The following is a 121,603-nucleotide window of genomic DNA, read 5'->3' as shown; positions in this document are numbered from 1 at the left end:
ACAAAAGTTCAGAGATTCAAGAAAGCAAGCAGATCAAACGCATGTAGAATTTGCTAGAGTAAAGAACAAATGTTTGACAGGTGGCTTGGGTCAAAAAAGAAGTCAAAGATGATTTCGGCCAACTTAAGCAATTAGTTCTTATAGAAGAGTTCAAGAAATGTGTCCACGTTGACATTAAAACCCATTTGGATGAAAGCGCTAGCAAAATTAAGACGCTAAATGAGGCGGCGACAATGGCGGACGACTATGGCTTAACTCACAAATTGAATGCGAGTAGATTTAGTCATAACAGAAGTTATTCAAACAGGTTCAGCCATAACCAACCTAGAGCAAATCAGGGTGGTACACAAGAGGGGGGATCTCAGTCTAAGCACAGTTCCTGGTCTAATTCACAGCATAGTGCTGGTGGTAGAGGGACCCCATGGAGTTCAGGTACCAGACCAACAGGTGGGACTGAATTTAAATCCCAATTAGTTTGCAATTTCTGTAAGAAACCAGGACATACAGTGACCACGTGTCGGAGCTTAAAAGCCAAACAAGATGAACAAAAACAGCAGCAAACTGCTAGTAATACTGTAGGATGTGCAGTGTCACTTGAGTCAAAGAAACAAGTCAGTCAAATCAAAAACAAGAATTCCCACAAAAGGGAGGTGAGACAGACAAGGTGTGTGAAGAATTTGAACCATTTGTGTTAGAGGGAGTAGTATCACTTGGTGATAATGGTAGTCCAAAGCCCATTAAGATTGTGCGAGATACGTGTTGTGCACGGTCTATGATTCTGGAAGGAACTTTGCCCTTTAATGAGGATAGTTCAGCTGGTAATGCTTTGATCCAGGGTATTGGGATGGAAATACTTAATGTACCTCTCCACAAAATTAACTTGACATCTGACTTGGTTTCTGGTCCTGTAACCATAGGAGTTAGACACGAATTGCCAGTCAAAGGAGTGTCCATGTTGCTAGGAAATGATTTGGCAGGGGGGGAAGGTTTTTCCTGACCCAATAGTTACAGATAAGCCCTGTTTGCAGGATGATAGTAGTGAGGAAAAGGAGATATTTCCTGCATGTGCAGTTACACGGGCAATGAGTAAGAGGGCCTCTGTAGAAACAATTGAGGACATCCAAATTGATGACTTAGGCTACAATTTGGAAGACACATTTGTGTCACAGTTGAATGAGAAAGAAGATAAACTTCCTTCTTCTGGGGATAAAAATACCCCTCAAAATGACACAGCCTCTGAGCATGAACAAATTGGGGAAACATTGAGAGACCCATTAAGTCATGACAAGCTAATTCTGGAGCAACAAAATGACCCAGAACTCAAAGAGATCAATCAAAGGGCATTGACCCTAGAAGAAGCAGAACAAAATTCTGTCTGTTTTTACAAACAAGATGATGTGCTAATGAGAAAATGGCGGCCCCCTGATGCACCTGCCGATGAAGAGTGGAAGGTAGTGCACCAAATTGTGGTACCAAAAGTCTACCACACTGAAGTTATTAACATAGCACATGATAGTCCCATGGCAGGGCATTTGGGTGTTAAGAAAACTCATGAAAGAATTCTGAGACATTTCTGGTGGCCCACTCTCAGAAAAGATGTTTCTGAATATTGCAAAACATGTCACATATGCCAGGTAGTAGGGAAGCCAAATCAGAAAATACCTCCTGCTCCATTAAAGCCAATTCCAGCCTTTGATGAACCATTTAGTAGGGTTATTATTGATTGTGTAGGCCCCTTACCAAAGACTAAGTCAGGTAATCAGTACCTTCTGACAATTATGTGTGCGTCAACACGCTTTCCTGGAGCCATACCATTGAGAAATATTAAAGCAGTGACCATAGTGAAAGCTTTAACCAAGTTCTTCACATTTGTGGGGCTCCCCAAGTCCATACAGTCAGACCAGGGATCAAACTTTACTTCTGGAGTATTTCAGCAGGTCATGTATCAATTAGGTATAGAACAGCATACCTCAAGTGCTTACCATCCAGAATCACAAGGTGCACTAGAAAGGTTCCACCAAACTTTGAAAAAACATGATCAGGACATACTGTTTGGAATTTCAGAGGGACTGGGATGAGGGAGTACACTTGTTGTTGTTTGCTGCTAGGGAAGCTGTTCAGGAAACTTTAGGATTTAGTACTTTTGAGTTAGTGTTTGGACACACAGTACGCGGACCCTTAAAGTTGTTGAAAGAAAAGTGGCTCAATGAGAAATCAGATATCAATTTATTGGATTATGTCTCCAATTTTAAGCATAGGCTTAACAGAGCAACTGATATCGCCAAGGAAAACTTGAAACAGGGTCAGGCCAAAATGAAACAATGGTATGATAAGCATGCCAGAGAAAGAGTGTTAAAACCAGGTGACAAAGTTCTAGTATTGTTTCCAATTCCAGGACACCCATTACAAGCCAGATATCATGGCCCATGTGAGGTAGAGTCAAAAGTGGGTGAAGTGGATTATATTATCAAGACTCCTGGTAGACGCAAGAGCAGGCAGTTATGCCACATAAATATGCTCAAAGAGTATGTTGAAGAAGTGACAGTGGCATTCCAAAACCTATGTGTACAGTAAAACATGCTAATGTAGACAAACATGCCGATGTAGACAAAATCGCCAATGTAGACAAGAGTAAAGATGACAATTCTGATGTCACATTTGACCAGGATAAAGAGCTGGAGCACAAAGAGTATAATGTAAAATTGAACAATTGGACTCAAAGTTAGGTCATCTTTCTCAAGATCAACAAAGTCAAATTGCAAATTTGATTCACAAATTTGACAATATATTTCCTGATACGCCAAGTAGAACAAATGCTGCATTTCATGATGTAGATGTTGGTGAAACTAAACCAATTAAGCAGCATCCTTACAGAGTCAATCCATTGAAAATGGAACATCTCAAAAATGAGATCAATTACATGCTAGACAATGATATCATAGAACCAAGTAGTAGTGAGTGGAGTTCACCATGCATTCTTGTTCCCAAGCCTGATGGTTCATACCGATTGGTCGCAGACATGAGAGCTGCAAATGTTCATTCAAAGACAGACTCATACCCAATTCCAAGAATTGATGATTGCATTGACAAAATTGGGAATGCAAAATTTGTTAGCAAATTGGATCTTTTGAAAGGGTACTGGCAGGTTCCACTCACAGACCGTGCCAAAGAGATTTCTGCCTTTTGTACACCATTTGGTCTTTACCAATACAAAGTTATGCCATTTGGGTTGAAAAACGCACCTGCAACATTTCAGAGAATGGTAAATCAAATTGTGGCAGACATAGAGGGATGTGAAGCGTATGTAGATGATTTGATTGTTTACAGTCAAACTTGGGAACAACACATGGAACAACTCCATCAATTGTTTAAGAAGCTGTCTGAAGTACAGTTAACAGTCAATCTGGTAAAAAGTGAGTTTTGCCATGCCACAGTCACATACTTGGGATATGTTGTAGGTCAAGGTCAGGTGAAACCTATCAAAGCCAAAGTTGAAGCAATTGAGCAATACCCCACACCTGTAAACAAGAAGGCACTCATGAGATTTCTAGGAATGGTTGGCTATTATAGAAAGTTCTGTCCAAACTTTTCAGAGACTGATTTGTTGAAGAAAGATGCAAAATTCATTTGGTCAGGACAGTGTGAAAATGCTTTTCACAAAGTCAAATCTATACTCATGAGTTCACCAGTACTTACTGCACCTGATTTTCAGAAGCAGTTTAAGTTGACTGTTGATGCCAGTAACATAGGCTGTGGAGGTGTTGTGATGCAAGAGGGTGAAGATCAAATAGATCACCCCATTTGTTACTTTTCAAGGAAATTCAACAAGCACCAGAGAAATTACTCCACAATTGAGAAGGAGTGTCTAGCATTGCTATTAGCACTGCTACATTTTGATGTGTATTTGGGTACCACAGTATACCCTGTGCTTGTTTTCACAGATCACAATCCCTCACCTTCATCAACAGGATGAAGAACAAAAACCAAAGACTGGTGAGGTGGAGTTTGACCTTGCAAGAGTACAATCTGGACATCAAACATATTAAGGGAAAAGACAATGTAATGGCTGATGCCTTGTCCAGAATTGCATAAAAACTGACAAACAAAAATTCCTTTAAGAAGGAACTTGTGTGACAAGTAGTCACTGTGTATGTTGAGTTAAGCACTCGAAGTTAATATTATGTTGAAGTTGATGTAACAGAAGAAAACATTTAAGAAAGTTTTCATTACATTCAAACTTTCTTCTTTTAAGGGGAGGTGTGATGTGCCCTGAGTAATTTAATTTGATGATTTATCTTTGTTTACAAAGTTACATGAGTGATGACATTTTAGGGGAATTCCCCTCTCAAATTGAGCAAAACAAGTTGAAACAACATTTATTTTCATTTTAGACATTTTTATAGTCTATATTTTCTTAATTTCAGCTTAATTTAGCAGTTGTCATGGTTGTGTGCAAATTCCTATTACTATTAGATACGTTGTAATAAAACATGATTTTAAACATTTGTATATTACTTTTCTCTGAGGGCTTGCAGCAAAATTGATATTTTATTTTCCTTGGTATGAGTTTGTGGCTAGTAGTCAGGTAATGATGATGATATGATGATGATGACGACGACGACGACGACGACGACGATGATGATGATAATGATGACGATGACGATGATGATGATGATGATGATGATGATGATGGATAATACAACTGATGTCAGATGATTATTAGAGTCGTGATGGTGACGATGATGGCAGTGATGAGGATTTAATTTAGTATGAAATTCTCACCCCCCTCCCGCACCCACCAGTCAATGTTGTTTTGATACTGAGACAAGAACGGACAATTGGTCTAGTATTGGATCCAACATTGCTTTGGGGGGGGGGGGTTGCAAGCAATATGAAACATTAATGTTTGCCACTCATGTTACTTGCAATGTTTAAACAAAGAGCACGTTTCTATATGGTATCAGTCACAGTATATGTTTTTGCTTAACACGTGCGCTATGACCCAAAAAATACATCATCTCCAAATACACAGTTCAGTGACCTCGAGGCCTCCATTCAACAAGAAAGGTAACCTGTTGTTATAGAAGGACATGCATTTATACCCAATACACTCAGAGGTCAATTTATGAGTGCACAAACATTATAGGGTCAACAAACTGTGTCTTTATAATCCGAACAACATGTGACATATTTACAGCAAGGGCCCGTGCCAAGGCCAAATCGACTTTTACAATGTTTATTGAAGAGATAAGATATGCATAATCTCAGTTTGCGAGTAGATAAGAGGTCAAATTTTTTTTTTTTATAAATAGAATTACATGCTAGGCATGTTTGTTCCTCTTTTTCGTTTGTGTATTAATCATCATCTTCATCATCATCATCATCATCATCGTCATCGTCATCATTATCATCTTTGATTTGATTTGTTCATCATCATCATCATCATCATCATCATCATCATCATCATCATCGTCGTCATCGTCATCATTATCATCATCGTCGTCATCGTCGTCGTCGTCGTCGTCGTCATCATCATATCATCATCATTACCTGACTACTAGCCACAAACCCATACCAAGGAAGATAAAATATCAATTTTGCTGCAAGCCCTCAGAGAAAAGTAATATACAAATGTTTAAAATCATGTTTTATTACAACGTATCTAATAGTAATAGGAATTTGCACACAACCATGACAACTGCTAAATTAAGCTGAAATGAAGAAAATATAGACTATAAAAAGTCTAAAATGAAAATAAATGTTGTTTTGAATCATATCTACTTTGGAATATTTGGAACCCCCCCCCTTCAGATTGTAAAGAGATGACATCATATATGGGATTCCCCTCAGGAAGTGATGTAATGGGATTTCCCCTCAGGAAGTGATGTCATGTGAAAGGTTTATGTTATAATTAAGACTTTGGAATTTCCCAGATTGAGCATAATGTGAAGGTAGTAAATGGCCCATAGTAGAATGGGGTTTTTCCCATGCTTGATATATAAGAAATGTAAACACAATTATTGTCACAGTTGATAGTGTTGATCTGGGCTATGCTTACAGTCCAATTCCTTGAAAGAAAGGAAATTACAAACCAGAAATATTTTATGTAGTCAAAGTGCTACTATTTACCAGTGTTGTCGGAGAAGATCTAGAATACGTCAAAGAACGTTATTCTTCCAAGAAAGGAAATATATTCTTCTGTCGACTTGCTGAAGTCTGGTATTTTGATTCAACGCAACTGTCAAAATAAGTGGGGACAACTGCATCGCAGTCCTGCTTCCTGAAGATATTGTGTGAAAGGTGGAAATAGCACCAAGTTTGGAGAAAGCAGCGCATGGAGTTAAATTTGGAGAACTGCGCAAGGAGTTTAGCATAGGAGAACGGCGCAAGGAGTTTAGCATAGGAGGACGGCGCAAGGAGTTTAGTATAGGAGAATTGCGCAAGGAGTTGTAAACGTGTTTGGAGAACACCATTTTCGTGTAAGGATTTTATACGCAAGGAGTTATCAATGCAAGTGTACAAAGGACTTCGCTGATTGTCGCAGGACAAGTGAATAGGGATATATTACATCAGTCGTCCAAAACATTACAAGAACTTTATGATCACCAAGAAGAAGAATGCTGGCTAAGTACAAAATAGATAAAGAGTGATTATATTTGATTAATGTATATGTGCATTTGTAGTCATTATATTGTACCAAACGAAACTTGCTTTCAATTAAAGACTTAGATTTTGTTAGCTTAAACGAACAGTGTATTTGTGTTGTGCATTTGTGTGAGTTCGGGTAAAAGGTGATTTTGGCCTTGAGTCAAGTACGGCTCGTAACAAAATCTTTATAAATTGATTGTTTTTATGTTTGTTTGTAAATTTCGTGCTTTACGCGCTTTGAGTTCCTCATCAGAGATTGTGCCTTATAAGAACCATTCATTTTCATTGTTAACTTAAACAGGTTTTGTTTTAAACAAAAACCTGTTCAAGCAATTATTTAAAATTGCTTGCCTAAAAACAGAATAACTTGGATGTTAATACTTGACGTAGTGTTTCAATTGTCATGAAGGTGACTGGGTATGGTGCCTTTTGTTTGTGTTTGTTTGAAACTGCTTTTGGAAACCCACCGAAAGTCATAGGCCCTAATGAAGCAGCCAAAACAATACCAGGTTAAACATGGAAGTTTATAAAAACTTATTAAATAACCGTAAGGAAAAAAAACCATTTGTGGCAACAATAAGCCTTGCATTGAAAGTCATGGTTAAAGTGTGTTGATTACCACACCAAAGTTTCCCTACATACACCCCCACTACCCACCTTACACACCTCTGCACCCACCCCACCCTATAGGCCTACATGTACATGATATTACATAATAATATATAGCATAGCTATACATTTAGGTATAGCGCTTAATTATGACAAATATGGTTAGGCCTATATATAGGCCTACATGTCAAATTAAAAACAAACCCGAACACTGATGAATCTCTACAGAAACCCGAACACAAGTCTGAAGGGTGTAATGAAAATGGCAACCCGCGATGGGGGGGCAGGGGGGGGTAGGTCATACAAAATTCACATGGAGATAGGAGGGACAGAAGATTAAAATCCCCTATAATAACACGCTAATTTTTCTAGGTTTGGACCGTGGATTTTCATGAACCTCAAGCGTGCGTCTCTTAATACGGACTAACCTAGGTAAACAAACACACAGACAGACAAAATGGTTTTCATAATCATGGAATGCATATAAATTGAAATTGCAGGCTATCACGGGAGCAAATTTTAAAATTCACCTCATTTAGCCCAATTGGGGATTTGTGCTACCAAATCGCTAGTCGGGCAATCTTCATGATCTTTGCTTTTCAATGGAAAATTGCCCTGGATGACAACAATGAAAATATCGACTATTTCTGCTGGTTGCGCACGAGATAAAAGCACCGAGTTTGACATTTTCAGAGCATGAAGGGAAAAAGGGTAAAATAAAAACGGAAATTCTGACAAAACTATAATATATAGACCCACACGATGTGCTTTACAGAGGTGGGAAATATCTTTCTTTAGCAAACGATATTAGTTTGAAACGCTAAAAAATCAATTCCGTAAAAAAGCTCGCAGGCGAACTCAAGGCCTATAAAAATCAAAAATATCACACCAAAAGATATAATTTGATGCTTAATTTCAACACCAGGATTTTTTTTAAAAATGTATATCCAAGCACCAAGTTTTTAACTGACATTACTGAAGAAGAAAAAAAATTGCTTTATATTTGACCGAGAAAATTAATTTCATAGCAAAAAGGTGTATCTCTGAATTGTGCTGATTTTAACATGTATCGATCGACTTTTAGCGCGACTAAGCATTTCTAAAGAATCGGTTGTCCAGGTAGGTGACTGGAATAGGTGCTTCCCCAGGAGGTTATATAAACATGGAGAAAATTACGTACAATAACCAATAACGTAAGACATTGATCTTTTCTTTGATTTGACGACAGGCTATTCATAAAAGTGGTACCATTGTTTCAAACAAAAGGATTCCGCCGTTAAATTGGTAAGACAGCATATTACCGCTTTACACAGCAGGCGATCATCAATAAGTGATCACACGAAAGTCATGTGTAAGCGCACTGAGAAAGTGGTACCATTGTTATTACATAACCCAAGGGCATGCTTGAGTTGCCCCAATTTGGTTGGAAGCACACAAACTTCTATTTAATTGGAAGACGGCGCCCAAAGTGGGTTGTGCGGCTAATGTGAATCAAACGAATAAACATGCTATTTATTTATTTGTTTATATATTTATTTATTATTTATTTAACTTGGGACATACAATCAGTGACCAGCAATGTTCTCCCTTGCCGCTCAGGAATGCAGTATAAAACAACATCTTAAAAAAACATAAATGATTAATAACATATACACATTATACTAGGAACATAAAATAAAAATAACAAAAGGTTATTACCATACAAAGCAGGGGCGGATCCAGGAATTTTCAATAGAGGGGCGCCGAGTACTAACTGCCGCTGCCGCGGCGGCTCGGCGCCCACACAAAGTCAGGCGCCTCTCTGAAAAAATACATAAAATCAGGTGTGCGCCGGGTGCGCCCCCTTCTAAATCCGCCCCTGCAAAGCAAAATGAAGCATAAAATGAAGAAAATGTTTTAAATGCCCCAAAGGCATTTAAAATCCACGTACCGCAAAGACCGAAAATGTTAAAATGCCCCATAATCAAGAAAGGGCATTTAAAGTCCAAGTACCGCAAAGACTAGAGGCATTCATGCTACTTCATCCATAAGAGGAATTCCACATGTACGTATAAGTACAGAATTCTCTTTAGAATGCCTTTCACATACTTACGCTGGGGTTTGAGAGGCAAACCTTTTTGGGCCTATCATTTTTGCAGCCTCTCCTACTGCTGCGAGGAAAGTTTCAATCAAATTAATCATATTTATTAATTTTCCATCAAACAAATACAAAAACGACGAAGGAAGTACAAGGAAAATCAGAGCCCTGTAGATGTTGCGCCCCTTCTTTTGCACAATTAGAACCAAAAAGATGATGCAGAGAACTGTAGCCATGAATTTTATACATAATATAAATGATTCAAGGAGCATAAATATACGAGTATATGAAATTTTACAATAATCATGAGTATAACCAGTTAGTTCGAATAAACAATTTACATTACATAATTTGCAAAAAAGCAATGGTGAACAAATGTAAAATAAAAACAATTAAAAAAAGTCAGTGATTTAAAAAACAATGGATAATCATGAGGATTGAGGATACAAAAATACAATTATAGTAACCCAGCAAACACAAAAAGGTTCTTAAAACGTTTACTCAACACGTTTTAAGGTGGTACTACACACCCCCTGATAAATGTTGTGACTAATTTTGCATTTTTCTGAAAAGGATAACTACACACTGGTTACAAAAGTTGTGTATACTGCGCCAAAAAAGTTTCCTTACACTTGGAAAAATAATCACAATTTCCAAACTGGAAAATATTGGGGTAAATTTGTTTTTTAAGGGGTACTACACCCCTGGCCAATTTTGTGCCTATTTTTGCATTTTCTCAAAACTTACAGCACATCGGTGACAAGTAAGATATGTATGTTATAGGGGCAAGGACTACAACTACTGTATTGGAAATTCAGCAACTCAAAGCAAGCAGTTATTGATTTATTGATCAAATATTGGTTTTCCCTCATTTTTGACTGTAACTCCACAACTGTTGTCTGTGCTGAAATTAAATTTCCAGTGCAGTAGTTGTAGTCCTTGCCCCTATAATATACATATCTTACTTGTCCCTATGCGCTATAATTTTTGAGAAAAATGCAAAAATAGGCACAAAATTGGGCAGGGGTGTTATACCCCCTTAATAGATGCACTATCTAATCCTGCACATTATGACACCACATTGAATCCAATGTGACTTCAAGAAGCAAAGTGGTGAATGGCTGATTTATGCGTTTGCCTTTAATTTAAAACAAAAGGAACAAAAGAAAACTGAAACAAAAGAACTGACAACTAAAATGGAAGTTTCGAAAAGTACAGAGGAGTAAAACTGAAATAAAAACTGCTTTAAATAACGCTTCATTGAAGAAACTGTGTTGTCTCTTTGTTGCGGCTTGTTGGAATCTTTTTTTGCGCCTTGTATAGGCCTGTGTGTCACTTTTAAAACTGGACCTTCGTCTATTTAATTGCTTGTAACTTTACTTCTTGAAGTCACATTGGATTCAATGGGGTGTCATAATGTGCAGGATTAGAAATTGTGATAAATTTTCCAAGTGTAAGGATACTTTATTGGCGCAGTATATATTATAGGGACAAGACTGAAATTTCAGTGATTCAAGACAAGTGGTATATTAAGAAATGAGGTACATTCTAGCGGTACCTCTTTCCTTATCATAAATAACGTACCGCTTGTCTTGAGTCACTGAAATTCCGGTGTAGTAACTGAATTCCTTGCCCTATAATATACATATGTGACCATCCACCACAACTGAGCCCGGATGTCTCCAGTGCCACTATTGAGATATGCTCCATTGAACTTAACAATAAACAATAGGAAACAAAGGATTTATTAACTGTTTTATTGATTTTTCACTACTTAAATGTCAAGTACTATAGACATGATATAAATTTACATCATTTTAAAGCTATTTTATAATATTTTGGTTGAATATCTCAAAAATGATGATTGGCGACTTCAGGGCTCAGTTGTGCTGGATGGTCACATATCTGTTACAAGTGTGTTATTATTTTTTGATAAAATGCAAAAATAGTCACAAAATTATCAAGTACCACATTAATAACATTTAAATGTCGGATTATATAGAGATCATGTTACGTTTCATATTTGTCAACATTTAATTCCTGTAGATTATCACCAATTCCTCAATTCTTATAAGAAAGTTTTATAATCAATGGAATGGTGGAATGGTGAATTCATGGAAAAGTACAAACCAAAACGATCAATTTACAAACCCAAATGAGTTCAGCTAGTATGGTCTACATGCCGCACACAATATTATAGTGAAAACGACACAAAACGTACCTTCTAACAATGAAACCCAACAAACACAAAACGTTTTACAGAAAACGTTTTAATTTCGGGTTATATAAAGTATATGAATGGCATAAAACGTTTTAAACACATTAAAAACATTTTTGAGAAACATGCTTCAAAACATTGTAACATAATGTTATTTAAGTGTTGACAAAATATTTTGCAAAAATGTTAGCCAAAAATATTTTACAATAACATTTTGACAACATTTTGAAAATGTTGTTGTAGCGTTTTTTCATATAAAACGTTTTTAAAACGTGATCACGACCTTCAAATATCCCGACATTTCAATGTTATTAAAACTATTTGGGAGGTTATGAGCAGTCACATTAACAGCGTGTGTAGAAGCGCATCTTTTGCCACCAGGAAAATAGGCAAAATTCGTCGCTACCTTGATCAAGCAAGCGCCGAGAAACTGGTTCACGCGTTCATCTCGTCCCGGTTGGACAACTGCAACAGCCTTCTCTTTGGACTTCCCAATAAAGAACTTAATAAGCTGCAACGCATTCAGAACATGGCGGCTAGAGTAATCACATTGAGTAGGAAGCGTGACCACATCACCCCTGTCATGCGCAAGCTACACTGGCTGCCAATTCATGCTAGAATTATTTTCAAACTTCTGCTTCTGACTTATAAAGCCCTGAACGGGCAGGCACCCGTGTATATCTCGGAGCTAATTTCGGAGTATCAACCTAATCGAACTTTGCGTTCTTCGTCACTTCATCGCCTCCAAGAAGCTCCTGGCAGAACTCACTTACGGAAGAGGATTTACGGCGGCTGCACCAAAGCTATGGAATTCTCTTCCTCTCCTACTCAGGACAATCTGCATCTCAGTTTAAATCTCATTTAAAGACTCATATTTTTAAAACTGTGTATAATTAATCATGTTTTTAATGTTTCACGTGCATTCGAATTTCGCCGCCTTGTATTATAGTATCGGTGGTTGTTTTAGTATTCTCTTGTGTTTACTGTAGATTGTATTTGCTATGTACTTTTTAGCCAGGTTTCTTTTGTAATATTTACTTAGCCTGCTGTAAAGCGCACAGATGCATTTGCTTGATGCGCTATATAAGTCTGTGTTATTATTATTATTTGACCCAAAACGAAAAGATGTTTATAACCTGTTTATAACGTTTTAAACATTTTTGTGTTTGTTGGGAGTCATTTTAAATGAACTAAACATCTAAAAAAAAGTAACTAACCCCCTTAAATAATGACCATCATTCAAAAACGGGTGATTGTATTACAAATCTGTAAAATGCGTTGGAAGCATAATTTATTTCTGCACATTTTGACACATCATTTGCAACAATTGACTAAATATTGACGTCACATCGTACATTTAAATCAATGTAACAATGTTTTTGTATTGTAAACATTAGTATGTAAGTGCAACTTTCAAATCTGGACCTCACTTCATCATGTTCATTAAATTGACTGGTGTTTTATTGTTTCCTGGGCTATCGTATCAAATGAGGTGTCAAAATGCGCAGAAATATATTCTGCTTCCAACGCATTTTACAGATTTGTAATACAATATCCCTTTTTGAATAATGGCCATTATTTAAGGGGGTTAGTTACTTTTTTTGAGATGTTTATATCGCATTTTTAACACAAAAAGTGACATGTGTCTTGGCGTCACGCGTCATCTCAAACATTATTAAAAGGGCATTTCGTGATCCACAGCCACCGGAAAGCTCTGGCTACATAATGTTTATGTGCCAAAACTTTCTTGCAGATTCATTCGACTGGCAAACATATTGTTGAATTTGTATTTCGTTCTGATTAACCAGAACGAAATTACAACACGGTAGCATGAGATTTTGAGAATAAGCTTATATCTAGGCCTACTGAAAATGTCATAAAATGAGGATGATATGATCACACAACACTCCTTTAATGGCGTTTACGAATAAGGTACAACTGTCGTGTATTTTATGTCAAAGGTTCCAACTGCTGAACAACAAATAATTAAACTTGTTCACTAACTATCTAGGGGCTTGATAACTGGTATTTACATATGAAGCTCTTCGTGTAATAACATCTATATGTTTTCCACTTCCCGGGACCTGACCGTGTATTTCTTTGTGCAACGCAATCTTCTGTAGACCACCTTCTGCTATCTGGTTCTCTTCTATTCCAGTTGCTCCATCCAAAAGAAGACCCATCACTCCATTCATAGGTCCTTTGTGTAATTTTATCATTTAAACCAATCCAAACCTGCAAATTGGGAAATAGTGATAGTCAGTGTTACTTAAGAATAGCATTGTGTTGTCGGTTTCTTCCCAAACGCTTAGAAAAGCTAATATATAATTTGAGATAGAGTACAGCTACAGGCAATGATGATACAGAGATACTTGAAGCTATAGTGCGCCAAGTTTGAAGTTAACATAATAGAGGCCGTCAGCCTTTTCCGTGGGATCCGCCATCTTATGGGTACCGGTACTGCCGTTCTGCATATCATGCGTTAGACATTACGCCTTCGATTCATAGGCGTAGATCCCGGGGGGTGGGGGATTTATCAGGGGGATGGTCCATACAAATCACCCCCCCCCCCATGTTGACGCCTGTATGTGGTTTCTGACCAAAATAGCCTCATATTTGTCCATGTTAGCCCCCAAAGTGCAAATTTGTTCGCGCTTCGCGCGAATTTATTCCATTTTTGCACCATATTTCAACATTTTTGCTTCAAAATGGCAAAATTTTTCGCGCGCTTCAGGCGCATTTGTACCATAAACTTATTTGTCGCCAAAAGGTGCTGAATTCACTATAGGCCCTACTTCAAGAATTTTTTCTAACCCCATCCCCCCCCCATGTCAAAAAGAAATCTACGCCACTGCTTCGATTACGCGGAAGTCGCAGCGCGTGACGCACCTCTTCAGTCAAGCGTCAACGCGGTGATTAATAGCAACCATAGACATACCACCTAGACCTATGACTGCCCATCCCTTACCACAGCGGGAGGTGAAGCCCCGTATCCAAGGTGATATTGACGGATTGACGGAGTTACTAGGCGCGGAGATATATCGCGTACGTTCCGACGCGTTCGTTTGCGGGGTTATTGCGCCGTTATCGCCCGCGTCTTAATGCAACATGTTCCGTAGACGCGAACATAATCTGCTTGCTTGCATAGACATACCTTGTTTGTCTGGGCTTGCTTGCGCCCGGGTATGCGTCCTTGTCAAAGTCGTTGCTAAGCAGTGTCGGCTTCACTACGCGAGTCAAAGTCACTGGTCTAGGTTCTCGTTTGTCTGGGATAGCAACAAGGCACTCCGTACCCACAAGATAGCGGCGTTGACGTCACAATAGAGACCTTGCGGAATGCCGTTAAGAACTTTACTGGAACTTTAACGGCAACTTCAAAAATATTGATTGGATTTTTTGCTCGAATTCACTTCAACGCGAACGTCAGATTGGTTTCTGTACCAACAGCGTCTTGTTGTTTAAACTAGGGAAGCATAGGCGTAGTTTTATCCCCCAATATTTTGCCAGGGGGATGCTCCATACAATCATCCCCCCAATGTTGACGCCTGAATCTGGGTTTCTGACCAAATTAACCTCATATTTGCCCACTTTAGCCCCAAAAGTACAAATTTTCGCGTGCTTCGCGCGCATTTATTCCACTTTTGCACCATATTTCATCAGTTTAGCTTAAAAATTGCAAAATTTTTCGCTCGTTTCGAGCGCATTTGTACCATTACCTTATTCTGTCGCCAAAAGGTGCTGCTTTCACTTTACTTCAAGAATTTTTTCCAACCCCATCCCCCCCAATGTCAAAAAGAAATCTACGCCACTGAGGGGAAGTATGTAAAAGCGACTGCATCAAATTTCTCCCTTTTGTTTGCTGAAGTGCTTTGTTGGTGACACTTCAATACAATTGGCGCTTAGTTTGAATAAACATGGATTACATCTCAAGGCGATAACCAATGCAATGGGAATTAGGCCTATGTTATGAGCTATACGCTAATATCTGAGACCATATTACCTAATTATGGTCTCAGGCTAATATTATACTCTAAACATGTTTCAATTAAATATTCTTGTGATAGGCCTATATTATTATCCCGGTTTATTATAATAAAAGCTCAATTATTCCAGTAAACGTTAGCTTTGTCAATTTTATATATACATTTCCATTAGAACACAAAGCGTAACACCAATTTTATCTGTTTTCTCTCCCTAACAACCCCCCCCCCCACCACCTCTCCATATCCTCACCTCCCTCCATCTATTCATCTATCCTCGCTCTCTCAAACTTTATCCTCTGCTTTAATACCCCATTTCCACTACGGTGTAGGCCCTACTGCCATGTCCCACTCCCCAGTGGCGTTGCTAGGAGTTTTTTTAGGAGAGCAAGGACTCCTCTTTGCATTCTGATGGAATTAAATATATCTCCCCGAATGATCCTTATTTTGTTTTTTAAAAACTTCCAGAATTTTGAATTTCAACCAACATAATTCTGGATGTTCCTTTTCTGACATTCTTGTATTTAGGCACAGTTTTGGGCGCACAATTGTTTGCCCATTTGCTGGAGCTGTTCACATAATGATCAAGGAGGGAGTCCTCACCTAAATTACCACTACCCAGGGTGTAGTAACCCAGCAAACACAAAAACGTTTTTAAAACGTTTTAAATAAGTTATATTTTGGGTTTTGGTTTAGGTAAAAACGTTTTAATAACATTAAAATGTCGGGTTATATAAAGGTCATGATATCGTTTTAAAACGTTTTGTATGAAAACACACTACAACAATATTTTTAAAATGTTTTCGAAATGTCATTGTAAACTATTTTTGCAAACATTTTGGCCAAATATTTTGTCAACACTTAAATAACATTATATTAAAATATTTGTACCCAGCAAACACAGAAATGTTCTTAAAATGTTTTTTACAAAACGCTTTAATAACATTTAAATGTCGGGTTATATAAAGGTCGTGAAAACATTTTTAAAACGTTATTGTAAATATTTTGGGCAAACATTTTTTGCAAAATATTTGTTCAACCCCAAAATAACATTCTGTTTAGAATGATTTGTACCAAGTTTTCAAAAATGTTTTTGAAATGTTATTAAAACGTTTTATACCCTTTATACAACCCGACATTTAAACGTTTTCTGTAAAACATTTGTGTTTGCTGTGCAGTAAATTATCAACTAATGTTTTTTAATGTTATGAAAACGTTTTATACCATTAATGTACCCTTTATATAACCCGACATTTAAACGTTTTCTGACAACCTTTTATAACTTTTTGCGAATGATGTCGAAAACGTTTTGTGTTTGCTGGGAAGAGCCTTCTGGACCCATGGACAATAAGCAGTGCGGGCCCTTTTAGCATCTCCTTTATCAGCGTTCATTGTCATGATTACTGAAGAAGTAGGCCTATGTAGATATAGATATTGATGTATGCAGTTCCAATATTAAAAGACTAATTATAAAAAAGTAGTATAGGCCTAATTCCGAACAATTCAACCGGTTTTTATGTAAAAACATGTTGTCCATGTCCACAAAGTTAGAAGGCTTATTTTGGTTGGTAACAATAGGCCTACTCTTTTAATAATGAATAATTTGGTTGACATACAATATCCATATGCCCCTATGTATAACTTCTGTTTCATGAGTGTGTTTAAAGAGTGTGAGCGTATAGCGTGGCATATGTTAACATTCTGCTGAATCGGGGTATAAACAAGGTAGGCCTAAATAAATAAAATAAATAATTAAATAAAATACTTGAACAGTAGGCCTACAAGCATCTTTGGTTATATAGAGGTGTAACTATAAGACACGCAACGTTGTAAACAAATGTTCACAGTAGCTGCAATCATAGATTTTAATGCTGCAATTCGCAGAAGTTTAGTACACTGCTGGGTCGCGTAAAATCAGGCCATTTTACGGGAACTTAATCCCCTTGGCGTTGAAGTCAAGCCAAAAACTTGTTTCCGCAAGCTGATTTGGTGTACGTCATGAGCACACACAAAATTATGGTGACATCCCGCTATCTCTAAGGTCCGCTATCTCTAAGGTTCGCTATCTCTAAGGTTCGCTATCACTAACGTGTAAAGTCTATGGAGACAGAATCCCGCTATCTCTAATAGAGAAAAAGGTTCGCTATACCTCAAAAAAGGTCCGCTACTTCTAAGGTTCGATATCACTAATTTAAAATAAGGTTCGCTAGTTCTAAGGTTCGATATCACTAATTTTAAATAAGGTTCGCTATCACTAATTTAAAATAAGGTTCGCTATCACTAATTTTGAATAAGGTCCGCTATCACTAATTTATTGAAGGTTCGCTATCTCTAAGGTTCGTTATCACTAATTCCAATAAAGGTTCGCTATACCTAAGGTTCGCTATCACTAATTTTAAATAAGGTTCGCTATCCCTAATTAATTAAGGTTCGCTATCTCTAAGGTTCGTTATCACTAATTTCGATTAGGGTTCGCTATACCTAAGGTTCGTTATCACTAATTTTAAATAAGGTCCGCTATCTCTAATTTTAAAAAAGGTCCGCTATCTCTAATGTTAAAAAAGGTCCACTATCTCTAATTTCAAAAAAGGTCCGCTATCTCTAATTTCAAATAAGGTCCGCTATCTCTAATTTTAAATAAGGTCCGCTATCTCTAATTTCAAATAAGGTCCGCTATCTCTAATTTCAAATAAGGTCCGCTATCTCTAATTTTAAATAGCGCCCGCTATTCCTAATTTTATATAAAGCCCACTATACATCTCTAATTTTCAATAAAGTTCGCTCTTTCTAATTTAAATTAGCCCACTATCTCTGACTTAAAAGTTATTTTAAATAAAGCGGGAAAGGCGCCCTCGAGTTGAATAGTTTATACGGGTGAAAATATACACATAAAGTACACGAACTCTTAAAAAAAAAGCCGTTTCTTAAACACACTAAAACTAAATTACAAGATAAAGTAGTCAATAGATAGAGAATTTTGTCATGCATATTTTCATGGCCTGCTACTATAAACTTGATGTGGGAGTTACCACCTGTTGATGGAAGCAGGAGGCTGCGGTCTTCGGATGGCTGGTAAAGCTGCCAATCTGAAGCCTGATGTGTTATTGATGTAACTGCTTTATGGTATTGGTAGGATGTTCCAAATGACACTGACCCCAAAGTGACCCCTTTTGTTTGGAAAAATCCTTGTTTTCCTTTCCCTCACATGTTTTTTGGAAGATATAAATTGCATAAAGGACCCCATGTTCTGATTTTGATGATATCAATGATATATTTAAAGATGGAAGTAACTCGACGTATGGCCTAAAAATGCGACGACCCCTATTTAGCACCTAAAGTCTGTGGAAAGTTTTTTTTGTGGGTGGTATGTACCATTTAAGGAGCATTTCCATGCGTTTTCGTGTCTTTATCTATTTAAAATGCACGTGAAAAAATGAGGACATCCACAAGCGCGTGCATGGACGCCACCAGGTTTTTCGCTGTACGTGCGTTTGCCGGGAATAGGCCTACATTCATTTCCAATTTAAAAACAGCTCCGATTTTGGAAGAAGCTAGAAACCTTTTAATATGAGTAAAGAAGGGTTTAAAAATATAGAAAACAATGTTTATTGGTGTTTAAATTACAAAGAGACCTTTCAATGTTATTGTTAGCTGTTTTAACTATTTTTTTTTTTTTGTAATTTAAACTCAAGTTTTGGCCTTCAATTTTGATTAAATTGCATAAAAATTAAGGTTTTTTTTAATAATTCATATAGGTTTCTAGTTTGCTCTATCTATACCAATGTTTAGTGTGTTCCAAATTATTACTAATAATCAAAGTTGAATTTATATTAAAAATATCACATTTGCTTATTGGACAAAACGGGTTAAATCCGATGCTGGATGGGTGGGATAGGCCTGTTTGTGTTTCAATTTTTGATGATAGTACTTTTATTCCTAACATCTATTGATATCTTCATGAAAATTGCAAATCAGCAAATTTAATGCGTTGAATTCGCCAGCGTGTCTAAAGTATATATAAAAGAAAATAACCCATTAATGATTGTGAAGCAGTTTCCGGCAAAAGTTTATCACGCCTATAGTCCCAACTTTGCATAAAATCGTGTTTTACAGCTCTTGTGAATGTGATCTCTATAAATTTGAAAATAAAATTTGAGCAATGTTTACGATTATGTGCGCATGAACATACGAGTTCAAAACGTGGTTAGCAGTCAGATGTAGGGTCTAAATACGGGAAAATCTGTCGCTAATTTTCTTTAAAAGTAGGCCTAAACCTAAAAATGTGGTGTCATTTTCAGATATGCGGAATTTTGTTCTGATTTATGATATCAACAATATTATTATAAAGTTGGAGGTAACTCGACTAATGTCCTAAAACGCGACCCCCTATTTAGCACGTAGATTTAGGGAAAAAAGTCTGAAATTAATTGGCAACTTCTGATTTTATATAAAATTAGAGTTAGCGAACCCTATTTGGAATTAGAGACAACGAACCTTATTTGAAATTAGTGATAGCGAACCTTATTTAAATTTAGAGATAGCGAACCTTATTTAAAATTAGAGATAGCGAACCTTATTTAAAATTAGATATAGCGAACCTTATTTAAAATTAGAGATAGCGAACCTTATTATAAATTAGAGATAGCGAACCTTGTTTGAAATTAGAGATAGCGAACCTTATTTAAAATTAGTGATAGCGAACCTTAGAGATAGCGAACCTTAGAGATAGCGAACCTTAGAGATAGCGGACCTTATTTAAAATTAGAGATAGCGAACCTTAGGGATACCGGGATTGTTAAAATTAGAGATAGCGGACCTTATTTTAAATTAGTGATAGCGAACCTTAGAGATAGCGAACCTTCAATAAATTAGTGATAGCGGACCTTTTTTAAAATTAGAGATAGCGGACCTTATTTAAAATTAGTGATAACGAACCTTAGGTATAGCGAACCCTAATCGAAATTAGTGATAACGAACCTTAGAGATAGCGGACCTTTTTCGTAATTAGTGATAACGAACCTTAGAGATAGCGAACCTTAGAGATAGCGAACCTTAGAGATAGCGAACCGTAACCAAAATTATATATCAAGTGTGACGTTTGGAACAAAATTTATTTTGATCTAATTCAATCAGTAATTTTCAGCAACATGTAGCATGTTTTTTACCCAAACCAAATTAGATTTCCAATAATTGGTCTATTAACTAGATAATACATAAGTGGTAATTATGTAGTCTATGAGGAAATAGGCAAACTATTAAACTTGATTAGATTTTTGATTGACAAATCCAAAAGTACTCACTCGTTTTAGACTTTCGCCATCTTGGCTGATGGCTTCTTCAGAATGACCATTGGGATCCACTTTTCCCGCGGGATTGACCGCTGTTTCCGGCGATTTTCTCATCCCTCGGTGGCTTAGTTCGTATTAGTGGATCGTATACATGGTCTAGAGAGTAACTCCGATGTCCCTGTTGACTGTTCTGTCCCCCGCCTTCTAATCCAAATAGCTTCTCTGATCAGTCGAGTTTGTTGGTTGCCGTCTTTCTCAAGTAATTTAGGCTCATCCCAATTTATAACATGGTTCTCGATTGCGATGTGGTCGGTTATCGCGGATTTGTTTTGTTCCGAGGTTGACATTGTTCTGTTTTTTCTGGTGTATTTCCTGTTTGCAACTTTCTCCGCATCTTTCTGGTGTTCCTTAAGCCTTACTCCAAAAGGACGGCCCGTCTCGCCGATGTATGACTTGTCGCACCCTTTACAACCAATCTCGTAAACGACCCCACTGGTCTTGATGGTGTCGACCTTGTCCTTTGGGTGGACTAATAGTCTTTTGAGTGTATTATGCGGCTTCATTGCGACGGATATTTTGTGTTTGCGAAATATTCGTTGGAGTTTTTCAGACAAACCTTCCACGTATGGAATTACCACCATGCCCTTAGTTTCCGTCTCCTGAGTGGCGTTCTTTTGCTCTTTGTTCTTCTTCACTTCCGCTTTACCTTCGACCTGTTGTTTCGCCTTATCAAACGCCCACTTTGGATAACCGCAATTGGTGACTGCCTTTCTGATTCTACTCTCTTCTTCCTCCTTATCCTTATCTTCTGACACGATGGAATGCATTCTGTCGAGCAATGTCCTTATGACGCCGATCTTTTGATGAAGTGGGTGTTGCGAATCAAAATTTAAGTATTGATCCGTATGAGTTTTCTTTCTGTAGACCAAGAGCTTTACTGTTCCATCTTCCTTTCTCACAATCAGCGTGTCTAGGAAGGGGATCTTGCCCTCGCACTCTTCCTCAAAGGTAAACTTTATGTTACCTGTGGTGTCAATGGTGTTCAAGTGCTCCGTCAGTTGTCCTGTAGTGCCTTTCTTAATAATCTCCAGAACATCATCGACGTAACGACGCCATAGCCGGGGTTTACATTCTAGCGGTGCGGTGGCGATGGCCTTCTTCTCCAACCACTCCATGAAGAGGTTAGCGATTATTGCGCTAACCGGGCTACCCATTGCTGCGCCGAATCTTTGACGGTAGATCACCCCTCTGAATGTGAAGTAGGTAGTTGTTAAGATGAACTCTAGTAAGTCCATGATGTCACTGACAGATAAATTTGTCCTATTATTTAGTGTTGTGTCCTCTTCTAGTCTTTCTCTTATGATCGCCATTGTCTCTTGAATAGGTGTGTTTGTGAATAAGGCGACTACGTCATGGCTGTTGAAAATTTCGCCGTCCTCCACGAGAACACCCGACAACTCCTCTGCAAGGTGCTTAGAGTTGATGACATGGTGCTCCGATTTTCCCATGATAGGAGATAAAATTTCCGCCAGAGCTTTGGAAGTCTGGTAGCCAATACTGCCCATGTAGTCCACTATGGGGCGGATGGGGTTGCCCTCCTTATGTATCTTGGTGGTACAATAAAGCCGGGGTATTGTCTCTGAAGTAGGATATAAGAGCCTGTATTGATTCTCTTCAATCTTCTTGTCGCTTTTCAGTTTCTGAAGCAAACCTAGAAGTTTCCTCTTATAAACTGGTGTGGGATCTTTTTTCAATTTTTCTTACGTACGTTCGTCACTCAACATGGTCTTAACTTTTTTTTTTTTTTTTTTTGTTGACTGTACTACAGTACACTTGCCTTTGTCGACTCCCATTATGAGCAAGTCCTTTGATTTTTGTAATTCTCTGAGAGCAACTTTCTCATCTTTACTAATATTGGGTTTTGGTAAATTGGCTGTTTTTAACGTACCTGCAACCTCCATGCGAAGATTCTGGGCTTCTTCCATACTTAATTTGGTGCATGCCGTTTCACACGCGACGATGAAATCATCATGTGGAATGTGGTCTACCGCAACAGCAAATCCCAATCCCCGGGACAACAGCTTTTGTTGTGGTTCGGTGAGGTCTTTATCAGATATGTTTTTCACCCATTTCTCCCTCCACTTTTTCAGTTGCGTGCCGCTTAAATCAGGCTCTGTACTGAACTTACTTTTGTCCGTTTTCTCTTTCTTTTCTAGAAGCCAACTAATCTTCTTTTTGTGCCTTTCTTTCGTCGTTTCTTCCTCATGTTTACGGTTGTTTTCAACGTGTTTATCTACGTGTTGCTTTACTTCCGGGTCTGCGATTTTCAGTGTTTCTAGACTGTTTTGTTGACATTCTTTTTTCTGTTTTAGATTCCTAACTTTGTTATGAATTACTCGAATTCGTTCATTAATCAGCTCCTTTTCTGCGCGGTGAATTATATTTTTGGCCTTTTCCGTGTTGATCGGACATCTTAACTTTAGACTCGACGGTGTTATCTCTTTGTCAGCCAAGATGGCGAAAGTCTAAAACGAGTGAGTACTTTTGGATTTGTCAATCAAAAATCTAATCAAGTTTAATTTCTACAATCCTACAACAAATGCATCTATTTCATGAGGCAAACTATTGTTCTAAAGTATGACGTATTTCATCATAATTTACGGCACACTATAGATTCTCGCGTTAACTTTAACTTCAAGCGGCTTTAATGGCAGAGTGGTTTTGAATACATAATCCTCTATAATCCTCTAGACGTTAAAGTTTGTGATTTCTAACTCCATTCCGCAAGGTCTCTAATGACTACCTCTAAACGTGAACTTTATGACTGGAGGAAAATTATTGAAGGAAAATTGTAAATGGGACCTCTATCGTGTCTATTCTCAATCCCATGCTATCTTTGAGTTGATCAGTATATCACTTATAATAATATGTAACGTACCTGGTTGCCATTTCTAAGGATGTCAACTTGGTTGGATTCAGGCTCAGAATGAATGCTCACAAGATTGGCAGCCACACCAGAAGCAAGATTCCCTTCACAATGAGTCTGCGCATCTTCCCATGATTTGCGAGAGGCGACATATATGTAGCAATATCCATTGAACGTGTTTCCTCCACATTCGTCAGGTAACGCTATGGAAAAAAGAAGATATGTCGAAGATCATAATATTCAGTAATTACAGCATATTTTATGGACAGTGCATGCAACACGCCAATTCTATATCAGACTTCTGCACATTTTTCGTTTCTACCATGATCATATCATATCATTCATATCATTTTATTTGCCAGTAAAAAGACACATATGCATATAAAATATTGCACAATATCAAAATTACACATAAATATATAAATTACACATGCAAAGATATAAAAATGTAAACCATGGAAGGTCATAAAGCAAGAAACTGAAATTGAATTGACCCATGTTGGAGAAAATAGAGAGATGGCATGCCTTAACCAGGAACAATTTAAACAAAGGACAAGGGAACCCCTGGCAGGGATAGCCATATAGTGACAAAGTCACTTTCAAAGTGGCTAAACCTAATTGGTTCCCACAGGAACACAGACAAGCAGCACAGGGGAACGGGGCAAAGGATGAATCTACCTACATTCTCCAACGTAAGATGAGGCTTGATAATACAATGTAAGCACAACCTTTAGATACAAAATAAGCCCAAGCCCAACTAAAAACTATTTTGAATTCCAGCTAATTGTTTTGAAATTGTTTTGAGATTGTCCAGGAAATTAAATATACTAAACAAGAATTGGTCTTTGAGAGATGGAGGAAGTTGATCAAAATAAACTGGAAAACGATTGAAGACAGTGTATTTAAAACTATCGGTTCTAGCATAAGAATGGGAGAACTTAAGAGAATTACTATGACGAGTATTGATGGAAATATACTCCAAAAGATCAATATCATGCTTGCAGTAAAAACACTTGGCAACAAAGGAAATAGCAAGATAATTGTATCTATTGCACACAGACATCAGACCTAGTTTTTCAAGGCGTACACCATACTCAAGCTCTCCCCTGGGTGCTGGAATACAGGCACGTGCCAGACGTCCCTGTATTTTTTCCAAGGATTTTAAGTGTCCACTTTGATGTGGAAGCCAGGCTGGGATCCCATATTCAAGAATTGGACGGCAGAGGGAGGTATATAATTTGACCAAAATATCTGGATCATTACAGCGGACCAGTCGCCTAATAAATCCCAAAAGTCGCGAGGTGGCACACGACTGTCCTTCGACCTGACCTTAACCAACAACTTGTCATGCCAAACTCATATAAACAATATTTCAGCCAAAGCCAATAGGATGCTGGGCCTTATCAGAAGAAATCTTCGTGGTTGCTCCAGGAACCTTCGCCAACAAGTATATCTCACTCTTGTCCGTCCGCATCTGGAATACTGTAGCCCAATTTAGAACCCACACACCAAGAAGAACATCACTAAGATTGAGAGCACCCAGCGCCAAGCAGCCAGATTTGTACTCAATACCTACAGTCGGCAAGCCAGTGTTTCCAAATTGATCGCTCAACTACAGTGGGACTCCCTCGAGAGACGTCGCCAAGCTGCAAGCCTTTGTTTGATGTATAAAATCCACAACAACTTGGTCGCCATCAACCCAACTGACTATGCCTCTCCTATGGCTACTAGCAGCAGAAGATCATACCATCCTGACAAATACCAGATCATAACATTTCGCCTTCAGAGTCACAAATTCTCATTCTTTCCTCGCACCGTCATCTGGTGGAATGCTCTCCCCGGCCATATAATTGCCTCTCCATCCATTGAGGCATTTAGGGGAGCCGTTGCAACCCACAATAAGTGGATCCCAGTTTTTACTCGCACATTGTAAATACGCACTGCAACTTCTGGCACCGCACACAAGCATTATTTTTGTCACCTTGGCACGACATCCTGACAGAATTGAAGGACTATGCTGAGTACAGATGTAGATTTAGATGAGTCGAACCCTAGTTTGCGGCTGGTGCCCCTATTGGTCCTGTCCAACTCCGCTTGGTCCGTGATTGGTTATCATTCACCAAACCGCGAATAATTTGATTTCATTATAATCATCGTGGATTCAATAAACCCGATTTTAAATCGGTAAGTGTATATTTAACATTTAGCCATTTTCATAGGGGTATGTCGAGTTTGGGAAGGCGTATTTCTGATTGTTTTTGTTTCATCGCCTTTGGTGTAAAAAATTTTATTACCAAATTTAATGTATTTTTTTTTTTCGTGTCACTTGTGAGCGAAGTTTTCTTTCCCCAAAAAACTTCGCTGGAAATCAAACGGTGCGTCCCTTACCTGTACTGCAGTCAGCTCCAGTATAACCAGCCGAACACTGGCAATAGTAGCCGTTTACTTCATCAACACAAACCCCGCCATTTAAACATGTTGTTACCCCTACACAATCATCAATATCTGCGGATGAATTATAAATTACTTGCGAGTTAATCAAAGTGTTGATACCCAGGAGTTAATTAATGTGTTGATACCTTGTTGATTGATAAATAATGATATGAATATCAAATTAATCAGGAAAGGCCTTTAACCACAGTTGTCTAAAAAGAAAAGTTAGGGATCTTCAGCCTTTTTATGTGGTATCTTCCTTGTGGGTTTTGTAAACTGATAATCATATGTTTTCTTGAAATTACTGTGGAGGGGCACAGCGGGGGGGAAGAAAAAATGGGGGGGGGTAAATGGCTCCCCTTGCATTCCCCTCCGTAGCGCCGCCACTGTACATACAATCACTTCGATTCGACAGGTAACTTGAGATTCGTTACACCAAGCACAGCTTGACTCACTTCGTGGCACTTCCCTGCTTCGTAATTCGTAGATCGCAAATCAACGGAATCAGGGCCGGATTTACCGCGCGCACTGGCCAGTTATATAGCAAAATTCACTCGCAAATGTCCTAGCTAAATCCCTCTCTTTAAACTATAATGCTCCCGCCGACATCGTCGATCCAGGCATATACCAAAACCAAAACTTGGCCACTTTAAAGTGCACATGTCTTCCTCACGGTGAGTTGGGCCTCCAAATGTTGGCCTGGTCCAGGGCCCCAGAGAGGTAAATCCGACCCTGAACGGGATTCGTCATACGTTGCGTTCAGTTGCTAAATATACAACCGTTAAATTAGTGTCACTCCTTTGGCAGTACTTTGCGGCTTTGGTACAACATCTATGTTCACCTGCGCATCGCAATAGTACTTCACAACTTTCCTGTTTCACAGTTGGTACCTTCAAAGCCATCCACACAAGTACAGGTGTATCCGCCCGACCCATCATCATTACATGTACCACCATTCTGACAAGGATTGGGTGAGCAAGGTCCAGCTGTAAATCAATCAGTGTATACAATATATTTATTACATAAATCAACTTTCAATCATTTTGCTTTTTTTTTTTTTTTCGCGGAAGGTATTTTTCCAGGGCTCAGTGCAACCTGCCCTATCTCCGTTTGATAGCTCCCATGGATAATGCTGTGTGTGAGCTTATTCCAGTACGTATACATGCAATCGTACAATGAATAGCTTTACCAAAGGCAGCTAAGGCGACGAAAAAAAGAAACCCTGTTCTACGGGCAGCCGGACCTTTCAAGTAGGGTCGGTCGGTCAGCTTCTTTTTTTTTTTTTGGAAATCTGTAAATAATCTGCAATTTGAGAAAATACCAAAAACAATGTTCCTGAAATTTGATCCAAATCTGGTTCGGTCGGGCCCGTAGAACAGGGTTTTCTTTTTCGTCGCCTAAAGGAGATATTAGGGATTGTTGCATTGAGCCCTCGCTTTGAATGGTGTTTGCACAAGTAATCTTTGCAAAGATCCAAGTTCAACTTACAATAGCTTTGCTTTAACTTACAAGGCAGCGTTGAACGAGGGTAGCACGAAGTAGTAAGCCCGATGTACGTGACGAATACTATAAAAATGCTTCAATGTACACATTGTCTAAAAAACACGCCCAACATATTAAAGAAGCAATGTGCTTCTTGAAAGAGGTTTAGCATGTTTGATGCGATTTGGAAAGTTGCAAATTCAAACAGAGTGTGAACTCGAATAGCCTAACATGTTCCACTCACCCGATGCCAATGGTTCCCATCGTATGCCATCGATCGGTAACTGACCAGGCTGACCGCGGTCTTTTCAATCTGGAGAGCATTTTGCATGGTCGATACCCGGTACCATTAAAATCTATCCATTTACACAGTCATTACACTGCAAATTCTTATATCGTATCAAATATCATTCATGTTGTAGCTAACAAGCTTCTCTACACGTTCATGATTTTCTTACTTTTGAGTTATCCAGTTGAGGAATTTCTTTTTTGAATGTGTTTATTTATTTGTGATGCTTAAACGAGATCTATAGAGTACTACAACCTAGTCGTCATCCCAGCCGATTTGTGCGCCTTCATTACTTTACAAACACATTTTTTTCTGGGGGCAAAGGGAGGAACAGGTTCGGGCCTAAAATGTCGAAAGTTGTCGAATTTCATATTTTTTAATGGGGGAAAATGGGGCAAAGCAGAGATTGGGGGGTGCTACCATAAAGGCTCTACAATATAGCGTTATGGTTAGACTTACCTTTGCCGATGAACAGAAGGCGATTAGGTGAACCGATCCAGGATTGTTGACTTCATTTAAAGATGCCAAACTGACTAATTCTGCAGCTACAGCTGCTGGTGACATGGAAGGATTCAATCCTCGCACTAGAGCGGCAGCTCCTGAAATTATGTTTGGATTTAAACAATATAACAGTATCAATGCAGGGAATGTTTCTGCTTCACCTTGAACTTGGGTATTAGCACTGCAGATTAATCAATTTTGATATGCCAATTCTATTGCTTGTATATATCACCTTGGGCTCAATTGCTTCGCTAATCTGCAGTACCTCTTCACGTTGGGTGGTTAATGTAGTCTTCATAGTCAGGGAAGCTCACTTTGAGCAACAAGAAATATGTTAGGGTTACATAAATGGTATATAAAACGATATACTAACGTTCAGAAAACTTTTTTGGACATTTTAACCTAATGTTATACCGTAAAAATTCGATAGTTTCGATAATTCGATATATTATCAAGTGCTTTTGAAAACATAGAATTGTACCATAGTCTGGCGCTTTACCAACTGAGCTAATGGGGTTGAGACACAAATATTCAGGTTTACTTGTTCGTATATAACTATGTGTATCGATGATTTGCTCAAAACCTTTCACACTTTTGTGGACGGTCTCTTCATGTTTTAAAAGTGCTCGATAGTAAGCACATATGCTAACTTTCGAGTTTTTACGGTATGTTGACAAAATATTGTGCAAAATTGTTTGCCAACAAATAATTTTGAAATAACATTTTGACAACATTTTCAAAATGTTGTTGTGGTGTTTTTTCATGTCTAACGTTTTCAAAATGTTTTCATGACCTTTGAATCGGACATTAATCATGATAAAAACGTCCTGACCAAAACCAAAACGCGTTTCTAACACGAGCATCCCATTATGACATCTAATAATTTGTTGGAAATATTAAAATTAATATAAGGGGTTTCTTTCTTGCCAAAATATATCGAGGGCTTAGAGCCACAACCACCTATGTCCATTTGTTTTTTTAATTACATGTTATTCATTTCGGTAACAAATGGACGGTTAATTCTGCCCTTAATAAAAAGATGCAAGTGACTTTGGGGTATATGCATGGTCACCTGTGTCTAACTAACTGTTCAAGTGACCAAGCATATACGCCAAAGTCATTTACATTTTATTATGGAGGGCATAATTAACCATCCATTTGTTGCCGAAATGAGTAACATGTAATTGAGAAAACAAATGGACATAGGTGGTTCTGGCTCTAAACCTTCCAAATATGGCTTGACATATGGATTGGTTTGATTTCAGGTTATTCTGACTAGCGTGAATTCAGACTGGGTTGCATATCACTGGCATTGCTATCCAAACCAAAATGTATGGACAAAAATTAAACAATAAGCCTACCTGATACAAACGGACATGCCATAGAAGTACCGCTTATTGTGTGGTACCAATATGGCTGCGAGCCTCCGTAAGGGTCGGTCCAAGAGCTGAAAATGCTTCTTCCTGGTGCAAATATATCCACACAAGAGCCGTAGTTAGAAAAGTATGCTCTATCATCACTACTGTCTGTGGCGCCCACTGTGATAGCCTGGTATTTAAAAGAAATAAGGGTATCAAAAATTGATAACACTATAATGTAAAAGTTTAAAACAAGCATTCAACATTCACTTTTTTGTTCAGTATATTTCGGAGAAACACGCTTTGTAGCTGAATGTTTATTGGTTGATCCTCTACCCGATCTGAACAATGGTGGTGTCCTAGGTCTTTCTAGTTGTGAATCATAAAGTCTTGAGAGTTCACGGTCCCGTCCCTGTTCATTTAGAGTGAGGTCCTTCTTTGTGCAATACTTTCCTTGCTCCTTCACTTTGGCGCTGTTCAAATTTGTCTTCTCTACAGATGACAGTGACACCTCCCAAGCTTCTCCTAGGTCAGGACTCAGGACTGTGTCCAGTATATCTGTTGTGTTCTACCATTGCTGAGGTGTTACTCGCTGTTTGGGCAGTATGTTCTTTGAGTATTTCACCTAGGGTCCTTATGCAACACCCAATGCAAGGGATACAATTATCACCAACACGTATACGAGCAATCAATCTAACACTGCATTGTCTTCTATATCCTACCCCTGGGACCATTAAGAATTAAGATTTGTCTTTCTTGACATGAAAACGAAGTGTCTAGCTTATTCATTATTTCTTCATTAGTAAATGGTCTAAAAGTGCAAAAAATGACCATTATATGGGAATAATATAGTTTGTGACAGCTTCAAAACTCGACCACCGGTTGATGGTGGCGGTTGAACTGCGTTCCATTGTTTAGATCAATAGAAACCGGTTCCAACTGGACGGAACCGGCGGTTGAGTTTTGAAGCCAGCCGTTAGGGATTGATGGATATCTGAATGTCATTTTAAGTCTAATCTCTAATAATAAAATATCTTCAGTCTTACCGATCCGGCTGACGATGGTGAATAGTAACAAGCATTGTCGTTCTCATTCCCTGCCGCAACACTGACAACGACACCAGCAGCAACCAAATCAGCTATTGCGTTGTTGAGACTTAAAGATTTGCCACCACCGATGGACATAGACGCCACTGCAGGTGGTATGTGATTTGCGGCAAGCCAGTTCAAGGCTGATTGAAAAGAGAAAATTAGCACACAAAATATAAATGGAAATGCGGGAAAGACCTGATTTCAAAATTATAGTAGAAAATGTTCATATTTTGAACTGCGATACCTTTCAATAGTATTTTAAAATTTTAAAAAGTGTTCAGCTACTAGAAGAAATCATCAAAAATACTGTTCCTGTCATAACAATTAAAATAGAGAATAGTTTCTACTAACTAGAATGACTCGTTACTATGGTAACACAGAACGATAGGTTCTTGCCCATGTGAGTCATATTGATGTTGACCTATTGTGCTATTTATACCTAGGCAACAGCACATTTTAAAAAGTGCAAAACTATTCTTTTTTAGAATTCCATAAAAGATAAAACAATTTAAGACTATTCTCATCAAATCGGAGCATTTTGTTCTGATTTGACCCCCTGTGGAACCCAAAATTTAACTCTTGACCTTTTGTTCATGACAGTATTTGACCAGTTTTGAAATGTTATTCCTATGTAAGCTATGACTTTGATATTCTCGGATTGCCCAAGGGTGACAATATTTTACACCCCCATGATCTTAATTTGTACCCACTGAGTAATAATCTGCAAAGAAACTATTAGTGACAAAAACCATCTAACCCTTAGACTATGCCATAGTCGAAAACATCAGATGTTGAAATCTATCAATTGTGCACAAATTATATAATACAAAACTCAGTTTTTTTGGTTTTATGTATGCAGGCCTAACAGCCAGAGTATATGCACAATGGGCAAGTGGACTGCGGCGAAGTCTATCCATGGAAATAGTAGATCTACTAATTATATGGTCTATCTAACCCTGGTCTGCTGCCTGCTGGGCTAATAATAAGAATGCATACCATTGAGTATTCCGCTGTATGATCCAGATCCTTGACAATTAAGAACCCTGATGCTGTGTAGTGTGGCTCCCGGTGCCACTCCAGTGGTGCCGCCTGCAGCTATTCAGTATCGAAGTTACGTAATGTTACTATGTCAACGGGATCACGCGCTAGAGTAATGAACCACGATCGAAATGATCACCACATAAAGTATATGGCACTCGAAGGCATACCAAAGTAGCGTGATCCGGTAACCAAGAGAATTACGTAACCACTTCGATGCTGAATTCCAGCACAATGGGTTCCGTGGCCATCACAATCCTGTCAATCAATCAATCAATCAATCAATCAATCAATCAATCAATCAATCAATCAATCAATCAATCAATCAATCAATCAATCAAAGACGGATTAATCCAACAGTCCATCGATTTAACAATGTCTTCCACTAATTACACCACCCTACGCCATACATAAATTGTCCTAGCCCAATTTCCCTAAACTGAAATTGTCAACCAATTAAACGTGGCAGAGGTGTGCCTCGAACCCATGCCGCACACTTCCTCTATCGAACTAATACCAGTATTGTACCCGTGTACCAACGCGCTATATCACTCGGCCACCGATTTGTATGTAGCTTTCTCGAAATTTGAAGCAAAGACAGAAAACGTACCATATTTTACTTGCTTAAAAACATTAATGTGTATATTGTTGATAATTGGGTGTGACAGTAAGTTCTCATTTCGATATTACTATATCAAAAAGACATTCCCTTATCAAATTAAAAGACTTTTTTGGAAAACAAATCACTTGGAAAACAAATCACTGCTGCCCGATGGGATCATAATAGGACCCACTTCCGCCCGGTCATTTTTTACTCTCTTCAACAGGTTCGATTGCCAATACAAAAACCGTGAATTTAGTGTCATCCCCCTGCCAGTAGCCCAAGCCGAGCTCTATAGCCCTCGTATTAAATCGTTTTACTCTTACCAGTGCGGCTGCCAGAGGCACCTTCTATCTAGGGGAATGCCTAACCTAACCAGTTACAAGTGTCGGCCTATTCACCATGCTCACATCATGCTGACCAACTATTTAATTCTGACATCGTCTAACACAAGGCTTCATGCAGTTTATGGCTCATTAGAAAAACAATTATATAGTATATCCTAAACATTATCACTATCCTACGTTAATTGTTATTTAGTTTCCTTACCGTCCCAATAGGCCATTTTGCATCGTTTATGACGTCAAAGCTATTGGCTGCATCAAAACGCCCGCCAAATTGCTCGTGGACTCCGTGAACACCAGTGTCAATTATATAGATATGGGCGCCAGTTCCGTCACCTTGAGTAGAGTGGGAACATAATAATTAGTTGTGATTTACGCAATACATGACTGGCGCTGTAAATTCACGCGAGCGTAAGTTGGGAATTTATTGACTCCGCAGTTCGAAAAAGTTAATAATGTCTGCCATTTGTAAGTTAATAATTGACAGAAAATTGACCTTTTCAGTAAATCCCATGATTCTTTGCGGTTAGACCCCAGATGTCGTCATTTGACGTCACGCCGATGCGCACATCGTTTAGCGAACATCACTACTGCGCATTGAAAGTCAGCGTGACGTCAAATAATGACATCTGGGTCCGTATGCACAAAAGAGTTAGACCGGGTCTAAAGTTAGACCTGGTCTAAGTGGATTTTAGTTTCATCAGAAATGGTCCTTTACTCCATTTCCTTCCTAAAGTAGCTAGCAAATTCTAAAGATTTAAATAGTAATACAAAATATCTTAAGCAAATGTAAAGGAAAATGTCCTTTCTCCTGGGACTAAATTCCACTTAGACCAGGTCTAACTTTAGACCGGGTCTAACTCTTTTGTGCATACGGACCCTGGGGTCTAACGCAAGGAATTATGGGATTTATCGAAAAGGTCAATCAAAAGTGTATCATAAAAGCTAGAAATAGATCAGCGGCGGCGGAACGATTTTGAAAGTATGGCGGGCAGTCATTTTTGTGGTCATCTGAGCGCCCAATTTTTAACGTTCCCATACAGAATGACATGATGCAGTCATGTCTACAGTAGAATTCATCTCGACCTTTGCAGGACTTAAACCCCATTAAAAGCTATTAAACCAAGATAACACTCATTGAAGCAGCTCCACTGATTAAATCAGATCTTCTCTAGTTGTGCACAAGTGTCTGTTTTCATGTGCGACATCGCAATAAAGCTGGTATTATAGCTTCAGTTGGGTAACCGATTATAAAGGAAACGAAAGGAAACAATGGTATGTGTACCTTTGTTCACGAAATGAGACAATGGCTGCTTTTTGTTAACCAGCATTCTTCAAAATGAGCAACATAATGATTGTTGACTTAACACGGTTTGGAAATAATTTCTTCATATTTTTGGTGTTATCTGTCGTTTACATATCCTTCCTAAAACACAAAAGTGCGACCCTCTCCAAACATCTAAATTAGCTAAAAATTTAGGACATGTTACAAAACTATATTTTCTAGAACCTATTTAGAATAGTTTAAATGTAGCTTGTACCGTTTTTTTTTTTGTGGCATCCTTCAGAACGGAGCGGTCCGTTACCAATATAGCTCAATATTTTCGGTCAAATCTCCATTCAATTAACACGGGGAGTTAGCTAGCTATGAGCTAGCTATGCTTTGCCCTCACTCATATTCTACGAAAGTGCGACCCCTTCTGAACATCTAACCTAGCTGTAATTTTAGGTCATGTTAGAGAAATATATTTGCTAGAAGTTTGGAGAATAGTTAAAATATTGGCCGGTTATTTTTCACACAGTGATGTTAACTAGGAATGCCCATATACCTATAACATACACTGTTTGTAGAGGTCACGCGTCAATGGTGAGAGCACTGTGTATTGTGTATAGGAAAACGGACAGTAACTGCAGTATGACCCCTATTTTCTTGGAGCTCGCACCCAATATCCCTCTTTTTGGACAAAAATTCCCACCGATAGACCCCTAGTGTCGTACTCCGGTAGGCACAGGTACGTGCCCCAACCCCACCTCACCCGGGGGGGGGGATAAAATCCTTCCCCACCCGATTGGTCACCCGCTAATTTAGATCAAACAAGACAAGAAAATAATAAACACTTGCCTATGAAGTTTGGAGTTCCCTGGGATAATGGCAGATTTTCTTGATCGATCCGGTCAAGACCCCAGTTTGAGTTTTGATTTTTTCGGGCAATACCGTCTTCTTCTATAGATTCAACCTTGGGATCAAGGCGGAGCTGCAATGACAATTATAAAATGAGTAAAATATGAAGCAGGAACGTATATTAGTTGCGGACCAGACTGGTGTTACGCTCGCATGAATTTTAAATGACGCACAATGCCCCTAATTTTCTTTGCTCACCTGATTTAATGTACCTTGAGTGAGCCGAGCAGAGAATCCGCAACCTACGTTCCTCCAGCTGCTTTGGGCACGTTCCGATGCATGATCTTGGTTGTATCGTTGTACAAAGCTATCGACATCTTCGCCAGGCTGTAGGAACAAAAGTTATGATAATACCGTAAGGTGGTTGATAACTTGATATTACGATGGATACGTGTATAATTAATATCATGCAATAATCAGATATGAAGACATTTTTTTTTCAACAAACGTTGCGTTACTTAAAGGCACATTCAGTGATATGCTCAACCGGACGATCGTAAAAGTCATCAAAATCCAACAAAATAAGGCATTTACATGGCATCTTTATATACTGTCAGTATAGGCTATATAAATTAGCTACATGTATTTGAATGGGGCTTCACCTTCGTCAATACTGCTGTTTTCTTTTTTTTTTTTTTTTTTCTTTTTTCATTTCAAAAATATCAAATGACAATTTGAATGACTTATCCTTCACTTTTAAGCAATTGATAAACAATTGTAATTTTTTACACTTGCGCTGCACTGAATGGGTCTTTAAGGGTACACAACACACGTCTAGTGACACGTAACCTGTGATTAATATTTGGCGCGCGAACTGACCTCGTTCGTTTTAAAATGATGTTGCTGTTGAACCCTCTATAATCTAATCTTTTGTATCGCCTACCTTAAGAGTCACCATATATTGTCCACGAATTCTGTCTGCTTCCCGTCCCTGTTGACGAAGCGGTGCCATAGGCCTTTGGCCTTGACCTTGGCCTTGAACAAAAACACAAGTTTCTTGTAATAAAACAAACACTGAGAGCAAAAGGACATGCGTCCGGATTTGGTTCAGAAATTTCTCTATAGCCATGGCTGAGGTGAATTTCATACACTACTATAAATGAAATAAAAAGAGAAAAATAATTAAAAGTATTGTTTGAGTTAATGTGACGCTTAACGGTAAACGCGTAAGTAACTATAAGGACTATCTATCTGAGACTTGGTACATATGTAGTACAAGTAAAATAGAAGTATATTACGTTCAGCATTTTGCTGATTTTCATCTGCATAATTAATTAGGGTTAATTTCTTGAAAAAATAAAATTAACTCTAATAGCCTCTAATTAATTATGCGATTAAAATGAGCAAAATGCTAAACGTAATATACTTCTATTTTACTTGCACTACATGTACCAAGTCTCAGCTAGATAGTCCTTAGTTACATAGCAAATTAACTTTGCATAATTGGGAGTATGTAATTAAATCTTTGGCCTCGCTTTCAGTTTTCTGCTTCGCTAAATTGGAGTTAGCAGAGCCAAACGCCGCCAAAGGCAAGTGGTCAATTACGAAAATTGTCTGTACCTGTTTGCAGATGAGTAATCATGATGACATAACCATACCTGGTCCCATTTCACGTACTTTCGGGGTTACTGATATCACGGAATTTTGGATATTCGTCATAAGCATCGTGGCATTTTGGGTGATTCATGGAATTGGGTTTCTTCCTTGTTGGTGTTGATACCATGCATCAAAATGAAAACTAATCGTCTTTCGGGTATTCTTTACAATATATTTATTTCATTTTTGGTACGGTCGATCCCGTATAATCAGACGGCGCCAAGTGAATGGAGGTTCATATAAAAGGTGTCAGACTTCAACGCGTTCACCTCGGTACATATCATTAGATTGATCAAGTTTACTTCGAGGACTGTTAAACGTCAAAAATATCAATTTTTAATAATTTGCTATAAAATATATATATCCCAAAAAATCAAAATTATCGGATATCAGAAGTACATTCCTCGTATTCAGAATGCATTTTGATGTGTCTGGTGTGCTCTCAGGGCCTACAAAAATACTGTGTAAACGTTGCTGTCCGATCACTTTAATAGGGAAAGAAATTACAACAACGGCCTATGTAGAATAAGCTTTTTTCGTGGATATCTACTGAAAAAAGAGGATGCTAGAATCACAAAACACTCGTAATGTTAATACTTGTAATGTTAACCATTTAAATAAATCCTAATTCAAAAGCTCTGCAGTAGGGCATAATTTCACAATTTTGCGCTTTCACCTACTGGCCCATTAAATAGCAAAGCGCACCTTCATTTGGGACTTAAATAGTCTGAAAGTAAAACCGGAACAAAATGTGTTCGTCCCAGACCCCCCCCCCCCCCCATTTTAATGCTTCAGCCACCACTGACATCCACCATAGAGAACTATATACTGAAGATAGCATCTAGCAATAGAGTCCATGTTATCTACTGAATATAGCATCTAGCGATAGAGTCAAAGCTATCTACTGAAGATAGCATTCAGCGATAGAGTCCATGCTATCTACTGAAGATAGCATTCAGCGATAGAGTCCATGCTATCTACTGAAGATAGCATCTAGCGATATGGTCCATGCTATATACTGAAGATAGCATCTAGCAATAGAGTCCATGTTATCTACTGAAGATAGCATCTAGCGATATGGTCCATGCTATATACTGAAGATAGCATCTAGCAATAGAGTCCATGTTATATACTGAAGATAGCATCTAGCGATAGAGTCCGTGCTATCTACTGAATAATAGTATCTAGCTATAGTTCATGCTATCTACTGAAGATAGCATTTAGCATGCTAGCGATAGACTCCATGTTATCTATGAAAGCAGCACGTAATTGATCAAGTAGATGTTATCTACTGAAAACGTGTAGCATATTGATCTACATAACACGTAAAGCGAGTGGGATACCAATTGTCATTTTTTCAGTTTAACCATTCATACTAAAACTGCGGAGTGCTTCTTGGCAGTGTATTGATTCTATAGGAAATGAGTCTAGGAAGCCAATGAGCACTGTAGAGGTAGAGGTAAAAAACTTAATTCTTAGCAACATGGGTTGTTATAGCTCCCTTGGCTCAGTGTTAGAGCATCGCTTCATGAACAGTAAATTTTGTGGATAATATACAAAGATATACATTTGAAAAAAATTATACAAACACAGATAAACACTAAAATGCACATTGCGCCAGACTAAAAGAGAGCAAACAAACAATCAAACTACTCACCGTTTGTTTTAGTTCTTCGGTACTTGAATTCACAGGCTACCAGCACACTACGAAGAATATGATTTTGTGGTTAAACAAATCGGTTATTAACGAACGCGCAGTTATCTCGTACAAAATGAATCCTACACCTTTTTGTTCTGTAGTTAGTGAAGTTTTGTCAAACTTTCGTACGATTTAGCTCCTTCCAAGTGTGTCCAAACTTGTTCTGATAAAATTCCAAAGAAGCGAGTTCTTTAAAAGTGAATTTTGTAGGCGGAGCTAGTAAAAAGTCCTCAAAAAACCGTGATATTGCGTTTTGGAGAATCAGTCAAGTTTTAAAAAACACGGTGACTTGGCATCAACAGGTTACATGTAGTATCTTGTCTGAACTTTCGAAATAGGTTACTTTGGGAAAAATATGTAAGTTTTGGCGGCACCCGATTTATTATGTCTCCTGATATATTACTTTGACGGGGGATATGTCTGTGGGCGCCTGTCTGTGTAGGGTGTAGGGTGTGTTGGTGTGGGGAAGCCTATAGGATTGGAGCATTTCCCCTTGCTCTCTCCTCCATGCAGCCCCAAAATTGTGATCTTTCAGTGACAGACCTGAAAGAAACTGGGCCTTTCAGTGATGTTAAAAAGCGATGGGTCTTTCGATGATACTCGGCAAAAGCGCCTATTCATCAGAAAATTTGGATCATTTGGATGATCATTTCCTTTGTGTAATAATAAGGCCAAAAAAATGTTGTGTTGCCCTCAATCGATCGACCCTAAATCCTGAAAAAATCAGGGTCGCAATTTTTTTTTGAATGATAATTTTTACAGATTTGTTCAAAAATCAATGTTTTTCACTTAAAATTAATATTTTATTGAAAGGCTAGTCTTAAATTGATTATCTAACATCCAGAAGTTAAAATTTACAAATGTCCCCTGTTTGAAGTAAGCATTATTTAATATTTGAGGGGATTTTTAAAAACTGAAGGTTTAAAAAAAAAAAAGAAGAAGAAATCCGACCGACCGACCCAACTTTCCTCAACTTTCCTAGTTTTCCCACAATGACCGAGTTCTCAGTTCATTGACTCTTATCTGTGTTAATGTTATTAGATCTTGGGATGTGACAGCAAAGTAATGACAGAAATACAATAATGTCAATACCCAAAGAAAACAAACATTATTTAACATGTAAATTTGTAACTTTGCCTTTCAGAGATTCGGCTAAATTTATAAACTATCCATTTACTCTCCACGTACTTGCCCTATTCTATATCAACACAGCCAGAATGGAGTCAAGTGACTCTATATGTGGAGTAAACTAGCACTGACTCTCTGATTATCACAGGAGAGTCAGTTGACTCTACCTGTGGGGTCAATTGACTCTACATTCAGAGTCCTCGACGGAGTCAAAAAATGTATGACTCTTCAAGGGAGTCAGACTCTGTAATTACTTGGCTCTTGACACCATGGAATGTATATTCTCCCATTCCAAGGGGATGGTGGTCAAGCCAAATTTTCTCCATCGTGTCGTCTGACAATCGCCAATGGCGTGAAACTCAGAGTAAAGTCTCCTATTCCGGTAGATCTATACTTTGAATTTTTATCTTGATGTACATCTATGTGTATCATTATTTTGTCTCTCAAGAAAGAGTAGATTTATTTTTCATCAATACAATCATGTAGAACATCAGCGGAACTTTGTCCTTTTTGAGGACTCTTCTTGTTTTGATTTTTTTCTGAGAAGCAAAATTGCAATCGTATACTTTTTATTGTTACAGTCTGTATAACTAGGATTAGAGGTCAATGTCGATGTCGTGTGAATTTATCTGGAAGAATTCAAGCTTATCATAAGTCCAACAAAAACATGATGACACACCAAACCAAAATGACAGAAAGGTTGAATATAATACTATTATACTATAATTAAAGACAGAGATAAAAAAACACTAGTTCGCGTCTGAAATTCTAACAACTAGACAGAAAATGCCGTACTGCGAAGATCGGCAATCAATCACAGCGCGCCTTTGCCCTGACGTCAGACGTGATTTAGTCTTTTTTATCTATCTATATATTTCATTATCAGTGCACAGGTTATATAAATGCGCTTTTATAAATGCGCACGTGACCACCTCCGCGCTGCCATAACAAAGTATAGACAGTAAGTCTCGAAGTGACCTTCTACATAGCGAGTGGTCTTTCTATACATTTGAATGCAAAGGCGGAACGAGACTGCTATGCAGCAAAATTGTCTATTTTTTTCAACTTTGTGATTATATTGTAACGTTGTGCAAAGAGTTGTACAAAAACTAATTTCAAGTTATGCATTCCAATTTTTGGAAAACACATCTAAAGAAGATTTCTAAACCTTTTTCATAACCAATCATCAAAAATAACAGAAAATGTTATCATTTTGTGCTTAGACTTAGTCTTAGGCTTTGAATTCTGTGACTACAAGTGTACAACATGTGATATTATAATCATGATAATGAGGCATCAATTTTGATATTTTATCTACTAGTTTGTCTTTTACTGGATACATATTCATATGGCATAATAACATAGGATGTTAATGGTGAGTACAATTTAGATTGTCTAGTTGAAATAGATTGGACAAACAAAGATAAAATAGGTACCAAAATCACAAAAGTGAAGCTTATGAAAAACTAGCTAATCTGGTGCACAGGTGACGAGAATTGCTATTTTTTTTCATTTCAACATTACTGTAGTTTGGTTGTGGAAACTTTTTACCTATGGCTTATTTAGGTTTCAGTGAAATAATGTCGCGTAATAATAATACAAAATATAGCTCAACATTGAAAATGGAAGCATTTTAACCAATTCGTTTTTTGATAGGTGTGGAGCACTGATGAAAATCACCAAGTTCATGAAGTCATAAAAGAAATCAAGAACCACGTATTTATGTATATCAACATTATTTCTCCAATTCTCTAATGTGTTAGCGACGCGTATTACCGACTTTAAACGAAAGCCCCATTTCAATTTATTAGCCCAAGCGATCATTGTCCCCGTCTTTCTCTCCTCAACTGACCAGATCTTCAATTCATCACCGACTGACAAAAGTTGGCGACATGCCCTCGTGCCCCTTGCGTAGGCCATGGATCCTCCACAATTGGAACACTTCCCCCTTTTTATATAGCCTACACCCAAACATCCACTCCCACATAACGCACAGTTTTAGTTGTTATAGAACAATGCACAACTCCGAAAGAATTGTGAACTGACACTGACATTGGAAAATGAAATATGTGAGTGGACACTACGAATGAGCCGTAAACTCGGCAAATTGTATTCTGAGATACAGTGCAAAATGTTCGTACAGGTCGTATTCATAGGTGTCTCAATTAGGAGCGACATGTTTCTCATTTGATAGCGTTTAAACCAATCAATAATCCTATTGCTGAAAAGGATAATAATCTAATCATTAAATAGCTCTAGTCTTTGTTTGCTTTGTCTAAATCCTGTTCAAGTGGTTGGTAACAATTGCATTGTATTCTGTCTAGGTATGTATAACCAACAATAACAATGAGAGGACATTCCTGAACCTCGTTGACTTGGGGATGATTTGAAATGACCGCCAATTGTGACTTTATTACCAGCAATGTAGAAAAAGAGACACACGTAGAACCGAAAAAGTTACCATTTTGTTGAAGGAGCAGAGTTATCAAACCATAAACCCGCTTCTGGATATCGTTTGAAGTCAAATCATATACTATTTTAAAGCGTATGATATATATTTTCTAAACACGAAATAAAACAAAATTGACCGGGGCCGACTTTACGGCTGATTCGTAGTGTCCAGTCACATATATTGCATTGCTTTGTATAAAGACCACTCTCTCTTTTTATTTTGCTGCAGAAATCATTCAAATTGAACTTATTATGTGTTGGACTATCAACGTCATGAATTTGACAAGAACATGAAATCTGACTTTTAAGTCATTTTAAGGGATGGCAGCAAACCATATAATTGTTTCCAGTTTTAGCAATTTAACTAAAAACATGCAGGGTACTTCTTAGTACATATATAAGTTATGGCCATTTTCTCCCTCCCAAGACAAATTATCCAAATGGGGCGGAAATGGTAACTTTTGAAACAGATTCATCAGGATCGTTCATAGTTCAATAAAGTAGAAAAGGTTCTTTTTCAGATCCAATTATTCTGGTACTTACTCAGAAATTCGGAATATGTGACGTGTCATGTCAAAAGGAGACACTTTTGGGCAGGTTATCAATTTTGAGGTTTTTTCATATCTTAAATATAGAGATATTTTGCTCCACAACGCTGTTTTCTCCAATTAAATCGGACATTCCTAAGCGAAGATATTGAGTTCGGAAGTTATGGTATTATAAAATTGGAAATTGAGATATCGGCCTCTAAAAATATTATTGACAATGTTGAGAGTAGGAATTAACTTGAAAAATGTCTCCAAAAATACAAGATGCCAGTTATATTCCGGTCTGAAACTATCAGACAATATTTTTACCATTGTTAACATCACAAATTCGCAACAAACCCAAATTGTGAAAAAAACCACCCACCGGCAGATTTTTGGCTATTTCTCCATTTACGATCCTGCCCAAAAGTGTCTCCTTTTGACATGACACGTCACATATGTATGCACCTTAAGGGATCTAAAATGAGCATTTATTGTGTTTCGACAGTATTTTTTGTGGGACATGAGAGCACCTCAGACCTATCGAATTGCATTCTGAATACGAAGCATGTCTTTCTGATATCAAATAATTTTCATTTTTGAAAATCACAATATAATACAAATTTTATGACAAATTATAAAAATTTGATATTTTTCAAATTTTGATATATAACAGTCCTCGAAGTAAATTATATAAATCTAATGACATATTCTTAAAGTGTATGTAGTAGGGAGGAAAAGCCGACGGTCAATTGAAAATTTTGACCTTTCATATTGAAGATGTGGATTTTTTTCCCAAAAGACCTAATTTTTTTGGTGTTTTGGGAAAAAATCCATATCTTCAATACGAAAGGTCAAAATTTTCAATTGATCGTCGGCTTTTCATCCCACCTACATACACTTTAAGTATAAATCATCAGATATATAAAGTTTACTTACAAGTACTCTTAAATATCAAAAATATCAATTTTAATGATTTGCCATAAAATGTGTATTAAATTGCGAATTTCAAAAATCAAAATATTTGATATCAGAATGACATTCTTCGTATTTAGAATGCAATTCGATATGTCTGATGTACTCTAATGTCCCACAATAAATACTGTCCAAACGTTCATACCCCAGCCCTTAATGTGCCCTTTAACTATTCACAAAGAAATGTCAAAAAGGACCGAGTTTTAGAAATTGATATAATTGGAAAGTATTGCAGGCCACTTTGGGACACTTATAAAAACATGGAGAACATTACGTTAATAACGTAAGACATTGCTCTTTTGTTTGATTTGCCGACAGGCCTTTCATAAAAGTGTTACCATTGTTTCAAACAAAATGATTCCGGCGTTCAATTGGTAAGACAACATATTAACGCTTTACACAGCAGGCGAGTATCAGTAAGTGACGGTACTGAGAAAGTGGTACCATTATTATTACATAGCCCAACGGCATGATTGAGTTGCCCCAAACCTTCTAAATTATTTAATTGCAAGGCGGCCAAAGTGGGTTGTGTGGCTAATGTGAATGAAATGAATGAATACGCTATTTATTTGTTTATTTATTTGTTTATTTATTTAACTTGGCACATACAATCAGCGACCAGCACTGTTCTCCCTTGCTGCCCAGCAATACAGTATAAAACAACGTATTTAATAAAACATATAAACAGCACGTCAAACCCTTATACTAAATTTGAAGACCGAATTAAAAAGTTTTGGTCTGGTTGACAGGACGTAATACCCAAACTAATCTTTTTAATTCCGTCTTCACTTATATGTTCAGATAAAGATCAAATTATGATAATAATTGTGTAGAGAAAATATCTAAAATAAAGTCGATTAATGGATACCCCAGTAATAAATAAAAATGTGAATAGGTGGTATGTCAAAAGAAGGCAACTTTGGACTTTTTGTATTGTAGATATACATTTTTCTCCAAAAATATCCAATATTTTTAGGTGTTTTGGGAAAAAATAAATATCTTCAATACGAAAGGTCAACATGGATAACTTTTCTTCCCAGCTACATTCATTAAGTACACATCTTTAGATTTATAAAGTTTACTTCGAGGACTGTTAAATATAAAAAAGTATTAAATTTTTTTAATAATTTGCCATAAAATTTGTATTATATATTATATGTTTTCAAAAAAATCAAAATTATTTGATATCAAAAGGACATTCCTCGTATTCAGAATGCAATTTGGTGTGTCTGACGTGCTCTCAGGTCCCACAAAAATACTGTGCAAAGGTGGGTGATCGACTCCTTAAATCGCTCCAACTTTGGAATTCCAAAACTTAGTTTGGGAACATTCGATTTAAACGAAAAAAAAGCAGGGTTGAAAAGGAAAAATGATTTGTAAAAAAAATCAAAATATACCTCCTTTTGACATACCACATTATGATGTACGTTCAAGTATACAGGATTTTCTTTAGAATGCCTTTCACATACTTACGCGTGCGAGTTTTAGAAGCAAACTTTTTTTGGGCTTAATTATTATTTTACAGCATTGACACTCCTACTCATGTGAGGAAAGTTTCTATCAAATCAATCGTATTTATTTATTTTCCATCAAACAAATCATGAAATACAAAAACGATGGAAGAAGTACAACGAAAAGCAGCGCCCGGGGTAGAGGTGGATGTTGCGCCCATTGTTCACAATTAGAACCAAAAAGATGATACATAGAACCCCATTCATAAATTTTAAACATTTGATTCAAGGAGCATAAAAGTATATGAAATTTAACAATAATTATAAGTATAACCAGTTTAGTTCGAAGGAACAATTTACATAAGCATAAAAGCAGTGGTGAACGAATTTTAAAATAACAAGATAACTGAAAGCAATTACTTTTATAATCACGAGGATTGAGGATACAAAAATACAGTTATAGTTCAATAGCGTAGCGACCGGGGGCAGAGGGGGCACGTGCCCTGGGCACCGCCCTTAGGGGGCGCCGAATTGACAAATTCAGCATCGATTCTGCGCCCCCTCCGAGCGATGAAAGTTAAAATTTTCGCACGCTTCGCGCGCCTTTCAGCACAAAATAATTTGAAAGATAAATTTAAGACCGATTTTCAAATTCATCATAACCAAAGTAATAGGTCCTATTTTTGCAAATTTTCACGGGCTCCGCGCGCAAGTTGTTTCAGGAATTGGCAAGGGGCGACATTATTTATCCTTAGCCCTGTACGCCACAACCCCTAGCTACGCCACTGTTATAGTTACCCAGCAAACACAAAAAAGTTGTTGAAACGTTTATTCAAAACGTTTTAATAACATTTAAATGTCGGATTATATAAAGATCATGATACGTTTTTAAAACGTTATTGTAAAATATTTTGGGACAAGAATTTTTACAAATATTTTGTTAACAGTTAAAATTCTGTTAGAACGTTTTGTATCACGTTTTCAAAAATATTTTATGAATGTTATTAACACGTTTTCATACCCTTTATATAAACCGACATGATTAAAAAAATACCCGCAAAAGCCAAGTTTTGATTTTATTTTCACTTTTTTATAGTGTGTTCCAAACCATTTGAGTTAGAAGAATGTAATTTATGTGATTTTCGCCACTGTTATTTTTACATGTGTTTATTTTTAGATTTCGCGGCTGATTTCCTTTTCAAAAATCTATACATTTATTTTATTATCTTGCATGAATAATTAAAGTCCCATTCAGGGATTCCAGTACAAGTGTAAACAATTGAAATTGTTTATAAATTACTTAAAGGTGAATGATAAGTCATTCAAATTTTTGGAATGAAAAAATTGGCAAAAAAGGAAAAAAACCCAACAGTATTGATAAAATTGAAATTCCCATTCAAATACATGTAGCTAATTTATATATTGTCGGTATATAAATTACAGATTCATGTAACATGCCTTATTTTGTCTTAAATGCACGGCTTTCGGCTGAACCACAACCACTGGCAGGCTATGTAAGCACATCTATATAACAAAGACATAGGTACCAAAATCTGAATTTTGATCATTTTTACGATCGTCCGAATGAGCAAATCACCGAATGTGCCTTTAAGAAGATACATCATTTTTTAATTCATGCATTTTTAAGAGTACACAGTGGCACTTAAGGAAGTTGATATTTGCATATGAATTCCTTTGGACGAGAGCATTCTTCAGTACTCCACAAATTTCGCCTCTGTTGGCTCAACATCACGCAATTTTCCTCTCTACGTTTTCCATTGTTCGGTTCCCTGTTCTTCCAGTTTGTGTAAGAACCAAGCACTGAATCCGGATCATCACTCCATCTGTATGTACCCTCTGTAGTCTCGTCGTTCAATCCAATCCATACCTACATGATAGTTAATAAGAAGGGAAATTGGTGACCTTTCCTGGTTTAAGGGTACACGATGTATTGTTGGTCGAAGCAGCCAGAAAAATCAATTATCATTATCTTAATCAATATATTATTAAAAAATAACACTTTAATGTTTCGCAATAGTTCATTTTACAAATCATACAATTTGAAAATTTGCTTGATTTATTGTTGTTAGTGAGTTATGTACGTTTTACAAAAGTGTTGTTGTTTCAGCCCTCAACAAAACAATATCTGTGATATTTGAATTCTTCTACACACTCGCTATGAAATGATCAATGCAATTTTTGCCACGGCATATTGTAATGTTTGCACATGTTCTAACTTATACTTCATTGGAATCGATCAAGTATGCTGTGTTTGTATGTTTCTAGAAGAACAGGGTAATTTTGAATTAATGTCATTATGACATCACATCGCCCCATAGATCTCCACGCTTTGAGCAGCCAAGATAGCACGTGGGGTTCTTTTCATTTTAGCTCATTATTTGATTTTAAAATGGACAGAAAACCTTCTGGACAGTTGTTACTAATATTATTTCATTATTGTTGGCAAAGAATAACGATTAAAAAAATTGAAATTGTATATTATGGCTGTGTGTGAGTCCGGAGGGATATCAGAGAGAGATGTGCCCGGAGCCAGGGCCCGGAGGGGGTATCTGTAGGTAATGCGCCCTTGTTTTTGCCCCTTTTTCAAATGAAGCCCGATTGAGGCCATTTGGTACACATTTTTATACTATCATTGGTTAATAGTATAACATACCTAAAAAAAGGGTGTAACAAAAAATTTATACAATTTAGAAAATAGTATTAGACAAACATGTTACTTATTGAGTGTATTACTTGGTTGTCAATGTAATTTCTTCAGCTAATACATAAACTTTATTTCAATAACATCGGTGGTCTACAAGTAACGATATGACCATTGTATGAGGTAGTCCTAAAACAGCTTGGGTCACTTTCGTGTCTTTGTGTAGCAATAGCCATCTAAATGATGGGTAATTGGTAAAAATGGGGCATTTGAAGTGGTATTTTAATTTATGATTTTGAAATAAATATCATACTATTTATTTACTAATGTCAATTAATTGAAAGAAAAACATGAAAAACCTTTGCTTTTGTTTGTTCTGAGATCTTTGATGATAAGCATGGGAGTTAATTTTAAGCGGTACAAACTTGATTTGCGAATTGTCAAAAAATGACCCAACTCGGGCAATTAAGTAAAATCAGACATAGCGTTTGAACTTGAAACTAGGAAAGACATACAAGTAAAGTAACAACATCAACATGACTCATTTTAATTTTTCTAAAAATCAAAAAAAGCCAATCATGAAAGTCGATGCAAGTTTGATATACGCGAAAATCTCAAAAGTGACCCAACTCGTTTTTGGACGATTTAGTTAAGGGATCCAAAATGAGCGTTTATTGTGTTTCGACAGTATTTTTGTGGCACATGAGAGCACCTCAGACCTATCGAACTGCATTCTGAATACGAAGCATGTCTTTCTGATATCAAATAATTTTCATTTTTTAAAATCACAATATAATACAAATTTTATGACAAATTATAAAAATTTGATATTTTTCAAATTTTGATATATAACAGTCCTCGAAGTAAATTATATAAATCTAATGATATATTCTTAAAGTGTATGTAGCAGGGAGGAAAAGCCGACGGTCAATTGAAAATTTTGACCTTTCATATTGAAGATATGGATTTTTTTCCCAAAAAGACCTAATTTTTTTGGTGTTTGGGGAAAAAAATCCATATCTTCAATACGAAAGGTCAAAATTTTCAATTGATCGTCGGCTTTTCATCCCACCTACATACACTTTAAGTATAAATCATCAGATTTATAAAGTTTACTTCAAGTACTGTTAAATATCAAAAATATCAATTTTAATGATTTGCCATAAAATGTGTATTAAATTGCGAATTTCAAAAATCAAAATTATTTGATATCAGAATGACATTCTTCGTATTCAGAATGCAATTCGATATGTCTGATGTGCTCTAATGTCCCAAAATAAATACTGTCCAAACGTTCATACCCCAGCCACCATAGCGTTTGAGCCCGAGCTATAGTAGAGAAACCAAGTTCTTCTGTTAGCCAAGATGTTACTGAATCCACTGCATATTGTTGCCATGATCTCTTTTATTGTTCTCTGAGAAGCGTTATTGCAATTGTATAATTTTTAATTTTACAGTCTGTATGACCAAGTCTTATAGACTTGGCCGATGAAGGGTGTCTTTTTTCTTCAAAAGTCTCAAGACATTTGGTGCATATTTTTACACATATACACTATGATATTCTGTTTGCTTAAAATCGAACAACATTGTGCTTATGATTTAAAAGTAAAAGTTGCCCAAATGTGTAAGGGACATTTGATATTGTGTCCCCGGATTGTGTCCCCACTTGAAAATTGGAAGCGTGTTCTTCTCCCATCCCAGGATTGAAACCCTTTATAGCATGCCATAAGCGCATGAAAATTAACTTACATTGGCATCTGTCGTGCTACCGACCTCGTTACCGACGAAGTTATTTTCTCCTGCAGAATGAATGCTAGTGAGGTTGCTGCCGCTGATAAGCCCGATACAGTGATCCCGCGCGGCAGTCCATGCGAGCTGATTTGTGATCTTAATGTAACAGGAATTTTCGTACTCGCTCCAATTTGAGTTTGAGCATCCAGCTGTGTGATTTAATGAAAAGGGAGATAACAAGTGAAAATTAAAAATAAAGGATTTAGATTAGATTTAGAGTATTTCGAACGTGTGCCACGGGTCTCGGAAACTGATTAATTATACTGAGGTTGAACGAGAGCATCTATAGCTTGGCAAATGAGTTGGTTTACCATGCAGTGGCGTAACGAGGTGCGAGGGAAGGTACGTTCCCCCAATCGATTTGTAAATTTATAAAATCCCATAGTAAAATTCCCAAAAACCGACTTGTGCTCACAATCAGGTCTGTTGCCCCTATCGTAGTCGGTTGGACGACTCACCCTATACTACTGTTACCATACAGTTACTGCTGTGTTAGATCCCTGCCTCGACAATATACAATTTAAACATATTTGATTGATTGGGACGTTAGACCGAACTGTTCTTTTTCTAACTTTCATTATAATCATCGTGGATTCTATAAACCCGATTTTAAAACGGTAAGTGTATATTTAACATTTAACATACTTGATAATAGATTGCGATAAACTACTTCCAATTAACAGAGCTCAACTTACTTGTTTCACAGTTAGTTCCAGTATAACCAGTAACACAAGTACACGTGTATCTGTTTACTTCATCAGTACATGCACCATTTTGACATGGGGAAGAAGCGCATTCGTTAATATCTGAAAAGCAATAAATTTCGACAATTTTCTATTTAATCATTGAATTATTAACAAGAAAATAACGTCACATATCAACTCGACGTGGGATAGAGAGGCAACATCAGGTGAGTATCGAATGGCCAAATTACATGATTAAAGTATATAGACAAACAGCATGCAATACGGAAAATAAGCTTGTTTGATAACACACCCATCAATCACTACTGTCCATTCAATTACCTTAGATTATTGTCTTTAAGATATATATTTGAAGAAATAAAATGTCATAAAACGAATACAAACATTCGGCTCTCAATACGGGATATTCAAAATTCCCGCGCCGAAATTGTCTAAGTGCAATGACGTTATGGTTATTTGGGCTCATTTGTCGTCAGCATTCATTGTATTACTGGGACGTCATTGTATTCAACAATTTCGGCGGCCGGGAAATTTGAATATCGCGTGTTGAAATCCGATGGTCAATATGAGTTTGTTTTAAATTAAACCATGTGATTCGTTCTTGATAATAATTTTTTTCTTTCCAATTGTAATATATACCTTATACGGAGCTGGATGGAGTAAATTTGTTATTGCTCATCAGCAGTCACAATTTTCGTCTCACTAGTGGGCGATGTTTCCTTTTCAAGAACCCCCCATCCTGTGTGGACCCCTTACCTGTACTGCAATCAGGTCCAGTATAGCCAGCCGAACACTGACAGTAGTAACCGTCTACTTGATCAACACACACCCCGCCATTTGCACATGTCACACCTTCACAATCATCAATATCTGCGAATGAATTAAAAAGTATTTGCGAGTTAATCAGTGAATAATGTTGATACCCCGGAGATGATATCCCAGCAAACACAAAACGTTTCCGACATCATTCGCAAAAGGTTATAACAACAGGTTGTCAGAAAACGTTTAAATGTCGGGTTATATAAATGGTACATTAATGGTATAAAACGTTTTCATAACAAGGGACCATTGAAAGAAAAACATATTTGGTATCAAAATAAAGCTAATAACATATAGAATCCATTTCTAAAATGATAAACGCAATTTTCCTTTATTTTACCCCCTAATCAGCAAATAAAGACAAAGCGCCCAATGTCGCGTCGTTCCGCCCAATTCATATGTGCAGAGACACGTGGCAACCCCTGTGACGTCAAAGTGGTTATCCTTTCCGCTGCATGGCAACACTGCATAGTCCAGACTTGGTCCTAAACCAACGCATGAACGTGTTTACAGCAATGAACTTTTATGTGCCTTTTAGGCCTAACAAGTATATTAAAAAGGATATTATAATATAAATTACAAAGCTACAATGACTTCTATGATAGGCCTATATATAAATTCTAGCTAGGCCTACAAAATTGGCCAACAACGGGGAAACATGAGTAAGTTAGGCCTAGGCCTTCATATTGACAAAGTCAAAGCTGTCAGTGCTAGCTGCTCGGCGTTTGCAAGAGAGTATCATTTGTTTTGACTGAGGCATTCTGATATAGCAACTCTTATATTTCCTCTGAAATATCTAGTGAGGATAGGAAAGAGAAGGCAATGATGTTTCGGGTTAGCCCATGACATGCGACTTAATTTCTTTAGGCCTAATTAGCCTACCTCCCGGGTTATAAAATTAATATTTTGGTTCTCGTCCAGAGGATTTTCATGAATTGATGAGGGAGGAGGTGTTTGTTTTTTCAGTGTAAAATCAGCATTGTCTGCAGTTTTCGGTCTTTTCCAACAGTGCTCGAGGAAACGATGACGCCCTTTTTTTTTCAAATGTGAGATTCTGAGGGATAAACCCCCTAGAGTAGGCCCTACCACAAAAAGACTTGGAAGTAGTCCTTGTTCTCTAATAAACTTATTTATAGGCCTATGTATGAAAAATTCATAAATCATTCCAAAGTCTAAAATAATTGAAAAATCTAAAAAATCAAAAAAAATCCTGACAAATCCCAGAAATTGAGGAGGGAGGGGACGAGAACCAGGTTCAAACAAAAGTAAGGCTCGGGAGAGCGAGTTGGTGCGGTTGTTTTCTCGCCTTGCACCACTACACTACTGAGGTCCCGGGTTCAACTTCAAGCCCCTGGCGCGAGGCCCAAAGATTCATGTGAACTTGGTTTATCTCGATCCCGCAGGTTTTCTTCGGGATCTCCAGTTTCCTCCTGCTTCTCAAAAATCGGTGATTAGTTGTTTGATTATCAAAAACTTCCTTCACCCAATGAAATTTGGGGAGCTGAAAAGATAATTGGTGGATGTTACAATCTAAGTGCGGCTATTTGCGACAGGTTCGGCAGCATTCAGCCTAGATGATGCGATCTGATCGTGATAAGTACCATGGCAGCGAAATTACAGCGCTTTGAACTCTCCGAGATCTGGGAAAAGGCGTATTATATAAAAGCCGAAATTTATTTTTATTTATTTTTAAAAGCCTATGAAAAATGAGAAACAAATTTGAAGATAAAGAACCACGAGAGGAACATATAAAGGCCACTCCAAACAATCATATGAACAATATTTACTGCTGTCAGCCTTTAGTTTACGTTATGGACATGCTTATAGGCCTAATCCAATCTCAACTCCTACTGATACTTGAAAGTGCAAAGTGTCCGAGCGTTTTATCAAAGGTAGGCCTACAGTTACAAAGTTTATGTTGTTTGGGTAAATCTTGTAAAATACAGCGCGCCTGGCTGGATATCTCGTTTTTAGAAAGGACTGACATCAATTTCGCATAGCCTAGGCCTACCCCGGTCCTAACCATCCATGGATTAAAATAAGTGTAGGCCTATAATATTTCCCATTTGATGCTTGTAGCATATAGAGCTTTTTGAAGGCCTATGTATGTTTATAGAGGCTTTCAAGAACAGCTTGCATGTCATGTTCTTCTGAACCAACTTCTTCATCTGCCGTTCAGCTACTGCCCCAGTGCCAACGGCTCAAATAATATTGGCAGGTCTCCCGTATAACACATGGTAGGCCTATAGGGGAATAAATTTGCAAAATAAAAGGGCCTAGGCCTACTTTGCATTGTTGGTAATTTACTGCAGAGCAAACACAAATGTTTTACAGAAAACATTTAAATGTCGGGTTATATAAAGGGTATAAAAACGTTTTAATAACATTGGAAAAACATTTTTGAAAACTTGGTACAAATCATTCTAAACAATGTTATTTTGGGGTTGAAAAAATGTTTTGCAAAAAATGTTTGCCCAAAATATTTACAATAACGTTTTTAAAATGTTTTCACGACCTTTATACAACCTGACATTTAAATGTTATTAAAACATTTTGTAAAAAACATTTTAAGAACATTTCTGTGTTTGCAGGGTGCAAATATTTTAACATAATGTTATTTTAAGCAGTGTTGGAGGACTCGGGACTCGTCCGGACTCGAGTCCTTTTTTCAAGGACTCGGACTCGGACTTGGACTCGGAAGCTAAGGACTTGGACTCGGACTCGGACCCCAAGGACTCGGGGACTCGGCTTCGAGTCCTCCTCGAGTCCGGCAAAATAGGGTCTTTTTAGGTCTTTTATTTTCGTTCATTGTAAACTTCTTCTTAATGCTTGTATGATCAATGATCACAATCACACCACATGATTAATCTAAGTTATTTTGCATGCAAATAAATTCAGTTTGTAAATAAAAGTACAACCAAAAAGCAAGATTGCTTTCAGTTATATCTTTAATTGGTTAAATCATTTTAATCATTAATCGTTTGTTTTGACATGACTGCTTTGTTAGACGCAAGTCTAGAATGTACATGAATAATAATACCCAGGGGCACTCAAGTTAAATGTTGGTAGGTGTATGCGGTGCTGAACTTTGGGAACTAAGAACTGATTTGGGGGCTTGATGATCTGAAATTTTAATATTTTTGTGGAGGTCTATGAAAGAAAATTAGGTCAAATTATAGGCTTTGGAGCTAACAAATTCAAAATGTTTCCAAATTTGAGTTAAAGAGCTACAATTTTTAGAGTGTTTAGGCTCAATGAACTGGAGCATGTTGCAAATGTGGATCTTAAGGAACTACCGGAGAGCCTTAAAAAGGGACCCTTGACTGCTGCACATACCAGTACCACCTTTACATGTGAGTGACTGCCCCCAACCCCCGGAATAATACTGCATAGGCCTACAGCCAGATCCAACACCCCTTCGTTTGGCACCTGAAGTTTGATAGTGACGTCATAATGACGTCAATGAACTGGAGCATGTTGCAAATGTGGGTCTTAAGGAACTACCAGAGAGCCTTAGAAAGGGACCCTTGACCGCCGCACATCCCAGTACCACCTTTACATGTGAGTGACCCCCCACCCCCGGAATAATACTGCATAGGCCTACAGCCAGATCCAACACCCCTTCGTTTGGCACCTGAAGTTTGGAAGTGACGTCATATTTTGATTGTCATATTGCATCTTTTGCCTCTTTAAAACACAAGCCTAATAAATTACTGTGAGTCTCTGATTATACTCTGTTTCCAAGGTATGCTACCTTAGGGGTTGAGCAAAAATTATGAGCATTGGGGGAAGGTAAAATTGGGGGCAAGAATTTTTTGCCGATCGAAAGGGAGAGTGGAAGCAATTTTTGGCAAGCCGAGAGGGGGAACAAGCAATTTTTGGCACATATGGGGTACCTTTCAAATAAAACGTTCTAAAAAGGCTTAGAAAACAGTACGGAACTCTTACATAATGTAAATTTCCCTGCTCCATGCGCTCGCAACATATACCTAAATCATTTAAGGTTTGTAAATTGGGATCTCAAAAAATGGCATGTGCAATTAAGGGGGGTGCAAAGATTTTTGGCAGGCCGGGAGGGGATAACCATTTTTTGCAATTTCACCCCTCCGCATAATTATTGCACAGCCCCAAAACAATACTAGGCATGCTAGGTGGGATTAGCATATAAATGTATTTACAAGAAAATAATATAGAACTAAAATTCTGGTTAAGTATAGGCCTACGTTGATAAACTTATTGGTGAAAACCCCAGGGCTTGAATTTGATACATGAGGACTCGGACTCGGACTCGGACTCGAGCATTGAGGACTCGGACTCGGACTCGGACTCGGACATCAGAAATTGGCAGGGACTCGGACTTGGACTCGGACACCAAGGACTCGGACTCGGACTCGGATGACGAGGACTCGACTACAACACTGATTTTAAGTGTTGACAACATATTTGGCCAAAAATGTTTGCAAAAATAGTTTACAATGCAATGACATTTCGAAAACATTTTAAAAATATTGTTGTAGTGTGTTTTCATACAAAACGTTTAAAACGATTTCATGACCTTTATATAACCCGACATTTTAATGTTATTAAAACGTTTTTACCTAAACCAAAACCCAAAATATAACTTATTTAAAACGTTTTTGTGTTTGCTGGGTAATGAGATATGACATGTAAGCCTCTCTTGAAAGTCGGTTGAAAAATAATGATTTAGAAATCAACAGAAGGAAATTAATTAAGAAAACCATTAGCCTCTTCGAAGTATGGTGTACACAGGAGGGCAGTCTTCAATCTAGGTAAAACCCGGTAAATTCAAAAGACTTCACCCACTTCGTGCAGCGCTATCTTATTGTGTCGGCCATATGTCGAAAAGGCTAATACTAAGCCTAATAGGCCTTCAACCACAGTTGGTCGAAAAAGAAAGGTAAGGATCTCCGACCTTTTTTATGTGGTATCTTCCTTGTGGGTTTCGTAAATAATCATGTTTACTGAAATTATTCAGTTTCTAGCAGCTGTTCGGGTGATCGGTCTTGATGAGCTTGTTTCAGAAGACTACACACAGACGCTGTTTTTTTTATTTATCACTGGAAATCTCTGGCTACATAATGTTTATGTACAGAAAATTTCTTGCCGATTAATTCGTTTAGCAAAATTATCGTCAAATTTGAATTACGTTCTGTTATAACAGAACGAAATTCAACACAGCGGCCATTGGAGCAATGTAAATAAACATAATCATACATAACTCGCGAACGCAAAATCGGAATCAACTGAAATTTCGGGAATAAGCTTTTTCGTGGATGTCTATTAAAAATGTCATGCTAGGATCACGAAATCCTCCTGTAAAGGTCTGCGGTGACTCCCTTAGTCATGTTAGTTGTACGGTGAAGCTCGGGTGATGGTTCCCGATGAGCTTGTCCTATAGCTTTCTTTTTGGTAGAAAAAGAAAGGTAGGGATCTTCGACCTTTATATCTTCCTTGTGGTTTTCGTATAATGTGTACTGAAATTATTCCGTTTCTAGCTGCTTTACGGATGATCGATCCTGAAGAGCTTTTTTCGGTGACACGGAAGTCGAATTTTTACCAAATATACATGTAGATTAGTTCGCCTCTGATCAGGGACATTGTTCAGCACCAAGAACGAAGAAACGTAACCTAGGCCTAGTTTGCTGCTGACGTCCCTGTCAATCAAAATCCGCGTCGTCCGTGATTGGTTATCATTCACAAAACCGCGCGTATATTGTTTGATAGGGACGGATAGTCATCTATTCTTTAAAACCGGTTTTAAATCGGTAAGTGTATGATTTATTTAAAAAAAATTAATATGCTTACAAATGAATTGCTATAAAACACTTCCAATTAAGCACTCTACTTACCTATGTCACAGTTAGTTCCAGCATAACCATCATTACAAGTACACGTGTATGCATTTACTACATTATTACATGCACCATTTTCACATGGGGAAGAAGCGCATTCGTTAATATCTGAAAAGCAATAAATTTCGAAAAGTTTCTATCAACGATTAATTTGTTGTTAATTCGCTTCCACAGATGACATTAAGTTCATCTTAGGGGCTCACCATTGTATTTTTATGGGGGGCATGTCGAGCTTGGGTTGGGCGCAGTTCAGAATGTGTTTGTTTCACGCACCGCCTTCGGCAGCAACATTATTTATTTCCAATTTTAATGTTTGTTTTTTTCGTGTCACCTGTGAGCGAAGTTTCCGCCCCCCCCCAAAAAAAATCCCATCTACCCCCTAAAAATCAAATGGTGCAACCCTTTACCTGTATTGCAGTCAGCTCCAGTAAAGCCAGCGGGACATTGACAGATGTAGCCGTCTACTTCATCAACGCATTCTCCGCCATTTGGACATGTCACACCTACACAATCATCAATATCTGTAAGTAAATTAAAAAATTAATTGCATGTTAATCAAAATGTTGATACCCGGGAGTTTCTAAATAATGATATATAAATATCAAATTAATCAGGAAAGTCCTTTAACCACAGTTGGTCTAAAAAGAAAAGTAGGGATCTTCAACTTTTTTATGTGGTATCTTCCTTGTGGGTTTTGTAAATAATCATATGTTTACTGAAATTATATAGTTTCCAGCAGCTCTACGAATGATCGGTCCTGATAGCTCATTTCCGGACTCTCAGTAGTAGAGTTTTACCAAATAAAGGCTCTATAAAGTACATAGGATGAAAAAAATGGGAAAACAATAAAGGTTGGCTGTTGAAAATCGATGCTCCCTTTCGACCTGCCAAAATGTATCCCACACGGCCTAATAAAAATCCCCCAGTTTGCCAAAAATTCTTGCCCAACCCCCCACCATGTTACCATCCCCAGAGCTCATAATTATTGAACAAGCCCTAAATGTTCAATTGATTGCTTGTAATCTCTGAAATTTACTAACTTTTCGCCAGCGTTAGCTGGCTATGATCTAATTCGGAGATCGTCTTTGTTTGCTAAAGAGATTACGGGGTACTAGCATTGGTTTGAATTACTTTGCGGAACTTTTTATGGTAAAAATATATAATAGACCTGTTATTGGATTTGTAAGAAAAAGAAAGTATGTTTTGCCGTTTCAACGAATGAAAACGAGTGAGAATTTCAAAAGTTATGGTTTGAAGGAAATATGACATTAAAAGTTCATGCCAGGCCTATAATAGTTTCCACAGCATATCAACGAAAGAAAATTATAGAATCCTTGTTATCAGGCGTTCTTAGATTTACATTCGCAGACCTCCTGGAGATCAGCACAGCATGAGATGTGAGTGTATTGATAACATGATTAAAACCTTTATGGACGTAAAAGTCAAAGTAAAAATATCCTATAATCTGTATCGTTTTATGGATAAAAATGACTCAAAATGTCATTTATGAAATAATTTATATCTTAAACATCAGTTTTGTCTTTTCAACGGGAAAAATTCGATGCAATTTCAGGGCCTATTTTTGATATGGGTATAATTTATATACATGTAGGCCAATTCCTATTATAATTGAACAATATCAGTCTTTATACATTTTATAATGTGCTATATTAAGTATAAATTGCGAATTAATATAAAATTAATGTGCATGTATAAGGCAAGTAGGATGGCAGTTTTTACGTTTTTAGCCAATTAACTAAAAACTGCATTTCTTTATATTAATAATGAGCTAAGGGTAGCCTAACAGGCAGAAAAGACAAAAAGACACAATTTGGAGTAATTAATTGACAGGAAGTTATAGGAGTTGTTTGGTTTGCTGTTTCTGTGTGCATGTTCTCATCATTGATGGTTTGGTGGACTGTCATGAAACATGTGCATGTTCTCATCATTGATGGTTTGGTGGACTGTCATGAAACATGTGCATGTTCTCATCATTGATGGTTTGGTGGACTGTCATGAAACATGTGCATGTTCTCATCATTGATGGTTTGGTGGACTGTCATGAAACATGTGCATGTTCTCATCATTGATGGTTTGGTGGACTGTCATGAAACATGTGCATGTTCTCATCATTGATGGTTTGGTGGACTGTCATGAAACATGTGCATGTTCTCATCATTGATGGTTTGGTGGACTGTCATAAAACATGATGGATCATAAAAAAGAGTGATCCTAAAAATGCCACCACCCAAACTAATTACAAGGCATCTTCTGCATTGAAGCTGGCTTTCCCTTTAAAGGGAATTTTTATTAACATCTAAAGTGCGTAGCTGAAAGCTAATTCTGGGTAACACCCGACTCAGGTAAAGGAGACGATCCTGTATAAACAGTGATCGGAATGCCCATCTCTCTTTCATTGGTGATTTGGCCAGACTCCTCCATGTAATATTGCTATAGGGGGATCGCTACCAGGGCCGTTCCGACCATTAGGCCAGGTAAGGCGGTCGCCTAGGGCGGCAAACGCAGAGGGGCGCGAAAACAGAGGGCGAAAAAAGAAAAAACGGGAATGGAGAAAGAAAAGGGAAGAAAAATGAGGGCGGATAAAAAGAAAAAATAGGAGGGATAAAAATTACAGAAAAGAAAGAAAACGGTCGTGGGCAGCAGTGGCGTAGCGACTGGGAGAGGGCGAGGGGGCACGTGGGGGCACGTGCCCTGGGCTCCATCATTAGGGGGCGCCGAATTGACCAATTCACCATCGATTCTGCGCCCCTCCAAGCGATGAAAGTCAAATTTTTTCGCGCGCTTCGCGGGCATTTCACTACAAAATCATTTTTAAAATCAATTTATAATTCATTATAGCCTATTTGTGGAAATTTTCGCGCGCTCGCGCGCAATAGTTTTGAGAATCGGGGTGAGGGGGGTATCATTATGTATCGCTAGCCCTGGGCGTCACAAGCCCTAACTACGCCACTGGTGGGCAGTATACAAATCAAATAGGTCAAAACTGACAAGTTTTCAAGGGGTAACACTTTTGGTATGCTTTGGTGGAGCGGCAGAGAGAGGCTTTGCCTCGGGCGGCAAAACCCCTAGGAACGGCCCTGATCGCTACACCTCCTCTACAGCGAGTCTGTTACCGTCCCAGCATTTAAGAATGCCGGTACCCATTTTTAAAACACCTGGGTGGAGAGGAGTAATCGAGATAAAGTGCACAACACGATGGCGTCGCCGGGGCTCCAACCCGCAACCTTCCGCTAAGCCACCGTGCTCCCACTGCATGAGATCATTCTTTTCAAACATTATTGAATTATAACAGATAGATATTGCATCAAACATCGTTTATCTGCCTTAATAATACATGTTAATTAACAAAGATAAATAATCGAGTATACATACAAATGGCAATTAACTTTAATTTTAAAATGTTGGTCAACGCGATTTACCAAATACGCCATTATGTTAACCTGTGAGGACGTTTTTCCCCTCGTTGGCTAACCAGCGAGGGTATTTGAATCGAGATGTTCTACCCGTCCGCAGCATAAAGAATAATTTTGCTGATTGACTGAAATTTAGCCATGCCTTTATGCCGAATGTTTCCAAAACGACTAACCTGATTGGGTCTTTTTCCACGTGGGTCTGATATATTATAGTCTAATACGAGGGTCATTCAAAAGGTTCTACCTCCATTGTCACATTCTCTGTTATCTTACGTGGTGTCAGGAAGTTGAAATTACCCGTGATTATACTCTTAAATCTTGGCTACAAAATGAAATCTAAATTTTATAGCTCGTCGGTGAAGCCAAAAAGGTTTTTTTTACTCCTCGGTGAGGCTTTTTTTCAATCGTAAAGTTCTATAATTTTCAACAATTTGTTTTTCGATTTGTGAAATTTTGTCCATGTTTTTAATCATTTTTACGTTTAAATTTTGTCCATGATTTTAATCATTTTTACGTTTTGTAGCACCTAAATTTCGCGTGCCACAAGCAAACATCATTATTAAAATGAGTTAACATCAGGGGCGTAGCCAGCTTTCTTGGTGTGGGGGGGTAATGTACATGTAAACTGCAAAGTCTTTGAGCTTCCCAAAGGGGGCTTTATTGAGACCATGTGCAAAAATGTGATACTTTACACTCATTATGGTTCATGATGGGGTGAAATTTGATGGGAAACAGGCTCCTTGCCCCTCTCTTTTCCTTTGCCTTCCCAATTTTCTCTGTAATTTTTGGTTAGGTGGGTACTTTTCTCTTTCATTTTCAGGGGGCACTCTTCCCCCTGACCACCCCCCTCCACTGACTACGCTACTGGTTCATCTGGTGAGTTATTAGCACAAACCGGGTAACTTTTTCAAAGGAGATCCATATCTTATAATGAAAGACAAAGATAAAGAGAATTTATCGCGTCTGACGTCATCTGTCAATCAAATTCGAGCACGGTTTGTTTACAAGTGTCGTGATGATGACTTGCTGAACACGGATTTATAACCGGGCGCCTTATTGTTAATTTTGCACCTTTCGACATGCAAACCATCTCAAAAGTTAGGTCTTTATATTAGTACGTAATTTTTCGCCATTTGCTGCTATTCCTTTTCTCCGATCAGCACCAGATAGATCGGTCTTACTTTTACGCGCTGATTAACCAGTGTAAACCAATCAAGGATCGTAATTGACAGTGACATCAGACGCGATAAATTGTTTTTATCTCTGTCTTTAATTATAGCATTATTGTCTTTAAAACATAGATTCATTTAATGATTTCTCACCAAAAATCTTAGCAGATTCATCCTCACTGCCACGTATGGCTCCCAATCAGTGGCACAGATTTTGTTTTGACATTGGGGGATGGGGTTGGAACAAATTTCTTGAAGTATAATGAATGCAGCCCCTTTTAGCGACCAAAGAAGTTTATGGTACAAATGCGCGCGAAGCGCTGACAATTTCTTGGCATATTGAAGCTAAACTGGTGAAATACCGTAAAACCCCGTCTACAAGCATATATAGTGTTTTTCATGAAAGCTAAATTAATTCGAAGCAAGCGTAAATATACCGATACAATAGATTGGTCTTAAAATAATACTTGTTTGTATATGCTTGGATCCGTAATTTATTTGTTCAAACTCCATAATGGTGCCTGGATTAATGTAGCTTTCATCAGAAGCACTCTATATGCTTTTACGGTATGGTACAAAAGTGGAAAAATTGTGATTTTATATGTTAGTGTCGTCAGAAACCCACATACAGGCGTCAACATTGTGGGGATGATTGTATGTACCACCCCCTAGCAAAATATTGTGAGGGGGGGTTATCCCCCATACCCCGGGATCTAGTGTCTACGCCTATGCTCCCAATCCGTCATGTGGCTTCGACATGTGGCACAGATTGGGTGGATTTTGGGGTGGAATTTGGAGTGAAAATCTGAGTGAATCAAGTGTTTTCATTCAAGAATGACTTCACAAACAAATGTGCATAAAATACATACCATTTCGAAGCTTAAATAAATATTCTTGATGAAAAATTGAGCAAATTCGCAACAAGCGCGAACAAATTTGCAATTTAAAAGCTATATGAGGTTAATTTTTCTTCGCGAACTGTGACATTTTTTTTTCACCCTTGACGTCATTTTTTTTCTGGTGGAGGTGGAGGAATTTTTTTTGTTGCTCAGATGGCGCTACAAATTAAAACAAAAAACCTACTCAGCCCCCTCCCCCTTGATATGTAATGGTGCGTTAGTTACACCAACCATAGTTTGACTCACTTCATAGATCACAAATCAACAGAATTCGTTATGGGGTTGCATTCAGTTGCTAATTCAACAACCATTAAATTAGTGCCCCCAGCAGTACTTTGAGGCTTTGGTACAATATCTACAGTAAGCAAAAGAATTAAGGTAGCAGTTGTGTTCACCCCTGTATATCCTAAATAAAGACAAATGTGTCAAAATTAGAACAAGCAGCCGATACTTGTACTCTTTAGCTCTAATTTATGACCTTATTTGTTGAGAATTAAAGAAACAGTGATCCAAAACATAATGAAGATACGAAATAAAAAGTTGAACTTCTGTGTTGCAATCAATGAAAGCACGACGCTAGTTTGTCTTGCTAATCAATGAAAGCACGGCACCAGTTCTCTTGTTCGCGAACGCTTTGTGTACAAATCATTAGGGCATGCAATGTGGCAAACTGCAACTTTTAAATTTGCATCTTCCTTGGGTTTTTGAGCTTTCTTGGATCGTCGTGTTTTTATTTCTTGAACAATATCAACGAATGAGGTCTTGAATTCGAGCTAAAAGATGCAGCTATTGGCTGTTGGTTCCAATTATGACATAATCTGCCTTTGTTTAGGATATACAGGGGATTAACGTAACAGGTACCTTATTATTTGGCTTACTGTATGTTCACCTACAAATAAATCGCAATATGTGATGCGAGCAAGCAAAATCAGTCAGAACTCGAAAATATTGATGTTGAGATATAGATAAACTCGTTAAATGCTCATATCTTTGGAACTGGTTGTTCAATTTAAATAGGGTTTTCTGCAACATGCAGCTTTGTGAATGTTTTTTACTGAAAATATATTATTTCCGATTTCCGACTGATTTTGCTTGATCGCATCACATATTATTTTCTAATGCTTCACTACTTACTTGTTTCACAGTTGGTACCTTCAAAGCCATCCGCACATGTACATGTGTATCCGCCCGACCCATCATCATTACATGTACCCCCATTCTCACAAGGATTGGGTGAGCAAGGTCCAGAAGCTGTAAATCAATCAGTTCATATTATAGAGAAAGTCAGCATCCGAATGTCTAGGTGGCACATCCCCGTACAAAATGTTTCGAAGAACCCCCCCCCCGGGTTTCTTGCTTTTGAGTATGACCACCCTTGATGAAAAAAATTTTTTTTCTCATATGGCGTGACAAAATTAAAAAAAAAAAACCTACCCCTCCCCCTTGATATCTAATGGTGCGTTCCTTAGTTACACCAACCATAGCTTGCCTCACTCCGTAGATCACATATCAACAGAATTCGTCATAGGGTTGTATTCAGTTGCTAATTAAATTCAACAACCATTAAACATGTTAAATTAGTGCCCCAACAGTACTTTGAGGCTTTGGTACAACATCTATATTCACCTACAATTAAATCGCAATTATTATTTTTTAATGCTTCACTATATACATGTACTTACATGTTTCACAGTTGGTACCTTCAAAGCCATCCGCACAATTACAGGTGTATCCGCCCGACCCACCATTATTACATGTACCGCCATTCTCACAAGGATTGGATGAGCAAGGTGGCTCTGTAAATCAATCAGTTCATATTATAGAGAAAGTCAGCATCCGAATGTCTGGGTGGCACATCCCCGTACAAAATATTTCGAAGACACCCCCCCCGGTTTCTTGCTTTTGAGTATGACCATCCAGTTGAGGACTTTCATTAGGCCACAAAAAATAGGATTGTCTCAAACCTCACGAGTGGTTTGAAAACAAATGCGAAATGCGTTTTGTTTTTGTTTTTTGTTTTTTTATTCCCGACCTTTTTTATGGTATTTTGAGAAAAAAAAGTCTGATTTTCGCCCAATTTTTCTGGAAAAACTAAAAAAAAAATTTTTGAAATAAAAAATATTTCCGCATTTCTTTTTTGTCAAATCGTATGATTTTACAAATGCGCGCGCGAGCTTTGAGACAAACCTTTCTTTTGCCTTATATACATGATATATGTGTATGTTTCATTATTTGTGATGCTTAAACGAGATACTAGAGCACTACAACCTAGTCTCGGTCCAAGCCGATTTATGCTCCTTCTTCATGTTCATTACACACCGACATCGCCTGGCTAATAATTACTTGGTACAGCAGAGATACTAAAATAAATACAAGGGATCGATACACGTGAATGTGCTATGCACGATTTGATATTCAGACGATAAATCTTTGGATACCGGGGTAGAAAATGATGAATATCTCCCGTAAATGATTTAGTCTAAAGAATCCAGATTTGGTTCCTTGGACTTGAATATATATGTTCAACGATATGATAGTCGTTAGCTAGCGTCTTGAGAAAGAAGCCTGCGTCTTGAACTCAAAAACTTCTGATTTTATATGTGCCGAGCTATAGCGCAGCACGTAGGCTAGCTGCACTCAATCCCGTGGAGGCAGTATAAAAGTCGATGACCATTGGCTTCAATGGCGTATACATGCTCACTCACACACAGAGAGGTCGATTACCAAGCTATTGTCAGTAGCCTTAGTCATGTCCCTCGGCTCATTATGCGTTTCAAAGGTCGGAACAAAATGGCCATGCGTGGCTGTGGATTCAATCTACCATGGCGATTTTTGCCATGAAGATATCGGGGCTATGACACTGTGCATTACTTAGCAAACAACTTTGATTTCTGGGGGAAAATGGAGGAATCAGTTTTGGGCCTAAAATGTTGAAATTTGTCGTATTTCATATTTTAATGGGGGAAAGTGGGGGAAATCCCCATATGGGAGATGCTACCATGGGGGCTTTACAATATATTGTTATGGTTCGACTTACCGATGAAGAGAAGGCGGTTCGGTGAACCCGGTCCGGGAGAGCTGACCTTATCTAAAGATGCCAAATTGACTAATTCTGCTTCTACAGCTGCTGGTGACATGGAAGGATTCAATCCTCGCACTAGAGCGGCAGCTCCTGAAATTATGTTTGGATTTAAACAATATAACAGTATCAATACAGGGAATGTTTCTGCTTCACCTTGAACTTGGGTATTAGCACGGCAGATTAATCAATTTTGATATGCCAATTCTGTTGCTTGTATATATCACCTTGGGTTCAATTCGCCGTAGAAGTGACGTAAATAAGAGGATTAACTACCATAGCAATATATGAATACAATTTTGAATAGATCGACCTGCACTACAACGTTCACGCCGTACCTGTGCATTGAACCATTGAAAAGAGCGGTATTGTATTCAATCTATGTTTGCCGACATACACAGGTGATTAGTGCAATCTGTTTGCAGTGAAGGGCGATCTATTCAAAATTGTATTCATCTATTGCTATGGAAGTTAATCCGATTATTACGTCACTTCTACGGCGAATTGATTTCCTAATATGCAGTACAATATAAATCTCGATCAGGTATGGTGGTTATTGTAGTCTGCATACGCTAGCGATGTAATAACCGGATTAACTACCATAGCAATAGGTGAAAACAATTTTTGAATATACCGCTACACTGGTAGGTTCACGCGGCACCTATGCATTGACCATCATGCTGATCACTCGCACCCAAGGAGGTTAGATATAGAAAGGAGAGAAAATAGATTACGTAATGCTTTATTCCTTTGATGCAGATTTGATTTTCCGACAGGCTATTCATCGAAAGGTACCTTTTATTCGAGATAAAGGGATTCCGCCATTATATCGGTAAGTGACCTGACAGCGGATTAACGCTTTATAGGTAGGCTACTGTCAATAAGTGCTCAAACGAAAGTTGCGTGAAAGCGCCTACTGGAACGTAAGTACCTTTTGTTCCCATACAACCCAAGGGTGTGACTGAGTCTTCGCCTGCACACAAAAGCACACTTTACCGTCGATGCACGATTATTTACCACCCACCTTTATTTAGGCGCCTCATTTAAATAAATTCAATAGAGTTGCTGATCGATTACCTGAACGTACCATGGCTGCTATTAATAGGTATATAGGTCTATCTGTGTCACTTTCTATCATTAACTAGGCCCTACTTCGCAGCTAAATGACCTCAAAAAGAAACTTATAATTTTTCACAAGGTCCTGTCATAAATCCTGTCCATAAAATGAACCAAAATTGCACACAGGATTACTTCAATACTCTACTCTAAACACTGGTCAGTAACCAAACAGTTGCCCAACTGACACAACAGCAAAATGCACTGACATGGAACAGCTTCCTGGACCACATTCACAGCCCAATAATTGGCACCCAATACAGGAAACATTTTTCGCGCGTATTTGTACCATAAGGTTCACTGTACCGGGTATTTTTTACAAATCCAAAAAAGGAATGAATAAAGAAAACATTTTTAAATTATAGAATATTATTATAGAATATAAGCATTTAACAGCACTAGGCAGCCATTCAATGATTCAAAACCTTTATGAGTTACGTAATTAAAACACACAGTCAGATGTATTTCACACCTGCGAAACACAAGTCACCCAATTTCGATAACTGGACGTTGAATGTACATTCTCATGAATATTGATTGGCAACATTTTCCAATATGTCATCGCTCAAATTGGACACAATAAAACAATAGACCCTGCAGTGCGTTGCTCGCACCTGTAAGATTAGTCATGATGCAGTCATGTCTACAGTAGAATTCACCTCGACCTTTGCAGGACTTAAACCCCATTAAAAGCTATTAAACCAAGATAACACTTATTGAAACAGCTCAAATGATTAAATCGGATCTTCTCTGGCTGTGCACATGTGTCTGTTTTATATGTGCGATATAGCAATGAGCTGCTATAATACAGCTTCAGTTTGGTAACCGATTATAAAGGTATGTAGACCTTTGTTCACGAAATGAGACAATGGCCTGCTTTTTGTTAACCAGCATTCTTGAAAATGAGCAACATAATGATTGTTGACTTAACACGGTTTGGAAATAATTTCTTCATATTTTTGGTGTTATCTGTCGTTTACATATCCTTCCTAAAACACAAAAGTGCGACCCTTTGTCAATCACCTACAGTACCCAATTTCGGCATACTATATAAGAAACTCATCATGATGATTGCCAGAGAATAGTTTAAATGTAGCTTGTACCGTTTTTTTGTGGCATCCTTCTGAAGTGAGCGGTCCGATACCAATATTTTCGGTCAAATCTCCATTCAATTAACACGGGGAGTTGGCTAGCTATGCCTTGCCCTCACTCATATTTTACAAAAAGTGCGACTATTTCTGAACATCTAACCTAGCTGTAATTTTAGGTCATGTTAGAGAAATATATTTGCTAGAAGTTTGGAGAATAAGTTAAATATTGGCTGGTTATTTTTCACACAGTGATGTTAACTAGGCAAGTGCCCATTCTTCCAACATACATCATTTGTAGAGGTCACGCGTCAATGGTGAGAGCACTGTGTATTGTGTATAGGAAAACGGACAGTAACTGCAGTATGTATCTTTGAAAAGACCGTCATTATTCAACCTATTATTGCAGACATACACAGGTGATGAGTGCAACCTGTTTGAAGTGCAGTGCGATATATTCAAAATTGTTTTCACCTATTGCTCTGGTATTTAATCTGATTTATTACGTAACTTCGCCAGCGTATTCGCCACTTGCACGGTTCCGCCATTATGCACTATGTGCGGGAGAGCCTCGAACTGGCAGCATACATGAATGGGAATTGAACCAGTCATATAACATTCTGTGTAAGGTTACGTAATTCTTCCTTTCATGTATGCTGCCAGTTCGAGGCTCTCCCGCATATAGTGCATAATGGCGGAACCGTGCAAGTGGCGAATAGTCGGGGAAGCTCACTTTGAGCATCACTGAAGAAAAATGGCAAGCGACTTAGCCTGCAGTTCCTTACAATGAGAATCAACTCGGGAAATACTATATCTATACAGGCAAGTGTAAATGAAAATCATTTTTAAAGAAACTATAGTTTTAAGAATGTTAAAAACTCGTCAAATAGGCTTAAACTAAGCCCGTGCATGAGGATGAGCACTATAGCATTAATTCATATCACAGCCAAATGGCTGAATTACAATCAAAACACAAATAAAAGATACATTTATAACATTCAGAATTATCAAATTAGAAAACAGTATTAAAATTCTTTAAAAAGTACACACGTAAAATAGTTGGCTTAAGGGATCTGGAATGAGCGTTTTGTCAGGTGTTTTGGTGGGACATGAGAGCACATCAGACATATCGAATTGCATTCTGAATACGAAGAATGTCTTTCTGATATCAAATAATTTTCATTTTTGAAATACAAATTTTATAACAAATTATTAAAGATTGATATTTTTCATATTTTTGATATATAACAGTCCTCGAAGTGAATTTTATAAATCTAATGATATATTTATAACATTCAGAATTATCAAATTAGAAAACAGTATTAAAATTCTTTAAAAAGTACACACGTAAAATGGTTGGCTTAAGGGATCTGGAATGAGCGTTTCGACAGTATTTTTGGTGGGACATGAGAGCACATCAGACATATCGAATTGCATTCTGAATACGAAGAATGTCTTTCTGATATCAAATAATTTGCATTTTTTGAAATACAAATTTTATAACAAATTATTAAAGATTGATATTTTTCATATTTTTGATATATAACAGTCCTCGAAGTGAATTTTATAAATCTAATGATATATTTATAACATTCAGAATTATCAAATTAGAAAACAGTATTAAAATTCTTTAAAAAGTACACACGTAAAATGGTTGGCTTAAGGGATCTGGAATGAGCGTTTTGAGCGTTTCGACAGTATTTTTGGTGGGACATGAGAGCACATCAGACATATCGAATTGCATTCTGAATACGAAGAATGTCTTTCTGATATCAAATAATTTTTCATTTTTTGAAATACAAATTTTATAACAAATTATTAAAGATTGATATTTTTCATATTTTTGATATATAACAGTCCTCGAAGTGAATTTTATAAATCTAATGATATATTCTTAAAGTGTATGTAGCTGGGAGGAAAAGCCGACGATCAATTGAAAATTTTGACCTTTCATATTGAAGATATGGATTTTTTTGGTGTTTTGGGGAAAAATCCATATCTTCAATACGAAAGGTCAAAATTTTCAATTGATCGTCGGCTTTTTCATCCCAACTACATACACGTTAAGTTTTTAAATATTTTTGTTGTTTGTTTTTGTTTCTACCCCTATAGGGAAGGCATTTTACAGGCATATTTGGCCTTCCAGCCTTCTCCTCCATAACATGTCTTGTTAATTGTTGTAATTAAGTTATTTTTCTGATTTTGATGTATTTTGATAATTTAATATTGTATGATTTTGATGTATGTAATTATGTATTTATTAATTTGATATGGAAATAAATGAACTATAAATCATCAGATTTATAAAGTTTACTTTGAGTACTGTTAAATATCAAAAATATCAATTTTAATCATTTGCCATAAAATGTGTATTACATTGCGAATTTCAAAAATCATAATTATTTGATATCAGAAGGACATTCTTCGTATTCAGAATGCAATTCGATATGTCTGATATGCTCTAATGTCCCACAATAAATACTGTCCAAACGTTAATACCCCATCCCTTAATGCAGTGAAAAACAAATTGCATAATTAGCATTCCCAAACATCCCTGTAACCTGCTCCACCCCAAGAAAGAAGAACAAATTGTGAACTTTTCAAAGCCTACACCAAACAATGTACAGTAAGCCAAAAAATATGGTACCATTTATATCACCCCATGTATATCCTACATAAAGACAGGTATGTCATAATTGGAACAAGCAATCAATAGCTGCGTCTTTTAGCTCGAGTTTAGGACCTCATTCGTTGAAATTGGTAAAGAAAAAAAGACAAGACATCCAAAAACCCAAGGAAGACAGTTTTTTAAAAGTTACAGTTTGCTCAATTAGCCTTCCATTGCAAGCCCTATTGGTTTGTACACAAGGCCTAATCGAACATTGAAACTAGCATCGTGCTTTCATTGATAAGAACACAAAATTGCAACTTTTGATTTCGTTTCTTCCTTAGGTTTTAGATCACCGTTTCTTTAATTCTCAACCAATTTCAATAAATAAGGTCTTAAATCATAGCTAAAAAGCACAGGTAATCAATTTTGACATATTTGTCTTTGTTTAGGATATACATAGGTTTATAACTGGTACCTTAATTCTTTGGCTTACTGTATATAGGCCTAAGACCTCCTACTCCTAACATCAAATCCCTCTTCTGATTTTTGCAACATAAACATTTTGCTATTGACTTTGGCTTTACTATACATGGACTCGAACCCACAGGAAACACAAACGTTTTACAGAAAACGTTAGGTTAGGCCTATATAAAACGATTTAATAACATTCAGAAAACATTCCGGAAAACGTGATGCAAAACACTTTAACATAATGTTATGCAGGCTATGGACCAAAATGAAAAAAATTAAGCCTACCTGATACAAATGGACATGCCATCGAAGTACCGCTTTTGTAGGTGTACGACGATTGTGTGCTAGTAGACGAGCTGTAAATGCCTACTCCTGGTGCAAATATATCCACACAAGAGCCGTAGTTAGAAAAGGATGCTCTAACATCACTACTACCGTCTTCATATGTGGCGCCTACTGTGATAGCCTGGTATTTAAAATTAAATGAAATATAAAGGGTATCAAAAATAGGTATAGTGTTACACTATTATTAAAACAAACCTTCAAAACTCACATTATTTGTTCCGCATATTTCGGAAAAACCCGCTTCTGGGTCACAACCGATAAATCGGCAGTACTTAGAATTGAAAATTCGGCAAAAATAAAGTATCTCTAAACTACTCCTTTTTATTCATAAATCAAAGGCAGTCCTTCTAAGTTTCATTTTTCTGAGTGTCTTAGTCTGTTGTTTGATTAAATTAAAGATATTAACAATGGAAGTTAAATCATTAGTGATAATTAGAATTCAATGTGTGCGACACGATTTTTTTTCAAGTACTGCCGATTTATCGGTTTATACCCTTCTCCGCCATTAGCGGGTTGTTGAATGTTGACTGGTTGATCCTCTACCCGTTCTGATGCCCGGGGAACGATGGTGGTGTCTTATGTATTATCAGTGGCGAATCATAAATTCTTGAGAGCTCTCGACCCCTCTCCTGTTCATTTTTTTTACAGGGTGGAGTCCTTCTTTATGCAAATAGCCTCCTTGTTCCTTCACTTTGCGCTGTTCAAACGTGTCTTCTTTACAGATGACAGTGATACCTCCCAGGTCAGGACTGTGTCCTGTATATCTGTTGTGTTACTCACTGTTTTGGCAGTATGTTCTTTGAGTGTTTCACTTAGGGTCCTTTTGGTTTCTCCCAGTAACTTATAACACCCAAAGCAAGGGATGCAATTACACCAGACTGATATTTTATTTAAGTGTTATATTTCGGTATAACTAACCGAAATACTAGTATACGGAACAAAAAAAGTGAGTGCTGAAGATGTATTTTAAACTTTTACATTACATCTGTCACCAACACGTATACGAGCAATCATTCTAGATAACGCTGCATGTCGTCTATATCGTACCCCTCGGACCTTTTCCATGCCCTCGCATAAAGAATTAAAATTTGTCTCCCCTGACATGAAAACGAAGTGTCTAGCTTATTCATTGTTACTTCATTAGTAAATGCTCTAAAAGTGCAAAAAATGACAATTGTATGGGAATAATATAAATTGGGCAGCTTCAAAACTCGGACCGGCGGTTGAACCGCGTTGCATAATTTAGAACAATAGAAACCGGCTCCAACCGGACGGAACCGGGCGGAACCGGCGGTTGAGTTTCGAAGCCATCCCTTAGGGATTGATAGATATCTGAATGTCATTTTAAGTCTGATCTCTAATAATAAAATATCTTCAGTCTTACCGGTCCGGCTGACGATGGCGAATATTCACAAGCATCGTCGTTCTCGTTGCCTGCCGCAACACTGAAAACGACACCAGCATCAACCAAAGCTGATATTGCATCGTTGAGACTTTCAGATTTGCCACCACCGAGGGACATAGACGCCACAGCAGGTTCCATTTTGTTATTGGCAAACCACTCCAAGGCTGATTGAAAATTAACACACAAAATATAATTGGAAATGCTAGAACGATCCGATTTCAAAATTATAGTAGAAAAGGTTCATATTTCGAACTGCGATACGGTATTTTTAAAATTTAAAAAAGTATTCCGCTACTAGAAAAAAATCATCAAAAATACTGTTCCTGTCATAACAATTAAAATAAATAATAGTTTCTACTAACTAGAATGACTCGTTACTATGGTAACACAGAACGATAGGTTCTTGCTCATGTTAGTCATATTGATGTTGACCTAATTTGTACCTTGGCAACAGCACATTTTAGAAAGTGCAAAACTATTCTTTTTTTAAATTCTATAAAAGATCAAACAATTTCAGACTATTCTCGTCAAAATCGGAGCATTTTTTGTTTAATTTGACCCCTGTGCCGGGCCCCTGTGGAGCCCAACATTTAACTCTTGACCTTCTGTTCATAACTATGGACAGTATTTGACCAGTTTTGAATTGTTAACCTATGTAACTATATATTAGTAACAAACCATCTAACCCTTAGACTATGGGCGGATGACATGATCGAGCCGGCAACTCGTGAAACCGCCCGGCCGTATGGCATTTTCCATAATACTCGGTTAGGTTAGTTTTGTGGGGTTCATTATCGAACCCCAACGGTTTTAGCTTGTATTTATATTATTTATCAACATAGGCCTATTTGTTTGTGATATTTCAAGCGTTTTAAAATTTCAAAATAATCCCATTCAATTACACGGTTGACGATGAAAATGTACTGAATTTAGGGAATGCACGTCATCCACCACCTGATCTAACCCTGGTCTGCTGCCTGCTGGGCTAATAATAGGATTCATACCATTGAGTATTCCGCTGTATGATCCAGATCCTTGACAATTAAGAACCCTGATGCTGTGCAGAGTGGCTTCCGATGCCACTCCAATGTTACTGCCTGCAGCTATTCCAGCACAATGGGTTCCGTGGCCATTACAATCCTGTCAATTAACCAATCAAGCAATCATCAATCAATCAATCAATCAATCATCCAATCAATCAATCATTCAATCAATCTATATATCTCGATCAAAGACGGAAAATCCATCAGTCCATCGATTTAAGGGGAGGCGGTATTTTGTGCGTAATTATAGAGGGCCAGGGGATTCCCTCTATCATTACATTATTTAAAGAAATCAAAGAGCCCCAGGAATAAAAATTGTAGTGTATTTCACGGCAGACACAATTTCTTTTAATGACAAAAATGAATTTTTGTAATCGATCAAAAACCAAACGTTTTATACCAATTTTGAATTTAGCCTGAATTCGTAAATATGGCACCTCTCGCCCTTTTTCAGGTCAAGGCTGTTTTTACCATTATGCAGCGAACCATTGTTGAAGCATACATGTTCAAAACACTCTAGAGAAAGAATGTGGCCATATACTGCTGAATTTTCTTTTGTTGATTTCCAATGATAATGTCTTAACGTCGTAAATTTTAAGGTCAAATTCCTAAAATCAAAACAAAACATTGCGACGCAGATATTTCCCGCAATTTCATCATCTTATCAGTGTCTTTATTATTTGTTTGAGGCCTTTTCCAAACGTTCGTACTATTAATGTATAAAATGGCGAATCTATCTTTACAAAATGCATCATTTTTATGTAAACAAAAGGCTAAAGATAGCATTATGAGATGTATCTTTTATTATTACACTCTTCTGATCATCTGCCTCCGTGGCCGAGAGGTAAAGACCGGGACTGCTTGAAATCGTTGGTTCGAGTTCCATCGAAGCCTGTGGAAACTTTTTCTTCAAAATTCATGATCGCATTCCGAAATGAGCTTGTCGGTAAATCGTGTATGTACATTGTATCGTATCCTTAACAATGTCTTCCACTAAGCACGCCACCCTGCGCCATACATAAATTCGCCTAGCCCCATTTCTCTAAAATGATATTTTCAAAAAATGAACGTGGCAGAGGTATTCCTCGAACCCATGCCGCACACTTCCGCTATCGAACTAATACCAGTATAGTACCCGTGTACCAACACGCTAGATCACTCAGCTACCGATTCGTATGTAGCTTTCTCGAAATTTGAAGCAAAATCATAACTTCAACATACCGGGTAGGTGAGACCGGAGTAAAGTGGACCACGGGGCAAAGGAAACACCCCGTTAACTTTTGTAGAAGCTGTCCTCAATCTCCAAGCTCATGTATTTAGAACACGTCATGGATCCAGCATTGTTTGTGATAGGGAGCGTTCGTGTGAGTGATGTGTGCTTTTTACAGAAAATGTCTGTTTTTTATGTTTAATCCGATAATTTATAGATATATAATTATCTGCCACAGGGCCGTTCCGGTAAGGCGGTCGCCTAGGGCGGCAAACGCAGAGGGGCGCCAAAAAAAGAAAAAACGGGAATGGAGAAAGAAAAGGGAAGAAAGGGCGGGTAAAAAGAAAAATGTGAGGAAAAATAAGAAGGGGCGAAAAGAGAAACAGAAAAATTGGCGGAAAAGGAAAAGGGGACCTGAGAAAAAGAAAACGGGGCATTTTTCTGACCCTTCCCGTATCTGGTACCAGTGGTGAACATAGCTTTTCTACGCTAAAGCTGATTAAGACTTATTTGCGTTCAAGGATGACCCAAGAAAGATTTTAAACAATAATTCATACAATAACAGTGAAAAAGTCGCTTCAATTGCCCTGTCAATTAGCGCAACTTTATGTTTACAATCATGTAAAGCAATACCGGGTAATTTATACAATAAAGGTCAAAACTTGTCTACGAATGGCTTCAATTGGCCCGTCATTTCGCAAATTTTAGGCTTTTTCAAACTAAAATTTTACACAATAATAGTGCAAAAATAGCCCACCAAATGGCTTGAATTAGGGCTTCATTTTGCAAAAGTTTTAAAGCAATAATTTGTACAAAAAAATTCCAAACTTGTCCTCGAATGGCTTCAATTGGGCCGTCTTTTCGCATTTTATGCTTTTTCAAATTAAAATTTTACACAATAATAGCAACAAAATGGCCCACCAAATGGCTTCAAGTGGGTCTTCATTTTCCAAAAGTTTCTAACTTCTCAGGGGGCACATCCCCGCAGACACCCCCACGTCGCACAAGCGCGACGCGATGGCCGCTGCGCAGCCATTTCTTTCATTTTTGGTATGCTTTGGTGGGCGGCAGGGAAAGGCTTTGCCTAAGGCGGCAAAATCCCTAGGAACGGCCCTGAAAGCGGAACACCGGAAACGGACCCCACTCAGAACTATGCAATACAAATGTATCCGGCCATAGTATACTGATGTACCAAGAGGTAGGCCCTAAGTGATGTTGACAATAAAGACACACCTGAAAGGGTGCATTTCTGTAATGCCCTCTCCAGCCAAAAAAACCTGGGTCAAAGCGGAACGACTCTTTTTACACAATTATTAATTTTATTAATGTCATTTGTTAGTTGCAGTCCTAAGGTAAGATTATCAACCTAAAGGTTGGCCTGTCTTGCTTTGTAATCCTGTTTGGGCTGGACAAAAAAATTTGGTCTACTTTGCCCTGGTCTCCCCTATAGAATTAATAATATTATGACAAGCAAAGACAGAAAAGGTACCATATTTTACTTGCTTAACCCTAACACCCAACCCTGCTTTTTGCTATCGGAAGTAAAAGAAGAAACGAAAAAGGAGAGAAGATGAACAAAGAAGTCACTTGGCACCCCCGGGATTCGAACCTTAGACCCCGCATGCCAAGCACACGATCACGGACCGGTAGCTACATGGGTTACGCTGCCCCGGGCAGATTTTTTTTTCTACCAAAATGGTAAAATAGTTAATGAAAGTTCCCAATACATTTGGACGCAAAAAACATTGGAAATTTGCAAAGAAACAACATCATAAACTTCACCTCTATCATTCGAAATATCTCGCACTTTTTGGATTAGGACGGCGAGTACCGCCTCAGAGTTAGTCTCCTACGCAGCCAGTTTGGTTACGATCCCTCAACTGGCTTCGTAGGAGATTGCGATTTGCGATGTTCCGACATATTATCATAATCTGAAAAATTCGTCGTCCGTATTCCATAGTGGCGTATAGTGGGGCGCCGCGAATAAACAACTTTTCGAGAAAATCGGGTTTGAAGAAATGCCAATTTAAAATCGAGTTGTGTAAATCAGACATTCATTATATTTTGTAAATGATGTGAAATTTCTGTAGTAAACTAAATAGATTTTATTGTTATATATTTTTCAAAAGAAATAAATACATACTTTTGCTGGCAAACTGACAATAAAACTATACGTCACTATGGAAAACGAACAAAACGCAATACCCTAACCTTTTCGTATTCCATAGTGGCGTATCGACCATACGCCACTTTTTATACACATTTTATAATTATGAAATATCGGCAAAAATGAAAAACATCGTATTCCATAGTGGCGTATAGGTCCGATACGCGTACGCCACTATGACATACGATGTTTTTCATTTTTGCCGATATTTCATAATTATAAAATGTGTATAAAAAGTGGCGTATGGTCGATACGCCACTATGGAATACGAAAAATGTCACTTTGTAACTATACGCCACATTTAATTAATTAATTACTAATTAATTAGCTAATTATGACTGATGAGACTTAGAAAAATGAAAGAGAACATCATTAAAGACATATGTGCCAATTTTCAAAAAAATGACCAAAAATCACTATACGCCACTATGGAATACAGCCGACGAATTATGATAATATGTCGGACCAACAGAAAATCATCCCATTTTCATGATTTTACTACAAATAGGGCGAATTTCGTAGTTTGCTCGTAGATTTAAGTTGAAACATGTGTAAGTATTACAAATATGCCAAAAATAATCGGTTTTGAAAAAAATAAAGGTATATTCTGAAAAAAGATGTCTGATGTGCTCTCATGTCCCACAAAAAACACTGTCGAAACGCTCAAAACGCTCATTCTAGATCCCTTAATGCGGTGATCTCAAACATATGGGCCGAGTAAGAGTTGATGTGAATTATTCATAACCGATCGATACCTTGCCTCACTTTGATGAGAGTAAGCCAACAAAATTCGCCCCAGGTTTGCGTTGCTAATACAAAAAAAACGTGAATTTTGTGTCATCCCTCTGCTAGTAGCCCGAGCCGAGCTCTATAGCCATGATAGCCCTAGTATTAAATCGTTTTACTTTTACTAGTTCCAACGGCACCTTTCTATCTAAAATCTAGGGGAATGCTTCAGTTTTGTCCACGGCAAATTCACCGTGACCTTTTCAGCCATAAACCCGCTTAGTGAAGATTAAACCGAAATATGCAGTACTAAACCATTATAGTAATCGATTGTCCAATGCACATTTCTTACCACGTGATTATAATAATCCAATGAACGATCGAATTGTCCGCTACGGTCGACTAATCCAATCGATAATGACGCTATTGACATGTTCGGGTGGAGATCCACTGACTTATTTGGGGATTTTTCCCTGGTTTGCTATCATTTACTCATCAAGGCGCTCCATCGTTATTATAAGAACTATGCTAATAATTTAAAGATTGACATGTAGAAAATAAACCATACTTGATTGACAGAAAGTACTAAATTTGTACCTATGACGGTTTGGTGGCACTCCTCTTCCAAACGCGACCAAGTCAGGGCGGCCCGGTGAAGCAAAATGTGCATTGGATTAACACGGGAGTTTGGATAAAATGGTAGATTTCCTTTCTCATACAAATGCATGCTCCCCGTTATTAAAGCTTGTACCGGATTACAAATTCAGATATTTTGAAAAGAATAAGTAATTAAAACATAGAGCAAGTACTAAAATCAGAGCCTTTATACTTTTTGATATATGACGCTAACTAGTTCATCCCCTATACCCACAGCACAGCGCTACTAGTACGGGTCAATTACCTATGTGAGTGCCCCTGTGTTGTGTGCATACATGTAGTTAACAATAACTGCATGATGACCAGTACAAGTGTCAGCCTATTCATTATGCTCATGTAACGGTCATAATATTTCATGTTTTTGTCTTGTGTTGCCTTCCATACCCTATGTGTTTGTGTTTCCCATTTTGACCCTAACTGCTTCCCATACCTAACATTACGTCACCATCATTGACCACTAACCTTGACTATTTCCTGTGCCTATCCCCCAAATTGTGCTACCCTTGCAAGTTTGACCTGGTAACCATGGTAATCCCATCCCATAATATGTGTTTTTCCATGTGAGTTGACCATGTGCTAGTCAGACCAGCACTGACCACCATCAAGTCAAGACCATGCTGGCCTCACCTCAACTCTTATATACTCAATTGTCCATCTGATTGGTATAAAAGAACTTGTATTGTTCATCTTTGGAATAAATATATTATCTATCACATTGGCGCCCAACGTGGGGCGCCAATGTGATAGATAATATATTTATTCCAAAATCTGGGGTGTGACTACTGGCCGTGGGTATTTAAAATACAAAATGATGACGAAGAATACACAATATAAACTTGAAGGAAATACTTCTGCAGAGTCAGTAGATTTAAAGTTGATATTAACAGGTTTTATTTGTAGACACACAAGTTGAAACAAAGATGAACAATACAAGTTCTTTTATACCAATCAGATGGACAATTGAGTATATAAGAGTTGAGGTGAGGCCAGCATGGTCTTGACTTGATAGCACATGGTCAACTCACATGGAAAAACACATATTATGGGATGGGATTACCATGGTTACCAGGTCAAACTTGCAAGGGTAGCACAATTTGGGGGATAGGCACAGGAAATAGTCAAGGTTAGTGGTCAAGGATGGTGATGTAATGTTAGGTATGGGAAGCAGGTAGGGTCAAAATGGGAAACAAAAACACATATGGAAGGCAACACAAGACAAAAACATGAAATATTATGACCGTTACACTCACATCAAATTAAAGGCAATTTTAACATGTGTTGGCCTAGGCCTATTTAACTTTTGCAAAGAGTTAATTCTAAATTAATGGCCTACTGTAGTTCATATTATGAACTACAGTGGAAATTTATATCTTGATGTAGGCTACATCATGATAGGTATGTGTTTCATTATTTTGTATTAGAGTTAGGGCGACTCCATAAATGGAGTCAGTGTTACTCTTTACTCTTGAAACAGAGTCCAGCCACTGCATGAGTCTGGGTCTAAAGTCATAAATTTGTTGACTCCGCTAAAGAGTCACCGTTGTAGACTCTACAAAGGATTCTTTTGACTCCCAATATAGAGTCATTTTAGACATAGAGTCGCAGAGTGGCTTTTAGAGTCACCCTGACTCAAGTTTGGCTTTCAATGTTAATTACATACCGATAGGTAAAAACCACAAGGTTTGAAAGTTGGGTTAATCGCTAACTTTACGTGTACTGCAGGGGGTAAACATTTTTGGCAGACCGAGAGGGGAGGGTAAGCAGTTTTTGGCACGTCGTTCTGAAATATTACCCTCCCCAGTAATGACACGGGCGCTAACTATTTATTTCTGACATCGTCTGACATGAGTCTTCAGTATATTTTTAACATTATCACTATCCTACGATAATTGTTGTTTACAGTTTCCTTACCGTCCCGATAGAGTATCCATCTGTTATGACGCTATAACTATTGCTTGCATCAAAACGGTCTTCGAATTCATCGTGGTTTCCAAAAACACCAGTGTCAATTATGTAGATATGGGTGCCAGCTCCGTTACCTTGAGTAGAGTGGGAACATGAACATAAATAATTAGTTGTGATTTACGCAACACATTACTAGACTGGCGCTGTAAATTCACGCGAACGTAAGTTGGAAATTTATTGACTCCAGCAGTTAGAAATTTTTTATAACTTTTGCCATTTGTAAGTCAATTGACAGGTAGCAGCTAGACAAAAAAAAAGACCTTTTCGGTAAGTCCCATAGTTCCTTGCGGTTAGACCCAGATGTCGTCATTTGACGTCACGCCGATGCGCACATCGTTTAGCGAACATCACTACTGCGCATTGCAGGTCAGCGTGACATCAAATGATGACATCTGGGGTATAACGCAAGGAGTTATGGGATTTACCGAAAAGGTCAATTAAAAGTGTATCTAAGCTGGACATAGGTCTGCGGCGGCGGAACGATTTTGAAAGTATGGCGGGCAGTCAATGGCGGGTATAGTATTAAATGTAAATAATGGCCGCGAACGGCTTGCGTGACGTAGGGGTGTGTCTGAGGCGGGGGGATAAGCCCGCCTGAGAAGTAAGAAACTTTTTGCAAAATGAAGGCCCCTATTGGTGGACCATTTTGGTAATATTATTGTGTACAATTTTAGTTCAAAAAAATCCGAAAATGGGTTAAATGAAGGCCCAAATTGAAGCCATTCGTGGATACGTTTTCACTATTAGGCCTATTGTATAAATTATTGTTTTATTTTATTTTATGGGGTTTTTTTTGGTCATGCAAGATTCTCCAAAATGTTCACCAAAAACGGGCTTCTAAAATTTAATCGGTACTGCATTTGGTTCTGATAGCCCTATTGCCAGCATTTCTGTTAACAAATTCTACACGTAATTGTATGTCTTGATGGAAGACGTGAGTTTGGAAAATGAGCTATAAACAAGCTCTAACAATCGTATGGTTTCTGCTGAACTCCATGTGCTACCGAATGTCACAACCATAAAAATACGCTCTTCCAACGTGAATTGGAGTTGAAATTGTTGAGCTGCACCCACGATTTCTAGTAAATGAGGTTGTTATGTCAGTGCTTAGTTGTGACTTTCAAAAACTCAAGGAGATATTCTATTATGCAATCATTTCTACCACTTCGAATACCCCATTGTTTAAAACATGGAAGTAAGAGACATGGAAGCTGGTCAAATACTACATCAAAGTGAGTATCATACTTGCCGCGATACTGAAGAAAAGAAGTACAGGTGGAAGGGGAACAATTGAGTCAACGCATGCCCTCGTTTCATCTTTTATGTTTCGGGAGCTCTATTGTTCAGAAACGAAAACGCAAGGGATTAAGTAGGATGGTGTGTAAGTTGACTTCATTGTTACGTTTGGGGCATCATGCTTCTTATTTGAAGAGGTAATAATAGGTGCTGTCAATCACACTTATGTCTGTCAATAAAGGTTGGATAAGTCAATTATATGCAACACTGGCGTCTCAAGTGGGGAATCATACTCATGTCAGTCATTTAACTAGGCAGGATAGGCCTACATCAGGTCCAATCGCAAATTTGGTGTCATTATGGTCCATATTACTATGACATTAAAAAAAAAAAGGACCCCTGCCTCTTCTCCTCTCGCTTTCTTCTCTTTCTAGTCTGTCTGTTTATCCCCCTCCCCAACTCTTACCTGTGCCATCTTTTGAATTATGTGGACATCTGAATTATATTGGATGTTGTATTTCCGTTACCCTTCTCCCCCTCCCCTCCCCTCTCCTCTCCTCTCCTCGCCTCCCCTCCCCTCGCCTCTCCTCTTCTCTCCTCTCCTCGCCTCTCCTCTCCTCTCCTCTCCCTCTCCTCCTCTCCTCTCCTCTCCTCTCCTCTCCTCTCCTCCCCTCCCCTCCCTCTTCTCCTCTCCTCTCCTCTCCTCTTCTCTCCTCTCCTCTCCTCTCCTCTCCTCTCCTCTCCTCCTCCTCCAATCCCCTCCCTCCCCTGCCCTCCCTCCCTCCCCTCCACCAGATCATCTTCGCGTCTCATCATCCCCACTCTGTCAAATAATATACATTTAAAATAGATTTGAGTCTGGCAATTTTGCCTGAAGCAATTATCAGATTACCAATTCCAATGAAAGAAATCCTATTAGTTCACTTCAACGCACTTCTCTGGTGTTGCATATTACAAAGTTTTTAGGTGTATTTGGGACGAAAATAATTCCCCATTTAATCGCTACATAATCATAATATGACCGATTTGTGCGCGATTGCACGAAGAAGTATACGTAATTCTTGGCAACACTGATTACTATTGATTAATTTATATATATTAATCATGTTAATGTATATTTCTACGCTGGGCTATTTTCACGAGCTACTCCCGCTTAGGCTGGAGCACCTATACACCCAACGCAAGTCAATTGAAGCCGTACAATTTATCGCGAATTTACGACCGTAAAATTTAGACACTTTTGTCTAGATTAGCATCAACCCTCTCATCTCACGTTTTTCATGTCAGAAATTAACATAACTCCCGAAACCGAAACAGAAGTTATCTTCGTTCAACTTTTCTGTAGTCAACAAAAGACTAGAATAAAAGGATTGTTCACACGTACCATGCTAACACTTCAAAATAACAATGAGATCCGAAACCGAAGCCGGAAACCGAAACAGAAACAGAAAAGATGAAAGGACGGATGGTCAACGTGTACCATGCATGTCTAAAATCAAAGTTCCCGCTTAAAAATCAATAGCAGTACGAGGTTGTGTACTAAGTCCTGACAATCGGCTGTGTTATATTACCGCAGTACATGAACACAAAAAGATTTTATAAAATCCCTACGTAATGATCAAAATGCTATCATTTTAATTTATATAATTTTATTAAAGGTATGTCATTATGTGAAAACCTACCGATTAAATGTATATATATGCTAGACTCTCAGATAGCAGTTTTAAAACAGAAAATGAAATGAAATACAATTTATTTTACGCATAATGTAAAAATAATACCCGACTCTGGAACATTCTGGTCAACAGCAATTTCGGGCAGCCCCGGCGACACAAATAGATGCGGGATTCATTTTATAATATAACGCATGTGCGCATATCAATTTTTACGGCTAATTAGCGGTTTAGAAGTAAATGCATGATTTCCAATATTTTGAAGTTTAAGAATATCTGTAAGTAAAGGGTAGAAATCGATACTTTGATTGGATTTCTGTAATTATGGAATACAAATCTAACATCCCTGTCACTTTTTTCCGAATATAAACAACATACTTGAAACCAGACAGTCTGCCGCCTGGACAACCAATTCTTTAGAAATGCTTAGTCGCGCTAAAAGTCGATCGATACATGTCAAAATCAGCACAATTCAGAGATACACCTTTTTGCTATGAAATTAATTTTCTCGGTCAAATATAAAGCAATATTTTCTTTTCTTCAGTAATGTAAGTTAAAAACATAGTGATTGGATAGACATTTTTTTAAATCCTGGTGTTAAAATTAAGCATCAAATTGTGTCTTTTAGTGTGATATTTTTGATTTTTATAGGCCTTGAATTCGCCTGCGAGCTTTTTACGGAATTCATGTTTTAGCGTCTCAAACTAACATAGTTTGCTAAAGAAAGATATTTCCCACCTCTGTAAAGCACATCGTGTGGGTCTATATGTTATAGTTTTGTCAGAATTTCCGTTTTGTTTTACCCTTTTTCCATTCATGGTCCGAAAATGTCAAACTAAGTAAAAGTAGGCAATGGTGAGTACTTTTATCTCGAGAGCAACCAGCTGAAATAGTCGATATTTCCTTTGTTGTTATCCAGGTCAATTTTTCATTGAAAGCAAATTGCCCGACCAGCGATTAAATCCCCAATTGGGTGTTCTGGTTAAACATGATCAGTAGGAGCGCTATAGGTCTGGGAATTTCTTTGCTATATTGAAGTTCTGGCAACACTATAGCCATGCCGGTATTCCTATTAAACCCAGGGATATCGATCCACAATGCTAGTACTAGCCTTTAGATTTCACGTGTTGATTTAGAAATTTTTTCAGCCGACAGTGAAAGATGGTGAAATCAAAACGGAAATTCTGACAAAACTATGATATATAGCTCACGGTGATGTGCTTTAGAAAGTTGGGGAAAATCCTTCATTAGCGAACTATATTACTTTGAAAAGCTAAAAGGTTGATCAAGAAAAAGCTCGCGGGCCGAGCTGAAGCCTATAAAAATCGAATATCTTACACTAAATGACTGAATTTCAGGCCTAAGTTTAACACCAGGATTTAAAAAAAAAATCAGTATCAAGCATTATAGTTTTTCCAGCCATTTACTGAAAAAATGAAAATTATTGCTTTTCATTTGGCTGAGAAAAAAAATTTTACACTGAAAAGGTGTAACTCAAAATTTTGCTCATTTCAACACCAATTTCGATCGTTTGTATTGCCTCATTAAATGACTGAGTGAGCCTTGCAGAACAAAAGAATCGGTTGTGCAGGTAGCTGACTGCAGAGAAGATGTCAGGAAGAGGAGGGTTAACAGAATTATACAATTGAGATAATCCCATAGGTAATCCTGTCGCATCTATTCATAGTCCTTTATTCTGAAGTAGTTGGACATCCACTTATAGTAACCTTTGATGTGATGTGTGAGACCGCTCACGGTTGACCGATTTGCACTTCAGAATGGGAAATATTGCCAATGTTTCTATAAAGATTTTGTCGAAAAGTTATGAAAACCGTGTATGAAGGATCTACTGTTGGATGGGATACCACATGTGGATAATACAAGAAAGAAATCGAGTATTGTAAAATTTCCCCACAATCCGCACTTTTTTGTAAACATATAAATTTTTATAGAAGATTTTTTTAGGATATTGTTAAAGAATTGATGATTGTTGATCATTTCTATTTAATTTTTTTTATGTATTTCCCTGTCATTTCCTGTAAACCTAATAAAGATATTCTGATAATTGAAAACATCCTCTATCATAAATAATAGAGGCTGAAAGTAACAAGAAGCGACGAAAATTATAATTTGCCATGGAACTTCAGTCATATTTTATCTGAAAAATTACTGCATGACAGGGCCTGCATGTATGGTACGCATGGCATGATGACATTCAAGCACTGACCTATCCCTAAAACTAGTTAGCTGCAACTTGTGTATCACATCCGTCCCGGGGTCAAACCCCATTGTGGTATTCTATTGTTTAGCGGCTATAGAGGGTAATGCATCATTTACTTTGAATGAGCGGTCTCACACATATTTTGTCTGAGGATGGCTGGATCAACCTCCTCTTCCTAAAGGCCGGCATACACGAGGCAATTTTCCAAGCAATTGCCTGTTGCACACACCTTGCAAAAAGATTGCTCCGTGTATTTTGGATTTGCAAGGAATTAATCCCCCAAGCATCAGGCAAATTAATCCCCCGAGCAACAGGCAAACAAGTAGAGACATGCTCTACTTTCAAGGTTGTTTCATGCAACCTAACCTCCTTCAGCCAATCAGCTGAATGAACACCGGCTGGTCACTGCATTCATTTGGGGAATGTGTAGTGACCATCTTGATTCACCATCCACAACATGATAAATGTGTGTACATGCTACATTATAATGCACTTGTAGGCCTATGTTGTTGTTGGTGGTGGTGTTTAGCCCTTTTGATCTTAGTTTGCTTTAGCCTTTTCTTTATGGAAAATTGTATATATATACAGGAGAGGATGGCAATCTTTTGCTTTCAGGACAACACATGAGCCATTTGGATATGATTACGAAAATCATTAGCCACTACTTATGTTTTGAGTATATCCCCAAACCTATGGTTGCAAGGAATTGCAAGGCCACCCATTGCTTCGTGTATTTTGGTCATTTGCTTAGCTTCATGGTCAGTGAGCACATAATCTCACCCACTAAGTAATGGGCCTTGCAATTGAAATTTCCTCGTGTATGCCCACCTTTACATCTTCTCTGTTGAAACATAATCAAGAAAAACACCATTTTTGCTCATAATAATAAACCTGTAAATAAACGAACTGGCAATAAAGGCGGCAGGTCTGATCCACATCAAAGACACGCTGACTACATTCCCTCATTTCAAATATATAGTTTTGGTTTCTCTTTTGTTCAGAAACCAAAAATCAAGGGATTAAAAAGTAGAGCTGATCTGATCTGCAATCATAACACTATTATGCTGGGAGGACACAGTATAGGGTATATAACCAGAAGTATACAATAGCCTATTGTGCTAACATAATTATTATCATGATTGATATCGGAAATCTATCCCGCGGACGACAGTTGATGCTCTCTGTCGAAGGTAGATTCATATTACACTCACGAGTTCTAGGCCTAGAAATCATATACATGCGCGTAGAGAAGGAAGGATGGGGTGGGGTGGGGAAATTTGTTTGTTTGTATGAAACATAAACGATGCATGGAGATGATTTGATTATGAATTAGTTTATTATCCCCGGGAAGCACAACCCATACCTCTTTAAGAGGGGGCTCCCCTCCCTATATAACCACCTCTTTCCTAAATTATCCCTTTCCCCCTCCTCCTCCCCTACATTCGATATCTTCATCTCGAACTCTCCTCCCCCTTCTCTTTCACTTCGAATGCTCTCTCTCATATGTTTCTCTCTCTCCCGGCCCATATCCCCCTTGCCCTCCAACCCCCCCCCCGCACACACCCCAATCTTCTCCCCTCTATCTTCTACTTTTTGCAGTAAAAATTGCTTCAGTAAAAGTCATTAGGTTATTAGAGGTCATATAATGGCCTTCCATCGATTCTGGTACATGGGATTAAGGACATGAATCGATTTTGTTTATAGCACCTATACAATTACAGTAGTGGCCCCTTTTGTAATGTCGAATGCAAGTATTTCGATGGTCTATATATTTTCACAGTGAAATCAGCTTAGGCTATTTCGTAGTCTCAAGCCAATGCTTTCAAACTAAATCAATGCTTTCAAATGTAGACTGTTTTGTTCGACTTCTCTGCTCGTGAATATTGCACTGCGAAATTTAAACATTTCGTTTGTATACTTAGATCAGGTAACTCGAAAATCCTGTAATTTTATTCGTCACACCACTTATAAGAAACTGAAACCAAAACCGAAACTACCTGTCACAAATGTTTAGTTTTAAACAAAAGGTAGAAACAAAGAGTTCGATATCTTGTGATTCAAGTGGTTAGGCAGGACAATAGGAAACCACGTGACCAAAACCAAAACCAAAACTAAACTATATATTTGAAATGAGGCATTGTTAGCACAATAGCGTGATACGTACCCTCTATAGAATGTTACGTAAATAATTCAATAGGTGTTGGATCGACCAGCTTCCATGTCTCTTACTTCCATGTTTAAAACTACCTAGCATAAGATCACCCTCCAACTGGTCCATGGTTCAACTCTATCCAGTCTGTTTGTATGATTATATTAGGCTGGCGTACACTGGTATGTAATGTGTTGTTTCTACTGTTCACCCTTGACTGCTCATATCCATAGGTACCAGACTTGGAGTTCTGTTTATCAGGGACAGTCTGTGTAGCTCAGTGGTACAATGGTAGAGCGCTCGCCCGACAAGCGAGAGGTCTGGGGTTCAAGTTCCCGCACAGGCAGGTATGTCCGGAGTTTTTTCTCTGGTATATCTGCCTATGAATGTAATGTTTCCATTTGTAAATTCATGTTTAAATGTGCTAGTGTGCGATGCGTAATTCTTCTTTCCCTGTACAGCCTGTCTCAAAAAAAATTGTGCAAGTGAAAAGCGCCCTCTTTGGCAATTGGAAAATACCGTTGTGACATGATGCTTACATCAACGTCACGGGCGCAGTCTTAGCTCTCACATGCCGTTTGTTCTGTTCAATTTGCTTGTTCCAATTTCGAGATATGTTTATTTAACAACGAAAGGGTAAAATCACAATTGTGCCACTTTAATAGGGAAGAGAGCAGTACATGTAATTCAATGATAGGTGATGTTGATGCGTCTAATGCACTCCCCCTTTCGGGGCGCATGCATTAGACGTATCAACATCAGCGCGCGTACATTATTTTTTCTAATATCTCTTCCATCGAGTAATACGCGTTCATTAACCTATAACATGTATAAGTGCGCAATATTTGTTTGTCTTTTAACATGTCTGAAGTGACTAAGGGAACAGTATTTACCATGATAAAATCATTGACATGCACATGTATTTGATTTTTTTTGACAGCAGAATGTGAAACATTAATTTATCTTTTGTTTAAGTTGAAAAGAGAATCATCTTTCCTGCAAAATAAAACAGTAAAAACAGTCCAAAAAATTTGCATTGTGTAATTGATGCATTCTTTTGATTTCACGAAGGAACTCTTGATAAACTTGATGCTATCACTGTTACACGTAAAGCCCTCTTCCCTAGTAAAAGTGGCACAATTGTGATTTTACCCTTTCGCCTTTACTAAATATATCTCGAGATTAAAACAAGCAAATTGAACAGAACAAACGGCATTTGAGAGCTAAGACTACGCCCTTGACATTGATATAAGCATCATGTCACAACGGTATTTTCTAATTGCCAGAGAGGGCGCTTTTCACTTGCACAATTTTTTTTGAGACAGGCTGTATATTGATATATTAAGAATAACGAAAGCATCATTAATTTGATCTCGTGCGCTAGTTGTAATGTTTGAATGTTTCCATGTTGCAGTGTATGATGCGTAAGCCTCTTCCTCTGCTTCTATCCAGTCACTTTAGTAACACTTAGACAAAAGTGGCCCAAACAGTTTTAAGACTAGGTTACATAAGTGGCCAAATCTTAACTTGTCAACCATCGAATTTATTGGAACAAATCAAAAGCTTATCTGATAGCTAAAGAAATGATCTTGATAGGCATATAAATATCATACCAAAAATAAGCGGTATACTTGTGTCATTCTATTATCAAAATTGTACAAATTTTATTGTTACACCCTGTATACGTCTTTCATACGTTTTTTTTTTTATACGATTCTTGTTTTATCCTTAAACATATAGTCATGGAATAATTGATAGGAAGAGGCACTCCCTAATTAGCATGAGGCCGCATTCTTATTTAAATTAGCCATTGTGTTATAAATTCATATTCATGTTTACCAGTAGCACCAGGCGGCTGACACTGAAAAATTTGCATGGAAAAATGACCCGTCTCCTCCGCAGCCAATTTGGTTCCGCTCCATCGAAATCAAGCCGGTCACGGAGGAGACTACCCTCCTTTGTGTTTGTTCATTTGTGTATGGAGAGCCCTTTTTGGAGTCCGGAATGACTTAGGCTACGCTCTCAGCTAGAGTCCGACGCTGCATTGCACTAGAAATACCTTTTCTGTGAAATCGCTATAGAGCCAACCGGGAGCACGTATTCGTTTTGAAAATATAGCATTAAAATTAGTATCACCCTTGTGGCCACCGTGCAGTGGAAAACCTTAATTCTTTCATTAAAAGGATATGAAAATTAAAAAAAACACGGATCTACTTGTGCACCAATAAAATTGGCACAGCAATTTGTCTCAAATATGAATGAATTTTAAGAAACATACGGGGTATGATGAACATTGACCTGACGCCATGATAGTAGGATCTATTAGTCGTTTTATATACAATGTATATACCGTATTGTCATAATACCAATATTTGTCATTATATAATGAGTAATATCTAGCAACGTAAATGTGCAGTTCATATGCACAAACGAATACTGATCTTTATGATATTCAGGTTTTTGTACATCACATATAACATGTCACATAGGAGGTCATACGTGTTAACCTTCTTCTATTGTATTTGTTCATCTGTGTATGGAGAGGATTAGCGCCATTAAACGCCATTAAAACGCCATCAGTATTAGGGCGTAGTTCAGTGAACTCACCGGATTGCTATTCCAAGTACTTTGATAATACAGATAATATGTATTAATGGGTCGAGGCGATTGCATTGAAAAACCTAATAAATTATTCATAACAGTTACGTAATCAATCGATAGTGCGGACACTTTTTATTTGCAAACCACCAAAATTCGTGATCTTTTAGCGTTGGAAAAGAAACCACGTGAATAGAGTGCCCTCTCAAGAATATCAACTCTCTGGTAGCACTTTACACCACCAGGTAGGGTAAGCCATGAATAATTTAGTGTTGTAAAGTCACATAAGGGTCAGTCCATGTCGAAACAGATTGAGTGTACACCCACCCTCTTGGATTTTGCTCTCCTTTGGCTCAGGGGTACCTTTCATGGATCCCTAGGTGAGGTCACAAGAAAAAATTCAAATTCCATTTCGTTTGCGAATGGCGGGCAATCAAAGTTTGGCGACCTCGACCAAAATTGTGAATTTAAGGGGTCCAAATGACAAAGTGCTCTCTTTGAGGGGCACTTTCTTCTTAATTGAATCAGTTGTGATCCTCTTTTTGAATGTGGTCACTCACTGGCTGTGTTTGAAATACCTAATGCCAAAAAAGATAGATTTCGGAATTTCGTTGGGATTTCAGAGGGGGTCAAAATCAGCACTTCGTACTGTTCAATCAAATTATCTTGATTTTGAAGGACCCATGATAATGTCACAGTGCACTTATAGGTCCTAATTATGTTCAGAATGGATTAACCATATGCCAATGTCTATGAGCAATTAAAAAGGAGAAATTTCTAGACCCCTACAGAATTTTAGGCCACCCCTAAAGTGGTTCAGCCACAAATGGCACTTAAAGTCGGCAAATTTTGACCCCTAATAACTTTAGGTGTACACCAGATATGAATTTCTAGTCTTTTGCATCTGAAAGAATGTAGTTTAATGTTACTAGGAACATAAGATTTGTTTTATATTTTTTGTGTTTTAGTATTAAGTTGACGCTTTCAAAAATAGTAATTTTTGCCTAACATACCATGCATACAGGATACGGTACAAAATGCCAATTTTAGTATGATATTTTTTTATATTTTTGATCACTTTATAGCCATTTGTATTATTTATCCTGATATTTCAAGTTGCTCTTGAGTCAAGTAATAAGAAAAAACTACTTTCTAATCCTCTGTATGGATTTTTAAGAGAGTCAAAAATGCACTTCCTGGCAACAATGCACATGCAAAGTACAGGATATGGGGGTAAAATTTTCAGAATGCTCCCAATTATGGCAAGTAATATATCAAATTACTCGTATGGTCATGAGGATTCCAAAATGTATAGTTTGTTATGTGTCAGACCTTTCAGGAGGGCGCTATGACGAAAAATGTTCATAGGTCAACGACCTTTTGAAAGTATCAAAACACAAAAAATACAAAACAAATCTTATGTTCCTAGTAACATTAGACTACATTCTTTCAGATGCAAAAGACTAGAAATTCATATCTGGTGTACACCTAAAGTTATTAGGTGTCAAAATTTGCCGATTTTAAGCGCCATTTGTGGCTGAACCACTTTAGGGGGCCTAAAATTCTGTAGGGGTCTAGAAATGTCTCTTTTTTTGAATTGCTCATAGACATTGGCACATGGTTAATCCATTCTGAACATAATTAGGACCTATAAGTGCACAGTAGCATTATCATGGGTCCTTCAAAATCAAAGATAATTTGATTGAACAGTATGAAGTGCTGATTTTGACCCCCTCTGAAATCCCAACGAAATTCCGAAATCAATCTTTTTGGCATGCGCATTTCAGACACAGCCAGTGAGTGACCACATTCAAAAAGAGGGTCACAACTGATTTAATTAAGAAGAAAATGCCTCTCAAAGAGAGCGCTTTGTCATTTGGACACCTTAAATTCCCAATTTTGGTCAAGGTCGCCAAACTTAGATGGCCCGCCATTCGGAAACGAAATTGAATTTGAAATTTTTTCTTGTGACCTCACCTAGGGGTCCATGAAAGGTACCCCTGAGCCAAAGGAGAGCATAATCCAAGAGGGTGGGTGTACACTCAGTCTGTTTTAACATGGACTGACCCATAAGCTTCATTCTTTCCAGTCTTGAACAAAATAGTAGGCGGAGGCGGGAATCGATCTCGGTACCTCTCGGTTGAAAGGCACAGCGTACGACCACTACGCCAAGTAACTATCTGCTGTGAGACGTGTGATTTTAATCCTTGATATTGCTCAATGGAATAAATCGTGAAATTAAATCAATAATAAAAGAAGCAGAGTTTTATTTTGGGCTCAAATTGGAGACAGCTCTACTAGAGAAAAGGGAAAATATTTGTCTTTGCTCTAAAGAAAATATTTAAGTTAGAAAATAATCAAATAAATTTAAATAAATATTTTGAAACAGAATGTTATGCCTCTATTGGAAAAAATATATTACAATAACTTGTGTGTAAGTACTATGATTTATTATTTATTTATTATTTTATTTATTTATTATTTAATCACTAACATTTATACTCACTTCATCACTCACTCACTTCAAATTAATCTCATTCTGATGACAAAACAACCCAATTAATTATATCATGAACAATATTATTTAAATTATTAAAATTTTGTAAATTTGACCAAATATTTTTTATAATTGTCCCAGAAAGATTAATTTGATTGTAGGTGCATGCAGTAGAAAATAGTCTAAAGACAATATATGCAAAGTTTAAGGCCTTTTATGGTGGGTATACTTTTGGAGCTACATTTTATTTCAGGTCGAAATATGGTGAAAAAATGAAATGTGTAAAAAACGCGTTTGAAAATTAAAAAAAACGTTGTTTTTAAATTTTTTTATCCGATTTGCATAACTTTTGAAAGTTTGTTTAATGTATTATCAAAAGTGCATTATGTTAATGTGTCTAATAATGAAAAACACATTGATATAATGATGATTTTTTGATTTCTCTTGACACCTGTCTCACTTTAATTTCAAAATGGCAATTTATTGCTCGCATTTATTTCAGAAAAATTAATTCATCCACCAATGCCAAGAAATCTACCGTCACCACTGTCTATTTTACCATAATGACAGATTCAGTAATCATCCATCTTACAAAATAATATTGTGTGAAATAATATATGGTCAGTAAATCAATCAACCAATCAACTCCCTCCTCTCAATTACTCTTGCATTCATTCATTTACCTGTTATACCTTCACACTTTATTCCAACAATCAATCATCAATCAATCAATCAATCAATTCATCAATCAATTAACCCATACATCAACATATCAAGCAGTCAATATGTCAGTCATTTAGTCTCACGTCATCACAAGTCATAAAATTAAAATTGATCGACAACTTGATTGGTCGATCAGTTCATTGTTTCATTGTTTGATGGTTTGATAAGTCTATTGATCGAAATTGACAATTATATAATTATTAATATTGTTATTGTTTGATTGATTGATAACTTGAAGAATTGATGTATCAATTAATTCGTTGAGCCGTTGCAAGTGAGTACGTGAAATGTTTAAGAGCTGAGTTACTTCAAAAGGCCTAAATTAAATAAATAAATAAACAATCAAATAAATAAATAAATAAATGAATAAATAAATAAATATATAAATAAATAAATAAATAAATAAATAAATAAATAAATAAATTAATTAATTAATTAATTAATTAATTAATTAATTAATTAATTAATTAATTAATTTATTTATTTATTTATTTATTTATTAATTAATTTATTAAGTAATTAATTCATACATTCATTCATTAATTAACTAATTAATTATTAGATGAATAAATAAAAGTTGTGCAAGAAAAATCAATGCAATAGATGTCCCATTTCGTTTACGGCTATCTATCTGTATATTTGTTTTGTTTTCATAAAATTGCTGTAGGCCTATTTCTCTTTGAAATCATTAGGGGCTGTGCAATAGTTATGATCCCTGGGGAGGGTAAAATTGGGGGGCAAGAATTTTTGGCGAGCCGCAAGGGGGACAAGCAATTTTTGGCCAGCCGAGAAGGGGAAAGCGATTTTGGCACACATCCATGGGGTGCGTTTTAAATAAAACGCTGTAAAAAGGCTTCGAAAAACAGTACGGAAACGCTTTAATATGCAAATTTTCGCACCATAACAAGCCATACCGCATGATACCCGCAAATCATTGGCATGTGCAAGAGGGGGGGCTAAGAATTTTGGCGGACCGAGAGGGGGTGCAAGCGATTTTTGGCAGGCTGAGGGGGGGGGCGATATTTGGCGGGCCATTCGGAAATTTTTCCCCCCCCCCCCGGTAACGTACTGTTATAAGCCTTTTTAGAGCATTTTATTTAATAGGCGTAGGCCTACCATGAATAGGGCCTATGTGCAAAAAAACCCCCCCCCCCCCCCCCCCGGCTCAGAATTATTACACAGCCCTTGATAATCACCGGGGATAATCTCCAAAATCATTCAATCATTCTTTTGATACACCTAAACTCTTCTAGTAGGCCATAGATTTTAAATACTATGAGTAGGCCTATACGTATTCAGCAAGTGACATGTAGGCCTACAAGTCAACGCACTGAATGGTCTATTGTTCTATTGTGTCCGATTTGAGCGCTGACATATTGGAACATGATGCCAATCAATATTCATGAGAGTGTACATTCAACGTCCAATTCTCGAAATTGTATGACTTGTGCTTGGCAGGTGTAAAATACGTCTGACTGGGCGTTTTAAATACGTAACGCATAAAGGAATTGGCATCATCGAATGGCTGCCTATAGTGCTGTTAGTGTTAGGCCTATGTGGGTGTGTGTGTGGGGGGGTGTGTATGGGCGGGGGGCTGTGTTTAGTTTCTATAATAATTATTATAAGGCCTACATTTATTTGTCATTCATTTCTTTTCCTTTCTCTGCCACTGATTATGACATTCTCCTTCTTAAAATAAAATAAAATAAAATCTCAATTTGTAAAACAACTTTTATATAGGCCTATACCGGTATACTTAGGCCTATTATATGTTACATGTATACGTAGCTCCCGGGACGTAGCTATTTAATACCATTATAGACATGGCAGCCATGATGTGTAATCATTCAGCAGGCGCATTCAATTTATTTAAATGAAGCACCTAATGTCAGTGGGGTGACAACGAACTATGCATTAGCGGCTAATGTGTGCCTTTCGTGCTTACGGCTACTCAATCACACCCTTGGGTTTATGTATAACAATAGGTACTTTTCATTCCAGTAAGCGCTTTCACGCGACTTGCATTTGATCACTTATTGACAGTAGCCTGCTAGGTAAAGCGTTAATATACTGTCGGGTCAGCTTACCGATTTAATGGTGGAAGCCCTTTGTCCCAAACAAAAGGTACCTTTCGATGAATAGCTTGTCAGATTTCAAATCGGCACAAGGTTTCAATGCGTTACGTAATCTATTTCCTCTCCTTTCTATATCTAACCTCCTTGCTACAAGTGCTATAAACGCCGTGCATCAGTGTGTCACTTCATTAATCATACTAACCGCAGAGAGTTGATATTCTTGAGAGGGCACTCTATTCACGTGGTTTCTTTTCCAACGCTAAAAGATCACGAATTTTGGTGGTTTGCAAATAAAAAGTGTCCGCACTATCGATTGATTACGTAACTGTTATGAATAATTTATTAGGTTTTTCAATGCAATCGCCTCGACCCATTAATACATATTATCTGTATTATCAAAGTACTTGGAATAGCAATCCGGTGAGTTCACTGAACTACGCCCTAATACTGATGGCGTTTTAATGGCGTTTAATGGCGCTAATCCTCTCCATACACAGATGAACAAATACAATAGAAGAAGGTTAACACGTATGACCTCCTATGTGACATGTTATATGTGATGTACAAAAACCTGAATATCATAAAGATCAGTATTCGTTTGTGCATATGAACTGCACATTTACGTTGCTAGATATTACTCATTATATATAATGACAAATATTGGTATTATGACAATACGGTATATACATTGTATATAAAACGACTAATAGATCCTACTATCATGGCGTCAGGTCAATGTTCATCATACCCCGTATGTTTCTTAAAATTCATTCATATTTGAGACAAATTGCTGTGCCAATTTTATTGGTGCACAAGTAGATCCGTGTTTTTTTAATTTTCATTTCCTTTTAATGAAAGAATTAAGGTTTTCCACTGCACGGTGGCCACAAGGGTGATACTAATTTTAATGCTATATTTTCAAAACGAATACGTGCTCCCGGTTGGCTCTATAGCGATTTCACAGAAAAGGTATTTCTAGTGCAATGCAGCGTCGGAGTCTAGCTGAGAGCGTAGCCTAAGTCATTCCGGACTCAAAAAAGGGCTCTCCATACACAAATGAACAAACACAAAGGAGGGTAGTCTCCTCCGTGACCGGCTTGATTTCGATGGAGCGGAACCAAATTGGCTGCGGAGGAGACGGGTCATTTTTCCATGCAAATTTTTCAGTGTCAGCCGCCTGCTAACCGGCTCACACGCTGTAGTGTATAAATCAAAATTCAAAACACTCGGGTGATTACATAATCAGTGGCCTCAGCTCAATTGAGGGCGTTTCAATTTATTACGTGATTTGGGAAATGCACAAGATCAAATAGAACGGCGAGTAATGATTATTTACTTGTTTTTAAAACAAACTGCTTAGGGCGGTAATACAACGTGTACGTCCGATAACTATAGATTGAATGATATTTATCATCACACGAGGAAACAAAAAGAAACGAGGTCAGTGGAGGTCAGTGGTCTCAGCTCTCAGAGGGGGCGCACTTTCAAGCTTGGTACTCGCATTGAACAGACAAAGTTCGCAAACTGAATGCCGGCTTTATTTGTCAACCGTAATTAACATAATCAAGGGGTCGAACATGCTAATATCCATAACCGATCGATAACTGGACTCATTTTCTACCAAGCAAACCAGCGGGATTTGTCATAGGTTTGCGTGCGTAATAGAATAACCGTGAATTTAGTGTCACCCCCGTGGTTTAGAGCATTGATTAATTATGTTCACCCAGACAAGTGACACACAGCACATTACGGGTTTGAATAAAGTGGGATGGAAAGTCCCCCCATAGCTTGAGATTCATTGTATAGGGTGTGTGGGAGTGTAAAAATACTTGTGTCCAAAATGTCATGTTCTGTGTATGGTCACCAGCTTAGGCAAAAGGTCATAAGCTGTCATAATGATGTCAAAGGTTCAAGTTGCTTCAATCATGATGTTATGTGACTCAAACTGTTCCACTCGTCATGAGGAACCAAAAAGACAACAGTCATTATGTATGATGCATAGTTCAGGGAATATGACGTTAAGTAGATCAAAGGTTAAGCCCCTTTTAGGCCCATAGCATGTAATAAATTGTTCAAGATGCTCCCAATTCACATAAAACTTATCTCAAAGTATTGCTCTAGAGAAAAATAATGTTTATGATCCTCTATTTTTTATCGGCAGGTACACATTTTAGGTTTTTGGCACTATGTCCCAGCCAACAACTTTACGTTGTTATAACGTCATGAAAGTCATCTACGTTGTAAATACTTAAATTTATGAATACGTATTCGTGTTGTCACAACGTTATTCCGGACGTTGATATAACGTCATTATGACGTTATTACGACGTCAAGTCGTGAACGTATTATTCAAAACGTCCCTATTAAGTCTAGTCGAACGTTGTAACAACGTATGAATTACAGAAAGTTAACTCCGTACGTGTTTAACATGTAAGACCTAAATATCATGTCATTACCGAATGTTAAAAGGCTTTTTAAAATCATAGCTAATCATGTCCAGATACGTTAAAATATTATATAAATATGTAAATACGTCACTGGGCGACGTTACTTTGACACGTCATTATCGATAGGCTTTTTAAAATCATGTCCAGATACGTTAAAATAATGTTGTAAATACGTCACTGTTGCTTCACCACAAGCTACTTTAACTATTGTATTTATGTTTGTCAAAATACTCCGAGAACTGCTGAAACCCAGTGGTCGCTCTACCCGAGAAAATGTTGGAGCTTTCACTGGGTTTTATAATGAAAGACAAAGATAAAAATAATTGATTGGTTTACACAGGTTAATCAGCGCGTAAAAGGAAGACCTATCTATCTGATGCTGATCGGAGAAAAGGAATAGCAGCAAATGGCGAAAAATTACGTACTTTTACAAGGCAAAAAGCAGCTTTTCTAGGCATTGTGGACATGGTGCCTTCGAAAGAAGGTTTCCTACTATAAAGACCTAACTTTTGAGATGGTTTGCATGTCGAAAGGTGCAAAATTAACAATAAGGCGCCCGGTTATAAATCCGCGTTAAGCAAGTCATCATCACGACACTTGTAAACAAACCGTGTTCGAGTTTGATTGACAGGTGACGTCAGACGCGATAAATTCTCTTTATCTTTGTCTTTCATTATAGCAATTAACGGAATAAAGCCATGCTATCGTGTCTCGGAGTATAGCGTGTTTAAAAAAGCGGCCCTGTGGTAGAGCTAGGAAGGATCCAGGAATCCGCGCTGCTCTAAAAAGAAGAAAAAGACAAGGGGATAGACCGAGGCACTCCCATATATTGATACGCGTCATGTTCAAGTTCAAGTTCAAGTTTATTTCACCATCATATTATATACAATAACAAAATATTCAAGAAAAGGATGGTAGGACAATCACAAGAGCAAAGCTCGTAAGACATGATTGCCCTCGGTGCAAAAACAAAAGACGCCTACAGACAACAGACAAGGCCGGGGTGAAAAACGGCAGACTGACAGGACTAGTGCAGACAGACAATGACGTTGGCAATGGCAATAGCATATAAACATAAGTCAATTGAAAAAAAATGCATTTACTTTATACAGTACAAAATAGAATGTTATGATACAGGGCATTTATGAAGCAATAAATTTATGAGTATAAAGAAATCAGATAATCTTTATAGCTGCGTTTGAATGAATTAGGAGAGTAGTAATATCGCATGTAGAGACGTTCGCTTCCGGGTCACGAGGTCAAAGGTCAACCGGAAGTGGTCAAAGGTCAACCGGAAATACGGCCATTTTGAAAAGGTCAACCGGAAGTGCCGCCATTTTGAAAGGTCAACCGGAAATACCGCCATTTTGAAAAATTTCAAAATCAAAATTTCGAAAAAAAAAAAAAAAATTTCCAAAAAAATTTTGAAAAAAAATTTCAAAAAAAAAAAATTTTTGAAAAAAAAAAAATATCAAAAAAAAAAAATTGAAAAAAAAACAAAAAAAATTTCAAAAAAAAAAATTTTGAAAAAAAAATTCAAAAAAAAAAATTATAAAAAATTCAAAAAAAAAAAAATTTTGAAAAAAATTTGAAGAAAAAAACAATTTTGAAAATATTTTGAAAAAAAGAATCATGAGGACGCGGCTAATTGCCAGATGGATATGAATGAGCGAATGTAAATAAAATACCTGCATTTTGAACCGAGAAGTTGATATTTTACCAGCGTTCATATTTATAGGGACGTATTTATGGATGTTAATATTTAGGGACGGTGATATGAGTCGATGAGCATTGAAATGAGCGAATGAGCATTGAAATGAGCGAATGAGCATTGAAATGAGCAAATGAGCAGGAAAATGAGCAAATGAGCAGCGAAATGAGCAAATGAGCATCGAAATGAGCAGGGAAATGAGCAAATGAGCAGGAGAATGAGCAAATGAGCAGTGGAATGAGCAAATGAGCAGCGAAATTAGCACTATGAGCAAGGAAATGAGCAAATGAGCAGTGCAATGAGCAGCGAAATGAGGAAATGAGCAGCGAAATGAGCAAATGAGCAGCGAAATGAGCAAATGAGCAGCGAAATGTGCAAATGAGCAGGAAAATGAGCATGGAAATGAGTCAATGAGCACGTAAAATGAAATAAACAAACGTAAGATTCTATCTTTTTAAATTTTTATTAGCAACTTCCAGAAAAGTGCGGTCGATTAACGCGCTTTAGTCATCGCTTTCCATCTCGACATCCTCTTCGTCCTGTTGGAAAAGCCCGGCGAATTGAGATCGATGTTTAGCCAACGTTATTTTTACCGCCTTGCCTACGTCCATGCCTTTATCCGTCTTCTCTTCGAGATCGATCACGATATCCTGATGAGTTTCGTCATATTTCAAATGGACGTTATGTGCCAAAAATGTCCCGTAGCTGTCAAAAAAATCACGTTTAACGGCCCATGCGGTTTTCATATTGGCCTTTTCTTCAGCCAGGTCTGCAGCCATACCTTCGTTGACGTACTTTTCGTATTTTTGGGCCCTCATCTCGCGAGTAGCTACTCGGGCCCGTTTAAGCCATTCTCGATACGTGGCATTATCCTCCAACTCCACGTCGCTATCTTCTCCTGATGCCGCGCTCCCCGCTCGGAATCATCCGGCTCCGAAATTTCGGGTTCGGAATCGTCCGTCTCGGGCGTTCCTCCTCTTCGCCGTGCATCGTTTTCATGTGTCTCCTCAAGTTGAATGATCGAGCGAAACGTTGGTCGCACGCGTGACAAGGGTGGGTTTTGAACGCTGAAATAGAAGCCATGCGTCGACTCCTCGAGCTGATCTCCAAATGACAAGAACGGGGTGAAACAGGCATTTTATAACCTGCTCATTGACTCATTTCGCTGCTCATTTGCTCATTTCACTGCTCATTTGCTCATTTTACTGCTCTTTGACTCATTTCCCTGCTCATTTGCTCAATTCCCTGCTCATTTGCCTGCTCATTTGCTCATTTCGCTGCTCATTCGCTCATTTCGCCGCTCATTCGCTCATTTCGCCGCTCATTCGCTCATTTCACTGCTCACTTGCTCATCAAAGGGCACAAGGTACTGTCCGGGTCAAAGGTCAACCGGATATAGCGCCATTTTGAAAAGGTCAACCGGAAATGCCTCCTCATTAATATTCAGATATGCTATTTAGCCACGCCCCCATCATTAATATTCATATATGCATGAGCTAGCTCGCGAATATACATGAGCGAAATGAGCGAATGAGCAGCGAAATGAGCAAATGAGCAGGCAAATGAGCAGGGAATTGAGCAAATGAGCAGGGAAATGAGTCAAAGAGCAGTAAAATGAGCAAATGAGCAGTGAAATGAGCAAATGAGCAGCGAAATGAGTCAATGAGCAGGTTAAAAATGCCTGTTTCACCCCGTTCTTGTCATTTGGAGATCAGCTCTCGAGGAGTCGACGCATGGCTTCTATTTCAGCGTTCAAAACCCACCCTTGTCACGCGTGCGACAAACGTTTCGTTCGATCATTCAACTTGAGGAGACACATGAAAACGATGCACGGCGAAGAGGAGGAACGCTCCGAGACGGACGATTCCGAACCCGAAATTTCGGAGCCGGATGATTCCGAGCGGGGAAGCGCGGCATCAGGAGAAGATAGCGACGTGGAGTTGGAGGATAATGCCACGTATCGAGAATGGCTTAAACGGGCCCGAGTAGCTACTCGCGAGATGAGGGCCCAAAAATACGAAAAGTACGTCAACGAAGGTATGGCTGCAGACCTGGCTGAAGAAAAGGCCAATATGAAAACCGCATGGGCCGTTAAACGTGATTTTTTTGACAGCTACGGGACATTTTTGGCACATAACGTCCATTTGAAATATGACGAAACTCATCAGGATATCGTGATCGATCTCGAAGAGAAGACGGATAAAGGCATGGACGTAGGCAAGGCGGTAAAAATAACGTTGGCTAAACATCGATCTCAATTCGCCGGGCTTTTCCAACAGGACGAAGAGGATGTCGAGATGGAAAGCGATGACTAAAGCGCGTTAATCGACCGCACTTTTCTGGAAGTTGCTAATAAAAATTTAAAAAGATAGAATCTTACGTTTGTTTATTTCATTTTACGTGCTCATTGACTCATTTCCATGCTCATTTTCCTGCTCATTTGCACATTTCGCTGCTCATTTGCTCATTTCGCTGCTCATTTGCTCATTTCGCTGCTCATTTCCTCATTTCGCTGCTCATTGCACTGCTCATTTGCTCATTTCCTTGCTCATAGTGCTAATTTCGCTGCTCATTTGCTCATTCCACTGCTCATTTGCTCATTCTCCTGCTCATTTGCTCATTTCCTGCTCATTTCGATGCTCATTTGCTCATTTCGATGCTCATTTGCTCATTTTCCTGCTCATTTGCTCATTTCAATGCTCATTCGCTCATTTCAATGCTCATTCGCTCATTTCAATGCTCATCGACTCATATCACCGTCCCTAAATATTAACATCCATAAATACGTCCCTATAAATATGAACGCTGGTAAAATATCAACTTCTCGGTTCAAAATGCAGGTATTTTATTTACATTCGCTCATTCATATCCATCTGGCAATTAGCCGCGTCCTCATGATTCTTTTTTTCAAAATATTTTCAAAATTGTTTTTTTCTTCAAATTTTTTTTTCAAAATTTTTTTTTTTTTTGAATTTTTTATAATTTTTTTTTTGAATTTTTTTCAAAATTTTTTTTTTGAAATTTTTTTTGTGAAATTTTTTTCAAAATTTTTTTCAAAATTTTTTTCAAAATTTTATTTTTTTTTTTTTTCAAAATTTTTTTTTCGAAATTTTTTTTCAAAATTTTTTTCGAAATTTTTTTGAAATTTTTTTCGAAATTTTGATTTTGAAATTTTTCAAAATGGCGGTATTTCCGGTTGACCTTTCAAAATGGCGGCACTTCCGGTTGACCTTTTCAAAATGGCCGTATTTCCGGTTGACCTTTGACCACTTCCGGTTGACCTTTGACCTCGTGACCCGGAAGCGAACGTCTCTACATGCGATATTACTACTTAGGAGACAAGGCGATTTTGATATCATCGGGGATAGAATTCCAGAGCAATGGGCCCTGCCTTCTAATGGTATTTCTGGCCAAATCATAATTGAATATTGCAGGGCGAAACAAATTGAAATTGAATGAGCGTGTTGAATAAGTATGGATGGCCATATTTTTAACAAAATAATTGGCAAAATTACAAGGCATGTTGTTAATACTGAAATTATACATAAATAAAGCTTTGATAAGTTTATGAATATCAAAAATATTCAAAGTATTTAACTGTCCAAATAAAGGTGATGTATGGGCCAGCCAGCTAGAATTGGTACATAACCTGATAATTCTCTTTTGTTTCACATAGATAGAATTCAAATTACAATTGTTAGGATCTGCCCAAATTATATTACAGTAGTGTAGATGAGGTAGAACTAATGTATTGTACAAGGTAAATAACGTATCACACGAAAGAATGTGCTTTAGACGAAATAATATTCCACTATATCTTGAAACAATATTGGTAACATAAGAGGTATGATCATACCATGTCAGAGATTCATCAAGAATAACACCCAAAAATTTAGTACGAGTTACTTTAATAAGTTCATTGCCATCTATAAATATATGAGTATTGTGGTATGTGCGATTGCTATGACGGTTTTTAAACATAATATAATTCGTTTTTTGAACATTAAGGGACAACTTATTGGCTTTGAACCATACAGAAATATTAGTTAATTGATTATTAACAGAACAAATAAGTTCATCAAGGTTCGGATTGGACATAATAGCATTTGTATCATCTGCATAAATAAATAGACCCCCTTTTTTGTTCTGCAAATTTTCGCGCATTTTGAAGAAAATTGACATTTTTTTTTTTTTGGCACCTGAGCTTCAAAATAAGTTGCTCCGGCATTTTTGCCGAGAAGTTTACTTTTTCCCGGTCAATGAACCCAATTTTTAACACTCCCCACTGAATGACCCTCTTTTTTGACAAAATTCCCACAGATGGACCCCTAGTGTCGTACTTCAGTAGGTACAGGTACGTGCCCTAACCCCACCTCACCCGGGGAGGGGGGGGGGAGACATAAAATCCCTTTCCCCTCCCGATTGGTCACCCGTCAATGGAATCGCTTACAGTGGAAATCGCTATTATTAAATCAAACGAGACAGGAAAACAATAAACACTTGCCTGTGAAGTTTGTAGTTCCCCCACCGGATAATGGGAGATCTCTCTGATCGATCCGGTCAAGTCCCCAGTTTTCATTTATTTGTGCTGTACCGTCTTCTTCTATAAATGCAACATTGGGATCAAGGAGGAGCTGCATGATAATTATAAAATTAGTAAAATGTGAATCAATAAAATAAATGAATAAATAAAATTGAAGCTAGGTTGTAAAATTAGGTAAGCCAAGTATCTTCCTGCACTGCAGCATAGGGGGAGGGCTGAATGGAAATGAAGGTTCGGGGATGTGCGCCAGATTCCCGGGGCAGATTCGGTGTGCATTTTCAGGTTTTGGTTTATTGATGGCCCTCAATTTCATGAATCAATTTTGTTACGTTTAAGCAGGGGTATTTTTCCAAAATGTTCTCGAATTGTGGGCATGTCTAACAGTAACATAACATGTAAGACATTGTAAGATGATAAGCGGCCCCCAGCGGCCATTATGGATTCATGCATATTAGGTACTATTCCACTACTTGGATTTTCCTTCCGGGACTTTAGAATTAGATATGTTTTTGTGTGAACTTTTGGTAGATGGATGCATGTGAAATGGATTCTGTTGCAATTAGTGCCCGGTCTGGTAAGTACTAAAATAAACTATCCAAGAATAATCCGTCAATGATGAAATTTATGGCACGCGTGGCTTACACGTCACTGTCAAGCAGGAGCGCCACCTTGCATGTAATTTAATGAAGCACAATGCCTAATTCTTCTTTCCTCACCTGATTTAATGTGCCTGGATTGAGCGGAGCAGAGAATCCGCAACCTGCTTTCTTCCAGCTGTGTTGGACAAGTTCCGATGGATGATCTCGGTTGTGTCGTTGTACGACGCTATCGACATTTACACAAGTCTGTAGGAAGAAGAAATTTATGATAACTAAGCTGGTTGATAATATATGATGCGATCAAGCAAAATCAGTCGGAACTCGGAAATATTAAATTTGTAGTTTCTTATAGCATAGTAAAAATCATTTACAAATCTGGATTTTGCAGAAAACCCCATTGAAATTGAACAACCAGTTCCAAAGATAAACGGTTCCAAAAAGTAAGCCCCCCCCCCTAAGACATTTTGATATAATCCAAAAACGGATTGATCAATTCTCTTGTTTTAAAGTTTGGAACATAGATTGATTAGTTATGCATCAAGTGAGCGGGTTTTTGTTGCTAATTTTTTTATCATCTTCATTGCAAAATATAAGCATTCATGAAATTTTGGCCAAAAAAATTTGCAATTTTCTATATGGCTGTTTATGCTTCAATTTGTGTTTGACAATTTGTTTCCATTTTATTGGTAATTTAATCAAAAAGGAGCATCTTTAATTTAATTACCCTCTTTGACGTTGCCAACTAAAGAAAATTCGATTTTGTCAGTTTTTGTTTTCAAGACGCAGGTTGGGTTTTCAATACACACAGTGACGCTTATCATTTTCTTTCAACACATATAATGATTTAACCGAATGTCTTACAAAGATTTTGTACAAAGACCAAAAATAACGCGATATATTCAAAGATTTGAGAATACAATCATATCAAAAGAATCTACACCATTAGATCACCACATGTATTCTATTTTCACAATAACTAGGAATAAAATCAACTAATCTCAATATGCAACGGTGGAATGTGACCTTATTGTCCCTAAGTCCCGCCCTAAGTTAACTATTCTATACAGACATTGAAAGACTCTACCTTCAACAATACAGTGACAATAGGTTTAGCCTGGATATGTTGAAAGAAAACTCATAGCTGAATTAATTACATCGCTGAGCTATTAGCGATTGGATTTGAGACAATTATTGGTTGTAACCAATCGCTTATCGAGCGCGGAGGTTAAGTATAAACTTATTATGTAATAGAAGCTACTCTCAGCAGCCGGCGTGTCGTTTATAAAGACACGTGGTTTGATGCCTATACAAAATAAATCTTTACCTGGCGTGGACGATGTGTGGACCAGCCGAGTTGTGCTTGGCGCAGAGTAGTATTCAGACGATAGATCTTTGAATAGGCCTACCACGGTAGAAAATAATGAATATCTGCCGTTATTTTTGGTTTCTATAAAACCAATTGTAAGGCTTGTACTTGAATATATGTGTTGAAAGAACATGGTAATATTCAATCTGGGTATTGAAAACCAAGCCTGCGTATTGAAATCAAAAACTGCCAAAATTCGGATTTTATAATGTGCAGAACAGAAAAATGAGTCCTTCAAGCAGATGAGGGGCTGTCGCGCATGCGTAGTAGAAACGTATTAGGCTCACCGACCTCTACAGAGGTCAGTGACCAGACTATTGTCAATAGCCTTAGTCAGAGGTCTCTTGGCCCATAGTCTAAAAACTAAACAGGTCATGCGTGGATGTTGAAGAACAAGTGGATTCGACCTACCATCATGGGGATTTCTGCCATGAAGATATCGGTGCAATGACACTATGCACGACGAAACGTAAAATTAATATTTGACGCGCGTTCATTCTTTTCATGCTGTTGCTGTTTAGGGAGCGATCACTATTTACCCCAGGAGGGACGGAGAATATTTATTTTTTGCACAATTTTCCCCACCCCTTCTTGAACACGGAAACATTTCATGTCCCTTAACCCTCTGTAACCCTTTGTATGCCTACCTTAAGAGCCACAATATATTTTCCTTCGATCCGGCCTATATTCTTTCGATAAAACGGTGCCATACTTTGACCGCTTTGGCCTTGAGCAAAAACACAAGTTGCTTGTAATAAAACAAACACTGTGAACAAAGCAACTTGTGTCCGGATTTGGTTCAGAAATTTCTCTGCAGCCATGGCTGAGATGAATTTCATTCACTGCTATAAAAGAAATAAAAAGAGAAAAATAATTAAAATGTTTGAGTTAAGGTGCCCCTAACGGTAAACGTGGTAAAATAGTTTTTAGATTTAAGGTGATGCATAACGATAAAATGGTGGTCTGATTCAAGGTAACACGGCAAAATTTACAGAATAGGCCTACGTTCAACCTTTTAGACAGTGATGTGAGGTCAAAGGTCATTAAGGGGTCATTTTGGTCATTCATCAATGATTACCTTTAAAATACACGCGGCTAGGTTGAGTTCTATTCTGGATATGGATTTGATTCGAATAAATGTCCGATTTGATTCAAATACAGGGTGAGTCAAAAAAAGTGCAATAGAGTAAAGAATCCATTTTTATTTAAGAACCGAGTTGAACCTTTTATGTTTTAAAACATTTTATAAATAACATATTCATTAGTGATCTTGTGTGAACAAATCAAGGAATTAGCATTTACCGTTTTGTTTTTATGACACATTTTATAGCGATACCCAATTTTAATGTTTGTCCAAGAGATACCTAATATTTGAATGTCAGCCCACTCTGGGAAAGGTAGATTTGGAACAACTGCCAGTTCATTGGCATTGAAATAAAATGGAGCACCGAATGTGTTATTGCCCTTGGTCTGGTTTAAGGAGAAGAAACATTATTTGTTGTTTTCCCTTTATTTTAAAGATGTTTATTCTCTATCAAAACCATATAAATTTGTAGGCGGGTTTTTCAAATATCGAAATAAAATGCGCGCAAATTGGAGTGGAGTGAATTACAAAACATCCAGTAAGTTGGATACATTGGCATTAAAAAAACTGGAGTTGGAGTCCAGTGAGGTATGAAGGACTTAAAGTAATGTTAGAAAGTTTGTTTGAACAGAAAAAAGAAATGAAAATAACGCAAAAATCAACCTTATTTAAGTTAAAGTCAGTTTCAGAGCTGGTGCCTTTATCGTGCATTGAATGCTCCCATTCAAAATACATGGTACCTCGTGGACAAATAATGAAATTGGGTATCGCAGCAAAAGGACTCATAAAAATTAAACGGTAGAAGCGAGTCACTTCATTTTTTCACAGAATGTGACTATTGAGTGTGGCATTTATAGTAACTTTCAATAATGGGAAAGTTCAACTTGGTTCTTACATAAATATCAATTCTTTGCTCTATTGCCCTTTTTTTGACTCACCCTGTAAAATGCAAATAAAAGCCCAAACGTGTTTTTCCTTGAGAAAAATAAAATGACGAAAAAGTAATGAGAATATGAGGTAAAAATGATGAAAATGAAATCTGTCTTCAAAGATATCAACCTTAAAACAACTAGACATAGAGTAGACATACGCTTATATTTGATTTTTATTTGTGAAATGTGATTTTTAATCAGGGAATGTGAACAGGGAATTGAAATTATATCACGGAAAATCACATAATTTAGTATTTAAAACCACGCACGTAAAATCGCGGAATTCGGTGTTTTAAATCATGGAAAACTTGCCACTCTAAATAATCTACTGGAGATAGCATCTAGTGATAGAGTCCATGGTAAGATACTATTAGCAAATATTATAGCGATAGACTCCATGTTCTCTATGAAAGCTGCACATATATTGATCTAGTAGATGTTATCTACTGAAGACTTAAATATTTTGATCTACATCTAAGCTATGGAGTGGCAGTAGCCATTTTTCCAATTTTAACCATTTAATACTGTTGTTATAGCTCAGTGTTAGCGCATCGGGTTTTTTTAATGAACAGCGAAGTTCGAGAATGATGTAAAAATATATATAAACCCAGATATAACACTAAAATGCACATTGCGCCAGACTAAAAGAGAGCAAACAAACAATCAAACTACTCACCGTTTGTTTTAGTTCTTCGGTACTTGAATTCACAGACTACCAGCACACTACGAAGAATACGATTTTGTGGTTAAACAAATCGATTATTAACGCACAGTTATCTCGTGCAAAATGAATCCTACAGCTTTCTGTTCTGTCGTTTTAGTGTGGTGCGTGAAGTTTTGTCAAACTTTCGCACGATTTAGCTCCTTCCAAGTGTGTCCAAACTTGTTCTGGCAAAATTCCAAAGCAAGTTCTATTGAAGTGAATTTGGTAGGCGGAGCTAGTAAAAAGACCCCAAAATACCGTGACATTGCGTTTTGAAGAATCAGCCAAACTTTAAAAAAGACAGTGATTTGGCATCAACAGGTTACATGTAGCATCTTGTCTGAACTTTTGAAATTGGTTACTTTGGGAAAAATTTGGCGGTACCAGACTTATGTGTCCTGCATATTACTTTGACGGGTGGGGTATGTCTGTGTAGGGGTGGGGGGGGGGTGTATTCGGAGTATTGGTGACAACATGGGACATTTTGATCTGGTATCTGCACCGGGTATCAGTAGAATCTAGCTATGCTCTAATTTCGTACTATTCATTAAAAAATTATAACCTATAACTCTCGTTCAGATGAGACATACTTTTCATTTTGACATACTTTCCCTGTATAGAGACAATATAACATGGAAAAATAGTGGCATGATCGACGAGAAATATATCAAATAAACATAATTTTTCACTAGGTTAAGTGACCGCTTATGGGTTCGAATTTTAACCAGTCGAATAATGAAGTTAAGTGGTTAAGGCACAGTTCTGATAAACGCGAAGTCCTGGGTTCGATACCCGGCGAGATCAATTTATTCAAATATTTGAATCAAAATGAATCGGATAAAATAAAGTGACTTGAAACGATTCTGTTATATCCCCCACGGAACAGTCATACTAGTGAAATTTGAATAGATTCTATTCATTTGTGAGGGTTCCTACACATACACGTAGGCCTCCTCCTTTTGTGAGGGTTCCTACGCGTACACGTAGGCCTCCTCCTTGGGCTGCTTTTAAATAATGTCAAGGCTGAAATACATATTTTCAGTAATACACGATTTTAGGAAGGTCATAGCAAAGAAGCCTGGTTAATGAATATAACCACAGATATTGGTGATATAACCTGCATTACACGTAAAAAAACAAATACTTTTGGGATTTGGCAAATCATGCCAAAAATTTTTTTCCCGTCATATATCCCGGGTCATATATATCGGTGATTCATGAAATTCTTCGTCTTTAGTGTTGGTACCCTCGTGTTGTGTACGTAGACAATGCCCTTAACCCTAATTGTCTCTCTCCACCCAGGTGTGTAAATGGATACTGGTATATAATGGTATGGACATTTTAAACAGATCCCTTCACAATAAGTTTACTCAGAGGGAAAGACGATAATCACTTTTGCGTGTCTGACTTCACCATTACATATTGAAACTATAGGGATGTCTGATAGTTATTTATTCTTGGTGCAATGAATAAACACAACCATGACAACGAATTGCATTTATCACAAAAAATGGCACCATTTTCTTTTGTCATATTTACAAGTTTGACTTTTATAGTTTTATAGTTAAAACCAATATTTATATTTATGAGTACAATGGTAAGAATATTGTCATCGGGTCAAATATATTGACTGTTTGTTCAGTGAGTGTTTGCTTTTTAAACTTTAGATTTTAAATTGGAGTCTTCATCTTTGATTCGAGTTGTATTTTTGCCTGAATGTCTTTTTTTTCTTTTTTCCACTACCAGCCAGCGATTTAAAAAAACAACATAAAAAAGGAATACGCTCGTATATACAATCAAGATCGCATCGCTGCTGAACATAAACTCATTTTCAAACTGGGAACTGTTCAACCAAATGGACTCAACAACAAATTTGACATTTTCAGTGTCTAACTTTTTCCCCAGCTCTCAACTATAACACCCTTTTGGGTATTTTGTTCGCCTTTGGCTCCTGGACTATTTTGTGTTGATTTATTTTTCTCACATTTTGCCTATATCATCAACAAGGTCTGACCATGCACAATGGATGTTTTTCTCTGGTTTGCTTGGTCAATCGCCTTTTTTTAAATCATATTTATAAGTGTATAGTCAGGGCTACGACACTGGCTCATTTGCATGGCAAAATTACCCGTCTCCTCCGATATTTATGCTAAGCGAATGAATCTGCAAGAAATATTTGGTACATAAACATCATGCAGCCAGAGGTTGCCAGTGGTATAAAAATCTCAAGTGTGGGGATGAGGCTGTGGATCCCGAAATGCCCTTTTAAGGATATTCTTACACGTGTTATTTGCTATTTTGTGTGGACATTTCCAGCAACTTACTATCATTATGACACTATGGACCACAAGAGCCTCATCCCAATGGCATAGTTCAATAACCTCAATTACATAATCATAGTGCAAAATTTGACCTCAACTTGCAGAGTATGAGTTTTTGTACACAAATCTTCAAAAGTCATTTAATGAATGTGCAATTATGTATTAGGGTTTAAGAACTGTGCCCTGATAGATGAGCATGTTGTGGATCCTACTCTCTAAATGTAAAAGAGTGAAATTTTCACTCCCTGTCAAGAGTGAACTGATTTTCACTCCTTCGGAGTAAAATTTGCTCCTATGCGAGTGACTTCCGTGATTGAGAGAGTAATATAATTCACTCTAAAAAGATTGATAAGTTTTCACTCAATTAAGAGTGAATTACCACTTTTTTTGGAGTGAGAGTCATTTCATTTCACTCTTTTGAGAGTGGGTTTCAGTCTTTTTAAGAGTGAGAAATCACTCTTTTGTGAAAAATCACTCTTTTGAGAGTTAAATATTTTCACTCTTTAGAAAGAGTGATTTTCCCTCTTCAAGAACTGGTCCCTAGAGTCACTCTTTGTAAGAGTGAAAATTCACTCTATAAGAGTGAATTTTCCCTCTTTTGAGAGTAGTGTAAGATATTTAAAACAGTCATTGAACAGCAACAATTTCATACTGATATTGACCTTGTTCATTGACGTCTGCTCTTAGTTCGATGTCCGCAGTCAAGGCTATAGTTGGGTTCAATACTAAACGTGTCACCAGAAGAGTATAAAATCACTAGGATCCACACCCGGGGATCCACAACATGCTCATCTATCAAGGCACACTTCTTTAACCCCGATACATTTGTACACTCATTGAATGACCTTCGAAAATTTGGGTACTAAAACTCATACTCTGCAACTTGAGGTCAAATTTTGCACTATGATTGTTCAATTGAGGTTATTGAACTATGCCATTGGGATGAGGCCATTGTGGTCCATAGTGAATGCCAGGCTTCGTTTTGCATTGTCATATCAGAGGTAACCAAACTTTTTTTGGACCGGAATTTGTCACATCGATGGTACTTGGCAAGAAGGCCTTATCTACAATAGCTGCCTGGTGTCATATTTATAGATTTGAACAATACAGAATGCAGACGTTTTGAGAAGTCTCCCGGAGAAGTCTATAAGGCAGCTATCGCAGGTAGGGCCATCTGCCACTAAAACTGCCACTAAACCTCCGATAAACGCATTTACTAAGGTTCCTACTTTCCTCTGTGAGTGAGGTCTATTTGAATAGTATAAGAGTGACAAAACTTAGTTTGTTTCAAGACTTTTGTCATTGTACTTCGGTTATATTTATAAATGCGCTTTTATAAATACGCACGTGACCCATGGGCACGACATACCAAGACCAGCAAGCTTGACCAAATCCTCATGTATTGACCACTATACAGAAAAGGATAGGAACTCTGCAGATGAACATCATCAAATTTAAGTATTATTTGAATAGCAAAATTATTACACACGGGGGACTCCGAATTTGTAATATGTTATCAAAAACAACAATTTTGAAAGTATTTGACAACCGGGAAAAAATTCAACGACGGGAACGTTTACAATATAATCACAAAGTTGAACAAAATAGACCATTTTGCTGCACAGTAGTCTCATGTTGTTCCGCCTTTGCATTCAAATGCATAGAGAGACCACCACCCGCTATGTAGAAGGTCACTTCGAGGCTTACTGTCTACAAGCTGTTATGGCAGCGTTGAGGTGGTCACGTGCGTATTTGTAAAAGCGCATTTATAAATATAACCGAAGTACACTGTATGTCGGACCTTAACATAATGTTGTCTATTGATAACATTTTACCACGTTTTAAATTTAAATGAGTAAATAGTAATTATGCACCCGTCGAAAAAATGAACTTCGAAAAAAATGAGTGATATAATGTAAGTGTAATGTGACATAAAACTGTCTGAAACAAAATGTTTTTGTTGTTTATCTAATCATACACGTACACAATCATATTAAAATACTATATAGATGTGATATAGGCAAATGTTAAAGTATTCGACTATACCCTTATTTTCTCACACAATTTTTCTCACAGTTCAGCAAATCCGGCTCTTGTTTGTCGAAATTTCACAAATATTTATTATTGTTGTTTTGTTGTACGTCAGTTTGTGATGAATAATGGATGCAACTGACCCTAAACGTCCTTAACCAATTCCAGGGAACCAGGGAACCAGCAGTGACAATGCACCTTATGATACACCTGTTGATGGGCACTCTTTTACTCATTCAGGTTATTACAAGATAATTTTTACAATTTGGAAAATAGTATTAGGCAAACATATCACTTATTGACTGTATAGAATATTACACTTGGTCGTCAAGGTAATTTCTTAAGCTACTATACATCGGGGGGGGGGGCACTTCAATTTGAAATGGATATAGGTGTATATAGGGCTGGCACTTTCGCACTAAGGGGCATTCGGTGAGAGCAAAATGTAAAAAATATGGGGTCACTGGGTGAGAACATGACCTTTTTCAAATGGAATCTTTGGGTGAGAACCGAAACAGCGCCAAAGAAACCTCGAAAATCGAATTTCTAGTTCGAAATGGCTTCAAATTTCTTTTTTTCTTTTTTCAAAATAAGTAACAAAATTCGTGATAAATGAAAGTTGCTGTTCAAATTGAACTTGTAAGGGTCTTTGGGTGACAGATCAAATGGAAAAATATGGGATCTTCGGGTGACAGAGCATGTGTCCGTAAAAAAAATATGGGGTCTTTGGGTGACAGCGATGCTGAAAAAGGGGGTCTTAACAGCCCTACATACGCTGTACTATCACGGCAATTTTTGACACGAAGATATAGGGATGATGACGATGTGTGATGTCAACTTAGTTGAACTTACCAAACTTGAGTGAAGTGGACAGTGCAAAACTCTAGCTGAGTTAAGTTTACTCCATTGACGACCATGATTGCCCTGCACACCAGTGGTGTGTTCAATATTACACCATATGGAGTTAATTTTGCCGCCTATTTTTACGGTGTGTGGCGAAGGTCTCGGAGCAAAAAACACTGATTATCCATGCACAGTAAAAATAGTTACCCAGTATGGTGTAAAATATTACAATCCTCAGGTGTTCAGGGGAAACGTGGTCGTCACTGGAGTAAATTATGCACAGCAAAGGGTAGTAACGAATTTACACCAGGCAGGACGGAGTAACATTTTACCGAAAATGGGGTAACTCTTACACAATCCCGCATAATATGTTTCCTGGGAACCGCCGTATGGGGTAAACTTTACCAAATTCAACAGGGGTAGTATATAATGTACACCTGAATGGTGTACCTTTTTTTACACATTAACATGATTAATGGGGTTCAATTTGTTTTACACCACATGCTTGTGTAATGGTTTTACCGTTTCTTGTGTTGATTTCTGGCACTCTTTTTATACACAAAAGTATGTACGCTTGGAAATTACACATGCATTAACTAAATCTGGGGTAAAAACGTGCAGAATTTCTTACCCCTGTGAGTATACACCTGAACAAAAGTACCGTTCTTTTTGCTGTGTGTATGCAAGTGGTTTACTCATTTGGGGTGGGATGTAGGCCTGTGGTGTAAGGTGGAAAGGGGTGGGTGGGGTGTGATTGTGTGGTGTGGTATATTTGATAAAACTAATAAGTATTCTGAGATTATCAACTTCGATCATTTGCACAAAATTGCGTCTAAAATTTTGTTTCTGTAGGCCTAAGCTATGGCGATACCAACCACAGAGCAGGCCCGAGGGGTCACTCCAATTGTGGCCTGTACACCATCCGCGATAATGAAAACGCGTAAAAAGGGTAGTTTTTCGTGGGTAGGCACGATACGCGAGTATCGTGTTTAGGGTGTCAAAAACATGAAAAATTGAAGGAAAAAAGGGTAGCAAAATTGCAATTGCTGATCCGCGGAAATGAAATTTAGGGTATGAAATGTGAACAAAATCCCTATTTAGGGCGCGTGTTACCTGTTTAGCCTAGGGTATCGTTTTAGCCAAGCCTCGGGTTAAATCCTTGTAGGGTGCTTTCAAAAGTTGATTATCGCGGATGGTGTACGGGCCTTAATGGGAGTGACCCCCCCCCCCCTCCGGGAGAGCAGGTTTGCGAAAATCGTGGAATAGGTCTATAGACCCTAATGCGACACTGCGCGATTGCATCGGTGGATGTGTGTGGGGGGAGGTGGATTTTATATAATTATTGTTTGTTTGGTGGCGCAGTTTTTAGGTTTTAAAACATTTTATAAATGCTATGTCTATAGTGACTTTGTGTGAAAAAAATCAAGGAATTAGCATTTACCGTTTTGTTTTTATAACACATTTTATAGCGATACCCAATTTTAATGTTTGTCCAAGAGACATCTAAAATTTTGAGTGTTAGCCCACTCTATGTGTAAGGTAGATTTGGAACAACTGCCATTTTCTTAACCTCATTGGCATTGAAATAAAATGGAGCACCCAAAGTGTTATTGCTCTTGGTCTTGTTTAAGGAGAAGAAACATTGTTTGTTGTTATTTTCATTTTCCCTTCTCTATCAAAAACATACAATGTAGGCGGATTTTTTTCAAATGTCGAAATGAAATGCGCACAAATTGAAGTGAAGTGAATTATAAAATATCCAGTAAGTTGAACATATTGGGATTAAAAAAACTGAGGTATGAAGGACTTAAAGTAATGTTAAAAAGTTTGCTTGAAAAAAGAAATTAAAATAACTCAAAAATCAACCTTATTTAAGTTCAAGTCAGTTTCAGAGCCGGTACCTTTATTGTGCTCTCATTCAAAACACATGGTACCGCGTGGACAAATAATGAAATTGGGTATCGCAGCAAAAGGACTCATAAAAATTAAACGGTAGGATAGTGAGTCACTTCATTTATTCACAGAAGGTGACTATTGAGTGTGGCATTTATAAAAACTTTCAATAATAGGACAGTTCAACTTGGTTCTTACATAAGTATCGATTTTTTTTTTTGCTCTATGACACTTCTTTTGACTCACTCTGTACAATACAAAAAATGTGTACCGATAGTTTCCCAACACAACACAATATCATAAGAGAAAAAAGTATTTGCAGGTTTTCTTTTATATATATATACATTGGCAGTGGTAGGAAACTACAAGATTTATGACAATATTGATCATGCAGTTGACTGTATAGCAGACTAATCAATTGTTTAGAGGGAAATGGCAAGTCACGAATTTGTTGCAGTAATGCACGGTCAATGCACGCGCCGTTTCAGTTGTTACAGAACAATAGGAACTTCCAGAAATTTTTGTCTGCAAAGAAGACAAATGTGACACCTCTGACCTCGTAAAGACACGTCATTGCCAAAATATTCAATTCAGTGTAGTTTGTTAAAATAAATTCACGTTAAAAAGTGAGCTGTTGGAAACTGCTTATCCACAAAAATAGCCTGTTAAGTAAAATTAAAGTAAAGTTTTAGAGGCCCGAGCTTTCGATCCTAGCAGGATCTTTATCAAAGTGACAAGACAACACACAAACATGCATATATATATAGGGTCATGGACATAAAGGAAAAGGAAAATTAGCAAGACAATAAGAAGGAAATATCAATTGGGGCAGGAAGTGGGATGTCATGAGGGGTGGTGCAATAATTATGTGTACCCCCGGGGTGGTGAATTATAGGGGGGCAAAGATTTTTTGGCAGGCCAAAAGGGGGGGGCAAGCATTTTTTGGCAGGTCAAAAGGGGGGTCAAGCGATTTTGGCAGGTCGAAAGGGGCAAGCAATTTTGGCACAGATATTTTGGGTACTATTTCTATATTACGCCCTAAAAAGGCGTAGGAAAACGTTAGGAACACATTCAAATATGCAAAATTTCCTGCTCGCTGCGCTCGCATTATATGATAAGACAATTTAGGGTTTTAAATTCGAGTTCCCCAAAATATTGCATGTGTAAGGGGGGGGGCAAAGATTTTTTGGCACGTCAAAAGGGGGGCAAAGATTTTTTGGCACGTCAAAAGGGGGGGCAAAGGTTTTTTGGCACGTCGAAAACGAAAGGGGGCAAAGATTTTTAAATTTCATTTTCTCGTGCTACACGTGAATTTTTTCCATTTTAATATTTTAGCTTCCAACTAGTAAATATTTTGTGCGCATTAATTGGTGAAAAGTTATTCTGTGAGCGAAAACACTTGATTCACCCTACTTCGCAGATTTTTATCAAAGTCTACCACAATGTTCAAAAAATATAATGTCACAATCCCGCCATGAGCGAAAAAACTTAGCATGTGAACTCATTTTAACCTAAAAATATAATGTTTTTACAAAACGTAAAAATGTGATTTGCTTCACAGCGACGCCCTCGATTTTTCTTGAATTTCTACTTTTTGCAAGCCCAGTGGTGTACTAAAATACCAAGTGAAAGACTAAGTCTGAAGTGATTTAATAAACAGTAAAATTTAAGTGTCTATATTAAATCCGGAGATCTCCGGTTTTATTCAGAGTTCACCGATCGAGTTCTAGCTTGATCGAGAGCGCCAACCATTATACTCTGGTTGCTCTACGAAAAAGGAATGATTATCAAAACCACTAATCCCTCTAATTATCCCCTGCTGATAACATATTATAGAGCTATCAACATGGTGTAAAAAGTGTGTCAGCAGGTTCCATAATCATTTGGCTTGTCTACTGTGGTTTATCATTGGTGTGGGCCTGTCCAGCTGGGATATATGTAAAACACTCAAAATTGATAACCTGCCCAAAAGTGTCTCTTTTTACCACGTGGGAGTGGTCACTGGATTGGGAGTGTTTAGTGGACAGAGAGCGATACTCATATTTAAAGACATATTATAACATTTGCTGAGGAGAACACCCTCAAATTTTTTTTTAAATTCTGATTTTTACACGATTGTAATGTACTTTAGTCAATATAGATACTCTGCAAAAATCAAGACTTTAGGTGCTGTAGTTTTGTCAAAATCCGAGATTTTGAATAAAACGATGGAACCGGCGGCGTTTTATTATTACGCTGGAAATATTAGTCGAACACGTATGCACAGTACGTACACGGCGTGCGGGATACACATACACATACACACACACACACACCCCCACACCCCGAGGATCGTACCGTATTACAACCGCGGGAGTAACATGCATGGGCGCTAGTAGTAAATTCCAATTTTCTATGCTTTACCTCACTTGTTCGGCTCAAAATTAAAAGCGGACATATCTGACAGTAAAAGGTAACATTTTATGGAAAATAAATACTAACCTATTTTTACAGAAATGTTATAATATGGCTTTAATAGTAACAGTAAAGGGAGCCCTCTTGTAATAGGATGAATGTGGGGAAATCAAGGGATCGCTATAATGGCGGTGTATAGTTGATTTCGCAAAGCAGACAGTGGTATACGGGAGTGATATAGATCCAGATTTAATGAATTGAAATTAACAATGTAAGTGAAGCAGTGATTCATGTAGTATTCGCTGTCGTAGTGCACGTTACAATATGACCGTTGCTAGGTCAACTGGATCACGCTTTCTTTGTTACGAACCCCTGATCGAAATGATCACAACACAAAGCCTACATGGCATATCAAAATTCGGAACAGCTGTGTGAGCCCAGGCTTGGAGCAGTAACCAATGGTTACTAACGTGCACTACGACAGCGAATTGTTAACGGTGGACCCTTTTGTTTGAAAAAATGGTACTAATTTTGTGGATAGCCTGTCGTCAAATCAATTCGGCACAAGGAGCAATGCGTTACGTAGACTATGCCACCGGTCTTTTTTCACTTTATTTTGCGTGATCTCGGCATTATTTTATCAAATTACGATCTCAATATCTTCGCTTAGGAATGTCCTTTTTCATTGGGGAAAACAGCGTTGTGGAGCAAAATGCAAATGTAAAACCTCAAAATTGATAACCTGCTCAAAAGTGTCTGCTCATATCCTTAATAAAGAAAAACATGTTAAAGTTAAAACAAGCAGCTAATACATGTACTCTTTAGCTCTGATTTAAGACCTCATTTGTTGAAATTGGTTGAGAATTAAAGAAACAGTGGTCTAAAACCTCATGAAAAAAGTAATTCAAAAGTTTCCCTTTTGTGTTCTAATCAATAAAAGCACGACGCTCATGAAAGCACGGCGCTGATTCTCTGTTCGTGAACGCATTGTGTGCAAATCAATAGAGCACGCAATGGAGCAAACTACAACTTTTAAACTGCATCTTCCTTGGGTTTTTGGATCGTTATATCTTTATTTCTTAAACAATTTCAACAAATGAGGTCTTAAATTCGAGCTAAAAGATGCAGCTATTAGCTGCTGGTTCCAATTATGACATATCTGTCTTTTTAGGATATACAAGGTGTGAACATAACTGGTACCTTAATTTTTTGGCTTAAACTGTATATACAGCCTGTCTCAAAAAAAATTGTGCAAGTGAAAAGCGCCCTCTTTGGCAATTAGAAAATACCGTTGTGACATGATGCTTACATCAACGTCAAGGGCACAGTCTTAGCTCTCAAATACCGTTTGTTCTGTTCGATTTGCTCTTTTTAATCTCGAGATATGTTTAGTTAACAACGAAAGGGTAAAATCACAATTGTGCCACTTTTACTAGGTAAATCAATGTAAATCGATGATAGCTGATGTTGATGCGTCTAATGCACTCCTCCCTTCGGGGCTCGTGCATTAGACGCATCAACACCAGCGTGCGTGCATTATTTTGTCTAATTTCATTAATTTGTCAAATTTCATGAACTTGTCAAAGTTCATTAACCTATAAGTGTGCAATATTTGTTTGTCTTTTAACATGTCTTGAATGACAAAGAGAACAGTATTTACCATGGTAAAATCATTGACATGCACATGTATTTAATTTTACAGCAGAATGTGAAATATTTATTTATCGTTTAATTTGTCGTGGAAAAAGAGAATCATAATACCTTTATCATGATAAAACACTAAAAACAATTTTGTATTGTTGTGTAATTGATGCATTCTTTTGATTTCACGAAAGAACTCTTGATAAACTTGATGCTATCATTGATTTACATACACAGCCCTCTTCCCTAGTAAAAGTGGCACAATTGTGATTTTACCCTTTCGTTGTTAAGTAAGCATATCTCGAGATTAAAACAAGCAAATTGAACAGACTAAACGGCATATGAGCGCTAAGACTATGCCCTTGACGTTGATGTAAGCATTATGTCACAACGGTATTTTCTAATTGCCACAGAGGGCGTTTTTCACTTGCACAATTTTTTTTGAGACAGGCTGTACTGTGTCAAAAGAAAGTATACAGTTGGAAAAATGCCACTAGATTAAAAAGCATGCGGTATTTGCTCAAAATATTTTAGTTGTTAGCTGAATCAACATCTTGTCCTGTAGCACAACTGTAAAATCACTGGCCTTTGATAATTAATAAGGACTCAGTGGCTATTTACTTAGACGAGTAAAGGTCTACAAGAGGACTTTTGAAAACCTTTGATTTCAGATAGCCCCACAAGAAGAAAGTCATAAGTGTAAAATCAGGATATCTTAAGGGCGTTTCCACTTGGTGCTCCAAATCGATCACGTTTTTGCAAAACAATTCTGCAAGGCATTCTGACAATTACTGTAAAGAAAGCGGTGAAACTGTGATTTACATGACTTCGCGTAACTGCATTTTCACACGGCTCACAAAAATAGCCACTGAGTCCTTATTAATGGTCACATGCTGGTGATTTTACAGTTATGGAAGGAAAAGATGTTGATTCAGCTCTAACTAGATACCAATCTTTATTTCTTCCCTGCAAATACCTCATACTTTTTGATCTTGTGGCATTTTTTGAAATGTATACTTAATTTTAATACAGCCTGTATAAAGCGGTATTAAAATGGCTAATATACGGATTATGAGCTATGATTCGCGAAGCTTTTTTTTTCCTTCTTTTTTGTGTATCTTACATAATGTTTATATACTCCTTGGTTGTATTTCCCCATATTTCAACTGGGTAAAACCAGTGAACAGTAAAGGTTATAAACTCTGCATGATGCAGTCATGTCTACAGTAGAATTCAACTCGACCTTTGCAGGACTTAAACCCCATTAAAAGCTATTAAACCAAGATAACACTCATTGAAAACAGCTCAACTGATTAAATCATATCTTCTCTGGTTAAATACACACAACATATGTGTCTGCTTTACACGTACAATGGAGCAATAAGCTGGGATTATACATTCAGTTGGGTGAACGATTATAAAGCGAGCGCTAGAGAATAATTCTGTGTGGTCTTTGTTTACGAAATGAGACAATACGTGCTTATTGTTAACCAGCGTTCTTGAAAATGAGAAACATGGTGGTTTGCAGACTTAACACGGTTTGGAAATAATTTCTTCATATTTTTGGTGTTATCTGTCGTTTACATATCTTTCCTAAAACACCAAAGTACGCATATTTCCAAACACCTAAATTAGCTAAAAATTTAGGACATGTTACAAAACTATATTGTCTAGAATTTTAGAAGAGTACTTTTAATATTGGCCGGTTATTTTTCACACAGCGACGTTAACTAGGCAATGTACTATTACCTATAACATTCAATAAAACACCAAAGTACGCATATTTCCAAACATCTA

The 121,603-nt window shown here is 37.6% G+C and overlaps 1 protein-coding gene and 1 long non-coding RNA gene across 3 annotated transcripts; both read right to left on the bottom strand.

The window, feature by feature from the left end:
- Window positions 1–13,467: 13,467 nt before the first annotated feature.
- LOC140136507 (uncharacterized) lies at window positions 13,468–26,248 on the bottom strand. The gene is made up of 3 exons (XR_011856670.1): window positions 26,135–26,248; window positions 23,759–23,949; window positions 13,468–13,787 (listed from the first exon to the last, which is right to left on the bottom strand). It is a non-coding gene; the product is annotated as an uncharacterized lncRNA (long non-coding RNA).
- A 17,757-nt stretch (window positions 26,249–44,005) lies between these two features.
- Window positions 44,006–108,850, bottom strand: LOC140135573 (uncharacterized). Of its 2 annotated transcripts, none has more exons than XM_072157111.1 (17): window positions 108,657–108,850; window positions 106,612–106,809; window positions 104,716–104,844; window positions 103,961–104,090; window positions 80,073–80,200; window positions 73,363–73,498; window positions 72,338–72,522; window positions 70,894–71,074; window positions 65,281–65,415; window positions 63,926–64,039; window positions 63,378–63,494; window positions 57,149–57,262; window positions 56,739–56,849; window positions 50,806–50,919; window positions 50,041–50,151; window positions 49,304–49,494; window positions 44,006–46,780 (listed from the first exon to the last, which is right to left on the bottom strand). In XM_072157111.1, the coding sequence occupies exons 2-17, from the start codon at window positions 106,801–106,803 to the stop codon at window positions 46,556–46,558; spliced, it is 2,313 nt and encodes a 770-aa protein (XP_072013212.1). In that variant the 5' UTR covers window positions 106,804–106,809; window positions 108,657–108,850; the 3' UTR covers window positions 44,006–46,555. The 2 variants fall into 2 exon arrangements, with proteins under 2 accessions (XP_072013212.1, XP_072013213.1); XM_072157112.1 differs by having other exon boundaries at window positions 106,612–106,806.
- Between the last annotated feature and the right edge of the window lie 12,753 nt (window positions 108,851–121,603).

The sequence above is a fragment of the Amphiura filiformis genome, chromosome 16 (genome assembly GCF_039555335.1).
Source record: "Amphiura filiformis chromosome 16, Afil_fr2py, whole genome shotgun sequence".
Lineage (NCBI taxonomy): Eukaryota > Metazoa > Echinodermata > Ophiuroidea > Amphilepidida > Amphiuridae > Amphiura > Amphiura filiformis.
The sequence above is the reverse complement of the archived record's forward strand: the minus strand, read 5'-3'. Positions and strand labels throughout refer to the sequence as shown.

Coding starts and splice junctions, on each gene's coding strand:
- LOC140135573 (XM_072157111.1), bottom strand. CDS start 106,803: ATGAAATTCATCTCAGCCATGGCTGCAGAGAAATTTCTGAACCAAATC. Junction 71,075..72,337: donor CGCCATCGTCAGCCGGACCG/GTAAGACTGAAG, acceptor TTTAAATACCAG/GCTATCACAGTAGGCGCCAC. Junction 50,920..56,738: donor TGGAACTAACTGTGACATAG/GTAAGTAGAGTG, acceptor ATTCATTCGCAG/ATATTGATGATTGTGAAGGT.